Source organism: Hetaerina americana, unplaced genomic scaffold, assembly GCF_022747635.1.
Source record: "Hetaerina americana unplaced genomic scaffold, ioHetAmer1.1.p SCAF_1, whole genome shotgun sequence".
Taxonomy (NCBI): Eukaryota; Metazoa; Arthropoda; class Insecta; order Odonata; family Calopterygidae; genus Hetaerina; species Hetaerina americana.
This window is the reverse complement of record NW_027286069.1, coordinates 20841201-20985379: the sequence shown is the minus strand read 5'-3', so window position 1 is coordinate 20985379 and position 144179 is coordinate 20841201. Positions and strand designations below refer to the sequence as shown.

At 38.1% G+C, this 144179-nt stretch overlaps 2 protein-coding genes and 3 non-coding genes across 5 annotated transcripts in view; 1 reads left to right on the top strand and 4 right to left on the bottom strand.

Moving 5' to 3' along the window:
* Mettl14 (methyltransferase like 14) overlaps positions 1 to 9766 on the bottom strand; it is a 10275-nt gene extending 509 nt beyond the window's left edge. Inside the window, exons 1-7 of the mRNA XM_071599055.1 lie at positions 9599 to 9766; positions 9343 to 9522; positions 9116 to 9259; positions 8071 to 8244; positions 5326 to 5535; positions 3977 to 4149; positions 1 to 778 (exon numbers count right to left, since the gene is read on the bottom strand). The exon at positions 1 to 778 is cut by the window's left edge and continues 509 nt beyond it. Coding sequence (XP_071455156.1) covers positions 523 to 778; positions 3977 to 4149; positions 5326 to 5535; positions 8071 to 8244; positions 9116 to 9259; positions 9343 to 9522; positions 9599 to 9661 — 1200 coding nt within the window. The 5' untranslated portion in view covers positions 9662 to 9766 and the 3' untranslated portion in view covers positions 1 to 522. The remainder of the gene's footprint in view (positions 779 to 3976; positions 4150 to 5325; positions 5536 to 8070; positions 8245 to 9115; positions 9260 to 9342; positions 9523 to 9598) is intronic.
* Positions 9767 to 41399: 31633 nt separating this feature from the next.
* Positions 41400 to 88589, bottom strand: LOC139700477 (putative inorganic phosphate cotransporter). The gene is made up of 12 exons (XM_071599053.1): positions 88373 to 88589; positions 55413 to 55837; positions 52452 to 52597; positions 50496 to 50567; positions 49958 to 50113; positions 49125 to 49212; positions 48686 to 48918; positions 46721 to 46870; positions 45953 to 46085; positions 43609 to 43733; positions 42760 to 42879; positions 41400 to 41703 (listed from the first exon to the last, which is right to left on the bottom strand). Exons 2-12 carry the CDS (start codon positions 55528 to 55530, stop codon positions 41494 to 41496), a joined length of 1551 nt encoding a protein of 516 aa, XP_071455154.1. The 5' UTR covers positions 55531 to 55837; positions 88373 to 88589; the 3' UTR covers positions 41400 to 41493.
* Positions 88590 to 126305: 37716 nt separating this feature from the next.
* On the bottom strand, positions 126306 to 126378 carry TRNAR-CCU (transfer RNA arginine (anticodon CCU)). Its single transcript has one exon. It is a non-coding gene; the product is annotated as a tRNA-Arg (tRNA).
* Positions 126379 to 127510: 1132 nt separating this feature from the next.
* On the bottom strand, positions 127511 to 127583 carry TRNAR-CCU (transfer RNA arginine (anticodon CCU)). The gene has a single exon. It is a non-coding gene; the product is annotated as a tRNA-Arg (tRNA).
* A 1307-nt stretch (positions 127584 to 128890) lies between these two features.
* Positions 128891 to 128963, top strand: TRNAR-CCU (transfer RNA arginine (anticodon CCU)). Its single transcript has one exon. It is a non-coding gene; the product is annotated as a tRNA-Arg (tRNA).
* Positions 128964 to 144179: the final 15216 nt, after the last annotated feature.

Sequence of the window (144179 nt, the reverse complement as noted above, 5' to 3'; positions counted from 1 at the left end):
AATGCCAATAAGGACACTTCCGTACTGGGATTTTTTACTTTTGAATGAAACAAACAGATTTTTTGGCTATATTCCTCCCACCCAACATAGAACACTAGTTTATCATGTATGAAAAATGTTCTTTTTTTACATAAAAAAGGAGAAATCATTTCTACCAAGGGATGAAAATGCATCATAGGGGATATCATTGATGAAAGTTCTTGATTAGCATTATAAACAACTGCATAATTTGGTACAGAATAAGGAAACACGGTTAAACTAAGGTGACAATCGTCAAGCCAGTGAATGAAGCCATATGTGTATTCAAAACGAACAAATACATCGTTTTCACATTCATGTAATGCATTCCATTGTTAAATGGATATTTTGAAATGTCAAGATTGTTTCCATAATGAATGGCGATGACTCAAGTACATATAACAAATAAGTACACAACATTGTGTAACACTCATTAACAATACACTGAAAGCATCTTTCTTGTTTCTACCCTAAAGGGTGGGTCAGGTGAAGACAAAGGAGACTTTAACGACTACGACCCCTCCCTCTGGAAAAGCCTCCTCGCTGGGCACCCCTTCCCCTCCCCCCTGCGGCACCCTTCCCTTTAGCCGGTGGTGACTTTGGACGCAAGGCTTCTATGCGCTCCGTGCAGCCTGTTGTGACCTGTCCAGTGGAAAAGTGACTGGCGTACGCATCCGCGTTGAAGTTGCTGTTGGTGAGCATTGGTCCCAAGGTCAGCCAGCCAGGACGGATAGTGCTGTCTCGTCCAAAGATGTGCAACCTACGGAAGGGAAAAAAGTGAGTGGACTTGAGTTCAAGGGAATGATTACCACTGAATTACTAACTCCTTTTAACACGTTGCATCAGCTAATTCCAAAGAAACTGCGGGAGATGCCGCAACAGTAACTTTAAATGGATTCATCCGCTAATGTGCATTTCAATGCAACAATTTCAGAGATTAAAAATCATTCGCCTTGACTGGGATTCGAACCCAGATCCCTCAATATCAGGTCGAGTGCTTTAGCCACTTAAGCTATCGAGGCGTCCTCTTAAACTCTGAAATTTTTGGGGCTTCTAAAGGAACAAGATGTTGTGACGAAATGTTCCTTTAGAAGCCCCAAAATATCAGAGTTTAAGAGTATGCCTCAATAGCTTAAGTGGCTAAAGCACTCGACCTGATATTGAGGGATCTGGGTTCGAATCCCAGTCAAGGTAAATGATTTTTAATCTCTGAAATTGTTGCATTGACGTTGCATAAGGATGATGAGAATTCTCGTCATTAAGGAGGATCATTTTAAACTTTTAATTAGAATTATTTACATATTGGTTGTAATTTTTCATTTGCCTTTCATTATTTAATAAGAACAGTCATCACTTGATTTTTAATTTGTTCGGTAATTTTGATAGTATAAGCCATTTCAATGCATTTAAATCCCAGAACGTTTTCCCACAGATAAAACTTCAATTTCAACCGATTGAAACTTATTTGTCGTCCCATTTCATTTTGGAGGTAATAGGTTCTTTCATCTCTACCTCAGGCACCCCAACGCCTTGTCACATCATTTCTTGAGTGTTTATCCACATGACCCTAGCTGAGCTACCAGCGAGGAACCTTATCTCTATCACCTAGAGGACCATTGCCTCACTTGCAAGTTCCACTCCCAGCTAATGGAGTGCACTCTCAGCTCTGCTCCATCGATGCATACATTTTTATGAAAAGAATGAACGGACCAATAATGAATTGCCCATAGTTCTTTTACGATTCTGGTCAGTTACTTCTCTCGATGTGTCTTGAGCAGTTCGTTTCCTTGAGTTTCGGTAAATTGTGATTTTGGTGTTAGATTTGCCTTGCGAGAGGGCTTTCTAAATCCACATTTTTAAAAAATATTTAGAGCAATATTCCATAAAAAGGCATTGCATAGGAAAGAAAGTGTTTTGCCTGAGGAAGACATTTATTAGATCCGTGCGCCAATGATTCGTCAGATGTGCCATTAGAGTATGCCGAAGAGAGCGACGAAAGCCGAAGTAATTCCCATATTGCAGTGAAGGTCAGAAATAAAAAAATCCACTCCTTTCTTGATTGGCAAAAGTGACTCCGATAAGAGAGCCAATGAAGACAACACTTCACCAGGAATTTCTACTACAACCATCAGGTCAAATAGAGGGTTCCCTGCCACAATGAAGAGTGAGGCGAAAACAATGAAATAGGGACACTGCACATTTCCTCGTAAAGGTGAAGTGCTTCTGGTGATTTGGAAAGGTAAAAGGGAGGTGAGGATGATTAGTACTATTCACAGCATTAGGATGGGTAATACATGGCTAAAACATAAGATCACAGGACTGCCAATCAAAACACCTATCTGCATTTTGAAATACAATAAGTTCATGAAAGGTGTAGACAAGGTGGACATTTGTTAATTGCATTACACAATCATGGGAAAATTAATGAAATGGTCAAAGAAAGAGGTGCTGTGGCTTCTTAATTGTGCTCTTTTTCATTCTTTTAGAGTTTATAAAACACAAAATGAATCATATAGTATTCTCGATTCAAAGGCTTTCTGCTCCAGACTGCCAAAGAGTGGGAAAAGACCTTAATAAACATCATCTCCTTCCCATAGTGGGTAAAGGGAAGAAAATATACCACACTAGAAGACGTAAAGTGTGTACTTCAAGAAAAATTAGGAAGGAGACGAGATATGAGTGCTCTCTTCTTGCGATGTTCTACTCCACAAAGGAAAATGAAACATTGAGTATCACACAAAGAAAAAATACTGAAATTATTACATTCAAAGTTCAATTAAAAATTTTCAATTTCTAATTTCCTTAAGACGATTTTACTGAAGCTATGCATATTCAGAAACGACAACTTAAAAATCCACTGGAACACAAGGTTTAAACCCATTTAAATACCCCAGTATGCAACGCGTTTACATTGGCTGAAATATGTAACAATGCCATGGCATGGTAGTGGGCAGTGAGTTAAGTACTGGTCTACCAACCGGGTTCGATTACATTCGACACCTCTGGACACACTCAACTTCACACAAGCTGTGTGATTTTTCAGGAACCAGATCTTCTTCCTTCTGGGAAACTTCAAATGGCACAGGGAATAAGGAACTGGCCCCCTCTAATTACCCAATTAATGTGTTAATTAAACAGACCATATAGGGTTTAGTAAAAGGTGAGGTCTAATCCTCACCCATCAAACCAACCTTCTGGGTCGGTGGGTGAGAATTTCAATGGAGCCACCAAAGTGCAGAGGCAACCAAAAATATCAATTGACAAGAATAAATGCTCAAGAGTTTCCTGAATTACTTTAATGAATGTTCATCATAGTTCGACTTGTAAATAATTGAATGATCAAATAATATAAATAAAGGGAAGGCATTTGACAAGTTGAACACAAGAAAGACTAGGATGTTACTGCCTACCACCACACACAAAACATTATTAATGTCAATCCAACTGCAAATAATGAGGAAGCTGATCATTATTCATATTGTAATTTGCTGAATATGTAGAAACCAGGTCATTGAAGCTGGACAATAGGCATAGTAGATTGGGGGATTTTGAGATGTGTGTAAATAATGATTTTAAAGATAAAATGGATAAAAAAAACACAAAATGAAGTGCTGGGAATGTCATAGTAGGAGAGAGGGCTGTTGAGAGAAATCAAAAGGTGGGCGCTACTTTTTTGACTGGGAATAGGATGTTGAAGACTGAGATAGGGGGGAGGACATAAGGCAAGAAAGGTATGGAGAGGAATAAGATAGGCAAGTCCGATGAAATGAAAGGAGGACGGAAATAATAGGAATAGATGAAGTTTATTTTAGTGTGTTTGCATATTTGGAGATGCAATCTCGTTAGTTGAGGCATAGAAATGCGGCATTAGTTAGTCAGTGTCCATCCAACACCTACCTTAAACCTGAGACTACCCAAAAAACAGCTGAATAAACCACACAAAAATAAACAGACTTACCGTCTTCTTCCAAGACAGAAGTGCTCAATGATGTGAAAAATTTCCACTGGTTTCTCTAACGAACCATATTCTGGCTCCTCTGATATTATGAGGTCAATGTCCACATTTGCATGAATGAAGTCACCATCTGTGGACCTCCTAACGGTACCCTTGATTCCCATCAAGCAATGCTCCTGCAAATAATGAAAACATGAGTCTTGGATTTAGTCATTGGTGTGAAGGATATAATCGCAGTCAAGTCATAACTTATGCTTGCTCTCTTGCTCAGCTACATGGGTGTTGCTCTTGATTGGCATACAGCAAAGCCTTGAATTTATTCTTAGAAGGGGCAAGTGGAAAATATGTGCAATGGATATTTGTGTATCCTTCAAAGTCAAAGAAAAATATTTAAAGTGTAATATCATGTTTCATTAATGTTACATTTCATAGAATTTCCATGAAATAAACATTTTTTATAGAGTCAACTGCAATATTTATAAGCAAAAAAAGGCTTAAAACTGAAATGTCTGAAAAATGGCTTCCATATTCATGTATCCTTCCAGCAAAATTTCCAACTTCTGCTTGATTAAAAAAAAAAGTTATTTGGTTTTACTCTTTTTAAGGCAACATTAATCAATACCAAATGATAATAACACATAAATAAGTTCATAAGTTCATTCGTTCAATTTTTGCTTCACCCAGAAAAACCAAAACAAATGAATAGCATTTCAAGCAGTTCAGATAACTACCCTGGCTGATGGCTTATCATGTTAAAACATGATTGACATAGGCCTCAATAACCAATTTCTTAGCAAAAACTAATTTTAGGGAACCAATGTACATAATAAAAACACAAATTTTTGAGAGTTATGATCAAAACTTTGGAAAAAAATATGATAAAAATCGACTTATCTCTGTGGGGCCGAGAGATTTTATGTAATGCAAGTTTCAGGCACCTTTATTCGAGGTAGCTTAAATTGTATTTACTTAATTGGAGATCCATTTAAATCAGGAACAGACTGAGAAGATTCGATGACTATATAAAATCAGGATGTTTTACTGTATTTGAAATTTAATGGCTCAGAAGCATTAAATTAAAGGCCAGGAGAAAGAAACTTAAACATATGCACATAGGAAACAGAACGAAAGTTTAATCAAAACATAATTACTAGGCATAAACATCTCCTTAACGAATCTTGAAAAAAGTCAATTCTTTTTCATCCACACACCTAAGTCAATAAAGCTTAGCCATGGGAAAGTCTCCAGACTACTAGCTGTTTTATGAGTGGCACAGAAAAATTGCAAATGGTAGCTTGCACAGTGCATAACACACAATGCGACAACAAGGATTTCTTCAACTAGAGTCTAACCTTGGTCCTTTGAAATACTGCCTTGGCTTCCAAGTTCTTCGAAAGCCCTGGGTTGTTTATGTTGGTGCGTATCCAGCAAATATCTTCACATCTTCGGAACCCCCACTTACGCAAGCAGAAGCGACCGAGGTCCAACCCGTCCGAGGACCCACACCAAAGGAAGACAAAACTGCGAGGAGCAGCGACCTCTCCTATGTCCAACTGCATTATCTGTAAAAAGGAATTGAGGCCTCAGAGGATTGCATCAAATATTGAAAATAAGATAATCAGAATACTTAATTGCATGAAAGATCAGTTAAAAAACACTGGCCACATATTTGGCCATTTCCGGAAAATATTTTGAGCATTTATGTATTAATATATTGAGAGAAAAGATGTGAGCAAGTTCACAATGATTGTTAATTCTGTCTTGCTCATATCAGTACATTTTTAACCGAGTACAAAGTTAAATAAAAAAGTAATAGCTTTAGGATTAACTGTTAAGTTTAGCTCGAAATTGATTTAGCTAAAATATTTTTTACTCCCGCAAAAAATCTACTCATTTCTCAAAGAAGAAATGGAAACTTTTGGCTACGCAACAGAAACTGGTGAGCAGTTACGTTTCTCTTAAAAATGATAAAAATGCCCACACATGAAATTTTAAGTCTTTTCTCTCTCTCTCTATATTTCCTTTTAATGCATGAAGTTTAAAATTAAGTTTTCACTATTCCAAAGAAACAGTGGGAGAAACCGGAAAAGTAACTTTCAACGTAGTCATCCGCTAATGTGAATTTCAATGCAACAGGATTCGGATCCCGGTCAAGGCGAATGATTTTTAAACTCTGAAATTGAAGTTTTCACAGAATTTATGATTTGAAATTTCTTGCAAAATTTACATTTTATTCCAATGTACACATTGAAATTTACTGTTTTGCTTTCTGGATGCATTCGGTCGTCAGCACACACCTTGAGATACCTATAAGCTCTTGAATTGCAGGGCTGAACCACTTGAGTTCACATAACTCCCATACTCAACTTGGGATCCAAACCAATGACCCTTGAGTTAGCAGGCGTTACCCACCTGAGTAACCAGGCTAGCACTAAAAACAAGCCTGCATTTAATGCATTACTACCAAGTCCAATGCTGACCGCATTTGCAATTCAAAATATTTTATCCATCAAGTGCAAATGTCAATCATGTTCAAGAGATATCAATGAATGAATTTTTTGAAAATGAAAATTTAATTAGATGGATAACTAAGATAAATAGATTAACTGATTAGCTAGAAAGTAAGTTATTTGAAGAGTTTGTGGAAACAGGATTCTATCAAATATACTGAGAAGGATAAAGAGGGGAACTGTATCATTGGAAACATTCTGAGGCACAAAACTTCACCAAAGACCAAAATGAACCATGGAAAGAAGAGCTAGAGAGGGAGGTCAAGTATTAAGGATACGGGATAGGAAATATCAACAAATATAACATCCAAAGAATTAAGAGAAAGGTCGGATATACAGAATTTAAGGATATTTTGTTACAATCCAATCCTTAGACATCATCACAGGTCATAAACCAGTGATGATGAGAATTGAATACAGCAGCATCAAGGGTGAAAAGAGAGATTTCAGGTTATTCCTACATTGTTCCATCTGGCTGGATGGAGTATTCCAAGGTTTTGGAAAAGGCTGTTTTGTATAGTGATGGACTTCCTGAAGCATAAAAATGGGATAGTTTGAAAAATAGAAGAAAAAAAGGAGTAGGTTAGGCGCAATGTATAGAATTGTTAAGAAGGACGAAGCGTGGGAAGATTTATGGAAAGAGATACAAAAGCCTAACACTTTAAGGGAAAAAGCGACCATAGTTTCAAAATAAAAATAAGAATGCAAAAAACAAATAAGAAAATTTTTTAAAATAGAACTATAATTGATTGGAAACAACTGCCTGGAAGTTTGTTTGAGCCCTTTCCATCCATTTTTAGAAGTTTTAAGTATAAATGTAAAGCAGCCACTGGGTAATAAACTTCATTGTAGTTATTAAAATATTGTTTGTATGTGATGAGGACGACATTTTGTACGTGATGTGGAAGTTTGTTTGCATGTGATGTGGAAGTGTCATTGTATGTAAGAATATTTTGTCTCTTATCTGTTTTTATAGTGTGTGTATGTATGTATTTTTCGTTGTAAGAGTGATCATTGACCATATTTGACCGTTGCCACCAGGAAAATCGCCTAATTGCAACTTAATTCTTAAATAATAATAATAAAAATATGCTGCAAAAATTGATTGTGGGTTCATCATGCGAGATTGAAATAAAAATGTAATTACTAATTAAAACATTTTGTAACAATTGCCTTCACAAAACCATGAGTAGGACAAGTAATGCTCGCATACTTAAAAATTAATTGTTACTGGCAGCTCAGTTACTTTTACTCAGCTATTGCCCATCGCTACTGGTAACAGTCTAAACCAAGTCCAAACAAAGAAATATAGTTGGAAGCAGGCAGACTTTGTCTGTACAGAGACACTGTGTAAATACATAGGCATGTTCTGTTAGTATGAGTTTGGTGAGATAATAGATATGCAAAAATAAATATGACCACTGCTATTGCACAATATAGGAATTGGCTGAAGGAAATAAGTGATCAAGTTTTTGTTGCTGATTTTCTACAACTCACTTTTCCAAAAATCATATCAGAACTACCTAAACTCAAATATGCCCCCTTGTAGTCAAATACCGGAACTTCTTTGCAACCAAAGTTAAATACCTGCTCCCAATTCCAGAATTCCATGTTTGTCACTCCCATTGTCCTCTGATACTCTTCCAGGGGTGGTTCAACAAGGATGACATCAAACTTTGACCGGAGTTCCTTCATGTCAAATGTCTGCAGGTCGCATTTGAGATACATTGGAGGAGCAGCCGTCTGAGCTATCAAGTCATCCTGCAGGAATAGAAGAGGTAAGTTACCCTTGAGAATCCATCCTTAGCCACACGGCACCTATGACACATAGGCAATCATCAAATAATGAAGCAAATATTTATAGGTCTACATGTATATATTGCACCATCAGTGAAAGTAACCAATGACATTTGCCCGCTCATTTATCTACTTAGGTGATTCTCCCATGACTATGGTGTTGTAAGCTATTACAGTGATGATTTAAAACCCATGGGCAAAAATTTACGATTTTCCATAGACAAACTTATACATAACAACTCTTTGGTTTAAAATAAGAAGAAACTACCGGCAGAAATTGTTTAGGCTTGGCTGTGATTATTCCTTCATCATTAAACATATTTAGTCCTTTCTAGAAGATAAATACTAAATGACTGGAAAACGCTATTACTAAATATGCACTGTGATATCACTCGTGGTAAATTAGGATAGTTGCACATCACTACGTTAAAATAAACAAACATTCCATTTACTTACTTTGCTTAGGCTAACTTTGACGAAAGTAAATTTTTTATAGAAAATGGTAGGTAGCTATGAAACTGTTTATGATGAGAGTTATCATTAACTTCTTTGCAACTTAGCAATCGCTTACTATTTCACCTCCAACCTTTGCCAGGGACAAAATTTGGGCTCAATAAGTTGAGCGATGGCCAAAGTATTTCACTGTAATTTGATGAAAACACTATACTTAAGGGTCCAGGAATTCTGCAGTAGCATAAGCTAATGTTTGCAGTAGGGAATTATTTAAGAGTTTAACATGCGCAATAGATAAATATCTTATTGCGTTACAACCTTCATAATATTATAATCAAGTCAAAATGAGCAGAAACTAGCAAGCCGTTTACAATTATCATACCTTTAGCTTAATTAACTCCCTTAATTTTGGGTATTCTTCAAACCGATCGGCCAAGCCAACATCGCGAATGAAGTTCTGTGGTCGCTGTCCAGTATCCACAAAATGCTGGCAATAATCATTATGAGGATTGGATGACTGCGTACCCTAAAGAAAAAGAAACGCACGATCTTCATAACATTCTACCAGACGGACCGAAAAAATCATTGTCGCAGAAAATGTGCACATACTTTTAAGAACGTTGACGAATCCGTGTAGACCATTTTTCCTGAGGCAGCTTCATCGTCATCCGCAGTTGTTTTATCTGAATTCTCTTTCGTCAGATCACAGTCCCGAATCGCTCTCCTTGATGGCGAATCTATTGTAGTACCGAGAGTTTGCCTCAGTTCATCAACAGTAGAAACACCAAACTGTAATAAAATAATGGTTAAAATGTTTACATAGAGCAACTCAATGAGGAAAACATGTGAAAACAAAGGAACTCACAGTTTGAGCCAACAGCTTCTTCCGTTTTTGCGACTGCTCCCTAAGTTTTTTAACCAAACTCATTTTTGTCGACGTTTAAAGTACTTATGGAATTATTTTGCATGCAACTATGATGCTACATCCAAAGCTTTGCCTTTTCGGTTGATCCTAACCGGCAAACAACCTTAGGTGTTTATGTTAGTGCTACCAACTGAATCAATACGTGAAAATGTTTTTTTTTCAAGTGCCGTGTACCAACTTACCGGTACCTACTGTTAAGAAAAGAAAATGACACAAGGTTGTGTTCGCGGGTTGCGTTAAGTTGGATATTAAAACTGGAAATTCCTTAATAATTAATAGGGTGATTGATAATGGAATACAAGCGTAACTGGCGATTCAGACACGACCCGAATAGAACTATAGGAAGAAGATTGTCCATTTTTTTAGATTAACCCTTTGAATTTTGCAGAATACTTTACTTCATTAGTGTTTTGTAAATGGTTGCCATGAGTTAGTTCCAGTACCGTTATGATACTTATGTAATTTAAATGTTACAAATACATTTACGAAGTAATATCTTATATGACTGAAGTATTAAATTATTATTTGGAATTCAACTGCTTATGGTAGGTGTTGAATGAACAGAGGCTGAGCACTGTCACATTTCTTAGCCTCGTCTAAAAAACAACTTGACACACTAATTAGCAATAAACCCGTCTTTAATTCTGAATGTGTTATCTAAATCTACATAATGCCCTACAAGCCACCGCGATGGCATGTGGCAAGGGTAATCCCAATCATTCTATCCAGCATGCCTATATTTTTCCTCTATCTACTTTGCTGGCCTAATATTCTTCTCTCTATATCACAGCCTTCATCATTTCATTGTGGATCAAAATGCTACCATATTTTCTGCATATTTTGGAAATATCCCAATAATCCTCTCACATTCTCGACTGTGCATTGTCCTTACTTTTTTCTCCTTTTATTGTTTCCACCCTCCTCCAAAACCACATCTCAAAAGCCTCCAATCTATTCAATCATCTTGCTTCAGCAATATCATTTCCATATTGTATACAATAATGCTCAATATATCAAAGGCTTCACTAATTTTTTTCCAACAACCTAACTCAATGTCATTGCCATCAATCCCTTCGTTACTGTAAAACCTCTTTGGAAATGACAATTCTTCTGATTGAATAAATGAAAAACTCCGATAGTCGTAAACAGTTTTTATGACTATTTTTTTACACAAACTGTAGTCCAAATCCTTTCACCTTTATGGTCCAAATCACTTCAAGATAGGTTAACTCTTCCATCATTTTTGGGTATGAGCCAGACTTCCTCCAATATTTCTCCCACTCTTCAAACAATCTCGAGGGTCCTTGACTTATTTAATGACCTTCAAGGGTAAGTTGAAATGTTCTCGTCCTGAAAATGAAAGACTGCGATTTTAAGTTAAAAATTATTTTATTTTTCTACATAATCTCCTTGGCTTCAACACACTTGGTCCAGCGTTTTCGTAATATTTCCTATTCCTTCCTGGAAGTGAGATTCTGGAAGGCTGTGAAAATATCCATCTAAGGCCCTCTCAACTTCTTCACTGGAGGCAGAGTGCTTCCCAGAAACAAATTTCTTCAAGTTTGGGAACAGATTGAAGGTGCTAAATCAGGTGAATAGGGGGGATGGCCTTGCAAATCATACCTCAAATCTTGTAGTTTTCTCTTTGCCAAAGCACCTTTGTGAGCAGGTGTGCTGTCCTGGTGAAAGATGACTTTTTTCTTCTTCAAGCCAGGCCTCTTCTTGCGAATTTTCGTATTCAGCTGGTGAAGAAGGTTGAAGTAATATTCACTTGTATTTGTTCTGTCTTTTTCATCGAAATCAATTGGCAAGATCCCTTTTGAATCTCAAAACACACTGGGCAAGACCTTTCCTCCAGATGTGATTGACTTCACTTTCTTTGGCACTGAACCATCGGCTTCCACCCACTCCTTTGACTGCTGTTTTGTTTCTGGCGTGTAATGATGGACCCATATCTCATCCATGGGGACAAATCGTTGGTTGAAATCAATCGTTTACCTCTTGAATCAGTCCAAATATTGCTGAAAAAATCATTTACGCATTTGATTTCGATCAGCATTCAGCAAATGCGGCACCCACCTTGCACAGAGCTTTCGCATCCCAAAATTCTTTGTGCAAGATGTTTCGCACCCTTTCTTTCGATATCCACATGGCCTTAGCTATCTCACTCACCTTCACTCGCCTATTGTCCAACACGATATCATACACCTTTTCGGTGGTTTCCGGTGTGGTTGAGGTTTTTGGCAGTCCTCCACGTGGGTTTACGAGGGATTTGCAACCACGTTTAAATTCAGCTGCCCACTTTTTAACGGTTGGCATTGAAGGAGCAGAGTCCTTGTACGCTTTTGCCAACTTCGGATGAATTTCCTTAGGAGTTAATTCATCCAAAACAATGAATTTGATGACCGAACGAAATCCAAGTTTTTCCATTTGAATGAAAAACACAATATATGTCTGCTGCAACAATACGTGCAAACACACTACTTAAGAGGGCAAGATGAAACTTGTCTTACGAACTGATAACACGTGCACCCAGGCAGGAATCATTAATTTTCACTGATTGGAACGCCATCTCTCTCTGTCAGGCCGAGAACGTTTCACCTTACTCTTGTATAGCTGTCCAAATGGAATTTTTGTATGGTAAAAATCTACGAGTTCTAGAGTTCTCATATTACTGTTGTCGATACAATTAATTTTTTCCAAGAGTTGCATGATTACATCTTGGTTTGACCCCCTAATCTAGTCACCATGGCTACACCACTGCTCTTGGGTATCAGTAAGAAACCTTTAGCTGAGAATAGTTCTTTAATACTCTTATTTTGTATATTGCATAACAACCATTTAAATTGCCCATAGACCCTATCACCATGGATATGTCACTTGGCTGTACTAGTTCATTCCATTTTCCATTCAGTCTAGTAACCTGGTGAAATCATTCTGCATGAATAGCTATATCATCTGCTTTAATTTATGTAAACATAACAAATCAATCACAGCAATTCACATGCTGATAAATAATTCCTTGTTTCAAATTATCAGAGTTTTAAAAATTTATAGGTAATTTTCACATCTTTAACAAGCGCTACAGAGGCACGCATGCATAACATCATTGATGCCATAGGTCTACACATCTTCTAGACAATTTTAAATGTGAAAGTTTCATAGCCAATGCCATTCAACTTTTTTCTTGTGCCCATCTGTTCACCTCTTCAAGTGATGGAGGTATAGGAAGGAGTAGTTAATTAATATTCCCATAAGAAAGTTCTAGCAGAATATGTTAATACCATTTCTGTAGTTCTCCTTGCAACAAATTAATCAGCAGATTTTAGGCATATATATATATATACATACGAGGGTCATCCGGAAAGTAGTACCCGTTCGTGAAATAAAGACACAAAAGTAAATATTAACAAACATAAAAAATTTTATTTGAAAGAGGATACTTTAAACTACTTCTCAACATAATCTCCAAGCAAATTAAGGCATTTGTCATAACGTGTGACAAGTTTCTGTATTCCTGCTGCATAGACCTTCGCCGCCAGCTCATTGAGATACGCGAGGGACCCATCTTGCACAAATTTTTGCATAATGCAGATGGTGTTTAACAATTTCATGAACAATTGTTCGAGAAACATTGGGAAAATGCTCACAGATGTCATCAATTGTGACGCGCCGATCGTTCCTCACGAATTCGTCAACTGAGCTCACCAGTTGGTCTGTAATGACAGACGGTCTCCCCGAACGCTCATCGTCGTGTGTGTTCCCCCTCCCCATGTTGAAGTTGCGACACCACCGCCGAACAGACGACTCGTCCATTACATTGTCTCCATACACCTCCTTTAATTGGCGATGAATATCACATGGGCGAACGTTTCTTGCATTGAGGAATTTAATCACTGCCCTCACTTCACAACTGGCGGCGTTCTCAATTTTTTTAAACATTGTAAACAATCACAGAAACAACACAGGCAATGCTATCGTCACGCAACTTGGCTCAGAGAAGGCAGACAAGCCACTGAAGCTATCTGACCTCGTCCAGCGGCTACTCGCGTCGTCAGCACTTCATGCGGCACGAACGGGTACTACTTTCCGGATGACCCTCGTGTATATATATATATATATATATATATATATATATATATATATATATGACCATTCAGATTGTCTTTATCTGGCAATACAACATCCATTTGAACAATAGCCCATATTTTTTCATTACATGAATTTTTCTTAAAAGATAATTGGACATCATTAGCTGTATGACTCCCCTGGTCAATATGTCATCAGTTTACCTTCTTGCTTTTCCTTAATACAAGTAAACATAATACTTGATACTCCTTGATTGAGTACATACCACATACATGCATATATTTCCGCAGTGGCTCCCAAACCACATAGCAACTCAGACTTCGCACTGTTTTTTATTTAAAAGAAATTGTTATTTTTCCCCTCAAGACAGCTATCTAACTTGTCTATATACATAGATTAGGTATATAGAAACTGATATTTAGTGTTGACTGACCAGGTGTGGGAAGCTGCTTGAATCTTTGATTGTTTTGACTTTTCTGACCCTTCCTGGATACTATTTTCTCCCGTCAGTGTAGATCATCAGTGGTCATTATAAGTTTTTAAGTCAAATAGAAGTGTTCGCCCAGTCGAGGGGAATGATTTTTACACTTGGAAATTATTGCATTGTCATTAGAAGTGTTGAAATTTGTGATTTTCCTGATATAACCCAGAGTTTGAGCTTGCTTGAGTCATAATTCTAATTAATGATAATAATATTTATTCTCCAAAGATCATGCACATAGAAAAATGAAGGCATGGGATTCATCATCTGCTGCAGTTGTTCAACATATATCAGACAGTATACGTACCGAGGTTTCAAAAAACCTGTTTGTTTATTTCACATAGAGTAAATAGGGTACTATTTACAGGCTCCTATTAAAAATACACAACAAATAATAATTATGATGCTAATGCACAAATAGCACTTCATAAGTAGTAGTTTTTTTTTAATTTTTTTGTACATTGCTCTGGTATTAGAGGATTTAATGTACTCTGGTATAGAATAATACAGTTTTGGTTCCTTGGAGAATTAAATTGTACATGAGATATTCTGTGGTGAGTGACATGTATACAGTTGTTTTTCCTTGTATTATAGAAATGGATTTCACTATTTGACAGCAATGAGCGATGATTATTTTTCATTAAGAACAGATTTGCAGTATATTTTATTTATTTTATTTTTATTTTAAAACATTGTTCACATACAGCAGTGGCGCCAATTTACAGTGAAAAATATAACAAACATAAAAGAGGACAAAAGACAATAACAGTATAACAATAACAACGAGAACCAAGCATGGACAGGGGAAAATTTTAATTTACTGAAAGGTGGGATAAAGCTTGGGTGGTGAAGTTGTTGCATGATAGGTTAAAGGGGTCGACAGTGTGATGGAGTGAATTTTGAAGGGAGGAGAGGCGAAATAACAGTGAGCGCTTGGTGAGAGATATTCTAGGAATAGGCAGATGGAGTAGGGAGTGGGTGCGGGTGGATCGGGTTGGTATTCTGAAGTTAAAGAAAGATAGCAGTTCAGGGCAATCAATAGCCGAGTTTAGGGTCTTGTAGAGGAGTTTTAAATCAGCTTTAAGTCTGCAGCTTTGGGGACTAGAAATGGATAGGGAAGACAGAACAGCATTTGAGGGCATATTGCGGTAATGTGGGACTCGGTGTTTGACTATTTTGGTAAAGAAGTAAGAGATGCAATCAAGGGATTTAAGGTTAGTTGGGGATGATGTGGACCAAATTGGGGAGCAATATGATATGACATATATCTATGATATATATATATATATATATATATATATATATACATATATATATATATATATATATATATATATATATATATATATATATATATACATATATATATACATATATATATATATATATATATATATATATATATATATATATACATATATATATATATATATATATATATATATATATATATATATATATATATATATATATATATATATATATATATATATATATATATAATTGGCTGACACAACATAACACAAATAGAAAAGAATAGACACATATAAAAGAACACTTACACGGTAAATTGTTCGAGCTTTCGGCCCTCTCAGGGGCCTTCTTCAAGAGAGACTGAAAATATGCTATGGAACAGGAGAGGGGAAAGAGTTATGGGCGTGGAGGGGAGGTGTGGAGGGGAGGTGTGGAGGGGAATGCTGGGAGGGAAATTAAATATGGCGGTTAAGGGTGGGAATTTTAAAGGAACGGAAGGATAGTATGTAGGCGGATTCACGAGTTCTCACCTCTATGTTGGTAGCTGAATCAGGTAGGGATTCTAGGATGCTGAGGGAAAAACACTGGTCGAATGAAAGGTTGTGGGAATTGGCGTGTGAAGGGATAGGAAGAGAAGAGAGTGAGGCAGAATTACAGGAGTATCGGTGATTATTCATTCGGATGGATAAGGGGGTAATGCATTCACCTATGTAGAAGGAAGTGCAATGCTTGCATGATAAAAGATAAATAATATTTTTTGAGAGGCAATTAGCGTGGGAACGAGGTGGGGGGGCTATGAGGGGATGTAGGGAGAGGGGAGTAGGCATAATAAGAGGACAGGTTTTACATCGGGGGCGGTTGCAAGTTGGGGAAATATTGGGAAATTTGTCACGGGGGGGCGCCAAAGGGTTGGTGGATTGGTTGGTGATTCAGCTACCAACATAGAGGTGAGAACTCGTGAATCCGCCTACATACTATCCTTCCGTTCCTTTAAAATTCCCACCCTTAACCGCCATATTTAATTTCCCTCCCAGCATTCCCCTCCACACCTCCCCTCCACACCTCCCCTCCACGCCCATAACTCTTTCCCCTCTCCTGTTCCATAGCATATTTTCAGTCTCTCTTGAAGAAGGTCCCTGAGAGGGCCGAAAGCTCGAACAATTTACCGTGTAAGTGTTCTTTTATATGTGTCTATTCTTTTCTATTTGTGTTATGTTGTGTCAGCCAATTATTGTGCCGCTCGTATGAGTTTTTCCGTACAATCGTTATATATATATATATATATATATATATATATACAAGCTTGGAACTGTTAGGAGATTCCTTTGTTTTTCTAGAAATAGTTATCAAGAAGTGTTGAAAGTCACACTCCTACATTACTTCAGAAAATTTCTTTTTTATTTTGAAGATCGTATGCAGCTTATTGACTGCTGAGCCCATAGAACAATCCCATGATTGACTCTTGAATAGAAATTTGAGTAGTAAATTGTTTTCACTACATCAAATGACACCGTATTGCAAATAAACCGTATTTAGTTCAAAATAGTGTTTAGATTGTTGCTTAACTGATCAACATGAATCAATCAACTACCATTCTGATGAATATTTACTCCTTGAAATCAAACTGTAGAAACAGCATTGATTGGATCATCGTACAGCAATAATTTAAGATTGTCATGTGACCAGAATGGATGGATAGCGTGGCCTGTGTTCTGGTACAGTTATAGTTCAGTTTCAGTTTGTTGCCAGCACACCAGTCACACATATCATCAATGAAATTTTGAATTAGATTTGAGGGATAATATTGAGATTTTTCTCTGGCTACATTAACAGCCAACCCCACAACACAGGATGGACCCAACAGGACTTGATGATTTACAGTGGAATTTAAACTTTATAAACTACAAATTTATCAGCAAATTGCCTTATTTGTCTTAGCCCTGGTCGAGAGTCAATTAAGAGCGTCTTTGATTGGTGATCCATGGTAAAAAATGGTTTTTTCTTTCAAGCATTAAATTGTTTTTGAAGCATTGAGGTAAACTAATGAAAATGCTGCAGTTCAAATAGTCATATCTGACCTTTTCAAGAGGGTAGTTGTTGGAGGGGTGGGGAGGTAATCCCAGTAACTCAGCAAAACATACCATCTTTGTCATTGATTCTCATTAATATCCACTTTTTAACTATGGTTATGCCACTTGGCATAACCATAATAAAATTGCCAAGTTGCTCATAGTCTACCCACCAAGCACTCATTAGAACAAATATCTATGTAAAAATATCTGACTGCATCAGCAGTATATTTGATGCATTCACTACCAAAATTCCATCAATAATTCCGAACATGGGTTTTATGAAGGTATCAACAGCCAAATATCAGGTCGTCTATATCCACATAATACGCTGCCTCATGGGCATTTGGCAGGGGGTGTCAGGATGATACATTTCAAATTTGAATTAAGTGCTTTTGCTAGGAATTGCTGATAAAATGAGGTCTTCTTCACTGAAAATGTTTGAATTTTTCACCTTGGTGTCGGTCTACGTATGTTCTGTATGGCCATGACTTCTGTGAAGAAAGAATCTAATATTAAAATATACCAGTGCAAACATCCAATTCTCTGGGTGGTCCAATCTGCTGATATAGTGAGGGGTTCTAATAATTTCCTTGGTGTTAGAAATAAGCTTGAATGCTCTCTATATTTACAAATTTAGCTGATCTTATCTGAACTCATTCCTATATCAATTCTTTATCATTCCTCTCCTTGTATTACTCTAAAATATATGAAATTTGTGTGGGTAAAACAAAATTATTTTGTCTACAATTTCTTAACGAAGTCAATCCAGCTATTTTAAGTCTCCTGCTTAGAGTGTACTCCCATGAATTTATTCAACAGCCCAGCTCCATCAAATTTTCGGGACTATATCTAATTGAAAATTTTGATTGGCATTCTCATGTTGAAGAATTCTAAGTAACAGATATAAACAGGAAAGTGCTTGAATGCCTTAAATTATTTTTAAGTTTTCATGCATAGCTAAGCCAGTTGTAATAAGCTTTATTTTCCATATTTATCTATTTAGACATCAAGAAAATGAAGAGATACAGTTACTTGTAATTTTGATGCATGAATTTGGCATTGGCAGAAGCGTTTAAAATAAAATTCATGGCATGGTTTACAGTATACACATTGGCTCTCATTTTTTGCAGTCCGAATATGATTCTTTCATCTTATATCCCTCGCAGTACTCTCATACTTTCTTGTGCAGGATTGTTTCCCAGAAGAAAGTTCCAAAGTTGGATTGAGTATTCCTTTGCAATCAGTGAGCTGTGGCAAGCTCCTTAGCCTTAAAACTGAAAGACCTTCACAACATATTAGCCCTATTCACTAAATTGATCAGCTCCCCTACTCTCTGTTAAGTAGACCAATCTTTGTATTGATAACACATAATGATGATGTAAAATCTATTTCTGGACTTTTTTATGAAAACTGTTTCATTTTCTAAAAATCCCTTCAACTAGTGTGGATAGAGGAGGGAGCAAGAGCATTTTTTTTTTAACTTTTCCATAGTATATATATCTATAGTATACTCTGTGAAAGTGAAGAAAAACTTTCCCCAGGAATTTCCACTGTTCTGCAGATTCCCACAAAGGTCTTCCCCAAACTAAGTCTATCACACAAGTATTAATAAATATGCCTCTCTCTAATGGTCACTCTCAACAGTGAGACTGCCAATGCCATCATTGATGCCGGTCAGTTTCCAGATGATATGCCCTGAATACCTTCCATTTGTGGACAGTTAAGGGAGCCATAGGGTTGGAATGATGAGTGCTATGACAGAACTGGCTTTTGGTCTATTATTTTTAGTAACAGTAATGTACCAGTTTAGGATAGAATTTAGATGGCCTTTGTCTTTACACATTCTACTCATATATTGTACTCTGTACTCATAAGCACTCGAAATGAGAGAAAACATGCTTAGAAATGCATCCATATCATACATACCAATGACTCATTCATTAGCAGCAGTAGTAGTATTTAGGGGAGGCGACCGACAGCTGAGGTCATTTGCGCCATAGGGGATGGACAGGAAAGGATGAAGGGTGAAGAGAAACCCGGCGTCGGCATTAACCTACTCTTAATGAAAGGCGCCAAGGGGTCCACAGCTTAACGTCTCATCTGATAGATGGCGTACTCACTCAAAGTGCCCTCCACAAAGCACCTCAAGTAGGGATCAAGATACCACTGAAAAATATTCAACACCACCAGGATTTGAACCCGGGCCCTCTGGGAGGGAAGCCAGTACAGTAGCCCCCGCACCAATCCTGATCCCCTCACTCATTAGCTCTGCAAACATTCTACCTGTTTTAATTTCCCCAACATTTCTGTTTTATTCCTCCATCTACTTCGCTTTCCCAGCATTCTCCCCTCCATCACAATCTTGAATTAATTCTTAATTATATTTAATTAATAGAAGATCTGTGATTGCACCCTAGAAGGTATAGACTAAATGATACTGCACAGTGCATTAGAATTGAGGAATACTTTTATTAAACTCACTCAAAAATATTTTTTTTGAATTGTACACTAGGAAATGATACATATTGATAAAATCATGACCAAAGATATGACATTGGCTGTAGTTAATGACGGCATTTAGTTGACACTTTGACGAAAATGATTATTTCTTTGCTGGATTCTGAAGGACATGTTGCCACTTAAATTGTTCACATTCTTTTTTGCTGTGTTAGGATTGTCTCATGATTATATTTCTCCTCTTCCAAAAAATGACATTGAGTATGAGCATTGAACTTCTGATCAGAGGGCCCAGATTCGATTCTGGGGAATGCTTTTCTGGGCACCCACAGTTTCACCTGATATTTGTGATTTATTTGGGTCCCAGAACTTCCTTGGACCTCATGGGTGGCACATGGAAAGGAACTGGCCCACCCTACCCTAATGTATGAATTTCACATGTCTTCAGGCTTAGTATTAGAACAGCTCAACTATCACCAATCAAACTGACTTTTGAGTTAGTAACTGTGGCTATTTGGTGCCATTTCCTCAGGGATAGAGTAGAGTAATTATAATTTGTAATCTTTGTAAGTGTTCTTGCAAAATTTGGTGATAAATCAATGTGGTTCACCCAAAAAAATGAAAGCTCAATTGTAATAAAACTGACAATAATCAGCAAACATTTAGCATACATCATAATAATCAGTCACTGATACTGACTAATGGTGAAACATTTATATTTTTATCTAATTAATCATTTTCACAAAGGATTGAGAAGGATTAGACATGGCATAGATGGAACAAATTTGTGAGGAGTATAATTATGAAGGATAATAGGAAAAGGAAATTACAATAGGAAGGCCAAGAAATTAATAATTTTTTGCCCAACACATATTTAATACCCTTATTTTATACGTATATACTTATTCTCATTAAGAGTCTATACTTTTTCAACCCACCAAACCACCAAAGGTTCATTTCTATTACAAGCCAATTAATTGGCAAACACCTCTAATAATTTTGTAGGACTCATACAGAAAGAAAGAAAACACAGCAATTCCACATTTACACTTTATTCAGATGACCATGGTTTCACCACTGCGTGGCATCTTCAGGTGAAGGCATACATAGTAGAGGGCGGTCATATATACACATTCAGGGAGGGGGGTGGATTGGGGAGAACGGAGGAGGGAGGGGGGGGAAGAGTCTGGGTAATGGGTATGAGTGGGAGAGGTCTTAGGCCACTCAGCGGGGGTTTGAAGGCTTTGCGAGGTTAAGGGGGAATGGTTTGGTAATGGGAGGCATAAGAGAGGGGAACGGGAAGGGTACAAAATTTCATTGACCAGGTGGGTTTCTTTAGAATTCTTGCGGGTGATTATTTCCAACTCTTCCAGTGCATCCAACCTTGGACCTTTTTTCTCTATGTGTAAGATGTTGGGGATAAATTTACGGTGGTGTTTGTGTGTTAGTAGATGATTTGCGAATTGGGATGTGTGTTTGTTGTTTGTGAAGCAAGCTAAGTGTTCTTTGGTTCTGATGTTGAATGTTCTCCCAGTCTGTCCAATGTATATTGCATTACAGTCATCGCAGCAGAGCTTGTAAACTCCGCTTTGTTCCATTTTGTGTATTTTGTCTTTGTTGGATCCCAGGTTGTCTTTTAGTGTCTGTCTGTTGTAGAAGGCGGCTTTGATTTTTTCCCGGGGGAGTAATCTTTGGATTTTGTGTGATATATTCCCAAGGAAAGGTAGTCTCCACCACTTGGATCCGTCTTCCTTCTCGTTTCCTTGGGGTTTATTGTTATATATCCCCTTCATGGCTATTTGTGTCTGCTTTCTTTTGTAAAGTGTGTCTATTAATTTCGTGGTGTATCCGTTGTTGGTTGCTATCTGCTTTATTGTCTGGAGTTCTAAGTGTATGTTTGCGTCGGACATGGGTAAACTGCACAGTCTGTGTATCATGGAGTGAAAAGCTGATAATTTTTGTGAGATGTGGTGCCTCGATTGGGCGTGTATCACTTGGTCTGTGTAACATTGTTTTCTATAGATTGAGAGGTCGAGTTTCCGGTTGGTGATTTTGATGGACAAGTCTAGGAAATTCAGAGTCCCTTCATTTTCTAGTTCGCTGGTAAACTGGATATTATGGTCAGTAGAATTTAATAAGGTGACAAACTGGTCGAGTTGTCTCACTGTCCCTGTCCACACACAGAAAACGTCGTCCACATACCGGCGCCAGTAATGTACTATATGTATTGGGTAAGGGGGTGTTTTAAGGTGAACGGGAAAGGTTTTAAGGTGTTTATGTTCAGGGCCAGTTCCACTGGATAAACCAGATAGTTTTCCAGGGTGATCAGATTTAGTCATTCATGTAGTCTGCAAATGTCTTCATTTCATGGATAGGATGTAGCCAGTCAGACACATTGGTGACTTGCACCAACTTGAAATTGATGTTAAATGTTTTTGGTTGATTTCCTTTTTTAGGTAATTGTACAACATTGGAAATCACCTAATATATTTATGAAATAGGACACCCTATCCCTATAGAAGATTTAACTGTTATTAAACAAAGATTTTAAACCTGACAACAACAAAAGATTAAAAATACATTTATAATAAGACAAGGTGATGAACAAAAGACAAGAGTTAATCGATAACAATTTATTTAATTTATCCCTTAAAGTCAAGTAACTTGATGAAGAAAATGATCGACTTAGATGAAGGGGGTCTAATGCCATTCCAAAATAACAGTACCTTTTGGCATATTCGGCAACTAAATCCCAATCAAAAGAACTCACCTCTCCCACAAACCAATTCCCTTGACACACACATCCTTTAATCCCCACTTGACTTTGAACAATGTTTCTGCATGAGCACTTCTTGGATTAACCCTCATAGCGGAAGGTCACCTAGGATATTGTAATTGTAACTTTAATGCCCTGTTGGTTTGGATACCACATCTTCATAGAATCCCAAGCAGGATGCATGTGAAATATAGTGGAAGAGATCATATGCCATACAAATTCCAACAGAGGGGGTTAATGGAAATATAAATCATAAACACAGTTATCAACCCAAAGCTTAATTTGATAGGTGAGGGTAAAGCTTACCCTATGGATTGTAAAAGTCACATATCAGGGAAAGGGGAACAATTCATTTTCCTGTGATACCCATAGTTTCCCAAGGATTTCTGGTACCAAAAAAATTATACAGCTTGGGTGAAGTTGATGGCACTCAGAGGCATGCCAAGGAAATGAACCTGGGCCCTCCAGTCAGTAATCTAATTCTCTATCACTGGACTACCATGTCCCCTGTTGGCAATATATGGGGTATTAAAAAAGTGCAGTTTGTCGATGGGAGCAAGGCAAGTGTTTTTTAGGAGGGTGGGCGGAGTAGTAAGGGTATTATAACAAGAATTGTGTTAGGTAAAGAAGCTTTTGAAAAGAGGAGGTAGTTGATAAGTAGAAATTGAAAAAAAAGACCTGTGAAAATGTGCTGAGTTAAGTATTGAATGAGAAACTTGGTCATTGAGGGGAGAGAATAGGTATAGATTGGAAGTTTTAAAAATGTGGTTTTGGATAAGGATTGAAAGAAAAAACAAAGAATGAAGTTCTAGGTATGATAGGGGAGGACAGAAGATTTTTGGGACAAATTCAAAGAAAGCAGGAAAAATGGAACATTGGGAAGCAAAATACTGTTGAAGAGAGTGGTGAAAGGTAGGAAGTTAGGTGGGAAATGCAGGACAAGGAGAAGAATAGGCCTGTTAGATTGAATGAAGTATGTCTCAAAATATTTGATTTTGAAGAATGACTAATGGGTAATGAGGGCTCTGGAGTAATTATTGGGTGCTGTCGTAAGTAAGGCTTAGAAATATATCTGAGTTAAGGTATTTCATCAGTCAAAAACCTACCTTGACTCAAAGAATACTCTTAATGATGATTCGGCAGTAAAAATGAAATTGCATATTAGCCTATTTCTTCTCCCCAACTAAATGTTACTCTTTGTGACATGTGGCCTTGCCTGAATAAATGTAAGTGTAGATTACATGTTTGGGAGAGGGGGTACTTGAGAAGTGTTTGTGATAAAAATAGGAATGATCGGATTACGAAAGAGTGAGTGAGTCATGAAAGAATGTAATTTGAATGCATCATTTGGGAGTGAATAATTAGAGGAATGGTTTGACGGAGAAAGTCATGGATAAATGTGACAGAAGAATACTCCAACAAAGGAATATAATTAGTTTCAGAAACAGAGCTGAGACGAAAGCATAGGAAATTAGAATGTAAAGATTGTATGGGAGAATCAATAAAGAAAGACTGTTCCCTTTTCTAGCCCAAAACTAGAGTTTGTTAAATATTTGCCCTCCCTAATAAACGAACGGCATGCTGACACTTATCCTGCAGAGTTATGCGACCACTCAACATGAAAATGGAATGTAGTTGCATATAGAGCAGGATACAGATAATACTAAATTCTAATTCCGACAGTTTTCACTAAAAGTATCACATCCAATGCATAAAAATAATGCAGGGTAATAAAAAATTAAGTATTTCATGTACTGATTGAATACATGATGTTATGATGATATTACGAGAAAGATTTATTTCAATTAATCCGACGTTGTTAAAGTTTTACGAGGACATCTGGACAAAGAAATCTCGTTAATTTAAAGAATTTGGATGATGATGGTGGTGTAAGAGTGGTTGCAGCAGCTTTAAGCAGCTGAAATTTATGTTGAATTTAGGGATGTGAACTGAAACCCAAATCAAAAGATTAAATACTTCCGGAGCGGTTTCATTCGCAAGAACTGAAACCGTGTCAACCCTTTTTCGAAAGATAACTAAATTGTGCGCGATTTTTTTGGAGCGAAACAAAACTGAAACAACATTATCTTTATATATTATTATTTAGTTTCACTTCTGGTTTATTGAAACAATGCGGTTCTCCAGACTTTCATATATATATATATATATATATATATATATATATATATATATATATATATATATATATATATATATATATATATATATATATATATATATATATATATAATAATGGGCTGACACAATATAACACAAATAGAATAGAATAGCAACATTTAAAAGGACACTCACACGGTAAATTGTTCGAGCTTTCGGCCCTCTCAGAGGCCTTCTTCAAGAGAGACTGAAAATATGCTGTTGCTGTGGTGAGGGGAAAAGGTATGGGCGGGGAGGGGAGGTGTGGAGGGAATGCTGGGAGGGAAATTAAACATGGCGGTTAAGGGTGGGAATTTTGAAACAACGGAATGCTAATATGTAGGCGGATTCACGAGTTCTCACCTCTCTATTGGTGGCTGAATCAGGTAGGGATTCTAGGATGCTGAGAGCAAAACACTTGTCGAATGAAAGGTTGTGGGAATTGGCGTGTGAAGGGATAGGAAGAGAAGAGAGTGAGGCAGAATTGCAGGAGTACCGGTGATTATTCATTCGGATGGATAAGGGGGTAATGCATTCGCCTATGTAAAAGGAAGTGCAATATTTGCATGATAAAAGATAAATAATATTTTTGAGAGGCAATTAGCGTGGGTTTCCCCTCTCCACAGCAACAGCATATTTTCAGTCTCTCTTGAAGAAGGCCTCTGAGAGGGCCGAAAGCTCGAACAATTTACCGTGTGAGTGTCCTTTTAAATGTTGCTATTCTATTCTACTTGTGTTACATTGTGTCAGCCCATTATTGTGCCGCTCGTGTGAGTTTTTCCGTACAATCGTTATATATATATATATATACACACACACAAGGTAGTAGTAGTAGCATTAAGGGGAGGCGACCGACAGCTGAGGTCATTTGCGCCATAGGGGATGGACAGGAAAGGATGAAAGGTGGAGAGAAACCCGGCGTCGGCATTAGCCTACTCTTTACGAAAGACACCAAGGGGTCCGCAGCTTAACGTCCCATCCAACGGACGGTGTACTCACTCAAAGTGCCCGCCACAAAGCACCTCAAGTAGGGATCGAGATACCTCTGAAATATATTCAACACCGCCGGGATTTGAACCCGAGCCCTCAGGGTGGGAAGCCAGTACGATAGTTACCGCACCTATCCCGATCCCCACACACAGGGTATTTATATATATACAGGGTTCGTCCGGAAAATAAGTGTACTGATTTTTTCCCGCCGCTCCAGGCGCGCCCAGCACCGCTCTGACGGGCTGCGATTGGAGGGGGGTATGTTGGCAAGCGACGCTGAAAAAGGCAGTCGGCTCTGAGCTGTGGTGTAGTGAGGAGCTCTGTTAACGCGAACCTCCACGCTCGACCCACGTCACGGAACGCGATGCCGAAGTTTTTGGAGCAGCGTTATTCCATCAAATTTGCGGTAAAGCTTGGGAAATCGTCTACCGAAACTGTCGGTATGATTAACCAGGCTTACGGGGAGTCAGCCATGTCCAGAAACATGATCTTTCGGTGGCACAAGATGTTCGTGGAGGGCAGAGAAGAGGTCGGCGGCGAACCACGGCCTGGACGCCCATCAACGACACTCACCGACGAAAATGTGCGAAAAGTTCGCGATGTACTGAACTCTGATCGTCGTCTTAGTGTTCGGATGATAGCAGAGCAGTGTAATGTGCCAAAAACAATAGTGCACGAGATTATTAGGGAGCAATTACAGATGCGAAAAATTTGTGCAAAGTTGGTGCCGAAAGTGCTCAGTGATGATCAAAGACTCAATCGTTTGGAAATCGCGACACAACTTGCGGATCACTGCAAAAATGATCCACATTTTTTATTCTGTTCCCGAAGATAAAGTGGAGCTTGAAAGGAACGCGATACGGGATTTTGGACGCCGTCAAAGAGGCCGTGACGACGTGTCTTCGAGAGGTTCCCGATGATGCCTTCGCGGGAGCGTTCCAGGAATGGGAACGCCGCTGGAACAAGTGTATCGACTCACAAGGGTCCTATTTTGAGGAATATTAGCTTAAGATATGTAAAAGTGTAATAAATTTTTTTTCCTGAGCTCAGTACACTTATTTTCCGGACGAACCCTGTATATATATATATATATATATATATATATATATATATATATATATATATATATATATATATAATATTACGGCACAATAGAACGCAAATAGACTAGCAACATTTAAAAGGACACTCACACGGTAAATTGTTCGAGCTTTTGGCCCTCTCAGAGGCCTTCTTCAAGTGAGACTGTATATATATATATATATATATATATATATATATATATATATATATATATATATATATATATATATATATATATAGGTGCCGTTTTAGGTCCACCCCACAATTCGGGCACTTTTGGCTTTGCTCCGCTGAAACACCCATTCCCTCTCTCCTCTATTATCTTCAACTCTGTTCTATTTCTTGGATGACAGTCCACTATGTTTCCCTCTTCACCATATAATTTCCACTGTTCCAATACGCTGGTATAGAATGACCAACTATTCTCATTCGGACAGAGCAAGTAGAGCCTCTAAAACACTTTTTCTCCCCCTTTCAATCGCATTCCCCTTCACTCCGTATTTTAGTGGATTCATTGCTTAGTGTTCCAGACCTTCGATGAAAGCTACACTCCCGACAGCTCCTGCTTTAGGAGGAAGACTACTTGGGGACCTCTCTCCTTTCCCAATCCCCCACTCTCCCCGTCAGCAAACTCAATCCGAAATCACACCATTCCATGAGACCATCTCCCAAAGAGCACGTGAAACACTGGTCCTAACGACGACCTCAGAATAATATATATTTCTGTTGGTCTATATATGGCTCCACTGCTGGAATATTCTGCACATTGTTATGAGACAATATCCCAAGAAGTTATTTCCATTCAGTGATCAAATCATGGGAATTGAACCAAGTCCACGAAACCACATCATTCTTCTTCATGGGGGGGGGGATTTGAATGGTGTGTTGGCTAATGTAATGGTTTCCCACTTTGAGGGCCCGAGTTCGAAACCCGGAGGTGGCACACTTCTTCAGGGGCATTTGGATCCTTACTTGGGGTGCTATGTGGAGAGCGCTTCAACTGGAGTACGCTCTCTGTCGGATGGGATGTTAAACTGCGGACCCCTTGGAGTCTTCCGTTACAGAGTAGGCTAGTGCCAAACCCCGGGATTCTCTCCACCCTTCCTCCATTTTCTGAAGAGTCAATCCCTTCCGAATGACCCACCTATCCCCACAACTGCACACATTACCTCAGCTGTTGGTTGCGTCCCATGATAACTACTGCTGCAACTTCTTCTACAATCGCAAATTGAGTAGCTTCAGGCGTGATGTGGTGGAAGTCGAACATAATGAATAACTGATCGTTGCACTTTCCCATTTGGTATCAAGTGGAAAAGTGCTGCGATCAGTTAATCATTTTCTTCTACAATGCTCAATACTATCTATTGAATCCTGAGTTGACGGGAGGAGTCTATTAAAAAGAGTTTTTCTGCACATACGTAGGAGTTCGTACTACGCTTATAAACAAAATATCTATTAGTTGGAGTGATCGTTTTATCTACATGAGCTGATAAAGGGGTAGGACTACTTTTACTGATGAAGGGGTTTGGACAAGGATAAACATGCTGGACGGAATGGTGGCGGGAATTATGCATAATCGTAGAATATTTTAATGTAATGTTGGCCTTCGTTTTGTGTTTTCTAAAGAGAGGCAAAAGAATATATCGCTGTTCAGCTTTGTCATTACAAAGCCTGCTTGGAGTGGTAGAATACCTATTAATAATAATTTCAATAAATGCACATAAAATTTGTCCGGATTGTTACATATGTCTTTAGAGCTCTTTTACTCATATTCCTCGTTTAATGTGCTTGAGTTTGCATTCTCATACATATCCTCACCTTCACCTATTTTCATCATTTTTATTATTGTTCGTTAGATATCTGAGATTGACTTTAAATCTGTCCATTGAGAATGTCTTTTACAAATGGAAGATTCGGTGTTATCGAGGCAGAGGAAAACTATTTTAGAATCCCTTGGTCGTAAGGTAAGAGTTAATTAGCGTAGTTTAAGGTTAACCATAGTAAAGGGAGACGGACTGATCAGATGGGCGAGGGGGGGAGGGTGTAAGAATTTATATAAGTTAAGGTCCGGTAAAAATCTGAGCGAGGAGATTCGATTGACTGTCGGGCGAGAGCGCTCCGGTTGATTCTCTCGCTATGCATGCACATACCAAGAAGAAATTACTGAACTAAAAATCAATGTAAGTCCTTGACTTGAAATAGTTAAATTTAACTCACAGGAATGGATAAAATACACAAATAATCAAAGTGTATATTTTTATCACTCTGCTCTGATTGACTGCTTTTTCAATTATATTGTAAAAGTTCACCATTTAAATCGTCAAATTAGCCACAAGAACGTATTAATCTCAAGAAATGCCTCATTTATTACGTAAATGAAAAGCTAGCGTATAATGCCTTGTACGCTGCATATGATATTTCACTGAATGAAGTTTCTCCATTATATATTTCAGCTCGTTCTATGCTAGTTTGAATTACATGTAAATAAATATTCCAGGTTACTATACTACATGATTTGAGAGTCCTACTTTTTCCGTTACAATACCGTTCGACTTCTCTCATAACTCCTTAGACGAATTCCACTTCTAAGGAACTTGAAGACCACACTCACTGTTTTTATTTCAAACAAAGAATAAATATATGGGGCATATGATATGTGCTGCGGATATTTACGGCTCTCGATCAAGCTCCTTTATTCTGGGCTCACAATGCATTTTCCGTAGTTATTCATGGAGATTCTCACGAATAATACAAGTTTTGCACTTCCAGCAAGGAGTAGTAGATTGTGGAGCGTATTACTGGTCCTCACTTACGTGTCATCTGGGGAAGGCCTTGAAGTTACCAATAGGGCGCATCTGTGTCTCTCAAACAGAAGTCCGTTGGTTACACTCGATACTCTTTAAGTTTCGCCAAGTCTTCTTTTCGCGTGACTTTATGAAACTTCTTAACTCCAAGGAACAAGGAAATGATTGCATCATTAATACCTTGAAAGATTTTGGGTACCATATAAGATTTTTAATGGATAAATTTATTACTGTTTCTTTTCGATATTTAAGTTTTCTTGTTTACCTGTTGCTATGGATTTGTTTGGTTTGGAGTATTGTTGTGAGAGAGCCGTTGGTATCAGAAATGAAATCTGACGAGAAGAAATGTCAACATAATTAATGGATTTTAAACACATAAACTGTCGTTTTAGAAGAGAGTCGACTACACCATTGACTTACTAGAACTTCGGGCACAGTAGAATTCAGTCTCTGCATTCCGCCGATCCACTGTTTACGTGGTCACATTTGATCAGCGTTTTTATGCGCCGAAATATCGTGCTGGCCTTCCACAAATGGGACTTCCTTTTCAAATATATTTTTTAAAGATACTATAACTAGGAGAGTACAGCAAGTTATATCCGCACAATACGTACCATTTTTTATGGTAATGCGTTAAATTGCGAGGATAGCATTGGTAGGTTGAGTCATCACATTTCTATGACTACGAGAGTTTGGTTTATTAGTACATAGCAACGGGATGTTTATTTCTCGCAAACCTCTTTGTGAGAATGCAGCAAACTTCATCGGTTGAGTTAAAAACAAGAAAAAGTCGACTTAACCTGTGGAGATTCTTATTTTCAGTAAGCTATAATTCTGTAATCCTTTGAGATTTAACTAGTGATTGTAAATTAAAAAAAACAACTGGTAACAATGTTCCAGTAGATAAGTTTAATTATGCGACCGGCTTTCCATGTATTACATTGACCTGAAGATGATGTCACACATCGAAACCCGGTCGTACAATTAAACTTATCTGGGGGAAATTTTTACTATCTGTTCTTAATATGTTCGAATTCCACCACATTACACCTGAAGCTACTCAATTTATTAGTGATTGTTACTGTGATAATTCAGACCGATGCAGAGCACCGGTATTTCTAACTTCCTCTTTTGCCCCAGCTACGGCAAATTCTAGCCAAGGAGATCTCGTGAATACACCCAATTTATGATTATTTAAACAAAAGATTTCGATGCATACATTCATGTATGACCTGGTACGTTAGAAATACTCACTGGTAGAAAGATCCTTTTTTATAATTCCTCAAAACGTCAACCTATTTAAAAATGCCTTTGGTAGCCCCGAAAGCTGTTTATTTAACCTTCATATCCTCTTGACTAATTTTTATTTCTCCCTTTGCACGAAATCGTATGCAGTACCCGTTCCTCTCTGTCGATCTCATGCATCATTTCACGATCTCCACTCAGGACCTCTGGATTCCCCATGCTTTCTTCAAATGCCCGTTTCTTCGCCGTTTTGACTATTTTTCTCTCCTAAAAATGTTTTTCACTCTGGGAGAGTTGACATTTAGGGGAATGAAACAAGTCCAGAACGGTCTACAGCAAATTCTAAGTCACACCTACGCAACGTGATTCATATCCAGGTGCTGCACTCACCAATTTCAACGGGAATTTCTTATTTTCAGGAAGTTAAGTCAGTTAATTTTTTCGATTCTGCGAGTGCGTACTATGTTATGAGTGGGTTCTGAGATGTTTGGATCGAAAGGTTTCTATTGTTTATTTTAGGAGAAGAGATAGGGCGTGATGGGAATGCCGGAGGTATTAGCATGGGACCTCTGCGGTGTGGGTTCAAATTCTTAGGTCCCCTAAGATTGACTTTTTCCTGACTGATTACTTACGGCATTAGGGCTACTCTGACACACGTATGGTTGGGCCGTATGGGTAAATCGACCTTATATTTGACCACGGTATGATCATATGGCCTCTATACGATTTCTAAATGATGACATACCTTTAAATTTGGACTAAATTTGGCTTGGAGGCCTTAAAATGTAGGACCTGCTGGGAAGCCCTTAGGAAAAATAAACATTTGCAAGAGAGTTAAGGAGAAAATTATCAACCCTTATTCTTCGTATGTATGATAGCAAGAGGCTTACCTTGGAAGGAATAATATTGAGAGGCACTCAAAATCATTTTAAAGTCGATGAGCAAGATGTAATGAGGTATTATCGATCATCTAAAGCCACCTCTTCTTACCCGTATATTTTATTCATCATATAGGCCTTTTTATGTACATGAGAAGTTTCTTCGTACAAATGGTATAATTGTGCATATATTTAAGTTATAGAAATTCTTGGAACCATTTAGACCATCTTAATCTTTAATGTTTTATATTTATCCCCTTTAATTTGCATTAATCTGGCCGAAAATTAGATGCAAAATGTTCTTCTTTGCTGAAAGATATCTTAAGGTCATTAACAATAAAACAAATGCGGTGGTAATATAATTATATATAATAGGTGACAGAAATACAAATTACCAAGTTAATTAGCATACTCCCTCCGATGGGCTATTACCTTGATGTGGTGGAAGGGCTTGTGTATTCTCATGACTCACGACAAGACACAGATCGATGTGAGCACTTGTGCGAACACCTTCTGTCTTCGGTGTCTCTGCGGAGAAGCCATTTGTAGTTTCAAGTGTGGCCGAGGTTTCCACTGGAAACATTCTCATCTTTTCCCACCGGGAATTGATTAAGTTGCCGACCTTGAGACTTTTTTTACTGGTGAAGCGTAGGGTCAGCTCCTCTTTTGAGTAAGTGTCCTTCGGGACCGAGGGGACCTACGACTTAGCCAGGGGGGGAGGAGAGACTCTCGGAGGGGGTGGGTAACTGAGAACCACCTTCTCACCTTCGAGTGGTGCTCGAAATCTTAATTAGGTTGTCTCGTTTGGGGACTTGAGGAAGAGAGCCTTGGCACTCATTGCACTCCTCTAGAAACCAAGCGGGTCCACTTGTTAGGGAGTACTTAGGGAATCAGGGCCCGGAATAGTGGGGGGGAACCTGGGCAAAGACCCACTGTGCCCGCACTGCTTGCAGTCGGATCGGTGGGATTGCTCTCGGAACCTCTTTACTAGCCGGACTTTAGAGAGTAGGTTAGAGAGTAGGAACTTGAATATAAAAAGAAAATTCAAGTAGGCGGGAGCGTTTATCTCTACGGAGATGATTCGCTCGCCCGCAAAGAAAGAGGCAGCCAAAACATCAAAAATGGCTGCGCAGGAGAATATGCAACGGCATATTCCCTTACCGCAGGCGATATCGACAGTACTATTCAGGAGAGAGGGCAAAACTGACCCCAGAGTAGAGAAAGTTATGCAACCCGTAGTTGACAAAGTTATGCAACCCGCGGAACAACAGCGCGATATAATTTACGATAACGGCGGAGAAACGGAAATTGATCAGGAACTCGAAGACATGGATACAAACACCGAAGAGGGTGGAATCTTCGTAACGGTTGAAGAAACACGCAACAAAAGAAAAAGAAAAAATACATTCCATACGCCACCGAAGGAAATCGAGATGACGAACAGGTACCAGCCTCTCATAGGCCAAAATACTGAAGGGACAAGAAGGACTCCCACTGGGAAAAATACCTCAACCGAAGTACCGAAAAAGGGAAAAAGACCGCCACCAATAATAATTTATGAAGTCAAAGACCAGGCAGCATTTGTAAAGGCTATCAAGGACAAAGCTAGGGATCAAATGTTTTATTTGAGAAAAGGAAAAGAAGGAAGCCGATTACAATTGACAAATGAGGCCGACTACGTTATTGTCAAAGAATTCTTGGACAAAACCGGGGCGCAATATTCAACCTGGGCGATAAAAGAGAATAAAATTCAAAAGTACGTAATACATGGCCTCATTCCAAAAATGGACCTTGACTACATCGTGGAAAACCTAAAAGAACAGGGAATACCTGCCCTGAAAGCTCTTCCCCTGGGGAAAAGGGAAGATATTTACACCGTAACAGTGCAAATGGGTAACGGATTTCAAGCCAATAAAATAGGACAAATAAATTCCATATGTCACTACCAAGCCAGGCTCAAAGTGTACCGATACGACACACCGCAAATGTGCTATCGCTGTAACAGATATGGCCACGGCTCCAAGGGGTGCACGGCTGCACCGAGGTGTTACAAATGTGCAGGGCCACACGAAGGGCGTTATTGCACAAAAAAGAGGGAAGAGAAAGCAACGTGCTGCAATTGTGGCGGAGAACACATCTCCTTCGCAAACATATGTCCACTGAGACAAGAAAAAATAAGAGCATATCAAGCAGCAAAAATGCCAAAGGCGATACCCGTTTACGAAGAAGCACCACCGCCGGTAACGAATGCTTGGACTAAAAAACCAAGCATACTTGTAGAAACCCAGAACAAGGAGAGGGAATCAGAAAATGAACCCGCATCGACGACTCCAGAAAAACCTGGACAAACAACGGACAAGGGAAATGAGGAATTAAGGGCAATGATGACGGCCCTAACTGAACTAGTCCGGATGATGCAGACACAGATGACTGCCATCACTTCCCTACTGATGAGACTACTACCCACGAACTAATTATGGATTATACACCCACAATGAATAGTGCAATGACGGTGACCATCTGGAATGCTAACGGTGGTTTAATGGACAAGATTGAATAATTGCTACACTTCTTAAATTACAAAAAGAGCACAATTTGCCTCTTGAGTGAAACACATCTCAAAGCTTCCGACAGTTTTAGCATTCCAGACTGGTCTATAATCAGAAAAGACCGAGATGACGAGGGGAAAAAAGGTGGAGGTGTTGCCATCCTGATAAAAAAGGGAATAGAGTTTGACTACATTGAGCAACCAAATACGAAGACCACGGAAACCGTAGGAGTTAAAGTTGCGGGCTGCAGGGTATACAGCTGTTACCTTCCGCCTTCAAAAACATTGCAGACAAATGACCTAAAAGAAATATTTACCGGTGAGCCTACAATTGCAGCGGGAGACTTTAACGCCAAAAGCCCCGACTGGCATTGTAGGACAGAAAACAGTAGGGGAAGGAAGCTCAGACTTTGGTCTAGGGACAACGGGGCAAGAATAATAGCACCAACAAATAGTACAAGGCCTACAAGAAATGGAGGTGGTGATGTCATAGATATAGCCATTCTTCAAGACCTTGTATTAAGGGCTAAGGCCTACACAGTCACTGCACTTCCTAGTGACCACCTTCCTGTCATCCTGCAACTAGGAAGGGGACCAGTTATGCCACCCCCTGCGACTAACAGATTGATTTATGGAAAAACTAACTGGGATCTCTTCCGGAAAAGAGTAGCAAACATACTTCCAGAGCAAATCGACAAACCGGAAACCCCCGATGAATTAGACGCTATGGCGGATACTATTACGACCGCCATACAGAAAGGAATAGAAGACACGGTCCCCCGAGGTACTAAAAGAAACCCAGACTTTCTCTCTCTACCACGACACATAATCAAAATGATCAGAGAGAGAAATCGTCTCAGGAAACAGTACTTGCGATATGGAACCAGTATCCTGAGACGACAACATAACAAAATAAGGCACCAGGTGAGAGACGACATAAGAGAGCTTAGGCGGAATAGATGGGAGAATAAACTAGCCTCTTTAAATATGCAGGATGGCAGCTTATGGAAAATAGTCCGAGAAGCCAAATTAAATGCATCCGGAAGAGAAAAATGTACTACCCTTAGAGCGCCAGACAAGAAGTTGACTACTGCCGAAGAGAAAGCCAATCATATGGCAGCATATCTAGAAAATGTGTTCACAACCTCAAACTTACAGGATGACGACGAAGAAAACAGCATTCCAGAAACAATCATGGATGACGATTTCCCAGAAATAAAAATTGACGAAGTAGCGGCAGTAATAAGAAGATTTCCGCTCAGAAAAGCCACTGGGAATGACAACATACCGAACGAGATCCTCAAACGCCTACCCAACGCCGCAGGAAGTTATCTCGCTGCAATTACCACGTCATCAGTAAGACTTAGTCATTTCCCGAGACCATGGAAGAAGTCAGTTATAGTATGTATTCCGAAACCAGGAAAAGGCCCAATAACGGCTGAAAAGTATCGACCAATTTCACTCCTCTGTGGTCTCGGGAAAATATTGGAAAGATTAATTCTGCCAATATTTTTAAAAACCACTGAAGACAAAGGAATCCTCCCGGCAGAGCAGTTTGGTTTCCGGGAGGGAAGAGGGACGGAGCAACATCTGCATCAAGTAGTTGAATTTATCGCCGACAGCTTTAACAGGAAAGCACACTCTGCCGCGGCGTTCCTCGACATATCCAAGGCGTTCGACAGAGTGTGGCATTATGGACTCCTTAGAAAAATGACCGCAATGGGCTTCGCCTACTGGCAGACAAAACTTGTAAAATCATACCTCAGTGACCGCACCTTTCAAGTCAGGTGGGATAATGTACTCAGTAAGGAAGGTACGATTTCTGCGGGAGTCCCACAGGGATCAGTTCTCGGTCCGTTCCTCTTCAACCTATTTACGGCAGACATCCCTAAAATAGATAATAACGGCAATACAATACTCGCCCTTTACGCCGATGACGCGGCCATCATCTGCCGCAGCGTACAAGTTAAATTTGCGGTAAAATCAGGCAATACTTTTCTCCCGAAGATCCATTGACAATCCCGACCCTTTACAAGTGGAAGGAGAACCAATAGAATGGGAAGACAAGGCGCTCTACCTTGGTATCACGTTGGATGCGACACTACACTTCGCCCCACATATCAGGAAAGTCAATTTAAAAGCAGCTGGTAGCAGAGCAGGCCTCTCGTACCTGCTAAGGTCAAAGGAAATTGACAAGAAACTAAAGGTTAAAATCTATACGGCATGCATTAGACCAATAATGACATATGCCAGCACATTATGGGCTGGAATGGCGAATGGAAAAGACAAGTCTAATCTAAACACATTTGAAAAGAAGACGCTTAGGATGATCCTAAGGTTGCAAAATAACTGCCCCGTGGAAAAATTATACTCGATAGCCGGAATCAAACCCATTGATGAATACATTAAAAATTATGCTATTCAGTTTTACAAAAAACATGAAGGGCTTGAAGAAGAAATTCTAGGAAATATCAGAAAAAACACAGTTATCAAAACATGGGATATACACAAAAGACCCAGAGCTGTTACTGAAGAAGAAAGTGACAAGCCACTAACGAATAAAATGAGAAGAGGAATTTAAAAATTAAATAAATAGCTGAGAGGTAGATCAGCAAAATAATAAGTAGATTCGTTTAAACGAAAACGGCCGCACTGGGATAAGCCACTAGGGAGGCAATCCTAGAAAATATGCAGACACACTCCATTCTCATGACTCCAAAAGCTCTAAGCTTCAGCTTAGAGCTTTATTTTACAAGACTTGTAAAACATGTGAAATATTATAACTAAAAGATAAGATAAACTTAATTTTTGATGTTGCAATAGAGAGGAGAATGTTTGATAAATTGTGGAAGGGTCAGGAATAGGATAGTGATGTTGGACAGGATGAAGGGAGGAAGGAAGTACACAGAAATGAAGAGGGGTTTGTTGTTAAGTCGGATTTTGGGTTGTGTTTTGTTTAGATAAAAAACAAATATTTATTTGGTAGTTGTGTCCATTCAAAACCTATCTTAACCATTAGATTACCTAATAATAATAATACCTGGTTCATAATTAATCTCCAGCCACACTTCCTAGGGCTAGCTTGTGAGTACCAGGTGGATGAATTTGGTCTGGCATAATAGACACAGAATTTGAACAAACAAACAGATGTACAATAAAAGTTATCTTCTAAAGAAATAATTTGAGACCATCGAATTTTGCATTAGCAACAAATGAAAAAATTTACATTTTTAAAGTTAAAATTTAAAGAATCCAAGACTATTGGATTTTGCAGTAGCTCTTTTCAATTTACAAAGCATCTTCTCACCTGTCAATAAATTTAAGTTTTCCAGCTGTTATAAATCAAAATACACGTTTGGATAATAGTAAGATAAAGGATGTTACAATTTAATGGTCACTCCTCTTGGAAGTGAATGAATTGAAATCTTAATTCTGAGGAAAAAGTATTCTTTGAAAAATGAATATTAAAATAAATTGTTTTTTTATCTCAAATATATTTAGAAAAGTATATTCAAATCAAGCCAGGTTCTTTGTAGTATTTTACCCAACTTTGTGGTATATACCTAATTTATAGAAAAAATTAGAAGCCCTTACTCCTTGGTGTGATTGGACCCCAAAAAAAGAAATTAAATTTCAGATTCATATTATATATATAGGGAAAACCAGCAGCAGCAGGACAGAAGACGCAGGAGAAGAAGACCAAATTAGTTAGAATAGGAACGTGGAATGTTAGGACAATGATGAGGACAGGGAAATTGGAGAATGTTAAGCAAGAGATGGAAAGGGGAAATATAGATATTTTAGGTCTATGCGAGGTGAGATGGAAACATAGCGGGGATTACTGGAGTGATAAGTATAGAATAATATACAGCGGTGGGGATGAGAGCCAACGAGGGGTTGCCATAGTATTAAATGAAGAGGTAGGAAGAAGCGTAGTCAACATAGAGCAGGTAACGGATAGAATACTACTAGTAGAGATAAAAGCAGAACCGACGAACTTAGTTATTATTCAGGTATACATGCCACCGAGCAACCATAAGGAAGAAGAGGTCGATAAGATATACGATCAGTTAGAGGACATAATCGCATGTGTTCCTGCAGGGAAACATTTGATAGTGATGGGGGATTGGAATGCGACGGTAGGCGAAGGAAGAGATGGTGTTGAGGCCGGGGACTACGGTTTAGGCACGAGGAATGACCGCGGGGAGAAAGCAGTTGAGTTCTGCAGGAGACAGGGGTTAGTCATCACCAACACTTGGTTTAGACACCACAAAAGACGCAGGTATACATGGAAAATGCCAGGTGACTCAGGAAGATATCAGCTAGATTATATCCTGGTTAGACATAGGTTTAGGAACAGTGTGATTAATTCCCACAGCTTCCCGGGAGCGGATGCGGACTCAGACCACAATTTAGTTGCTATGAAATGTAGCGTACGTTTCAAAAAGATAAGGCAGGGGCGGCGAGTTAGAAAATGGAATGTAGAAGCATTAAATGGGTTGAAAAGGAAGGAATACAAACAGGCGGTAGAGAAAATCATGGAGGATGGCAAAGGGCTTAGTACTATCGAAGAAAAATGGGAAATGATCAAGAAAGGGTTGTCTAAAGCCGCAAAAGACACTATTGGAACCGTTAACGCTAAAAGGACTAGGAAACCATGGATCACGGATGAGATGATTACAAAGATGGATGAGCGGCGAAAATGGAAGAATATAAATACAGAATTAGGCAAAATGAAGTACAAAGAATTGAACAATAAATTGAGGCGGGCAACAAATAAAGCAAAAGAAGCATGGTGGAAGACGCAGTGCGAGGATATGGAAAGTCTGCAGAGGAAGGGTGAAATCGGTGCGCTGTACAGCAAAGTTGAATCGTTATCGGGAAGTAAGAAAGGAAGAGCTATGCTAACAGTTAGAGATAAGGCGGGTAAGGTAATAGTTGACGCAGGAAAGATCCAAGAGAGATGGAAGGAGTATATAGAAGAACTGTATAGTAAAGAACTCAGACCAACAAAGTTAGACATTGAAAAAGAAAATGACGTAGAGGAAGACAGCTTAGGTCCAGGCGTACTAGACAATAAGATAGAAAGGGCATTAAGGAAGATGAAACTAAATAAGGCCGTGGGGGTAGATAACATTCCCGTGGAACTTTTAAAATGCTTAGGAAAATGTGGGAGGAAGAGGCTATATGTGCTGATCCGTAGTATTTATGAGGAGGGAATCTGGCCGGAAGACTTTGTGAGATCAGTCTTAGTTCCTATTCCGAAAAAGGTAAAGGACACGTCATGTGAGGACTATAGGACAATTAGTTTGATATCCCACGCAGCTAAAGTTTTTCTCAGGATCATAAACAAACGGATAGAGAGTAGGGCAAATGATTACTTAGGGGATGATCAGTTTGGGTTTAGGAAGGGGAGAGGTACGCATGATGCCATTGCAGTAATGAGATTATTAATCGAGAGGAATATAGAACAAAACCAGGAGGTATTTGCCTGTTTCGTAGATTTCGAAAAAGCGTTTGATAGAGTGGATTGGGAAAAACTAATGAGTATTCTGCAGAAAATAGGAATAGATTGGAGGGAAAGGAGGCTAATCCGCAACCTGTACATGTCTCAGACTGCTCAGGTGCGGGTGGGAAACGGGGAGTCAGGATGGGCAGTGTTAGGAAGGGGTGTAAGGCAGGGTTGCCCATTATCACCGTTGCTGTTCAACCTGTATGCAGAGGAAATGATCAAAGAGGCATGGGAAGAACTGGAGGTAGGGATGAAAGTGGGCGGGGAATTCGTAAAATCAGTTAGGTTTGCTGATGACCAGGCTTTAGTTTGTCAGTCAGCCAAGGGGTCGCAAACATTGCTGAGTGAATTGGAAATTCAGTGCGACAGGTATGGGATGAGAATCAATATTAATAAAACAAAGGTTATGCGATTTTCTAGAAATAAAAAGGCCAAGATTAACATTGAAATAGGAGGGCAAAAACTAAAGCAGGTAGAACAGTTTACGTATCTCGGTAGTGTTTTGGACCAACACGGTCAAAGTAGTGGGGACGTAAGGAGAAGAATTGCGCTAGGCAAAGAGGCTTTCACAAGGAGGAGGGAGTTGATGACAGGGACTTTGAGTATGGATGTTAAGAGAAGACTCGTAAAAACTTTGATATGGAGCGTAGCTATGTACGGTGTGGAAACGTGGTCATTGAAGCAGGAGGATAGGCGTAGATTGGAGGCTTTTGAAATGTGGGTGTGGAGAAGAATGGAGAAGTTGAATTGGACAGAGAAGAAAACAAATGAGGAAGTACTTGGTATGGTGGGCGAAGAGAGGGGTTTGTTGGGAGCAATCCTATGGAGGCAGGAAAAGTGGATGAAGGGGGTGTTGACCGGCAGTGGGCTGTTGAAGACTGTGATAGAGGGTAGAATGTTGGGCAAAAGAGGAAAGGGAAGGAACAGGATAGGGATGTTGGATGGGATGAAGAGAGGAAGAAAGTACTCAGAGATGAAGAGGGACCTGATATAGAGTAGGATGATGGATTTTGTGTTTTGTTAGGAGTAATAAAATATTTGTTTGGTAGTTGTGTCCATCCAAAAACCTACCTTAAATGGTAAATTATCTTAAAAAAAATTATATATATGTATAGTAAATATAAATATATATATATAAATATGTATATATATATTATATATATAAATATAAATGTATAAATAAATAAATAAATAAATAAATAAATAAATAAATAAATATATATATATATATATATATATGTATATATATATATATATGTATATATATATATGTATATATATATATATATATATATATATATATATATATATATATATATATATATATATATATGCAATGTTACCTGAAGATATTCATTTTTAAATGAAACTATGAAGGAATGGAGATTAGAAATATTTTAATGAACATAGTCACTATAAAAATACAAAATAATTATCAATAGAAAAATGATTTGTCTGAAATGTGCATAATCGGAGGCATAGCAATGCATTACTTTCCACCTGGCATTTTTATGACAGATGCTTCTTTTCCTGCTTCCAAAGAAAGTGTTCCATTATCATTGGAATTAACTCTTTTTGCTCTGATGGGATTATTCCAAGGTTGAATTTCTCCCTTTCCAAAAATAATAAATATGAGGTTGAAGACAAAATATACAGCTGCAGATACAAAGAAAACTATTCGCCATTGATCAGCATTTGTCTGAAAAAAGAGAGATATTTTGTTAGTACATTTGCAGATAAATTTTGAAGTAAATCATGAAATGACTTGTAGGTTTATACAAACCATACAGCCAAGAAAATGTGCGTGATTTTCTTTAATTAATATAATCATGGAGAATAGATACAGAAGATTAATGACATTACTCAAATATGTTAAGTAGTGATATTAGTTGTGGCAATAAAAATTATTAACTGAGTGCAATCTTCCCTTTCTCTACTTAGCTTAGCCCATTTTTCTCCATGAGATGATAATAAGGCAATTATACTGGATGTGAACATCATTTCTGTTAAGCTTATTCATCACCAACATTTTCCGAACTCAACTGAAACCAGTGCCACAAAATATCCCATGAGATGTTGCCCAAAGCCTTTGATAATTCATTTATTTTTGGTTCATTATTATTAATTTTAAATATTTTTTGAAATTTAAATGTATGGTTTCCATTTTTGATTTGCTTTATAATACCCATCCATTTGACTGTAGAGAAAAATAGTCTTATTCCTTTGAACTGCATACCAATAAGAAACTCATGTGGGATATATCAATAGTTAAATTGTCTAATTAAATACAGCAATAACTTTTCCTTTTCATAGCTCACTGACCTTAAGGAAAATGTGGTAATTTCAGAAGTTTGGCAACTTTAACAATTTCAGTTTGATCTTCTCATGAGTTATGGAGCTACAAAATTATCAATCATTGTAAAAAATTAAAAAAACAAAATGTACACATCAGCAAATGCCACGAGGGACACAGCTGTCCTCCATCTCATGGACATACTAATATTAACTGACAAACTTAATGCCAAAGAAACTGCGGTAGATGCCGCAACAATTACTTTTAACGGAGTCATCCACTAATGTGCATTTTCAATGCAACAATTTCAGATCGTAAAAATCATTCACCTTGATGGGGATCCCAGTCAAGGCGAATGATTTTTACCCTCTGAAATTATTGCATTGAAACTTAATGCCATTGAAAATTATGGCACAAAACTCATGGTAATTGATTCATTTTAAATTCATTACTAAAACTTACACTATCTGGTGCAATCGCCCCTGCTACCAATGGGGCAAGAATGCTCATGAAGTTGGCCACACAGTTCGTTATCCCCATGAGAGTTCCAGCAAAGTTTGGAGATAAATCAATATGGTTGACCTGGAAAATGAGATCATATCAATTGAATTAAAAAAAATCATTTACACCTGTGTCAGCTAATAGTATTTGTCAAATATGAAGAGTTCAAGCATATATTTCTCCCATTCAAACTTATGTATGTGAAACATCCATTATGAATTATGTATGTATTTTTACTTAGCCAAAAATCAATAGAATGAACGACCTTAGGAAAACATTGTGATTGTCAAATTGAATATTACAATGGACATATAACATTCTCTTAAATTACTGAATGAGCAGCTGTGAATTTTAACGACAGTTAAAGCATAGTAATTCACAGAGTTGATGTGAATATCGTTAATTTCATTTGTAGCAGCATGGAATTTTGAACTGAGGAATAGGTTAGTGCTATGCTATGTGAGGAATGTGATGCTATATGGCTTTGAAGCATGAACTTTGAAACTTTGAGGAAAAGTGATAGAGCCTCTTGTGACAGGGAGGTAAAGAAAGATTTTTAAGATCACATGGTCAGACAGATTAAGGGACAAGGAGAAGTGAGTACTGAGGAGAATCAGGGAACAAGAAGAAGGTTGATGATGCCCTGCAAGGAATGGTCAATTGAGCTTGCAAGGAGGGAAGAAATAAGCTTGTTGACATTGTAAAGGAGAGTTGCTCTAGGAAGAGATGGGGGAGCTGTGGAGGAGAACTATGACTTGCCTAGCAGGATACTAATAAGGATGAAATTGAAAATTTATTAACATAAATTACCTGGAATCCAACAAATGATGCCCCATTCAGCCCCACAGCCAATGTGAGCAACCCTAAAGCGACTTTTGGCTGATTATTAGGAATGTATCCAAGTATAATCAATGCAACTGCAGGGCCCCAGTGTGCTGAAATATAAAATAATCGTGTTGTATGTTAAATATATGTGAACATTATTCTGTTGTAAAAGATAATTTTTTCTGAACACAGTCTTGAATGGCTTCACATGTCTCTTGGAAAATTGTTTGAAAATATTAAGTGGGGAAGGAGTAGGCTAGAGAGGAAGATGACTGATAGGAAATCTTTACATGGCACAGTGGACAGTGGTGAGAGTAGTATGAAGCAACTGGGGAGAAAGATTGGTTTGAAATGGGAAGATAAATGTGGCAGGGATGTAGTCTATTATAAACATTTTTTAAAGGTGATGTCAAAATGTTATGCAGGAAGAATGAAATGGGAGTGAGCATTGATCATAGAAGAATTATATATAGGTAGTTGCTTAATTTAATATATGTTATGTCAATAGCTTCGCTGACCATTACATATCCTTTCATGTGCATTCATGTATTGTGTTGTGGTAACATCAAGCAATAATGTAGTTCATTTTTTTGTTGACCCTTAGAAATAGGTATTCATTTTCCATTTCAATTTTTGCTCCCAGAAATACTTCTCATTAATATATTCTGCAGTGGATAGTGAGATAAGACAAACTAATATCAAATGCATTAGTTGTGCAGGTAATGTGTAGATGAAGTACAGAAGCTCTGATAAAAATACCATACCCCCTGGAATAGGTGAAAGAAGAATATGGGTGAAAAAAGAATCATAGCCAAACAAAATTAATGAAAGAGGAAAATGAAAAACTAATGAAGGTCTCAGTGAAAGGAGGAAAACTGATATCAATAAGGGCCAAAGTAACAGCCAAATATATGAAAATGAGATAAGAGGCAGAATTTTCATGGAAAAGGCAAGTGTTTAGAAATATAAGCTGGATGTTTGCCAGTTTGATGTTGGAAATAAAAAATAGGACTACAGCTTTATTTGCATTAACTTTCTCTATGGATGAGAAATGTGGTCACTATGAAAAGAGCACATAGTAGTCATTAGAGAGGGCATTAGCAATTGAGGTAATTTGTACCATTAGAGATGTATGCGGGTAATTTGGTGGAGGTCAGAATTTCAGGGAATGGGAGAAGAATGTGTGGAGAGAAACATGAATTGTTGGCTTCAGACTATTCTCAACAAAAGGCATCAAAGGGTCACACAATTTAAATTCCCTTCCAATGGCATTCCACTTGAAGTTATCTCCCCATGGCACCCCAAGTGGCAGTCAGGATTCTAATGAACTAGATCCTGCCATGCAATGAGGTCTTGAACTCAGGTCCTTAGGGTGGGAAGCCAGCACTAGCTCATGCATCAACCTAATCCCCATGGAAAAGAGATCGTGAATGAATAATTATTTCTGAAATGTGGATTTGGAAAAGAATGTTAGATGTCAAATCAGGGATAAAGTAAGAAATGAGTTTTTGAGAAGAACAGGGAAGAAAAACGACTGCTGAACATCATACAAGACTGAATGTAAAACAGAATGTACATACACAAAGGAGGGAATGTCTTTTAAGATATGTGCTTGAAGGTACAGCAAATAAAAAAAATTATGAATGGCCTTAAAGAAGGGTATTGATATGTTGATAGGATGAAGATAATGAGTGACACAGAGGACTGGATAAGAAGGACCAAGGATCTGTAATAGCAGACCACATACTCGTATTATGATGAGTAATATCATATATAACTCAAAGGTTTGTCAAGATTGCGAACTATGCTGAAAAAATGTACATATATAATTGTTTATCTAGATATACACTTGTGAGCATAATTCAGAGCTGTTGTAAAACTGATAACTCTGGCTGATAATTAATTTGATGACGAAAATATAATGCTTTTAACTGTGATATTTTTTTTTAATTAAGAAGAAAAAATTAATACATATTTGAAACCGAGGATGTAGATACATATTTATAAAATATTGAAGCCAAAGCAATAATTTTTATTTTAGAATGGAGAAAGTTATTCAATGGGTTTCAGATGAAAAATAAAATCTAACAGTAAATAAATAAATATGAGCCTACAAAAATATGATTGAATAGACATTTTTTAAAAAGTTTCATTGAAGCCTGACATGGTGTAGATCTCAAAGATTGATTATACATTGGAAAAAAATTTGAATTTCATGCTAAATAGCTAAAACCAATCACAGCTAAAATGATCATCTTCAACCATATGAAAACACTCTATATTAGATAACATGATAAGCAGGACCACAATGGCCAAAATCTTTGTTTACCTATTGAGTTCCCTATTTTCCGAGCACTTCTTACAGTCAGCCATCCTCTTTCAAGTGTCGTATCAGACACCCAGCTCATGAACATGCTAAAAATCCACATTGCCAGGTAGGGTAATGCTGAAAGCAGGCCGTTCTGAATAAGAAGTAAAGCAGATTGCCAAATGAAATACAACGAAATAATAATTGCATGCATAGTATTGCTCCCATATTATTATCTGTGAAACAATTTTACCCAAAGACTAAGTATCATCTAAAGCCCTAAAATATATAGCATATACAGAATTGTTTATTATCTTAACTTGCTTATACATCTATGAAAATATATTTTCTTAGCAACATAAGTTACATATTAACTTAGTAACTTCGAGACATAATGTAGGATTTAGGCACTAAATTTGAGGCAAAATTCTTTCTCATTTATATTTCAAAATATTTCTTTAAATGATATGGGGAAAAATTTCATTGACCAGAACAATATTGAGTGATATTTAAATATTCCTATCATAATTAGCTGCTTTGTTTATTTCATTTCTAAGTGATAGTTTAACTTGCTTGGTGAATATTTATGAATCTGTGAAAATATGCAAAAGGAAATACATTGCCTAATTAAAAAAATATATTTGTGCACGGCTCTTATACATATGTTTTTCTAGTGCACAAAAATATTTTATTTCCCATGAATAAAGTTTTAGGTATTGCAATGAATTAGTATTATCCACAGAAAATAGTCTTGATTCTTTAAACGATACCCGACTCTCTCATACTAACTTCTTTAATGTGGTAGTTGAGCACATTGCCCATATATGTTGGCATCTCAGTAATCAGTGTCCAATATCCCCAGTTTTGTCCACAATGAGCGATTAATATGGCCATAAATGGCACAGATGTCAAAATACTTCTCCAAGGGGTTGAGAGATTCTGAAAAACAAATAGGGTCAGATGAAATTCATGAAAAACTATATCTTTTGAGGCACAGATATATCAAAGGTTCATACAGACATAGTAGATATGAAAGCAAGTAATTGAATCTAATATAAGTTTATTAATGAGTCATGTCATTTTCTGCAATTGGTGTTATGGAGCATGACAATATTAAAAATGTTGCCTGATTGAATGTGGTCGTGACATACATGTTCTATTTGGACGGCTTAAGCTCAATTGAGCATCTAACTGATGATTTTGTATTCAAATAAGAATACTTAATATTGGAATATTGCCAAATAAAATTGTTGTACATTGCTATGCACATGATTAACTGAGGAAATATATGAAAAATAATATAATTAATTGGTTAATAGTAATTACTTAGACAGTTTCCTTAAGTCATTTTTTTACCATTTGATCAGCATAATTGAGAAGCTTTTATCATTTTGTGACCACTTAATGAAGTGTTTGTGTGATAAACGTAGTTGAACAGTAGGTAAATAACTTATTTTCATGAAATTGATGAAGTTTTACAATATTCTCATCCAAAAAAAAATTTCTCAAAGTTAAGTTTGAAACTGATGGATACAAATGACAATTCATCATAGTACTCTACTGCCCCTAAAATGCCTTTCTGAATAACCTGCCAAAATTACCACTCATAAAACTGTATGACAATATTAATAATGTTTATGAATGATGTAATGTTTAATTCAACTTTTGATAAAATGTGTAGGTAACTATCATGTTAAAACTGGAGCTTTGTAAATTGTAAAATATTATTTATAATTTATAAAATAATTATTAAACCGTAAATAAATATCTTAATGGAAAGTGGACAGTTACAGCATGGGTTGTATCTTTGATTAGGGAAACTGACATAGATATGGGAGAGAAGCCAGGGTGTCTGAACCACCTAGACCTAACAGTATATGTATAATATTGAAAGTAAGCACATGCATAAATAATCATTGTGTAAAACCCTGATATCCTGATAATCCCCTCCATTACTCAATGTTAATGGTTCCTAAAACAAGATTTCCTTGTTATTGACAAGAAATGCTCATCCTGTGTATGATGTAGGGAGAAATCAGCATCGGTATTGAACATTTATTAATAAAGCCAGGACATTACGAGGAAGTTTATCGCTGAAACTTAAAAAATATGCTGCAGTCATGCTTATTCTGATTCATCTAAGATGGAGCCTAATTCTTACTTGTTGCAACTTATTTGCATTTGTATTTCAAAATAAAGAACAAATCTCATATGTATATGGTTTCCTCAGGATCAAACATGAGCAGGATTTTTCAAAGTCCTATTTTAAAAAGAAATCATTGCATACCTGCTATGGGGCCATGTATGTAAATATGCAATGTGAGGTTAAATGTGGATTGTAGACATATATATTCATACATTACACACATGAAGAGTAATGTTTATATATTTCAAAATTTGAAAAATTGGTACAGTACCAAATTATGGATTATTTCAAGATTAAGTATGGTTATATTGGGAAACAGTTCAGCCAACATTCCATGCAGATAAACATAAACTATAGCATAACATTTTGCTTAAGCAGAGTTGAACACCTCCACTCCCTCAGAAAAAAGAAGTCATCTTCACATGCTCCCAGAAACCAAAGATGCCCCAAATAACATCTATCCATTGAAAAAAAACTGATCAGATGGGACACTAAAATTGTACTTGCATGAATATACATTTCATTTTCAAAAATGTCAAACAGAGATTTTTGGTCTACTTGGTTAACCCTGGAGGACAAAACTGAAAGAAATATTCAATGGGACAAACCTTTGGATTTACATGATCTTTTTGTGAGCTCAAAGATGATACAATGTAATTCCGTTCTGCTTCCGATATCCAGCGATGTTGATCTGGCTCAGATGACCCAAAAATAACCCATACAATTGTCCATAGAATGCCAATTCCACCAAATATATAGAACATGGATGGCCATCCAGCACCTTTGGTGGCTGCAAGTAAACCACCTGTGGACAATGCTACCACTGTTCCAAACTGTGCTCCTGTGTAAATATTGAAAAATATTATGATATTGTCAGAAGGGGAGGGCATATTTCCTCATAAGACTTAAAAAACTCATAGGAATCATGCTGCCCGAAAAAATTCATTTACAGATTGAAACCATTGAGATACCTAGTTCATATTATTAGAAGCTTCTACAGGCAAAAAGTTAGCAAGCATTTGAAATACACACAATGTAGGTAGGTACCTGCATAAGCAAACGTTGATATCCTTCCTCTTTCAATTGGCGGGGACCATCTTGCAAGCAGGGCATGTGTTGAAGGGAAAAGGACACCCTAAAAAATGATATCACTGAATTCATCTCTCCTTGTTTAAAGAAAAGGTGGAAGAAATAACATATTCAGGGTTCGTCGAGTGTAGTCAGGAGTTTAATTGGTTTCGACATGCATCTGGTGCTTGAAAATTGACATTGATCTACAGTCAGACTGTAGGAAGTTAGCTCAAGTGATTGCCTCAGTTATGTGAATTGCAATATATTTTTAATGAGTTAATCTAATAGTTAAGGTGCAGAAATATTGTTTTTAGTTATGATATAAGTAAATCAGAATTAGGTTACTTTCTTATTAATCCTCAAGTCAATGCCACAAAAATGTTTTCAATCTCTTGTGAAAATTCAAGTCAGTCTTGTCAAAGCGTACAAAGCTCAAAGAAAAAATTACTCATAAAAGCTGATTGACAGTTACTGTTATCTGAATAAAGCAGAGGAATGTTGTTTGAAGCTGAAATATTTGTGCTCTCCCTCATTTCGTTGGTATATGCCAACGTTCAAATTATTCATAGGAGTATCCCCTTTTTTTTTGCACGTGACCAAAAATATGAATGCATCAAATTTGCATTTCTTTATTTAATAAAATAGATTTGTCATGTTAAAATGTTAGCGGAAATATAAATTTTTTAATTCAAGTTAATAGTCACTACAGAATTTAAATTTTTAACTCAATGCATATGTGTTTGCATTACTACAAAAGTCTGTCGACAACAATTTCTATGAATGCTCATTAATACTTTGAAAATACGTACCTGACCTAATCCTTGAATAACCCTGCAGGCACACAACCACTCCAACCCTCCGTTGGCAGCCAATGGTGACAAAAGGGTGAACAATGAGCATAGACCCATTCCAACTGCTAAAACTAGTTTAGGTCCAAACCTTTCAGAAAGCTGACCAGATGGAATCTATTGAGGAATCCAAAAGAGGATAGGTACACCTTTGAGGATAATTTCATTTTTCCTGTTAATTACAGCTAGACATCCTGAAAAATCATCTGTTGCTACCTTAATATGTCTAGAATTCTCACATGATTTATTGAAAAAATGCTAATGTTCATATTGTGATGATGAGTTAATCACACATTTGAAATACATTAACCTATTATATAGAAGTTATTTTGAATGTATATGAATTTGAAAAGGGTAGATTTTCCTCTTATACTTCACCAAAAAAGATAGGGAAAGAGAAATTGTTAGCATTCTCAGTAGTTAGAACTTCAAATATGAAAACAAGAACCTTTCTGAAATAAACACGCTTATTTGAATTGAAACTGAAGTCACCTTTTACCTGTGTGATGACGTAGCCCCAAAAAAATGATGACAGTATTGTTGATCTCTGATCTCCATCCCAATCAAAGTACTATAAAAGAGAGAGACAGAGAAAAAGAGCATCAGTGGCAGACATAGTGAGATTTATCATTTGAAAAAATCAAATAGAAAGACTTCTTCTACATGATACACTGTAGGCCACCACTAAGGTGAATGGCATGGGTTGATTCAACACTAGGTATGCAACATCAAAGATTAAGTTTTTCTTCAATTTAAGTTGCAAAATATTTTATGTTTTTCATGTAAAATGTCATATTCGTAATGGGAATCATATTTATGTAAAATTTTTCAAATAATGTAGATCATGATAGCTAACAGTACATGCACTATGGTGACTATGTGAGATATACTTCTGTGCACCTACAAGAGGAGCTGTTATGAGAGATAACTATTTGAAGGGCACCCTTAACTATGGAAACCGCCTTGAATTATTCTACCTAAAATATGGAAAATGCATCAGAAACATCTGCAGAACACATGATGAAATGGTATTCATGGGAAGAGGTGCATTTATGAAATTATCAGCATGAATGGAAGGTTAATGTGATGCATCATGTCAGTTTAAGGAGGTTTGGAGTTTTAATTCAGACTAGGGTGATGAAATGAAAAGAGGATTCATCATGACAAAGGGAGTGGCAACAATATTTGGCTATAAATGGCATATGTAACACTACATTTTAGGGATACTGGAACTTGCATATTGCAAAGAGTCATGAAATTGTTGTTTTTTTCTAAATCTGAGAAGATGCAATGCCCTAGTTTAATCATAGCCATTTTATAGATATGATACCTTTTTTATGGTTTAGGAACCTCTATCGAGTGATGAATTTAAAAAAATCCTTCATCTATAGTAAGATATAAAGTAAAGACTAGAGAAAACTTTAATATTGAGCAAAGATTTTTTCAATGACTCAGCAACATGGTCGTCATGACAAAATGATGAGCAAAAACGGGAGGTCTTTGAGATACTGGTGTGCAGAAGAATAGATAAAATAAAATGAACTTAAAGGAAAAACAGCAATGAATGGTGGGGAAGAGAGAGAGTTGTTTGAAGGGAAAACTTTGAAGAAGGCAGGAGATACTAAAACAAGTAAGTGGGAGTAAAAGGATTGGCAGTAAGGATATAATTAAGGGAGATAGAAGGTATGCAGAGCTGACAAATGAGTTATTGTAATATGCAGTATAGGAATTGGGATATTTTTTGTTTCACGGAGGTTGGGGGTCAGGAATAAAGAAGCATTTAGTGCTAGGGACTGACAATAACTAGGTAGGCTGCTTCTACTACAAATAATAACATATTAAAAACTTAACTTTGAAAATAGCTGTTTTATCTTTCCCTAATGCAACAATTTCAGAGAGTAAAAAGCAATTGCGTTGATGGGTAGTTTCTTGGAATTTTAACATGGGTTATATTTAATGCCACAAATAACTGTGATTTCCTGTACTTCCTAAATGACATTTTATTTTTTAATCAATGATCAGTTTGTTCTTGGGTCTAAAATACCCTCATTGCCCTTTACTAAGGTTAGCGATTCATTTGCTTTATTCATAGTAGTAGTAGTATTTAGGGGAGGCGACCGACAGCTGAGGTCATTTGCGCCATAAGGGATGGATGGGAAAGGATGAAGGGTGGAGAGAAACCCGGCGTCGGCATTAGCCTACTCTTTACGAAAGGCGCCAAGGGGTCCGCAGTTTAATGTCCCATCCGACGGACAGTGTACTCACTCAAAGTGCCCTCCACAAAGCACCTCAAGTAGGGATCGAGATACCACTGAAAAATATTCAACACTGCTGGGATTTGAACCCGCGCCCTCTGGGTGGGAAGCCAGTACGTTAGCCCCCGCACCAATCCTGATCCCCCTTTATTCATTTTCCTGCTAAAGGAGTGAGTGATGGTTGTAATAATTCAACTTACCTGAGAATCAGATTCCAGTGTCGTGTTTCTGTTTGTCATGGCAACGATGGCAATAGATAGATTCACTCTCTGTGAATATCCAATTGTGATGGACAAGAAGGAGAAAATAGTGATCACATGGCGCTGTCCAAACCAACTGCAGCATTCTGCCATTGAATGAAACAATGGAAAGCATGTTAACTCCCTATTTGTTTCACAACTTGAAAATTAGTATCATGACAGTTATGATTGAATTATTTTTCATATCTATTTGGCCACAATGAAGTCAGTTGGAAAAAAATTAGTCCAATGGTACATATTTACAATGAAACCTTCTTCTCAAGGAAACATGCATTAGTGGGAGAGGAGGAAAAAAAGAAATTTATTATATTTATTTAATGAAACAAGAATATATTTATTTCACAAGTATTTGCAAGCATTTACCTGTATAATTACCATTCATGTGTGTGGACAGAGTATAAAAAAAGTAAATTTTTACCTTTAAAAATCAATTAAAGATTTTGAAGGATTATATGCACCTTGCTAACATTAAGTAATTCTTTAGCTTATTACACTTTTCTCAATAATGCAAGCTTTCATTTTCTTTATCATTATGTTAGAGCATTTGAAAATAATTAACTATGTGATGGGGAACTAGTTTAAAGATCTACGGTTCCTGTGGCAGAGCTGAACTGAGAATAATCTAACCTAGGTGTGTATGAGTTATGTCTGGGAAGTATCCAACCATGCAATATTTTGAGAAGATTAGCCAACCTAGAACAATGAGTTAATGTCATACAGAGAAAACAACAATTTTTAAGCTTGGAGATAACATGATTATCAACTTCGTCATATCTTTCCCTAAAAAAATGCGCTATAAGTTGTAAAAAAAATATTTATAGATGCAAGATTCTGTTTGATGCATTGATAAGGAGAGTTTTGCGTGAAACTGGGCAGAACCATGAAAGAGACTCATGACATGCTCAAGGCAGCTTATGGGGTTTTTTCTGATTGGCGCAAGTTGTTTCGAGAGGGTAGAGAAGATGCTGAAGACGTCGAACGTTCAGGATTCTCTTCGACCTCAAAAATTGATGAAAATCTTGCAAGGGTGAAGGCTTAGTCTGACAGAGATCGGAGATTAAGTGTTTGCATGGTTTCTGATGAACTTGGCATCCCTAAAAGTGATGCTTATCGACTTGTGACCGAAAACATGGGTATGAGAAATTTGTGTGCGAAGTTGGTGGCGTGAGTGCTATCGGACGAACAAAAGGAAACTCGCACGCGGATCTGCTAAGAGCTCCTCGACCAAGCGAATGAGGATCCAAATTTTTTAGACAATTCCCCACCAGAATTCCTCCTCTTCCCCCGCCTCAAATCTGTGCTAAAAGGATGTCACCACGGCTCGGTGGGAGCGTTACAACAGGCCACCACGAGGGCGCTAAGTAGAATTCCAGGTGCCGCCTTCCAGAAGGCGTACGAGGCGTGGAAAATCCGCTGGCCGCGGTGTGTGGACGCCCAAGGGTGCTACTTCGAAAATTTATGTGTGTATGTATTACTGCTGGAAATAAATTTGTTTTAATCGACTCAATTCTGCTACTTTTGGGATATACCGCGTATTCATCTGTCGCTTAACCAAGTGTCAAGGTCGATCCCGTCTTCCGACGAACGCATCACTCCCTTTTAATGAAGGAGGTCACTATTCATTCCAATTTACCCTGTCCCTTTTCATCAACCACCCTTATTTTCACTTTAGACACCATGCCGCTCCATATGTAAGTTAACCTCGCCATGACCATCTTAATTGGATCAGTTAATGGATTCTATTTATTTTTTCTACGCTTGGAAGTTTTTGTGACTATTGGCCCACTGAGCAGCAGGTTCTTTCTTGGACGAAATCGTATGTTTTAATTCATTCCCTTAAAAAGCTTGCCTCTTTGGGTGTAATGATTACAGCCCAGAATGCGGCGTAGAATTGGCCATGACTAACCCTATGAGTATATTCCAAGCTTTGGCTTGCCAGTCAGCCATGGGGGTTACAATCATTGTTTAGCGCAGTCAACATTCAGTTTCATGGGTATAGGGTATGTCAATGTAAGCGAAACAAAAGTTAGGAGATTTTATTGAAAGGGTAAAACTAATTTAAACACTAAAATAGAAGGACGAAAACTGGAGAAGGTGGAATAGTTTACCTAATTTGGATGAGTTCTGAACCAACATGGTTAAAGTAGTTTTGATATTAGAAGATGAATTGCGTTTGTCAGAGAAGCTGTCACAATAAGGAGGGAGTTTACGATAGATACGTTGATGTTAGGGGAAGGAACCTTGGTAAGAAGTCTGATTTGGTACAGCGCGGAAACTTGGTAGTTGATCAAGATGATACTCTTAGATTGCTGGCTTCTGAGACAATGTAGGTGTGGAGAAGAATGGAAAGGCACAATGGAAGGAAAGAAAAACAAACGAAGAGTCAATAGGAATGCTGGTTGAGGAGGATAGAATGTTGTCGTGAGGAACACAAAGGAGGCAGGAAAGGTGGATTCAGAATATTTTGATTGAAGATGGTAGGCAAGCGAGGTTTAGAGAGGAGAAGAATAGGCATTACGGACTGAATGAAGGGGAGTAGATGATGTCTGCGGAATCTTTGGAAGGTTTATTCTAGTGTGGAGTACCAGATTGTATCTTGTTAGACAAGAATGAGAAGTGTATTCAGAAATGTATGTTTAGCCTGTGTCCATCCAAACCCATCTTCAGCATTAGACCAATTTCAAACCAATTATGAAGGAGCTGATTTAAAAAAAAATCCATCAAACTCCCCGATTTCAAAAAGGGATGTTTGACACCAATGAATCATCATTTTGAAACCTATTAAACACAAGCTTCGGATGAAATGAAAACGTACGGGAACGATGTGCACCAATTAAATTATTCAAGTTAGCACTCATGACTCATTCACGCGTTACAGTCACCAGTAATTGTCGTACTTACTTCGACTGTTTGTGGGAGCTGTGATCTTCGGCGAGCCACCGACGTCCATGTCATTTGCCGACCCTTGGACGACCACCCTGTCGACAGACTCTGACGATTCAGATCTCCCTTCAGACATGGTCTTCGAACTCTCGTCAACGTCCTGCGACCTTTCCCATCAAATGCCCAAGGAAAGTGTTAGGAGTTGAGTCAGTAGGCGAAGATGTCCAAAGCAATGACGCAAGCGGGGAGCGAAGAGGCGGCGATCACGGCAATTGGATCCAGCTCCTTCCACGGCGGACAAGCCAGTTGTCTTCTAAGGAGCAGTGCGGAGAGGTCGAAATCTTACCGCTTGGAAGGGATGAGCTTAAATTTTCACCTGTCCGTGCAGAGCAGTCAGGCTTATTTCCCTTGCATCCCGCACGAGGTTCCTCTAGAGGGAATCGCTGGAAAGAAGATGGATATTCATGTTAATTTTTATGGTGGACTCTCCTAAGAAAGCGCGTAATACTCGGGGACAGGTGCGTTCAAGTTTGAAAGTCTCTTGTTTTATACTCGTATTATTATCATTTATTATTTTTCTTGGAACTGGAAGTAAGCAGAAAAATGAGAGACAATTTTAGACGCGCGGTCATTCTTCATGAAAACAAGACATAGACGCGTGCAACGTAATGGTTCAAATGGTTTGCATAACTGCCGGTAGAGTGAAAAGCGTTTTTATTGTTTAGAATGGTGTCGTTTAGCGTACAAGAACAGGATGCGATCATCCATTGTCTTCACCAGTGTCATTTAAACACACCCATACCGAGAGTCATCAATTGAGCGAGGGACACGCGGCGATAGTGTTATGAATGTGTGCATGTGATGTTAGTTCGTTGGTGCGTGACATTTCAAAAAAAGGCCGAATGTCCTATGGTAACGAAACCAACAAGCTTCCACTATGAACCATAAGAAAATTTCCTTTAATTTTCCAATCATGACGTTGTGAAAATATGTACTTGTGTGCCTACAAGGAGAGTACAGTATGTTGAAAAAAGTGATAAAAGTTTCAATTTTCTGGCATGCGCAGTTTGTCGAAAAAAAATTAACAGGTGGACATTGAGAGCAGCGTGAATATTTCCATACCAGTATAATAAACTTCTTCGAAGATTAAGATCTCGGTGAGTGATGAGCAGTGATCGAGATCAGAGTAAACTGTGGGGCAAAATGCGCACGTGATGATATTTCCGCGTGACTCGAAGGCTTGCATTCCCAGATTATTTTGAACATTCCTTTCGCAAACGATCTGGAAAATGTTATTTTGGATTGGTTCGAATCATATCGCTAGATTGAGATAACTGTTATAAGTATTGTTAGGTAAAGCCAGCAGCGAATCGGTACGTGAGCGAATTTCAAATAGTTGTTAGGCACTGAAGCTTTCATAAGGAATGGCAACCGTGTATTCGATTTATCCAGTAACCATTCGGTAATTTATATACAAGAAAGACTTCTCGTTTCCTCAGTTGCAGAATAAAATTGAGATAATTCCCTCCAAACGCACGTGCTATTGCGCAAGTTATTGCGTTTACATGACTAAATGATGGGAAAGATAGCAAATAGATGCTGAATGGGCTAGGGCTTAAAATGGAAGCCGATATCCATTTTCACTTCGCAGTTGAGTCAATCTTTACTAAAAGTAATATAGAGCCTCGACTATACCCAAGGATAAATTAGGTTTCTTTTGTGAATCGGTATGCAAGATCGATTAATAGGACCATAGCTTCCGCAAGAAAGAATGGATGAATTGATCTTAGGGAATGTATTTAAGTATTAAGAAACTTCTTCAATTCGATGCTTGTTCAAGGAATGGAATGGGATATAAGTGTGTATCTTCAAGAACAAAAAAAGGTTGCGGAAATGAGAATGGAGAAATGAAACATGAAATTCGCCTGAAACGAGTCAGTGTTTACCTATGCCGAGCATTTTCCGATAAAAACTACTAGATGGAAATTTTACGACTATAAAAAATGAAACGTGGAACATTATAAGGAGATAAGACAAAAACTTCGAGGAGAAAATTTATTCGAGGATTTTTCTCAAGAGTTTTCCAGGAAATTCATTCCAATAGAATGCTAAAAATTGCCATTGTCTCGTTGGGCTGATAAACAAATACCGAGTGGCTGATAAATATAAGCATCATTACAAAGAATGCTGAGGAATCTTGATTTACTGTTTTAAATTACCCGAGGAATCACTCAAGGTGACTTCTTGGAAGGCCGACGATTTGTGGAGAGAATCATGTTGAAATGTTATCAATTTCATATGCGTGATGAAATTCTTATTCGCAAATGTTCCCTACCATAACCAGACAAAGATAAAGCATATTCCAGACATTCCCTGCTATTAAAAAATGAATATGATCTCACAAAAAATCATCTTCAATGTCAGAATGTGCAATAATTAGGGTCTAGTATATATGTTGATGTATGAGCAGCCCTTCCGAAGATGGAATACCTTGGGTCAAGGATCATCTTGCTCGATAAGACCGTATCCGCAATGATGAAGCGCATCTTGCGATTGTCAGCATTCCTTTTGTTTTACCATCACGGAGGCACGCATCGCTAGTTCTCGGCGGCGATTAGGCAGGAATGGGTGCTAGGAGTCCGGAAAGAATGTGTGAGGTGACGCATAGTTTATAATTTCTTTAATATGTGTGCTTTTAAGACGCTTGTGAAAGAATGTCACCTTCTATGAAGGACGAAACACGATATTCAATTTCCTACTAATTTCCGAGAGCCGTCAGTCAAACGGGTCTCAGTTTGTAACATTTGACTGGGGTATTTTTAAGCGTATTTCTGTCGAAAATAAACAACTGTGCTATGATTTACTATGCGAAAAATGTAGGTATGTACGATAAGTCAAATGGAAGAAAATATTAATTTAAGTATGTTTGAGGTATGTACATAAATTAATTCCATGAATCAAGTTCATGTATATTTTTTAAGCATACATTCAAGTAAACGTTTGAGTATTTAGTATATACTCATTAAACAAGTCGAACTTATAAAATACAAACAATGAGAAGTGTGGCATTTGATTACTAATTCCCTGAAAACGTTCATTTCCGACATCAATGCTTTGTCCTCTTGTCTACTTCAATTCTACCGTTTCCTCCTCCCAAATCACCTTCCTATATGTAAACTAATCATTAATAGACAAAAAATGCCACACTTATGTACACATAAAACCGACCAACAAACAACATATCTTACATGATAACAGTTGCTATCCATATCACACCAAATGCTCCATTCCTTATTCCCTTTCCATATGAGGACACGGATTATGTAATGATTCTGTCCATTAGTCTTTGCGTTTTATCTAAATAATCTCACAATATCTTCATTCCCTTAGCAAACATGAGTATTTATTTCCCTTCATTTTTGCCCTTCTAAGTCAAATTAAAGTAATGTGCACTGTTTATAGACCCAGATAGACACCGTACGTCTTCACGTATTTCTAGATTCACGCCCAAAATAATCTAAAATGATTTCATTAATTAATCCAATTTTCCAGAGCCTTATTCTTAGGGATGGCTGTCGTAATGAGTGTCTTACTTAAACTTCCCACCTTACAAGCATAGTGTTTTTTTTTAGAATAATTTAGGAAAATCAACAGAGTGGATTTGAGAAACGAACAGTAATATCAATCAACTCACTTAAAAAAGAATATATTAGGCTCCAGAATTTATCCTCGCATATTTAAAACAGCTGAAAAAGTTTTAGACGAAGAGGAAACGGGTGCTATGAGAGACGATTATCAACATTCATGGAGAAAGCCCGGATAATGCAACCTCTACTCTCTGCATTATTTGGTTGACTTTGCGCAAATAGATAAAATATGTTAAAATGATTTGTGATCACGCTGCGCGATCTGATTTTATATCTAATCTAATCGTGGAATGGCGACTCGGCGAACAAAACGTACTCGAATCGATTTTCCCTCGCCATGGGCTTTATCGATATTGCTGTTCGTTTCTCATATTCACTTTGTTGATTTTCATAAATTATTCTAAATCAAATCATTATGTTTGGAAGGTGGAAAGTTTAAGTACGACCTTCATTACGACGGTCATCCCTAAGAATAAGGCTCTGGAAAATTGGATTAATTAATGAAATCATTTTGAAATATTTTTGACGTGAATCTAGAAATACGTAAAGACGTATGGTGTCTATCTGTATCTATAATCAATACACATTACTTTAATTTGACTTAGAAGGGCAAAATTGAAGGGAATTAAATACTCATGTTTGCTAAGCGAATGAAGATATTGTGAGATTGTTTAGATAAAACGCAAAGACTAATGGACAGAATCATTATAATAAAATCAAATATTAAGTGTAGAATAGGTAGGTTTAGGATGTAATTATACCCGATAAGTGATCAGGATGACACTATCCAACTGCGCTTGATGAGGGTGGGAGAAGTATTTCTTTTTTTTTCATTCTAAGTAACTTAGTTTTTTTCATTATTTCATCTAACCTTAGTTTTTTGTCTTTTTTTTTACTAACACCACTTCTAACGTTTGTAGAAAAGGATTTTTTTACTGAAATACGAGTGACAATTCATCAGTAACTAATAGTATCTATAATATTTGTCATAATTTACATATTTTAAATATATTACGCACTTGCTGTAACTAATAATTATAAACCCTAATATTGTATGTTGAATGTCTGGCATTGGATCTGCAACCACCTGCCATACACCTCAGCAATGACTTGCGTGGTACCGTGTGAATGAGATGCAAAGAAACATTTTAAAAATACATGATTTTAATCAATTACTGGCCAAAGACAGTGGGAATCTTGTTCAGAAAGCGGACAACATTTATTTCTTTGACATTATTGTAGCAAAAATTTGTTATGTAATGTTTTCTTTTGTATCTGAATTGTTGTCATCTTCATATCGTTTCTATGACAGTGCTTTGGTAAACTTTTGTTTTGTTGTTCAGTCTCGTATACCGATGAGCGTTCTCTTTCGTATCGTTTCTATGACATAGATATTGTAAGCATTGGTTATTTAACTCAATTCATCAGAGAACTTCCCAAACCAAATGCAGTTCTTTTCCTTTAGAGTAAGGGTACATGTCACACTTCAACATTTTGTAATCAAGGGCGCGAAACGAGTTTGGCACTTGATGATAAGGAGGAAAAATGGCGATGCTGTAAAAAAATTCCTGCCGCACTTTCATAGGTAGGTCTAAGAAAGGATGCATGGTTCGGCAAAATGAATTTAAAGACTATTGCGTATTTCCTGTACGGTTGAGGTAGGAATGCATACTAAATTCCAATTCTTCAACGAAGGCCTTGGAATTGACAGCACGGGAGTAACCGACTGGAGAAGTTTGTGCGTATTTGTTACTGCATAATACCAAAAAAAATTGTGGAGATGGTTTGACAGCGGGTATTGACGAAAGTGTCTATTCGCGACGGAAGTGTAATAACACAGAATACAGGGTGCGTTCCTAAAGTAATGAAATTATTTAAAAAAAATAATTTATTGAACAGGTTTGCAAAAACACTTAAAATTCTTCAAAGTACTGTCCTTGGGCCTCTACACATTTTTCCCAGCGACTCAGCCATGACCGGTACGTGCCCTGAAAGGCGACCTCGCGGACCTCTTACAAGGTCTTCGTCACGGCTGATTGGATCTCTTCTGTGGACCAAAAACAGGTTCCTTTCAGGGCGCCTTAATCTAAGGGAGCAAAAAGCAGTCTGCTGGGGTAACGTCAGGACTATAGGAGGGTTAGGGCAGCGTTGGCACCTGGTGTTTGGCCAGGAACTCGCGGACTGGTAACGCGTTTTGGCAAGGCGTGTTGTCGTGATGGAGTTGCCAGGTAGTGGAAATGTCTTTTCTCATCCTGATGGCGCTTTTCGGAGTCTTTCCAGCGCATCCACGTAGTAGGCAGCGTTAACTGTCTGTCCTTGAGGAACAAACTCCTTATGGACCACTCCTTTACTGTCGAAAAAGACAATGAGCATTGTTTTCACTTTTGATTTGCTTATTATTGCGTTTTTGGGTCTGGGGGACTTGTCGGTGTGCCACTCAGAACTTTGGCGTTTAGTTTCTGGGTCGTATTCAACAACCCAGGTTACATCAACAGTGATAACGTTGTCCAAATAATCAGGTTCATTTTTTAATACGCTGAAAAAGTACCCTTGAAATTTTCGCTTCCACGCCGTAGACAGCGTTAACTACCTGTTCTTGAGTAACAAGCGAAAATCTCTCCTTAGGAGAATTTTCAGTTTAGCACAACACTTAATTGCGTAAGATTGCTATGTCGTCGATTCCATTTTTTTCGTGAAACGGTCGGTGCGCAGAGGTTTACAGTAACTGACACCCTGCCGCTTCCACAGCATGGAGATCACTGAGACCGATTTTGCGGCAAAGATTAACTTCCCCCACACCTACTCCAAGTAATTCGATTCTATTCTGACCAATAGGAAGCGGCGCGGGAAATTTGATTCTATTACTATTAGAACTCACCCGATATATGCAGGAAAAATGGCTTTTGAATTCCATCAGAAAACAAGTGTGACGTCTGCTTTCTGAACATGACCCGACGAGGGATGTTTAATATCCATATTCCCTTTCCCTTATCTTGATAATATTTGAATTCAACGCCACGTTAGAAATTATCCTTAAGGTGGATTTCGTTTTTCTATTGAGTTCTCAAAGCATATCGGTGCAGCTCGTTGTAAAAAGGTGGCCAGTTGATAATTCCTCTGCCACTAAGCGCCAAAGACCTCCTGAGGGACCTCCTCATGGGACCTCCTGTCCCATTCGTCTCGTCAATTGGGATAAGAAGGTACTTGAGTCAACTAATACATAAGTTATCAGTTTCTTATCGGATCCGACCCCACATGGCCGAAAGTGGCCTCACATTATGGGACTTTAAACGACCGTGAAAGTAATGTTTCCTTAATCTCTGAAGGATAACGTATTCTTCCGATTATGACACGTCTTCCAGCGAGTTTCATGCGCGTGGGAAGGAAAATGATTCTCATTCCAACCAAGCCGACTGCCCGTTGTAACACTGAAGTTTTAGTAATTTTATTCGTCATACAGTTAATTATTCTATTACTTTTATAGCATAATATTAATTATTGGTAATTTACCCTTGTGTTTAGTGACTGACGAAGGTTTCAATAGGTTGTAGCCATTTTGAAAGCAGAAGTAGTTTTTTTTTACTGCAGATATTTAACGTTATTCGTTAAAAGTTGAAAATTTGAAATTTTGGAAACAGTTCCTATTATAATGTTCATATTTTCTTGATGTGCGTAATCCGTAGGTAAGTACTTTAAAAAAAATTCAGGAATAGCATTCTAAAGATATACAATATGGTAGCAAATGGAAATATTAACTCACCTCAAGTGTATGTACTTGTATAGGAAACTGATTTTCGATGAATATTTTCGAGTATCATTTGATCAAGTTAGTTTAATGTCTAGAAAACTTTCATCTGAGCTCGATGGTGAGAGCGCCTTAGAGTTAAATGAGTAGTTCAAATTTACCACGGTTGGCGGCGCTGTCGAAACCTTGGGCGAATGCTCTACATGTATTTTCGCTTTTCGATTTGTTATATCTGCCTTCAGCTTTTCTTATCCACACACAAGGGTTTTAGTTTTCTTCTTTTTGATGCTCACATTACATATTCTCCAAGTACTTGTTCCATTCGCATTCCGAGTTGCTTTTTTGGTCCTCCCGCATTTCTGTAACTACTGCCATGTCACCTGCGAACCGGAGCATGTTAATTACTTCGCCGCTCACCTTGACTCCTTTGTTTCCCGATTATTTTGCTTCCATTATTGTCTCATATAGTTGCACATTGAATTGTGCAGGCGAAAAGTTGTAATCTTCGCAAAGTCCTTTGTTTATTTTGGTTTCAATTTCCTTTCCATATTTCATTCGCATGCTGTTACCTGATTCTTTTACAGGTGATGGATAATTCTTCAGTTTCCATACTTCATTCTATTATCTTGTACACCTTGCTCCATTTGACGTTGTCAAAGTCCTCCTCCAAATCCACGAATGCCACGTGTAATGGCTTTTTTTATGCTTACCGTTTTTTCGACCAGTACCCTCAAGCTTAGTATTGACTTTCTTGTTATTCGGTTTATCGCTAGTCCGGATTGGTTTTTCATACGAATTTTTTCCCATCTTTCCTCCTGTTCTTTGACAAATTATCCAAGTGACTATTTTACTACTATCCGAGTTAGTGTTTTACTAAATGCCAAAAGATTTCAAAATCAACACACTCAGAAGTTAGGGCTAAGACCATTCATCACACCACTCCGACTGAGGTCTAGCTAAAAGATTAAGTGATGAATTACAAATGTTATGTAATGCACAGATTGCAATGGTCAACTTGATCATTGAAAATGCGCGAGAACTCAAACTGGAAGCGGATGATTTGATGGAAAAGATCGACTGAAAACGCTTGCCGTAAGCACTGGTACCAACTCATATCTCTTTCTGTTGCAAATTCTTTTTTCGTTCGTGCGAGATGGGAAAGGGGTGGGGTATGTCGAGTACTAAGAGCTGACATTCGAAGAAAAAACACATCGACTCCCGTCGTGCCGTTGGATACCAAAATAACGGGTCAACCCCACTTGACTTGGGCATGGTCGGAACTCCAAGAGCAGGGCTCAGAAGTTAATTATATTTTTCGTTCTTGCTTGTGAGTCCCTGCGCATACATTCCTCTTTTTAAAATTCCTTCCCTACGATGAGACGAAAGCTTATTAGAGGTACTGGATCACAGAATTTTCTAAGAGAAGTGGTTTAACAATCGATGCTGAAACATTACTATACTAGATGATTCATAGTATGCGGTCTCTTGATTTTTATCTGACAAATTAATTTCATTAAAAATTTACATAATTAGTTACTTTTCCACATATTTTTCGATATTAATTTTCATTTCCACTTTAATTTTCAACATCCCACTTCTGACCAATACGCCCTTCATCCATTTTTCCTACCTCCTAAGGAGGTCTCCCAACAAACCCCTCTCTTCGCCCACCATACCAAGTACTTCCTCATTTGTTTCCATCTCGGTCCATTTCACCTTTTCCATTCTTTTCTACACCCAAATTTCAAAAGCCTCCAGTCTACGTCTATCCTCCTGCTTCAACGACCACGTTTCCGCACCGTACATAGCTACGCTCCATATCAAAGTTTTTACGAGCCTTTTCTTAACATCCTTACTCAACGTCCCTTTCATCAACTCCCTCCTCCTTGTAAAGCCTCTTTGCCTAGCGTAATTCTTCTCCTTACGTCCCTACTACTTTGACCGTGTTGGTCCAAACTCCGAGATACGTAAATTGTTCCACCTTCCCTCTCTGCCCTTCTGCTTGAATGTTTAGCTTAGCCTTTTTCTTTCTGGAAAATCGCATAACCTTTGTTTTATTAATATTGATTCTCATCCCATACCTGTCGCACTGAATTTTCAATTCACTCAGCAATGCTTGCAACCCCTTGGCTGACTGACAAACTAGAGCTTGGTCATCAGAATACCTAACAGTTTTAACGAATTTCCCGCCCACTTTCATTCCTACCTCCAGTTCTTTCCATGCCTCTTCAATCATTTCCTGCACACATACGTTGAACAGCACCGGTGATAATGGGCAACCCTGCCTTACACCTCTTCCTAACACTTCCCATCCGGACTCCCCGTTCCCCACTCGCACCTGCGCTGTCCGACACATGTTCAGGTTGTAGATTAGCCTCCTGTCGCCTCCTATCTATTCCTATTTTATAAATTATACTACTAGTTTTTCCCAATTCATTCTATCAAACGCTTTTTCAAAATCCACGAAACAGGCAAATACGTCCTGATTGTATTCTATATTTCTCTCGATTAGTAATCTCATTAGGAGTATATTTCAACTAAAATAATATATATTTGTCTATCATGGTAATGATTCAGTAATTTATAATATATTTTCAGAAGATTCAACTTTACATTAACTTCCAATTCCATTTATATTCTGCAATTAAAATACATTTATTTGAAAACTGGATCAAAAAACTAGTGAATAGTGGCCAGCGTCACGCCAGGAGAAACGGGTATGCAGTGAAAGTGACCATACCTTTGTTTTTTCTTTTATTTTTGGCACCCATTTGAATTAACTCACCTTGAGACGATTTGAGCGGGTCCAGCCACGAAGTACGAAGTGAATTGGACGCGGTGCGTTCGCGATAACTCGGCCCGATGACGACAATCTAGAGGGAAAGTAGGTAATTCCAAGAGAGTGCTTGAGGGAGGGGGGAAGTTTGTGGGGTGCGCGTTAAGCATAGAGTTACGAATGTTATTAAGAGCTAAAAGGGGTCTGCGCAGCGTAAGCAGTTTTTGTTTAAATTTTGAATATCACGTGCTTGATGGCGTTAATTCTGTCGGTTGCGTCACAATGTCGGGCTCCGCGGGGTAGTTTTGCTAACACCCCCCCACCCCCTAATTTCCCCTCAAAACCTACCATTCAACCACTCGCCTTTTTTGACAACAGAGGAGAGCAAGAGAGAGAGAGAGTGGGACATACACACTATAACTACTGTTGACTTCAGCATTTTGCGAGCATGCCTGAATGTACCATAGAGTTCGTGAAGCGGAGCACATCTCAGTTTTATTCCTGAAGTTTTACTTCACCTACTTCTTTAAGTTTCTCTCTCCACTTCCTTTAATTCTTTTTGGATATACTCATCAGAAAAAGGGGTAAAAGTGTGTATCGAACCCCTTGTTAGATGTTAAGTTTCCTCTTGGTCGTGCCTGCAAGATTATCCCGAATTGACGCGATTCCTGCCTGATGACGTGAATGCAACTATTAATTTCGTGCACTGCAACGGTTTTAAAATAAAATAATATATTAGTTATATCTTAGCTTTTAGAAATTATCTTATTTTATGGATATTGAAGATCCCCATGGATTCTAAATCTATGTTCGCAATGATATGATATACACTTAAGGGTTGTAACGTGACCTAAGCTCCAATCCTGGTGGTATATTGCGTTTCGTTGAGAGTACTCGGCATTAAATGACAATACATATTAACACCGATATTATGTTTTATTTCAAATAATAAAAAATTTATTAAGATAAAAATTAAATTTTTATTCTTATTTTGTATCAAATTTTTCTACCTTATTTCTGTTCACTGTAAAAACTTCGACACCAAAATATGGTGTCATTTCCAGCTGGCCGCGGAAAAGTTTTTTCATCTCTTAAATTTCACATTGGCAAATTAACACAGTCAAATTTACCCGTAGCGTACACAGAAAGCGGTGCGTCGTTTATATTGCCGAAAATTTAAGATCTTCAGTCATTCAGTGCATGGCTTGTCGTTTCTAAGTTCACGTGTAGGAGCAATCCGTCTATATTGGCTCAAGGGAATAATCAGCTACAGAGGCAACTGAGCTCGTAATACGGGTAATAAGATGAAAATCTATGCGTTCAAATGGATACCGACGAGTTGATCAAGAGTTTAAGTTGCTCATTACTCTTTTATTAATTTCATCAAATCATTTAACTATCGCAAAGGAACGGTCTTTCCCTCACGAGTTCAATTAACGTTGTCTCCATACCGGATAACTCAATTCGTTTACATCAGTATTGTCTGTTTGATTCACTGTTGGCACTGGATTATCAGCCATGATCGTGCTTGGTTGGAGAATTCAAGAAATCGTTTGCTCACGTGATTGGGACACTAAGCGATTTAGCGACTTAAGGCTGGGGGTGGGTGCCTTCCACGTCATTTTTCAAACTGCGGAAACATGGTTAAAGACAAGATCGCCAGGCTTATTTTATTACATAGAACTTATTTCCAACTAGATTTTGTCTTAATCGAATTTCGATTCACATGTTTATCAACTGAGTGGATTGCTGAATTTACGAAATCGCACAAACATATTTCATTTCTTGAGTGACCAAATTCATGAAAATTTGTTCATTCGGCCAAAACCGTTAACACTTCTATGTTTCATTGAACGGTTATTTAATGAAGAGTAAAATACTGATGGAATTTTTTGCACCCCAGTTGTCAGCGCACCGAATGACTTTTATCTGGAAGCACTTGGAATTCACGGCGAAGGACAGTGCTAACGCAACTGGTGGGGAAGGCGGGCGACTCCAGTGAGGGGAGGTTTGGAATCGTCCTTGGGGAAACTTGGGAGGGGAGGTAACGGACAAGATGCCCCTTCGAGTTGGCTGGAAGGGCAGTTCTCTCGCGTGGATTCTCCATGCAGACCTCCCTCAAATCAGTAAGTTCTTCGTTTCGATCTTTCGTGGTCGCAGCGAAGGTGAATTTCAAAACAAGCCTCTGGGAAGGGCAATTATCTCCAGGCGGGAGTTTACGTAACATAGTTATGTTATCAGTACGGCATATGCCTATGCTCAGATGATTTTTGCCTTATGCTGCATGCATACATTGGTTCGCACTCTATCTCACACGAGCAGGAGCTCTCATTTCAGCTTGGTATTTTATTTAATCTACAGATATTCCAATATAATCGGCCAATATTACATCCATTATGTTATGTTAAACAGTAATCATTCATTAGTATAAATATTTAAAACCTAGCTTGGATAAAACAGCTGAACTGATGAGGGTGGAGCCCAAATATCTGCCGAATGAGGTCGAATAGAAGAAAACCAATGGTCCCGGAATTTCCTGTGTAATTGATTTGATTAGGATTCTGCTTGATCCCGAGTTTTACTAGCTTATGTTTATTTTTTCAAAAAATCGGATGATTTTCTGTATAGTTGGGCAAAATTTGAATTGGTTTTGAGAGATGGGAATATTAGTATGGCGGTTTGTTATGAAATCTCAATCCCGCTAGAATAAACACGATATTCGAATTTCATTTATCCGATCTTAGACCACAACTGGATCAAGTTAATTCCTTATTCTAATATCATTTCTTGGAGAAAGAATGCGATGTAGCCACATCCAGAGGGAAAATTTGGTGTATTTTAGGGCTCTGTTGATCCATAATCGTATTTTTTCTAGCTTCGGGCTAATCATTATTACTATTCTGCTGATTTATTAGAACTGAATTCAATTTCAGTCTGTAAGAAGTAATCAAATACTGAAAGACCCTGAGGAAAGAAGAAGAAAGATACTGAAATACCCTGAGGGGTTTAATGAGCAAAATGAAATGGAAATTACGCTTTTCTAAGGAGTTCCTTTTTGCGGTGGTATCTAAAAATAACCAGCTAGGAACCCAAGGTCGACCTGATAGTGGCTAAAGAAAAGAATGATTGTGCTTTCTAAAGATAAAATAATATATCTAAGTAATAAAATCAAAGAATTTTATGATCATAAGTAGTGATATATTGAACATACATATGATAAATTCGTTACAGTGGATGTAATGGATTGGTTGATCTGAAAATACGCGATCGCTCTTTATGAATACAACACTTATGGATGGCTGCACCGTACATTTCACAGGGATCTTATTGCTGCCACTATAGTAAAAAGTGTTTTTGTTGCAAATGAATGGCGCCGTGCAGGGAACAAGAACAGCCTGTGGTCATTATTTTTCTCCAACCGCGTGGTTTGACACCCATCGACATTCATCTTCGATTTAGTGAGATACATGCGGCCATTCAATTATGGACATGCGGCATTATTGATTTCGCACGGAGATTAAGGGGTTCTTAGGATCATCAAAAATAGGATAGAGAGCAGGGCAAATGGTTGTTTAGAGGATGAACACTTTGGGTTCAGGAAGGGGAGAGGCACGCGTGATTCTATTGCAGCAATAAGGCCATCAACAGAGAGAAACATAGAATGCGGTAAGGGATTGTGCATGCATGGCTGGTGACCTGACATCCCCCCGCCAAAAGCCCTTGCAATGGCTTGCGGTGTATCATGTAGATGTATATCATACATACCTATCTACGTCAGGTGATAGCGGCTGAGTTAAAGTAACGTTTACATTTAGATCTTTGAATTTAGAGTAGCAGTGGTTAGGTCAGATTTTGTCACAATTACAAATCGTGCCAGGGTTACGTAAATGCCAACTTGACACTGTTAGTGGTGGAGTCTTTTATCCTGGTGGCCTTCGGGGTGTACTCCGTCCTTCTATCTACATTTGGTCCTGCATGCTACCGCTAGGCTTGGGCAGGGGAAATTCAAAACCAGGCATGCAACATCGAAAATTAAATTTTTCTTAACTTTAAGCTACACTATAAGAATGTGAAATAATTCAATTAATGTTGATCATAATTACTAAAGGAACGAGTCTTATAGTATCCAAGTAAGACATACTTCTCCACTTATACTAGAGGAGCTGTTAGTGACCAGGAGTACAATTAAATAAGGTTAAATGACAACACACTAGGGCACTTAGAGAAAACAAAGGCAATAATCCCATTCCTTACAGCGCGGTTCGATACAGTCTTCCTGATACCACGACGATCTTGGAAAAATGACATTTGAAATTTGTTGGTATTAAACTTGATCGATCTAATATTACTATCATATGTAATCCCGCTAACATTAGCGCGATGGAGTTACTAAAACATTTTCAACATCATCAATAAAGAGAGCTCCTTCTAATTTATGCAAGGGATAATATACTATTTCAACCTTCGCTCGGTGACAAATTCCAAGAAACTGCGGGAGATGCCGCAACAGTAACTTTTAACGGAGGTTCCGCTATTGTGCATTTCAATGCAACAATTTCAGAGTGTAAAAATCATTCGGAGAATTGTTGAAATGTTGCATTGCATTCGCTCGTTGAGTTATCCGTAATCCAGCTCCTCTTATATTCTAGATACGGTACATAGTTTCTCATAACAAATTTTACAAATCTAGCTCCTCTAAGCTGCACGCGATCTAATTCGACAATCATTCAAACTTCATAAAGATCTAATGAACTAACAGCATTTTATACAAGATCTGCTTCAAAGGTTGTAGTACTTCTTCTTTCGGATGGACGGGCGGTGATTTCTTTGACTGGGTTCGAGGAAGGGGAGTCTCAGGAAAGGCTGGAGGCCAGTGGAAGTTGGCTCCCAGCCTTTACGGAGTGCATACCGTTCGTTTGCAAAACCTCTATAACGTGACCTTGTTACGCTCCGTCAAGAACCGGTTATTGGACCGCTACCCGCAATGCCATCAAAATTTGCGTGAAAATGGGCAAACCGGTGAAAGATACCCATAACATGCTCAAGACAGCTTATGGTGATAACGCCATGGGTAGATAGGGTGGTTTTTCAGTGACGCAAGTTGATTCGGGAGAGTAGAGAAAATGCTGAAGACGCCGGACGTTCAGGACGTCTTTCGACACCAGAATTTGATGAATATCTAGCAAGAATGAAGGCTTTGACTGACAGGGATTGCAGATTAAGTGTTCGCATTGTTTCTGGTGAATTTAGTATCCATTAAAGTAATGTGCATCGAATTTGGACCGAAAATATGGGAATGAGAAAGGTGTATGCTAAGTTGTTGGCTCTCAGACGAACAAAAAGAAACTCGCTCGCAGATCTGCCGAGGGCTTCTCGGCCATTCGAGTGAGGATCCAACTTTTTTAAGAAATGCTCCACCAAACTTCTGCCTCTTACCCTTCTTCAAATCCGTGCTGAAAGGAAGTCACCATGGCTCGGTGGAAAGGTTACAACAGGCTGTGAAGAGGGAGCTTAGGAGCATTTTGGGCGCCAACTTCCAGAAGGCGTACGAGGCGAGGAAAACCCGCTGGCAGCGATGGGTGAACACACAAGGGTGCTAACTTCGAAGACTTTTGAGTGACCGTATCGATTTCGGCAATTAATTTTTTTAATAGACTCAGTCCTACTACTTTAGGGACAGACCTTGTTAGCGAGGCCTAACTAGTGAAGGGCAGCATTGCTCTTTAACTTTTTCGACACATTTCTTCAATACTCTTCTAGTTGATCCTAATTTCTTGTTAGCTTATCCACATATTACTCGTATATGTTTCACCCAGGAGAGAATGAAGGTAACGTGAGCCTTATCTCTAAAAAAGCCCTCGAGTTTATGTCCCTTGTGTGGGTGGGTGAGATGGCTCACCATTTGTCTGTAGTTGCCCCCTGACACTCAAAATACCGATTTACAAAATCCTTGTGTGTGAAAAGTCAGTGTAAATAATCTTCGCCGACCATTTTTCATTTGTTTCGCGAGTCACGGCTTCCGATTATCCGTAAGTGCAGGGAGTTCACTCTTGCACTTGTGCGTCACGCGCCAGAGAACTTGTCTGACCCCGGAGAGATAAATATCTGCGATACATCTCTCCGCCCTCAACTCCATCATACAGTTCCTCGCTATGTAAATACACAGCTCGTCCACTCGCACCCTCGGTGGAATTAATGTGCATTGAAAAGCAAAAGAATTTACCTCAGATCACTTCCTCATGGGCATTTTAGCATTATCCTAAACTCTGGGAGTCTGGTAAGTTGAAAAAAATCACTGAAGCGTACGTATTGGGCGTCTCTCCCTTGCGAGACTTTGCGTTTTAAGTGACTGGCACGCGCAAAAAATACGAAAGTAGTTCAGATAAGTGCATATGTTGGCTGCAATTTCAGTCAAATGGCCTTACTTCGTGAAAATCTTTCGAGATGCCGGCTAAAAGGAAACATCGCCTTTCCACGAAGCATACCTTGCTTGCGACTGGTTGCTATACAGCGTCTCATTTCCTGTTATTATCTGGTCGGAGATACAAGGAAAAAGATCGAAAGAGGCCCAAAGCATACTGCATTTTGTCTATTAGCAACATACTCCTTCCTTAAACTCAGCAGGTGTGCAGTTTTATGAAATATTTGTGAAGTGCATGATTGAGCAAGGGGACTCGCTTGGTGGCATTTGTAGGACAAGCTGAACCCTACTCGAATCGGAGGAGAGTATGAGCGAGGAAATGGAAAAAATGGAAGTACAAATAAATCTGTGATACAGCAGTCTCCTTAATTCAAAGTGTGGAATTCAACGAATTCAGTTGACCGAAAGTGTCGTCATTTAATATAAGATGTCCTTGATTTGGGTAATTTTACCATGTTGGTACGTTATAGCATATTGAAAATGCAATTTCTACTTTGCTGCTGTGGATTTTAGTCTCAAAATAAAAGGCCCAGTCTTGGAAATAAATTTTCCTTTAAAGCCACCAAAATTTCAGAGTGTAGAAGGATGCCTCGGTAGCTTAACTGACTGTAGCATTCAACCGGACATCGAAGTTACGGGTTCGAATGCTGGTCAAGGCGAATGATGTTTATACTCTGAAATTGTTTCATTGCAACGCACGTTTAGCGGACGACTCCGTTAAAAGTTATCATCACGACATCTCCCGCAGTTTCTTTGGAATATAACAGAAATGTTCACATGACGGGATGAAACGTCTTCCATGTCACAGCACCCATTTCCGACAATAATGGCTTCGCAATAAAATGGTGAAGACAATGGGAGAGAAATCAACGAATGACTTTCAAAGTCAGTTTTGCTCCGTCGTCATTATTTAACGGTGCTTTTCATACTTTCGCAGTTTCAGGTCTCTCTCTCGTGTAAGTAGACATTATTGCCTGCACCGGGGAATTATTTTTGCCGAACCTTTTAGGGATAAAATTTGAGTGAAATCGTATAAATGGTCACATTACCTATTAGTTTTGGTTTCGTGTATGCATTTAACTGTGAATCGTACGCTCAATATTGCTTCATTTTGGCAGAACATTCATTTGTTGGCATCAATTATTGTTGGGGATTGGAAATAAATAAATGAATTAGAATTTTAGCGTTTTATTGTACTTCTGTAATGAGATTAAGAGTTTGAAAGAGAGGTTATGACAAAAAATACGATTGCACCATATGTAATAATGCAATTATAAAAACCATTCTTCATGCTACTGCATGTGAAATGAACGTGCTCTATGCTGGGTGTTAAAGCTTTCTTAACGCTGGATTTGGTTGGGTGATTAGAAACCTGAACAGGATCATTAAAAGCCACTTAGAGAAATAACCACTTGAAGAAAATGCTTATGGGACCCTGGTTAAACCGATTTTAAAGTAATCATTGAGATTGTGGGACCCGTAGATTACATTTGGATTGAAAGATTATATTCCCAAGCTGGAGAAAGTACAAAGAATGCTGTCAGATATGTATTTTTGGAGAAACAGGAGAATGAAGTGCGTTCCAGTAAAGTTACAAATACTGGTCGTCTATAATTTGGAAATAAATACTAGGAAGTCTCAGAAAACTTAGGGGAAAAAACAGCGGGCATTGTGGAACGCTCGAAATAGCTCAAAGCAATAAAAACATCGTAAATTTAACAGTCTGCCTGCAGAGATATTAGAATCCTATAAAAAATGCTATTATTTTCGAAAAAAGATACCTAAAATCTTATAGGATACTTAACATATTCACAGCAACAGTATCTGTTGCCCATTTTCGTATTAGTTTTGTATTATGTATACTTATTTAGACTTTATGGTGAGAAATGTGAAACTAACCTTTGTACGTGTGTGAAAATTCTTTGAACATGAGTTTACTGGTATGAGTATACAATTATTACCACCTGGCATATAGACAGCTTGTAAAATTTGTAATAATAATACACTATACACAGGTTGAGCAAGACTTTACGTCAACTGCTGCGGCAAACTTACCGAACGTACTAAGGAGTCACGGAATTCATCCGGAGTACGCGACATGAAATGGGATTCAGCGGAATAAGCGCGGAGGAAAATGCCGAGATTAACAGCGAGATAGCCACGAAGGTCGAGACAGGGAGAATGCAGTATGAGTCGCAGAAAATCAACCTTGGTATGGACTGAACTCTGTTCATGATGGTTCGACTGATATATATTTAATGATTCAATTACATCATGGAAACGGGTTTATGAAATCGTGCAGCTTCTAATCAAGTAGATTATAGAAGAACAAGTTTACTGTTTAATTCTTTGATCACCAGCATCAACAGCGGTTAGTAATACGATTTCTAGTTTCGCCTTATCGTATTTTTTCTTCTGTTAATCCTATTTTATGATGTGTTCCATTAAAATATCCTGTCTCAGCAGCTATTTTCATTATATGAACGGAAATAAGTTCCAAGTAAGAAAAGATTAATTTTGTTACATAGCAAGCCAACCAAATTTTTCATGACAAATATTTTTTAGCTTCTTTGCATTCATTAATTTTGTTCAGGAAGGCGCATCATCAGGTATTGTGTTTATATTAGTTTTCATTTTCAAATATTTACATATAGCGTAGCCATTATTCCAAAGCCATCGACCGTTAGACATTGTTAAAATTTCACTCAAATCAAAACTGGTAGCATAAGTATACACAAATGCAGCGCAGTCGTTACTCAATTATCATCGACCGTTAGCCTTTGTTACCCTATCCTTCAAATTTAAACTGGAGGCATGTACACATCTATAGCGTAATCGTTACTCAATTATTATCGACCGTCAGCCATGATTACTCTATTTTTAAAATCTAAAAGGCGATAATTGATACTTCCCCCTTTTTTTGGGTGATTGAAATAAATATTGCGAGGTGGCTAGCCTCACTTGAAAATTTAAAACTTTTCAATATTGGAATTTGGAAATATTGGAATTGGGAAAAGAGCAATTCTCACCCGAACGCCTACTGCATTGGGAACACCGAAATGGAATGTGTAGACTCAATTAAATACCTAGGAGTTACCCTCACTCATGATATCTCCTAGGTGACACACATGCGGGGAATATGTGGACCAGCCAATAAAAAATAGGATTTTCTACTGGGTAAATGTGATGAAAAGGTCAAAGAGAAATGTTATTTGTCGTTGGTTAGGCCTCCTTTAGAATATACTGCAAATATATAGGATCCTCACGAAGTTGGATTAATTGCCGGATTGTATCGTGTGGAGCGTAGAGGAGCTAGATTTGTAAAATGTTGTTATGATAAACTTAGAAGCATATCAAAAATATTAGAGCAGCTAGGCTGGGAATCACTCAATGGAGCGAGGTGAAATTAAAGATTGAAGCTCTTGCATAAATTGGAAGGAGGTCTCTTTAGCAGTGATTTTGAAAATGTATTATTACACCCATCGTAATACGGTGGGAGAGATCATGCCAATAAAATTAGAGAGATTAAGTGAAGAACAGATAGATTTAAGATGTCATTTTTGCCACAAACGATAAAGGATGAGAACAACATTATTTGACCGCGATAGGGTCATGTTCGGGTAAAATTATTCTGGTGTGTATTCATCCCCTACCACACACCCTAGCGGTGGCTTGCAGGATATGTATAAATAAAATATTAAACAAACTAGTTGCTTGTTTTGCAAAAAAAAAGGAATATAAAAGAACCAAAACCACCCATACGACAGGTCTCTAACAAAACTAGACAGGTCATGTAGAACTGTGAAATAAGAAGGGAAAACTCCGCCATCATATGGACATGTGACTCAATGTCTCTCGTACCCAAAGACACAGGTAGGGAATGTGACACACCCCGGCAGGCAGGCAGCGGAGGCGTCCCCCCCCCCCGCCAGAGAGAGACAAGGTGATGGAAGGAGAAGCTGGAAAACAAACAAAACAGGGCAAGCAATGCTGTAACGAGCACTATATTTTTAATGGCAGTCCCATGTTGTCACGTGGAAAGAATGGTGACAACAAAATACGCAAGATTAGTAAAAGGGCATGCATTTGAGTAATAGTAATTATCCCCTGGACGCTGTGGTTCGCAAGTGGGATTTTTGTTATCTATAACCCTGTAGTTTTTATCCCGTACTTTTCCGTGGGAAGAAGGAGCCCTTGAATCTGCAAGTTTTGGCATCTATTTCCCGAATTTTATATTCATGATCCAAGCGACCAATGTATGTTGGAGTGCGAATAATTTGCAAGACCTCAGCGCTGAAACATGCGGATCTTTCTTTATTTAGTAAGTTCAACCTAGAATTGAATCGTATTTCTTCTAATGATTCCCAACTCAACTCCAGAAGCATTTCTGTGACGCTTTTCGTTTTATCGTGACAGTTTTAAAGAAACGGGCCACCCTGCGTTGAACCTTCTCAATTTCCCGAATGAGGGCCTTTTTCAGTCAGATCCCATGAATGTATATTCTAAATGAGGCCTCACAAGAGCATGGTAGCAATGTGTCTTGACCTTATAGCCACTCCTGCAAGCAATGGTGAGATAAATCCCAGTTTTCAATTTGCTTCCGCGCAGAGTCAACGTATGTGGGTACCACAAGTTAAGTCGTTAGTTATAATAACACCTAGGTATTTTACAGTATAAAATACTTTTTGATCAACTCCAGCTAATTTTCAAGCAATTATCGTTGATTTAAATATATATATATATACCCATTTAAATCATATATATATATATATATATATATATATATATATATATATATATATGTATATATGTATATATATATGAAATATTCTTATGTATGAAATAAATTCATCACCGAACATTTGTTATGGTTTAATGACATCCCATTTTGTACACCATTTCGAAATAGAATCTATGTAGATCCTTTACTAGCATTAAACCATCCACATCCCCAGATACCTCCCGGTAAATCACCGTGTCATCCGCGAACATCCTCATCTTACTTTTCACTTCGCAGTTTAAATTGTTAATAAAAATCAAGAAAAGCGACGGCCCGATTACACTTCCCTGAGGTACACCCTAGGTCACTCCTACTCTGCCCGAACTAGCGCCGTCAAGGACTACTATTTGTTCCCGTTCTGACAGAAAGTTTTCAACCTAATTTATTGCGCTCTTATTTATACCTATGAACTTCAATGTATGAATTAGTTAACCATGGGGGACCTAATCAAATGCTTTTTAAAAATCCAAAAAGATCGCATCCACTTGCCTACCTTTCTTGCCCAGTAAAAGTAAGTCATGTGTAAATACTTCTAATCGGGTCTTGCACGAGCGTTTTCCTGAATCCGCGCTGATTGTTACTTAAAAAGCTAATGCTATTGAGATGTCATTATCGAACTGACGATACGTTGTTCCAAAAGTTTGCTACAGATAGAAGCGAGAGAAATGGGTCAGTAATTACGGGGATCCTCCCAGCAAATACTTAAAAAATTTGCGTTATCTGCGCGGTATTTCAGATCTTAGGGACTCTAAACACTGCGAGGGATTTTTTAAATATAACTTCGAGATACGGGGCAATGTTTGGAGGTAAATGTTACCATACTCTAGCCGGTTTATTTTCAACACCTGGCGATTTGTTGGGTTTAATCTCTTTGATAATTCCTTGTACGTCCGCTTTAATATTTATAATTAGTTCAGTACTTGTATGTGGCACACCCCCGCTGACTGCCTGCTGTGGTGTGTCACATTCCCCACCTGTTTCTTTGAGGACGGAAGCTATAAGTTGCATATTTATGTGATAATAGAGTTTACCCTTTTCTATTTTAATTTCCACGTAATTGGATAGATTTTTACTAAATGTGTATGTGTATGAATATGTTGGTTGATGGTATATGTATTTGAATTCGTGTGGGTTGAGAAGGTTTTCGCATGAATGTGGTATATATGACTCCTTTGTAGAAGTTTTTCATGAATATTTTGGTTTTACTTGTGATTTAATTCTTTTATGTAGATGGTGACCTAAAATCCCCGCCTCACGCCCTTGCGGCGGCTTACGGGGTAAAATGTAGATGTAGATATATATATATATATATATATATATATATATATATATATATATATATATATATATATATATATATTTATATATATATTGTATCGGGGAAATCCGCGGTGGCAACATCGCTCGTGAAAACGATTCGGAGGAATTTATTGAAAATATTTGCTTTTCCCTCACTGTCAGTGTGAATTATATTATTACAATCCCTTAAGCAAATCACGACTTCCTCACCCCCTTTTTAACCTACCTAACATATGGCCAGGACGCTTTAGGGTCACTTTCCATATACTCGCATAGTATTTTACGTTTAAAGTCTCGTAAGGCACTACGTATTTGTATATTGGTTTCAATTTTAGATGATCTGCACTTGTCAAATAAATATCTATTCTCCGAGGAAGTTTATGTTCTCGCCTGCTCTCTTTAGTCAAGAGTGTAACATTCTCTGCTTTCGAAGGGCTTTCCTAACGCCATTATTGTAACACCTGCGTGCGCGTGCCATTGCGTATGGGGCGTGGGGAGAGATGCTAGTGTGGATCGATGCAGAGCTGTTTGTGTACGCTCTGTCCGTGTTGGACGAGTGAGGAAAGATAGGGACGCTTCTTCGGTTGGGTCGTCTCGCACGGGTTTACTTGGGACACTGCTTTTACCGGAGGAATGACTCAGTTACTGCTCTGACAAAGAGAATTGTCGCTTGCTCACGCGTTGCAATTTAAGTCCGTAAAAATGTTCACTCCGCAACTCCTCTTTTGTTCCTCGGTTTTCGTGAATCCGATTTGGTTTTCTGAGAGGTTTCCTTCTATCCTTCCTCGGCTAATTATCCGATAAAGGATTTTTGATGCTTGAGTTACCAGGCTCAATGTTCTCTGTTCTCCGCATTTATCCGTTTTCGGTTTCTTTTGCATTGCAATCAGTATATTTTTCTCGAAGCCTTCTAGTATCTTTCCGCTGTCGTAGCTATCTTTGATTATTCTATAGCATTCCATTCAATGGCATCCTTCGCTTTGACCCCGAGTGGCTTGATTATTTCTCCGTTTATTTTGTCAACTCATGGTGTCATGTTGTTTCTCAGGTCTGCCACGGCTCTCTCGAATTCACTTCTTAATATCTGTGGGCCGCGATCGTATTTACATATCATGCTTTCATATTTAATTAAGCCATCTTCTAGTGGTATGGGAGTTTGGTAGAGCACCGCAATGTATTCTATATATATATATATATATATATATTATTATATATATATATATATTATTATATATATATAGATATTTTCTATGCATACCTACGTCTGTTATGGTGTTTAAACCAAGTTTTCGCTATAATTATGCCCTGTTTCCTGCAGAACTCGCTCGATTACTTTATCCCTGTTGCCATTCCTTGTTATTAAACAGTTTCCCCCAGCTCAATACTTCCCTTTTCCTTCAGGAATAGTCGCAATAAATGCCTCTAATTGATCTTGCATAAACTGTCGACTTTTGCCTCCCTATGTTTACTTGGTGACATATGGCCCTGAACTGAGGCCCAACATTCCACCAAAACCTAAAAAACCCAAAAAATAATATCATTCTTAAACTTTTCCCATTATGTTCAAGACGGCACTTTTCTTCCAGTTATTTTATCTCAAAATTATTCTGATGGAACGAGGGAAAACTCTACTATCTTGTTGATGATCACTGCATGGAGGACTTTGGTTCAATCGTTCTTCCATCTCCATAGGGATTAGTGACCAAAGATATCTTCTAAGTGAGGGAGTCATAACTACTTACGTCTTATGACAAATATTCCTTATCTTTTCGCCATGAGATAAGACGAGGATTTATGCTGTGCATTTAAATGTTTCTGTATTATTTGTTATTGATACACTGTAACAGGTTGTAACGTAGAAGCACAGTCACTTACAGAAATTACTCTGCTATCACAGAAACCTTAATATTAATTCATCCTCGACAACTGGATCGTAACTTAAGAATGCAGAGATATATTCTTCAGTAATATAAGTATGGACAACTTTACGAGTACATATTGACGGTAACTCATTTCAAGGCTCAGGTCCAGTTTTTCTACGTGCTTACTCAATTCGTAATGAAGGGAGAACCTCTAAATTACCTCATCTAACATTTGTTCATTAAAATATACTGTTTTTTAGGATACTTCCTTTTTTGTTTTGGATTCACCAAATGACTAAATTCCTTCCTATTTTCATTAAAAAAAACAAAAGGTACTTCACGGAAATTCTCGTATTTTAATTGAAGTGGTTTCTCAGATCGCCCGATATTTTTAAATGGCTCCCTTGGAGCGGGGCCACTTCGTAAGTTGGAAAAAAAAGGCCGAAAAAATGTAACTTCCGGTTGGTGAATATTGGACACAATCCAATCAGTTCATCTACTCACGTGTTCGCAAGGCCTCAGGAAATGTATTCTCGCTGATTTCCTGAGCTAGTATTTTTTAAATGAAAACAATACTCTCCTCTTTTAGTGTGGAGGAAGTATTAAAGCTAAATATTGAGGGGGGGTACTAATTAAAGTTGGACAGGTTGTGTGGAGGAATAAAGTATGTGGAAAAGAATCCAACGGAGAGATGAGAGATGAATGTCGGAAAGAATGATAGACTTTACGGTGCACTGAACAAGGATAATAGATAATTCGACTTCATTCCGATGAGTTTAGGGCTGAACTCGGGCGGGGGCGTGATCAGTTCGTTCTTCTATCTAAGTATTTCATAGAATAATGTGAGTTTTGATTGGTGAGGGTATGGTTCAACTTATACTAATCCCTATGGTGAGTGAAATTCACATATCAACGGGGTATTAAGAGGGAGCAACTCCTTATTCCTTGCGCCACCCGTGGTTTCCTATGAAGATATTTAACCCAAAAATTACACAGCTTACGTGTAGCTAAGGGTACCCAGAGTTGCCTCATTACTGACTGACTTCCCCTACCGTACATATCTCTTTCTACATTAATGGCGATTTCATTTTCCAAGCTTCTCAAAGAATGTATTAGTCGACACTCATTGTGATTTTGGAATGACAATCATAGCATGTGTGGATAATGACTAGCGCGACAGAAATTATCATTAAACACGTACCAAATATATGAAAATAAATCATTCTTAGGCTAAGCATACTTTCTTCCACCTTTAATTTTATTCAAAATTCCTATTTTTTTCCTTCCTAGAATTTTCCTTTCTATTACCGTCTTCACCATCCCTTTGTCGATATTGACGTGAAGTAATTTATGGTAGTTACTGAATACTTAGTACTGGTTTACTTGGAACAAATTCGCACTTACTTATATATATAAATTGTATATCTATATATATTATATATATAGTTATAGTCAGTGATTTCTGCTTAATTGTAACATTTTTTTCGTCTGCAAAACGAAACGTTTAGTTGCGTCATTACAATCATTAAATATTAATATTGCAACATTATGACAGTAATCAAATGGAAGTTTGGTACGATATGTGAGGCTAGAGTTCAATCAATTGAACCTTTTTTGGCTTCGGAGATGTTGTATCGAGATCCTACAGTACTTTTGGAAAAAGCAGTGTCAGTGAAACTACATGATTTATTTATTATAACGCCAAATGATTTGAAGAATTTACACTCCCTTATAGAAGTAAGAGAAAAAGATCATTTAGAATATTTAACACAGAATATATTTTTGATTGTCCAAGTAACGGATACATCGTAGAATTCGTGGCTATATTTAAATAAATTGCGTAATATCATGTTTTCTAGAATCCTCTGACGAGCTAAGGAAGGCTCCGAAGGGCAAAGCATTTGAATGCATTAAATTTACACGATAATGATTCCTATTCATCTCAAACAATGACAATTTGTAATATGTCTGGCCTGTATTAGCATTTTAATTCAATGTGCATATTTTTAATGTTTCTATCATTTGGTTGTGATTGGCAAACGTGTTTTTTTAGGCATAGAAAAAAACTCGTTCACTTAACGGCGTAAGAGTAGTTTTTTTGGATTATTTTCCCTTGTCAAAATATAAACCAGCCAAATGAGGGTATATTAGGATTCAATTGGGTTAGGAGACTTTTAAAAGAGGTTTCCTCACATTTAAACTATGTCAGGTAAGAGCAGTTGATTTTATTTCACCATTCTCTAGGTCGTGCGGCGGCGAAAACTGCATCCTCACCCACCTAGATGCATTAAAGAGGTAGCGTAGACAAGCCTGGATAGGGAACATAAAAGTAGGTTGGATTAGAAAATTAAATCCCAACCTAAGTGACCTTTCTCGAGTGCATGCTTCTCCAGAGTCCAGTTATTCTCATGTATCTCGCATGGATGTACGATATGACTGTGTGGCTCGAGCTATGTTCGCCAAGTAGTGGTGAGCCAATGTCCTAAAAATTTTGAATAAAATCATTCGAAAGGGCTTTGTTCGTAAAGAGGTTCGCCTGTCACTGGGTTATTCTGTTTCCTATTAAAAATACCATCATATTTGATTGGTTAAGACGCTGTTTTAAAAATATGACTTCATTCCTGTGCAATCAAAAGGTGTTTAGCTGCAAATTCTTAGACGATTTTGTTCATTGCACGAAAATATATGCAGTAATTAATACTAAAGACATTTAAGTAAATACAAGGAAAATTCCATCAATGTTCAATGCGACAATTTCAGAGTGTAAAAATCATTCACCTTGACTGGGATCCCAGTCTGCTTTAATAAGATATTTTATTCCATCTTGCATTAGTTTTAAGTACTGGGGGAATACAATATGAGCATGGACAAGAAGAAAACTAAAATCCTTGAGTGTGGAAGAGAAAAGCTAAATGCAGATATTACAATTCGAGGGGTGAAACTAGAGCAAGTGGAATCCTTCATCTACCTGGGCAGCAGCATAACATGGAATGGAAGAGGTTCGATCGACATCAAACGAAGAATAGCCCAAGCTAAGAACAAATTCATGAAGAAGAGGCAATTACTATGTTGAAAGAACCTAAGACTGGAAACAAGGAAGCATTCGTCAAGACTTTCGTGCGGATCATGGCGCTCTATGGTTCCGAGACTTGGAACATTCGAAAAGTGGACCAGTGAAGAATAGAGGCCTTTGAAACATGATGCTGGAGGAGAATGCTGAAGATTAAATGGGCAGGCAAAGTGAGGAATGATGAAGTACTACCTTGATCAAAAAGTTCCCGGAATAACCACCGTGTGGCGCTCCCATCGTTCCGATTTGAGTTCTGTTTTTTTTGTTAAATTGGTATATCTGTTGTTGATATTCCCTTTAAATCTTAGTGTCATAACTTGACATTTGCAAAAGTTACGTAGCCAAGAGTACATCTATCTCTGTGTGTGTTGGCGATTTTTTACAATTGCAGAAATGGATTTAAATTTGCAACAACGAACTTGTATTAAATTTTGCGTAAAAAACGGATTTAGTGGCGCACGGACGTTGGAAATGTTGGAAAAGTGTTTCGGCAACGATTCTCTAAAAAAAACGGTCGTTTACCAGTGGCACGAGCGGTTCAGAAGTGGTCGTGAGTCAATCGAAGATGATGAACGCAGTGGCAGACCATCGACATCGAAAGTCGGTGAAAAAATTGATAAAGTAAAAGAAATGTTGGTCAATAACCGCAAATTAACCATCAGAGAAATAGCGGAGGACTTGAACATTGCCTATGGATCCGCCCAAGACATTGTGGTTAATGATTTGGGTTTCCGTCGTGTAGCAGCAAAGTTGGTGCCAAAATACCTCAATTTCATGCAAAAAAGAGACCGAGACCGTGTTGACGTCGCAAAAGACATGATTTGCGAGGCTGAATCCGATCCCACATTCATCAAAAGGATCATTACTGGAGACGAGACGTGGGTTTATGAGTACGACACGCAATCCAGACATCAGGCAAGTGAATGGCGTTCACCAAATGAGCCGAGACCAAAAAAACCACGTCGTTTTCAGTCAAAAAAGAAGGTAATGCTGACGGTTTTCATGGATTACAACGGTGTAGTGCATCATGAATTTTTGCCAGAAGGCCAGACAGTAAACAAAGAGTATTATTTGGGCGTTATGAGACGTTTGCGTGAAGCAATTCGCCGAAAGAGACCAGAAATGTGGGCAGAAAACTCGTGGATTTTGCACCATGATAACGCACCGTCGCACAGTGCTATCATTATTCGTAATTTTTTGACGAAAAATGCAACAAATACCATCCAACAGCCACCGAATTCACCTGATTTGGCTCCCTGTGACTTCTTTCTGTTCAATCGAGTTAAAAAACCATTACGGGGAACGCGTTTTAGCAGCCGAGAGGAAGTAATGGAAAAATCGCAGGAAGCACTGATGGACATACCGAAAACCGATTATAAAAATGTTTCGAGGATTGGATCAAGCGCTGGCATAAGTGTGTTGCAGTCGATGGGGATTACTTTGAAGGGGACAATATAGATTTAGATGAATAAACTTGTATTTTTAATTTTCTGAATAAATTCCGGGAAATTTTTGATCAAGGTAGTATATAGAAGAGCAGAAGAGGAAAGGGCCATATGGAGAACACTATGGCAAAGAAGACCTAGATGGATCGGACAAACATTAAGACACAATGGATTAGTTAGAAACATATTAGAAGGAAAAATTGAAGGAAAGATCCCGTGAGGACAGCCAAGAGACAAGTACATAGGGTAAACTAACAAGGAAGTAAAACAGGGAGCCTATCAAAGGGCGAGGGAAGAAACACTAAATAGGGAAGAATGGAGTCCTGCAGTAAACCAATCTTAGGATTGAAATATTGATGATTATGATTAGTTTTTATTACAAAAACTGAACTTTATACTAGCATACCAAGTTAACGGGGAGATTTTAGGGAAAAGTAATATGTCGCTGTGAAGAGCGTCGGTTACTGAACTAGGTGGATCAGCCTCCTCCCTTTTATTCTGTACATATGTAAATTTCGCTCCCCCCCCCCCTGGTAGGCCTTTTTTCGAAGTGAAATTCAATTTTATCTATCAAAACAAACCGTAATGTTGATCACTGTGGCATTTCTGTTGGATTTCCCCGAGATTAAAGGAATTTTAAATGTTGTTTTCTTTTAAATTGACGAATAAACAATTCGTTTTCCAAACTACACACCCTTCTCAGATAAGATGAATCACTTGCTTGCGACAAATGAAAGATTTAGGCCCATTTGATGAATTTGCTGAACCCGAGTTAAAGATTTGGCGGGAAAAATTTTGGCCGAGACATTCCGGCAAGGAAAGCTAGCGAATGGTTCGAATGTTTCGCGATTTCGAGTGACTGTATATTTGTAAGAGTGTTAAGAACCGGATTATGATGAGTTTCGGGTCAGACATACGTAGACCGCAGAGTATTCAAGTGCATCGTGACGCTCCTGTCCCCCGCATCTTCGTCGGCGTTGTAAAGAAGGCACGGGGTTATACGAGCGCGTTCCATATTTAGACGAAATCGTCTCCCGGTGCTTTTCTTAGCCTCCTCCCCCATTTGAACTTTTCAAGGGCAACGAACCACCGAGTGCCCACGCCGTCCCTCTTTCCTCCCCCCCATTTCCCTTCCCCCCTCCAAACTGAACAAACCGGTGGCGTATATTCATCACGGGAGAGCCCGAACGACAGGCGAAAAACAAGTTGGTGAGGCTCAAGTCCGTCTTCCTTAGCCCCTCAATATATGAAGGAGTGATGATGCTAAGGCTTAAATCTATCAACGGGCCCGCACGACAAACTATTTCTGAGCTCTTTGGTAGCATTAGCTTAATAAAAATAAGTGCATACATTTGAAATGCATGCAGAAATACTATTATTATTACTCATCTACTATGAAAGATAGGTTTTGGATGGACACTGACTGAACAGTGACAAACTTCTTTGCCTATCCCGACAAAACACAGCCTAACATCTGACACTGCTATAGGTCCCTCTTCAATTCTGCATACCTACCTCCTCCCTTCAGTTCATCCAACATACCCATACTATTCCTACCCCTTCGTCGTTTACCTATCAGCCCCCCCCCCTCTACGTATCAGAGTCTTCTACAACCCACCGCCAATCAAAATGCTCAGCGCCCACTTTTCCTGCTTCCTTTAAATTTCGGCCAACGATCCTCTCTCCTCCCTCCTCATGCCAAGCTCTTCGTTTGTTTCCATTTCTGTTCATTTCACCATCACCGTGCTCCTTCACATTTAAGATTCTCCTTCTCGCAAACCACACCCACTTAAGCCATGCTTCTTTCTTTCTTCAATGCCATGCGTTTCTTACGTACAATGACCGGCAAAGGTGAGATATCCTTCACCGGAATGGTTTATACTTGCCCGTTCGGGAAGTCAATGAACATTTCGGCAAAGTTCGGCACCCACATTTTGAAAACCTCCAATTTATGACTATCATCTTGTCTCAATGTGTTTTCGTGTTTTACTAAATCACGTTCCATATCAAAGTTGAAACGAGTCTTGTCTTAACCTCCTTACTTAACGCCTCTTTCGATTCCTTCCTTCTTTTGAAAACTTCTTTGCCTGACACAATTCCACTCATGTCCCTACCACTTTAATCATCATGGTCCGAAACACTTCCAAGATGGGCGAACAGTTAGATCTACTCTAGTTAATGACTTTATATTTAAATGTTTAATTTAGGAATCCTTTTACGTGAAAAAAAATTAATATTCTCCCGTGGCTTGAAACGTTTTATTGCATTATTAAATCCATGAGGTAACTAGGAACAAGTATTTTATTTAGTCCAACAACTTAATTATTTTTAATCCTTGCCCTAAGAATTGCACTAGATTTCAAATTTTTAGGCGAGTATTATAATTTGAAATTATCACATATTCTCGAAAGCATTAACGTGTTTTAATACTGTCAGGATATGTCTGAAATTGTAATGTGAAATGTCAAATACTGTCCACTTTTAATGCAAGCAGCATTATAAAATTTGGAGAAGCTTTAAAGGCATGCAAGCGTATATGTGTGGAAGATACTTTGTGCATTTTCATTATTTTAGTGTACCAACTGGTGCATGTAGTGACTAAGAAACGGGCATATTTTGTTGAAGTTAACGACTTAATAAAGTTCTTTAAGATTGCAATCTGTGTTAAAAATGATTTTATGTAATTATGCTAATATTATTCTATACCCTTCTCAAAAACGTTGACATTGAAGGAAAATTACTGAGATTATAATTTGAACTTCCAAAAATCGGTATCAGCAGTCATGGTGCGCAAACCATTAGCGGTGGGCCGCGGGGTGGTGAACCATTGTTATGTTCGAAATTCCATTGCACCACATAAGGCTTAATACATTTTTAAGACGCCAATAAAAATTTCATAGCAATTTATTATTTATTATTATTTATAAGGTACTACAAAACTTATTGGAGCACGTATGACCGGTGTGAACTGAGGAAACTCGTGACCAAGTTTGGAAGTTCGGAACCCTAGATGAAATATATTTTATTGCATATTTTCATAGCGTGACATTTAGGGTGCTGGTCGGAATTTCACTCCGCAATAAACTGCTTCTCCTCTGAACAAAATGAGTCAACGGTCGAAAGAGTATGCAATCTTTTGTCGGCCACGAGTTAACATTCGTTTCTCAAAATTATCACTGTCATTCTACAAGTTTTATGTGTATGATAATGTAGGATAAGACAGTGAAATTATATTAAATTATATCAATAAAATATTAACGATTGATTTAGAAGTATACCGTGGACCAGTTTACCAGACTAGTACGAGCAGTAATCATAAGGACCTACTAGTGATAAAGCTAAATCGCATAATATCAATCAATTACATAGCTCCCGCAAGATAACGCTGGAATTCTGCGGAGGCCGCGGCACGCAGTACAATACAAAAAAATACTAGAAAAAAACGATTCACTCCAAGCACGCGTCCACGACACAAAAGAGAATTAAGTGGAAACAACCTTGTGGATTTACTCTTAGGGCGTCGGTGTGTTAACCATACTCAAGTTTCCTATCTATTTTAATGTGGGTTTTCGTCCGTCCCTGACGTGCGTTAACTTCTAGGCACCACGATAAGTTAACCTTGATTGCGCTGCATTATTTCCTTCATCATTTCTTCGCAACTTCTGCACGCCCTCATGCTGTGTAATAACCCCACTTCCCTTTCCTCCTCTATCCACGCTCACCACCAACAACTCTCCCGACTATTAAGATCTTAAGAATACCTTTCCATATTTCCTCCAACTAATTTAACAGCCTCTTTCGGATTTCCCCACAAACAACTTCCTCGACTCATCCTCATACTTCTGTCTTCCCTTCTGTCCGACTTATTTCCTTTCCATTCTCCATCACAGGTACTCAGACGATTCAAAACTTATCGGCCGACATGGTGCTCACCTTCGTTGTTCGCCATAGACCTCGCGAGATTCCTGACAGGAGCGGTGGGGACCCAGTTGCTGCTCAGCTCCGCACCCGATGGCTTCGATATATCCTTAGAGGGCGGAGCACCCTTGCCGTTTCCGCTCCACCACTTGTCTGGGTAAGCACACAAACAAAAACACGCGTCGCGAGAATTTGAGTGGAAACCCGTCTCTCGATTTCCGCCTTGGCGCGACCGGTGCTCGCACTAGACTGACGGGCACTCGAGCTGCCGCCTCCCGGCTCCCACGGGTGAAAGCGACGGAAGAGCGCGGTGTGGAGGGAGTCGGTCGGGCGGGAGGGGAGATGGAAGGTGTGGGGAGGGAGTAACGGTGAGGGGCTCGACTCCCTCTTACTACTCTTGGCACTCTCATCATTGTTATTAATGTTAGTCTACCGGTTCAGGCATGTTGTCAATGGCCATAAACAGTCACAATCGCTACATTTATGACCCGCACCTAACACGGCACACACTGACATCGAACACTGCATTAAACTTTTCTTTCAATTCCGCAAGCTTCTTTCCTCCCTTCATTCCGTCCAACATGTCTATCCTATTCCTACCCCTAGTGCCCTCTCCTCTGCCAAAGTCTTCAACATCCCATTGTCAATCAAAATGCTCTGCATCCATCTTTACTGCCTCCTTTGTACGTGTATTTCTCCAAAAAACCTATCTCCTACCCACTATGCCTATTATTTTTCCTTTGATTCTTCTCTCTATTCATCTTTCCCTGTTCTGGTCTTCTCCACGCCCACATTTCAAAAGCCACCAATCTTCGTTTATCCTCAACCAAGTTTTCGAGTCATACAGAAACTACGCTTTAGGTTGAAGTTTTCACTACGCTTTTCTTTGCATCTTTACTTAAAGTACATACTACATAATCCCTTTTAATTGTAAAAACTTCTTTGTCTCAAGCAAACTAATTCTTAAATCCCAAACAGTTTCCACATTTTGGTCCAAAACTTAAGTTCATGGTTCCACCTGCTCTATTTCATGCACTTTAATTTTAATATTTCATTCAGACTTTCTGTTTCTCAAAAATATATCCTGACCTTCGCTTTGCATACAATACCTTCTTATTCCCATGCATATCAGGTAGTTTGTTTAACGATTGTAATCCGTTGACCGGCAGGCTAACTACGTCTTGTTCATTGATAAATCTAACGATTTTGTACATTCTCAAACTACATCCTTTCCTACCTCCAGCTGTTCTTATATCTCCCTCACTATTTCCCCTGCGTATGGTTAACTTCATTTTCATTCAGAAGCTGATGCAGTACGTACATGCTTTAGACAAAAATGAGCGCAGCATCCGTGGCGGATAGGGCAATTCATCAAACATTTTGCTGTTAAAATGAATCTTGGTTGTTTCGTAAGAGCCAAAAATGAAATGGCGATTCGCCTCATTTCTCAATCGAATCCACAATTTTATCCGTTTCTTTACTTTTCGACCGCAGCAGTATTTCGTAGTATTAACCAACTTAGACATTAAACGAGACTGCTGAAAACAAAAAAAGCAAAATGAAAAATGAAAGAAGAATCACGATAATACCCAGAAGCGTCATTGTTGAAAGCGATCAAATCAAAGAAACGATTCTCGAGTAGTGAAAGACCATTTTACAAATTAGTTAGAACCGAATCAAATGATGCAAATAGAGAAATTTGCCATCATATATGGGTCTCATTAACGAGAAAAATGTATATTTAATTGGGACAATAGTGAAAATACATCGTAGACTAAATAATCATTTCCAAGAAGTTGAGAATTGAGGACAGGTACGCTGAGTATAGCCGCAATGAAAATGTTAGCAAAAACTTAAAAATGGAGCGTATCGCTGACTGGATCATAAAACTGGTCTGTACGGTGAGAGGCGACAGAGGATAAGCATGGACAGGGTTTTAAGATGTGGGTGTGGAGAGAATTGAGAAGATAAGTTGAAGAGAGAGGAAGAGGAGAATGATGGAGCTGGTGGAAGAGGAGAGTATTTTGTTAGCCAATATATGAAGGCAGCAGATATCATAAAGGACATTGAGAGCAACTTTCCTTATTGATGGCCGAGACAGAAAGGAAAAAGCTGAGTACAGGGCGAAGAGGAAATGTGAGACTCTCTCGACAGCAAGTAGGCACAAAGTAGAAGGCCTGAATAAATGAAGGAAATAATGTCGGGCAAATGAGGAAGTTCTTTAGAAATCAAACGCACGAGGTGCGTTTAAGTTCTAAGGTCACCCAATTATTTCCCCAGAATTGCTAGAAAAATATAATTTTTTAAATACGCGGCCACTCTTCATGAACGCAAAATATAAATGTCTGAACCATAGCGTAAATGGTTCGTATAGCTACCGCTAAAGTATAAAGAGTGTTCAATAATTAAAATGACGTCATTTAGTGGACATGAATTACGTGTGATCATCTATTTTCTCTAGTTCCGTGATTTTAGCAACCGTATCGAAATTCATCGTCAGTTGTGCTGGAGACATGAGCGGAGTTGTGGTATTCTGGATGAGCGTATATAGCACGTGCGTTCGTGGGTGCGAGATAGTTAAAAGGAGGTCGAACGTCATAACCTGACAACAAACCCAAGAAGCCACAACCATGGATCATCAGGAATTTTCCGGTAGGCCAATAAGACCCGTTACAAAAGAGTTCTCGACGGTCGTGGTATAAGATCGTCCACGCGGTGAAAAGTAAGACTACAGGGAGATTATTTTGAGAAGTACTAGAAATCTTAACTCTCCGGTTCATGCATAAAGTTTGTCATAAAAAAATTAGAGATTTGAGAATTTGAACGCAGTTGTAGTTAATCAATCGCTGGTACAGTTTGTTTTAATTCAAGTATCTTCAACTGGGTTGATTTTTATCGCTGAGGGCACACTCATTCGAGAATTGAGCGCAGCATTGTGTTACTCTGGAACCTAGTCTATGAGATATGAGGATTCATGAGGAGACTTTTGAGTTTTGCTTTTGGAAAAGAGTAGAGAAAGTATGCTGGACGGAGGGGAAAACTAACTACGACATTTAAGTTGCTGGAAGAAATCTGAAGAAGATAGAAAAGTTTGTTGGAAGAAATATTGAGAGTAATGGATAAGGAAGGCCGTTACAATATGCAAAAAAAGAATTTTGGGCTGAGAAAGGAAGATGATATGCTGCTTTTTATATGCCAAGAAGGCAGATAGAGGGCGCGGAGAATTGGAGAAGGAAGTAATTTAGGGCAAGCGAGGGGAAATTCAAGCGACGCTTTGAAAATGATTGTCGTTAGTAATCGCCCATAACCTACTCATTTAATGGTTGGAATACCTACCACCAAGGATAAAAAACAGTGCGGAAAAAATTAATCTCTATGAGCTGTTAAATACAGATCCAATATCACAGTAATTTCCTTTAAAATTGGTTTGTAATAGGCGAGAATAAAGCTTTTCTTTAAATGAACGTTAAGGCAAGTGAAATTGACAGATCGAATTGAATTCATGACTCGAGTGGTCGGTTGGGCGACAGGAAGAGTCGAATTAAGGGCAAAAGGAAAGAGAATAAGGAGACCTCACCTTCAACAGCTGCCACTTTTTCCTCCCCATTTAGAGACACGAAAATTATCGCCAAGCTTTTCATGATTTTGATTCTTCTTTGAGAAATTTACATTAAATTTGACGAGAGGTTTCTCTAGAGTAAACATATTTTTGTCGGATTAACTCGAGCAGAAACTTAATAGTTGACTTTTATTGTACTTAACTGAAACTAATATTATTTTGTTTTGAACTTTAATTTATTTAAAAAATTGATATAATCTATTGTACGTCAGGGATGCACTATGAGGCTATGCACTAATATGACACAAAAACGTTAAGCCACACTACAAGTACATGTTATAATAACTAATTCCACAGCTCTGCGTCCTTTCTACCTCATCCTCAATTCCATCCAAAATGTCTAATCTTTTCCTCCTCCTACCTCGCTTTCTCTAACCATTTCATCCTCTATTTCCGCCTTAATCATCCCATTGTCTCTTCGTATCTTCTTTATCCACTTGTCCTGCCTCATCCTAATTTCTCCCTTCCCCTACCATTACTAGAACTTCATCGTTTATTTTCCTTTCTGCCCATTTTATTTTTTTCCATTCTTTTCCACACCCTCGTATCAAAAGTCTCCAAACTAAAATTGTCCTCATGTCTCAACGATCATGCAAACCTAGGCTTAAGTATTAAAGCAAATTATCACCTAACTCGTAGAAAAATATATTGTTTAATTTAACTGTGATTTTTCAGTAAAGATTAACGTTTGCGGTTGAATATTTCTAGCACTGTGATTGTTTTTTAAAGATTCCATGATGGAAGTGCTGGTAGCATGTGGGTGGTCGAAGTTTCAAGCTCTTGTATTTTCTTGCTCATGAACTGGGGATGGGAAAGGGAGAGGAATGTCCTCCATTCACTCATTTTATTCTTTTACTCTCTGGATCACCTGTTCTTTTTGCATCCATTCACATCGCATTCACTCTCTCTCCCTTCTTCCTTCCGCCCCTCTCTCCCCTCCTACCCTCTCTTATAACCTCCACCAATCTCTCGCGAGGATCTGCAAGAGCCGAGCCCACTTTCCCCGTTGGATGTTTCAACGACCTCCTTTGAGAACTCCTTTAGTTCCGCCGACGATTAACATCTTCCAGTCTCTTCTTCCGCCCTATGAATGAACGAAATGCATATTTTTTGGACCACATTGGCGTAGTGCAGCAATTCCCCTGCGAGGATAGTGCTATTAAATAAATTGAATAAAGCCTCGAAGAAGATCTTCCAAGTTTTTCAAAACTTGTTGCGGACCTGTGGCTCGGTTGATGAAGAAATCACGAAGAAAAGCTGTCCCTTTATGAAGAGAGATATCTACGATAAGACTTATGTTAGGAATATGAAATAAATGATAGAAAAATATGCATATTCACTTGAATATGATTCTTACGATAAAATGAGAGAATTATCAAGACAACGAACTACAACGATCGGTTGGGTCTTCTGCATAAAATAAGAGAAATATACCAACTTCAATATGAATGAGTAAATTCATAATTAATAGTTTAAATACAATACTCTTCCCTCTCTAAATGCCCGATTCAAAATGAAATTGGAGAAAGACCAGATTTTTCTCATGCATACTGTTTAAATCGGAAGACAACGCCTTCATATGACATTAATTTCGTGAAATTTGGTACACTAAACATCCATGCTCAAATGTATATAGAAGTGAAAACTGGCAGTCCATTTACAGATTTTCGTTGCTCTCGAATAATGCTCAATTGTTCTCTACTTAGGCTAATGTACGAAAAGAAAATATTTCTCCTGAAACTCGTCATCTTGGAGTTCGTGTCTTTTGCGTTTTATGTGTGAACTCAAGTTTTCATAGCTACCACGGATAAAGAAGGGATAAACAGTAGTCATATCAATAAATGGTTTTATTGGCATTTCATACAGTGCTATAGAGTGGGATCTGGAGCGTATGATGAAATGTAATGGCAGGGGCTGAGAGCTGGGGAAAGAAAGTTCTCACCCACTATGGAGAGTGGGGAACATATTGGACCAAGACGGTCAAAGTAGCAGACGAAGCCGTGAGAAGGATGAGGATGTAAGAGGAAAAATTCCGTTAGGTAAAGGAGCTTTCACGAGGAGGGAGTTCTCTCGCATGACCGCATGGGACTGCCATTAAAGATCGTAGTGCTTGTCACAATATTACTTGCCTTGCTTTGTTTGTTTTCTTGTTCCTCCTTTCATTTCTCGTCTCTATCTGTGGGGGAGGGGGGGGGTCGCCTCCTGCCTGCCTGCTGCGGTGTGTCACATCCCTACCTGTTGTGCCTTTGGGGGCAGAGTCCATGAGTTGCACATCCATGTGATAGTAAAATTTCCCACTCTTACTTTTCAATTCTAATTTGAACGTTATTGAATAGATTTTGACTACATTTGTAGGTGCATGTGCATGTGTATATTAGTTGATAGTATATGTATTTGCATGTGTGTCAGTAAAAAAGGTTTTCGCGTGATATTCGAGTATACGCCTCTGTGGGCGTAGGTTTTCATGAATTTGTGATTTTATTCTCCTCCACGAGTGATGACCTAACACCCACCGCCACACGCCCCTGTGGCGACTTTAGGGGTATTATGTAAATGTAGAAGACATAGACGTTGAGTAAGGATATTAAGAAACGGCTCATTAAAACTTTAATACGGCGAGGAAGGGGGAGGAAAAGAATAAATTATTAGAGGCTTTTATTTGGGCCAAATGGAGACCAAATGGTCCCTCCTTCCATTACATCCATCATCATTTACATTATTATTATGGCCATAAAATTTGTAAGTACATGCATACATATACATTTAAAAAAAAATATATACATCCATGTATACATGCATGCATCTACATATGGTATGTAAATTAATATGTACCTACACAAACAATTACACAAAGTAAATAACCCTGGAGAAAGAAAACAATAAATAGGAGAAGTCTAAGCAGAGAATGAGGTTTATGGGAGAAGCTAGAGGGAGCGTGGCAACGCTAACCTAATAAAAACAATCAAGCAGAAAAACACCCACGAAGAGAAGGCGGGTGTGTAAAACCTGCGAAAACCCTATGAATTAGAAGAATTATACTTATGTATCACATAGTAAACATTATCATATCACTGAAAGAGAAATGAAGAAATTAATAACACTAATCACCCCATATCACATTAATCACTTATGCCAAGAATAGTGGATTGAAGGGAGGTATGTCTAATGGATTGAAGGGAGGTAGAAAGTATGCAGAATTGAAGAGGGGCTTATTGGAATGTAGGTTTCATTTTGTTTCTCATTCGACGAAGCTAAGAAAAGAAACGAGGCTCAGTCTGTTTCCATCAATATCTTCTTACATTAATGGCTAGGCTAACAATACAAATAGTAATATATTTTAGCGTTAAAAATCAGCTCATATTCGCGGTTGTGCAGGTAAATGAGTTGATACATTAGTTGATATATGAGTTGATATATGAGTTCATAGAGATCGCGGTAGTTCAGGGGGTAGAGCGTTACCGGACGAACTACTACTACTACTGACCGGTGGGCCCGGATTCCATTCCCGGGCAAGTCTCTATGGGCACCTGCAGCTCCACCCAAGCTATGTGATTTTTCGGGTAACCAGGTCTTCCTGGGAAACCATAACCGGCACAGGGAAAGGAACTGGCCCCTCTACCCTTATGTGTGAATTTCACACGCCGTATAGGGCTTAATACTGGGTGAACTCTACCATCACCTACCAAACCCACCTTCGGGTTGATTACTGTGTTTATGGTTTTATATGAGTTCAAGAGCAAAATTGGAGAGTCAAAAGATATTTGTAAATATAAGGAGGGCACAGGTGATAAATGAAATGTAGAGCAATGGAAGCTTTCGGAACTTCATTAGTAAAATAGTAGGACCTTTTATAATTACACATATGTACACATACAAACGCAGCCACCATGCATGAATATTCTCATTATTTCATTGCATATGCCAAAAACAAACGTGGGTAATTTGACCAAAAAAGCAGTTAAAATGGAAATATAGTATGAACAAACAAGCCAAATTCGGGGAGGAAATTTGAGAAAAATTAATAAATCTCAAGTAACTAATGCTATCATAAATATTAAATGTTAAATGAAAAGGAGGAAGCGAAGTTTTTTAAAAAAACACTAAGTTTGGTTGACCTCAATCTTCCCTCTCAAATTCCCACTTCCTTGAACCGTCCTTCCCTTTATAGCTCTTCTCTCATCTAATATCCTGACCTCCTTATTTGCCCCATTTCCTACATCCACATGGTGTCTCTTCTTCTATCAAGCTTCCCATAAAACCATTGCCTCAATATTTGTGCTCAGTCCATTTGGTTCATCTTTTTCTTATCGCTCCCAATATTGTCTTTCCATCATCTAATCTTCTGTAAACTTAATTTCTTATTTTATCCTTCAATTTGATCTTTTGCGTAGTCCTCATTCTCGCTTGTACGCATCATCGTTCATCTTAGCTTCCTCATCTTCCATTTCCTTCCGTTATTGATTTAAGTGCGAGCTTCACACCAATTGGAGGACCCGGGTATGAATCCCTTAGCAGGACTTCCCAGAAGTATTCTCTGGATCTCTACTTGGGGTGAACATTTGGAGAGCATTTCGAGTGAGTACGCTGTTCGTCGAATAAGACGTTAAATTGCGACACCTCCTTTGGCGCATACCGTTAAGAGTTGTCTTATGCCAGTGTCGGATTTCTCTACAGATATTTTCTCCCTCTTTGGCTAAAAATACTACTTATTCCGAATTGCCCTAATGGCACAAATGACCTCGGATTTCGGTCGTCTCTCCCCTAATGACTATTGCTACTGCTGCTTTAGTACTACTAAAACACAACGCATTTGCCTATACCCTTTGACTTGTATCATAAATCCTAGTGAGTTTTTTCCGAGTCATACCTCCTCCCCTGTTCTTCGCAAGATGACTTCTTCGGCGATTCAATATATCCGCATCATCTTGATCTAACTCGTTACGCGGTAACCACATTTGCTTACTCCTTCTGCAGATGCTCTCTCAGTGCTTAGACGTCGTATTTAACCCCTTGGCCCCAAACAGCACGGGTACGAATACTTGAGAGATTATATATGTTCGGTATTTCGGCATAAAATCTTGTTCCTTTTGCTTTCATGCCCCTAAAAGTTCAGTGTGTCAGCACGCCTCTATAGCTTAATTGACTAACGCGTTTGGTTGGATATCAAGGAATGTGGAACGAATCATGATCATATTCGTGGTTTTGGTGCATGTGAACGCATTCAAAGGGATTTCCTTTTCCCTGGGTCTAAATCATTGCAAGTAAAAAAAATTCTTCTTCTGCAATTCCATCTGCTATGCGCGAGCTTTCTGCTCGTTGTACGTATTCTCTCCACCCCTATTTCTCTCCTCGCCCAAAGTGCATCTGTCGTAGACCTGCTCAAAAACTGCACCATGTAGGCTTAGTCATGTCGACAGGATTGAGGAGAGTTGGTTCACCAAGTAGGTATTTGTGGACCGAGTAGATTTTACGTGAATGAGCTTGAAGTTACGAGAAAGATAAGAAGTTGCAGGGCCCACAGGCAAAGCGAAGGATTTTTTTTCTGTAGCAAAGTCATTTGTAGAATGTAAAAATTTTCTTAAATTAGTTGAAATCAGGATTATATACGTTTCCTCCAAAACAGGGAACGGCTAGGAATACTATATATCCCTCCAATCTCTTCTTTCTCCCACTCCTAGACCTCCAGGTATGCATAAAGGGTCTGTCCCAAAGATATGTAAAATGATTTTTTTACCACCAATGCAGATGGCTGGAGTGGAGTGATTTATGTTGGGAAACGTAATGGGAGGTCTTTGGAAAGAAATGCGACCCACCTCTGTTAACTGTGGGAACTTACACTGTGTGGATTGCTGCTATATTGGACCCCTATTCGACGACCACCTCACGAATTCTCGATGCCACTAGGAGTTTGGGTTTAGAAAGGGGAGAGGCACGCACTACAGCAGTAGTTAGGTCACCAATAGAGAGGCACATAGGGGGCAATGCATCGTAGTTGCACAGACATTTTTTCGAAGATATGGTAAAGATGTTCAATAGAGTAAACTGGGTAGAAATAATGAATAAACAGGTTTATTTTTACAGAAGAAGAAGGTTAAGGCATTACAGAATGATATAAAACTAGTTTGGAGGCAGAGAGCAATGGAAAGAACTAGATAAAAGAATGAAAGTCGATGGGGAATTTATAAAATTAATTAGGTTTGCGGATGATCAAGCATAGGTTAGCCAGTAAACCAAGGGTTTGAAAGCATTCCTGAGTGCATTGTAAAAATCGCGTACTAGGTATGAGATGAGAATGAATGCAAGTAGAACAAAGGCTATGCGGCTTTCCAGAATGAGGAATATTAAATAGGAAATCAGAAACTACAAAAGGTGAAACAGTTCACGTATCTTACAAGTATGTTGGATGAAGATGTCTCAGTAGAGGGGATATAGGAAGAAGAATTGCAATAGGCAAAGAAGCTTCCGGAAAAGAAGCAGGGAATCTATGACAGGGACGTTTAATAAACCTCTACGGTTAAGTCGAAGAAGTCTTGGTTAACAAATATGTTAAAGCTAGGGTGCCAATATAAGGATGAGATCTTGGCAGACTAGGTACACATAATAAGTATCTGACAGTTTCCTCGAATATCTAACGCCATACTTCTGCTTTACAGCGGATACTGACAATACATCTCGTCCTAAAACTCTATAGCTTGGTTTAAAAGGCGAAGGCACATCTTACCTTAAACCCAATTACCTCTGAAAATCATAAAATTAAAGCCAATGCCTTTCGGTGTTCTGATTTACTGGTGCCCGAGAACCTGTAAATACTCAGACGCGTCAGTGACCAAAGTGATCAACCCAAAGATTTGTTTTGACAGGTGATTTTGGGCTCACTTAATTCTAAACGAGTGGAATTCCCAAATCCAAATCATTTAAAAATCATATTAGAGTTAAATTTACTTCCCCCATTCCCTTTTTGGTTCAGTATGGATATCTGGTATTCGATACATCACCCTGCTTGTGTGAAGCTGAAGGTACTTGAGAGGCGTTACCCGGTATCAAAACTGAGCTCTCTCATGAGTATCTCAGACCTCTCTACCCACTAGAAGATCATTCCACTTCCGTATTTTTAGGATCACTCGTATATCTGGCTCTAAACTGGTTAGATGACGAGTAAGCGGTATTAAAAACATTCATGGTGTAACACTTTACCGCCGGTTTTTATTGTGAATGATCCAATCGCCAGATTGAATCACTCTTTGAATTGATCGATGTATGAACTCGGTCTCGCAGATGACAGACGTATTCTGGACCGATTGCGACTGAAATGACCGACGCCAGTTTCTTACCTTCAGCACATTAGTTACCATAAGCACAGCACTCATTGACCAATCGCTATCAAAATGAGGGATGCCAACCGTGGATCTCTCTTGCAGCCATTGAAATACAATAATAACAGGTTTCGTGAATGAATTAATTTCCATCACAACCTTTGTGGGCCATTTACGATTGGCGTGGCCTTCATGAAGCTCGAAATTAGTTTGAACCTCTGTAATCGCGATTGTGAAGAGAGATATGATTGATTAGCAAATACGAAAATAATACGGGGGGGGGGGTAGTAGCGTTGTCAGAAATAAGAGATTATTTTTTTCTAATGCTCTTATTCGTTTGACTTTCTTTTTTTTTTGAAGAAAATATATTTTCCTAAAATAAGGCATTTATATATTAAAAAGCGCTAGAGCTCCTTCCTCTTTCCTCTGAGACTGTTATTTTTTAATAAAATCAAGAATAAACCACTGTGGACCTCGCTGTTTATATACAGTAAGCGGAGGCATGATTTTCTGATTAGCATAGTATTTTTCATTCAAATAAAGCTGCCGTATCCTGTACACCAGGGACATAACTAGGGACTGTGACCCTGGGGAAGCATATAGTCTGGCGGCTATTTATGACGATTAAACATAAATAAATACCCTCCAGTAAGCCCGCACAAAATTTTGTCTTGTCTTGCAAGAATTATCATAACTGTGAAGAAAAGAGTTAGTAGCTATTCATGAAACATTCAATAGAGGGCATTCAAAAATCTTGATTCACATGCCTCCCCTGTCCTTCTAGTTCAGATCCTCGTGTAGGCGAAAATTGTAATAGATTTGCATGTAGGCTAAAACTACTTTTAATTTGAATTGTGGGCGAAGTATCTTCGTCGCAATGCAAATGCGTTAACTATTCTTGCAACCTTCTTTAATAATAAATGAATATTTTAAATTAATATTTACATTTATTTTTGACGGAATCGAAGAATTTGGTAAACACGTCCTGAGCAGGTAAAAAACAATCATGTTAAAGACGAAGAAAGAAATATTATACCTGTTGTGTTAAATGACATCAAATATAGAATTTATAATCAATACCCATCCTTGTAAATCAGCTTATTTCAGGAAGATTTTTGTTTGCTCCCATTTAATGTAAGAACATTTTATTGTTTTCTTTAAAATATCGATCAGAAGTGCCATCCACAGGTCTATCTCTGTTTCATACACACCGGTAATTATTATATAATCCATTATATAAAACTTAATGGCCCAAAGAAAAGCTGAAGAATTTGGTGATTGTGGTAACAACAACGATATTTTTATCTAAAATGATAACGTCTAAACATTGTTTCTATTTATGATAATATTACTCTAAAAAGTAGCATATATTTTAAATACGCATTATTTTGTGCGGTTCACTACATTTTTGCTCTATCGAAAATGTACTTAAAACATAATGTCATATTACGTCCAAGAAAGCTTCGTGACTCTGTTAGGAACAGCGAAATCACAATTTTATTATGACAACGATTTTATGGCAGAATGTTAATTTATCAATGCATATTATTTAATGAGACGTACTTCCAGGCCATGGTCAGTAAAAATTCACTGACTAGATTCCGGAGTACGTCCGTAAAAATGTTGCGTTTTTGATATGAACAAAATAGTTGTAATATGTAAGTAGCACCAAATATCTTCTTTATTGATAAAAAGTATTGTTTCAATAAAATTGCTTTGAAAGTGTGTTATAATGTAAAATGACATTTTTATTATTCAGAAGTGGCATTTTTTATATTAGGAATAATTTTAATGTTCCAAATCGAATGAGCATTCAGAAATAACCAATATTCAATGTGCATAAAATATTGGTCATATACGAAATCATAGGGAAATCAAAACATAAGAAATCGCCAGGTCTGACCACCCAGAATAAATCTAATTCACTTCATAGTGGTTTCCGTTCTTTAGAGTTGAAGAGAGGAAGACTAATGTCACTTTATAAAACTCACCACTTGCTCAACCTCAACCTTTGGGCAAACCTTACCTGTGTTGTATGGTCAGTCTCCGGCCACGACCTCCTCTGCCCATAGCAGATTACCGTCCTCAGTTCATCGTCCCCCTTTTACAGTCGCGACACGTGCAGGGAAGAATGGGTTGACCAAACTCCCACGAGTAGCCTCCTTTCGTGCATGCAATTTGCATCGGCGTGACAACACCAAAGCACCTTTGCACTTTTCCTTGGTAGGAATTCGTCCTCCGCCATAATCACACATTATTATTCTCCCCAAACTGCCCGCTGAATGCCAAAGCCCCCAGGGAGATAAAGAACAACTTTGTGAATCCCTATATGGCATCAGAGGAATGAAATGAATAGGTCACAGCGATATGGAATAAATATGACAAGGACGCCCTGCATTCACGACGGTCCCACGACGACAAGTGATCGGACACACAATTTGTCGGTTGGATGAAAATGTCGGAATTGATGATCAATTGCTGACACTTACGATTGTGAATGACAAGTATTTGTCGTGGATTGCGCTTATGCGTTTTTTTCTCTTAATAGTTCGTATCGGTCGCAGTGAAAAAAGAAATAAATTATCAATAAACTGTTATACTCCACGAGTATGAAGGCCACTGCTATTAGGGTCCCATATTTAAAGGAATTGCTACTAAGCTTCTCCTTCAAATTGATCAAGAGAAATAAAATGCTGTTTATGCGTTGCCATCACACATAAACAATGCTCTTGTTGCTACAATAAAACATTCTAGAAACCACTCCGGGAATATAGTATAGTGTATTTAATAAATGAGTAGGTCACACGAAAACGAAATACAATGCACGAAATAATTCTTTTTTAAATAATTGTTACTTATTTATTACTTTAATTAAAAAAAGATTAATATTCATTCCCTGCGTGTTTGTCACACCTTAAACAATGCTGCGGTTGCTAAAACAGTCATTAAAGTGCATGAGCGTCCTACGCCTTCTTTTAATATTATATCGTTGACTATTGAATAAAAACCATCCTCAATAGAAGGAAGTTAGGTTTCCTAGAATCCAATTAATGGCACTTTTGAACAATACCGTTCATCTCGGAAATAAATGAGTCGTTCAGGTGGAAAAGGGGGAAGGCGTACACAAAACAAGTCGTACGGAAAAATGCACATCAAGACATTTTTCTTGAAAAAAGGAAATAGGAAGGACCGAATGAGATTTGAAGGAATTGACTCAGCTCCTCCAAGAAGCTCCTACTAAATTATGGAATCGATTCTAGTACATGGCCATGCTTGCAGTTTGTGATGTGATGTGATGACTTTTGTGTTATTAATAGTTGTATTTAGCGTACACTGAGAAGCCATAGGTGAGATAAAGATTGAAGATCCTGTTAAAAGGTATGAAGTTTAACTATTGTAATTTTCGCTTAATTTATTCGTATGACTAAATCTCACTCTGAAACCCCACTTCTTTCTATTACTTTAGAAAGAAAAAAATAGCAAAGGGTAAATTATTTTATCACTAATATTTTCCAAACCGCTCCCAAGGTAAAACATTCTCAAGTTTAATTTACATTTTAACTAACGATATCCTATTACAAATCATTTCGGTCAATCGCATATACAAATGACCTGCTGTCCATGATCATCCTTCGCGGGAAGTATGCTCTATGAGTATCATTCAAACCGATAGCGGAGAGAAAGTGAACCAAATGAATCATGATCGACTTTTCTGCTCATGAACTGCTATAATCTAACTCAGATCGCCAGTTGCCACACTAACCGTCTAAGAACGACTCATTCAGGTGAACGGTGATCGGGATCATTGACGTGACCGGCTTGACACCATTTATTCCCTCTTCCTGAAAATGTACGGGTTTTAAAGTGGAAATTTTCTGGAAGAGCGTTCTCTTTTGGTACCATCTCCTTAAAAATGCATGCTCCGTGAAATGCGGTGTTGCCGATAGCCCCGACGTTGCTGCAGCACTCATTTCAAACTTGACCAGAGACTCGAAAGGGAAATGTTTTTAACGGTCTCGTTAGTAATCGCGGTCGTAATCTGAACGCATGGCTCACTGAAAGCAGACCACGTCCGTCCTATCGCCGCCTCTGCTTTGTTTCCCTGTCTCATCTCTTATATTTCGAACGTCTCCGACATAATGTCCCTCCAAGCTCAATTCATGAACTCATTATTTCAAAGTATTCAAGTTCTAATACTATGGCATCACGTGTACCTTTCCCTAAGTCATCACTTTCTCACCTTTCCAGTCCGTTTTGATGAGCCTATGACAAAGAGGGTCAGAAGACAAAGGAGAGACAATGAGGGGTTTCTTTTCTTTTACGAAATGACCCTGTTTGTCCCCGCCTACCTTATTCCTCAATCTCTTCTCCCGCCTCCTTCCTCAAACAGGTATAAATATGATTTATCACATGTAGAATCTTGTCTTTTTCCTCTAGATGGTTCGATGAACTGAAACGCGTTGTACGTTACGAATAAATCTGTGGAAAAGTGCAAATTTCGTTCTTCTCATGATGTCTTTCCCTTATTTAGTTTTAGAACAAACTCTGATTCGACGAAATTTTCTGGCCTCATCCCTCCCTTCTTAATGCTTCAATTTAGTCCATTAAATGCCTTCCTTCCAAGTTTTCCATTTAAGTAGTTTCAAAATCTTTAAGTACTTCCGCAGGGATTCTATCAACCCCCAGGGCCTCTTGATAAACTTGATTTCAATATCCAAGAAACTACAGGAGATGCCGCGACAGTTACTCTTAGCGGAGACATCTGCTATACGTGCATTACAATGCAACAATTTCAGAAGGCAAAAATCATTCACCTTGAACAGGACCAGGCTTAGACAGGTCAATTTACACTGTGAAATTATTGAACTTTTTAATTCCCTAATTGCCCTCTCTCTTGCAATCAAGGTTGACTGAATCTGAGCTAACCTCATCAACGTGATATTCTCTTTTGTGAAATTCGCTTGCCTCTTTATTTGTCAGAAGATCTTTGCATTCTTTTTGTCTCGGTTAAATTTTTCGTTGTTCAGTCAAAAATTTTCCTGACGTATCTTTAATAGTGTGCACGGATATTTCCTTCTCACATCTTGACATTTCTTTCAACTTCCTGGAGGTCGATATTACCTGAATTGTTACATCCTATGAACAAGGGCATAATTTCACATATTAGCTAAATTTTAATATTTTTGTTCATGTATAATACTTGCTTCAGCCTTAAAAAATACTTGGCTGCTCGTGCAGCGTAATCATCATGCATAGTCAATGTTTGCTTTTTGTTAAAATCAATATAATTTTTCGAACTTTCTCCGATATTTAGTTAGTAAATTAAGTGTCACACGAGTAAGAAGTTGCTTGCGCGAAGTTATTAATTATTAAATTTAATTTTACTCACATAATTACTTAATCGATAGAGAAATATTCTGGTTCCATTCGTTGTCATAATAAACTAAACAATGTCGATGTTGCTAACAGAGTCACAAAACCTTCTCGAACGTTCTCATCTCGAGCGAACATGTGTTGCACCACTTAAAATAATCCGTGAGCCAAATAAATACTGCTTTAGCTATAATTTCCTTCGTAAATGGAAACCATGTGATATACATGTGTTATCACCTCACATTAAACATTATCGATGTTGTTACCAAATTCAACAAATTTTTATTATATTTCTTCGGCGGATTAAATGTTTTATGGTTGGTTATAAATTAAATACCGGTGTGTCTGAAACAATACAGTTCCTTTTAATGAAACTATCGAAAAGTATCTCACAGAAAATAATGAATTGTTCAATCATAAAATTTGGGCACATAGAAAAATATTACTGTTAAAATGTAATGTAATGTTTGCGTAGGCTTCCGCGCTGTTTCATGATGAGTCGCTTTGAAGGCTTTTGGCGCTCCGCAGCGTTAGTTTTCTTCACCTAAAGGCAACCGACGCGGTGAAGCACCGACAACATTCCAGCAACTCGTAATTTGTTGTACGATATTGGTATTAGACAGTCAAGTTCAGATGTTATTTCAAAATTTTATGCTCGCACACAGGTTAAAAATATGGTTTCTGCCAGAATCTTGGATTTTTTCGCATAGAAAAATTTAAAAAATAACAGAGAATTAAACGGGAGAGGGAGGAGCATAGCAATAATATGTAAACGTCTAATGTAATGAGAAGTTTTTTTCTTTCAAAAAAGATTAATAAGGCAAAGTATTAGCTATGGAAAAAGGTCGCTTATTTCTGACAACGTTATTACTTCTTGCTTATTACTATTAAGAATGACGGTCTCTGTTCACAAAAGCCAATGCACGTATTCAAAACAATCGCGAGCTTCATGAAGTTCGTTGTCAATCGCGAGTGGCCCACTAGAGTTGTGATAGAAATTATTTCTCCTAAAATCGGTCGAAAGCTATTATTTTTTAATATCATATGCTGCAAGCAAGAGCTGTAGTTGATATCCCTCATTTTGGTGTCGATTGGTCGAAGAGAACTCCAGTTCAACTCAATATTTTGCTCCAGGCAAAAAACTGACATGGGTCATCTCAATCGAAATCCGCCCAAAATATCTGTCGATCATCTGTGACACTGAGTTCATAAATTGATTGATTTAAATAGTTTAGTATGGTCATCGGATCATTCAAGAGGGACCAGTCGATAGTGTGTAAAGCCCTGGAAGTGTTTTTCTAGCGCTAACGTGGCATCTAGCAGATTTCGAACGAGATAATGCATGCTTCGTAAATACAGAGGTAGAATAGTATGGGTATTCTAATGGGTAAAGCGTTTTTTATGTAGCATAGGGAAAATAAATTTTCCCCGTATATAATAAGTGATTTTAACCCGGTTATTATTAGATTAGACCTACCCACATATGTCAAAACCAATCTAAGGGTTGATTACTGTTGTTGCTGACGTGCCTGATACGTAAAGGTTCACCAGTACCAGAAAATCACGGGTGACGCAAGATATCTTCATGGGGGCGTCTCCAACCCTAATAATTTCTTAATTTCACTCGCCATCGAGTTAAGATCCTGCTCTCTCCTACCAATCCAAGTTTAAGGACGAGTCTTATCATCAGTGTCTACTGTTTCGCGGAAGAAACAGTGTTAGATATTCTAGGGAATCTTCAGATATCATCATTGACAAAACCACACACTTAAATTGACACCTTTGGTTTTTCAATTCATCTAAACCAGAAACTTTACGGCTTTTCAAGCTACAGCAAATATGTAGCATTGCCAGGTACACATTATTTTTTTAATAGAAATTTAAAGACAAATATTGAATGGCGGACTTAATACACCTCCACTTCTATGCCTTGACTAACATTGAATCTTTACACCCCGTACTACAGTTAACACTTTTTCAGTTCCGCTGAATTTCTACTACGCTATTCCGTGCAATTTGCCTGTCTTATTATAATACGTTTCTTTTTTTCCGGGTTGCGTCTTTTGGCAAACACGCTTCACCTACCTCATTACAACAACGTGTACTCTACCTCGAATTCTTAATTCGAATCCTCGGTGGTGATTCACATGCACGACTCTATGTGGAAGCTTGCGGTCATGCACGTAATCACAGGTTGCTTTTTCTTTTGTGAACGCCACAGTTGTCTCTTTGAATAGAATAAACTCTTAAAACATAACTGAAACTGCCTAAAATTCGTTGCCATAAACAAATCAACAATGCGGAAATATTTTTCTATAAATACGCGACGTTATGATAATTAAATAGAAAAGAATGTCCAAGGAGCCGGAAACGACATCGTGAATGGTACCTTATCGTGACCTTATGCTACCTGAAAACCCTTTCCATCATTTTCTCACGTGTGCTGATAGCTCGTGCTACAGTCTCATTCGTGAATGGACTCATGCACCAGTTGCGGCTTAATAATTTCAAATAGGCTTTGCGGAGGAGTCGTATCAATTCATACACTTTGGATCGCGTACTTCATAGGTCTGTATTCGAAACCAAAATATCATCACGTGTACTGCTACTGTTGTTTTGTTTGTTCCCCTTTCACCCACGGACCGCCGTTCGCATGGTATAGTTCGAAAGTACCATTCATTGAATTCTGGGAGATACATCCTCTTCCTTTATTTATGTACCCTGCAAACCACCGATAGGGGGTGAATACACACCCGAATAATATTTATCCGAACATGACTACCGCGATCGGACAATGTTGTCATGATTCCCTTCCGTTCGTGGAAAAAATGACATCTTAAATCTATCTGTTCTATACTTAATATCTCTAATTTTAATAGCATAATCTCTCCTACCCTAGTACGAGCGGAGTAAGAATACATTTTCAACATCACTGCTGAAGAGACACCCTCCTAATTTATGCAAGAGCTCCAATCTATAATTTAACCTTCGCTCCATTAAGTGATGCCCAACCTAGTTACTCTAGTAATTTTGATGCGCTACTAAGTTTATCATAACAACGTTTTACAAATATAGTTCCTCTACGCTGCACGCGATTCAATTCGGCAATCAATCCAACTTCGTGAGGATCCCATATACTGTCAGCACATTCTAAATGAGGCCTAACCAGTGAAATATAACATTTCTCTTCGACCTTTCCATCAAAGTTACCAAGTACTCTTATAATAAACCCTAATCTTTTGTTAGCTTTTCCACATATTCCCTGTATGTGTTTCACCCAGGATAAGTCGTGAGTGACGGTAACGCCTAGGTATTTAATTGAATCTACTCATTCCATTTCGGTTTTTTTCCGATGAAGTAGGCATTTGAGAGGGTATTGCCATTTTTCCAAAAATTCATCACTACGCACTTTTTGAAGTTTAATTGTAATTGCCACGTGAATCTTCCTTCCGAGTAAAACGGTATTTATTTTTAAATCAACGATATGAAATTAAAAGAGGATTTGATTGTGAAAAAAGTCCAATGATTGATTCAGCAACGACAGCATTGTTTGAAGTGTAGATGACAAGGTAGGGAATGAATATTAGTTATCTTTCATAATTGAAGGATTATGTAGGTAAAATTTATTTTGAAAATGGCATTATGCGTTCAGTGTACTTCACTTTCGTTTGATCTGCTTATTTATTAAGGATTATTATCCCGGAACACCTACGAGAAAGTTTTGTAGTAGCAACAGCAAAATTGTTTATGTGTGATGGCAACGCGTAAACAGCACCTTATTTCTCTTGATCAATTAAACGTACTAGGTGAGTAACTTTTCCTTTCAATACGGAAACCCTATTTGCAGAGGCATGTATGCTCGTGGGGTATAACAAATGATTATAAATGCATTTCTTTTTCCACAAATCAAATTATGTGTGGAATAAAACATCAGGATTAAGTTTACACTAGATGTCGCGCCTACGAAATTTTGCGACCAATAATTTTGCTCTTAAATCCATAGTTAGGAAGAATGCCGTTAACTCGTTCAGGGCCATCATTCTTTTCACATCGTTGACCTATTCATTTCAATTATTTGCCATCGATTAGGTATTCAACATGGTCGAATTTTATTTTCCCAGGTGCTTTGGATTCGGCGGGCAGTTTGGGGGGAATCGCGGGAAGTGAATGGGGCGGAAGGCAAATTACAATTCTGCAAAAAGGAAAGGCCTCCCCTCAATCATGTCCCGCCGATTCAAATGGCATTCAGGAAAGTAGCCGTGGGGGAGGGTCTGCGCACGTGTAGCGACTGCGAAGGAAGGAAGATAAACTGCCGATAGTGATGTACAATGAGCAGAGGAAGCCGTGGCTAAGCACACAACACAGATAAGATTTGCCCAAAGGAGAGAGTTGATTATGGCTTTTACTGACTATAACGTTTTTGGCTATCGCCTCTTCCGTTGAAATTTGAAAGAAAGAAAGCTGAAGGCGAGAGCTTTAAAACAATGAATTTTCAGACTGACCGCGACAAATAAAAAGTGAATTACGTATGTATACTCTAGCTAGTAAGTCAGGGCGATTTCAGTTGCACATTATTTAATGCATATTTGAGCATAGGTGTCGTACTTGAACATTGAAACGATAAAAAATACATTGTTTCATCTCACAAATTAACCATAATTTTAAATAATAGCTATATTTTAAGATAAATGATATGTATCCCGTGCTTTTTTATAATTAAGGGAATTTATTTTCTATTTATGCATTAACAATATTTTTCTTGAAATCAAAATCTCAACTTTTTCGGAATACTCGTATTTGCGGAATCCAGTGAGTAAATTTTTATATTCCTCTAATATGCGCTACCCGGAATACTTTATCTTTAAAATGTACTTACATAATCACATCATTGATAGAGAAATACTCTGGCTTTCATTTGTTGCCATAATAAACTAAACAATGCCGCTGTTGCTAACAGAGTCACAAAACTTTCTCGAATGTTCTTCGGGATGTTTTCAGAACATATTTAGGCCAAGCAAAAATGTGGAGCACCGTATAAAATAATCTGTGTGTAAAATAAATACTGCTTTAGCAATAATTTCCTTCGTAAATGGAAACCATGTGATACTCATGCGTTATCATCTCGTATTAAAGATTACCGATGTCGCTGCCACAAACACCAAATTTTTATAATCGTTCTTTGGTGGATTACATTTTATGTGGCTTGTTAGAAAATAAATACGTGAATGACACTTTCGGAAGATAACCATAAATACAGTATTTCAACCCGCAGGTCGGTTTGGTAGGTGATGGTAGAGTTCACTCAGTACTAAGCCCGACGGCGTGTGAAAATTCACACATGAGGGTAGGGGGGCCAGTTCCTTTCCCTGTGCCGATTATGGTTTCCCAGGAAGATCTGGTACCCGAAAAATCACTTCAGCTTGCTTGGGTGGAGCTACAGGTGCCCAGAGAGGCTTGCCCTCCGGTCAGTAGTCCAACGCTCTCTACCCCTGGACCTCCGCGACCCATTTTCGAGAGATATTTCACGGAAAATAATGAATTGCTCAAATATAATATTTAAGCGTAAAGAATAAAAATTCTGTTAGAATTTAATGTACTCCATGATATTAGTATTAGACAGTGTTAGATATTAGTGTTCATTTGACTGATATTATTTTTAAGCCTTACATTTGAAACCATCATAAGACAATAATTTTATTTTTTTCTTATTCCCTACAATTAGGATATTTTATGTTTTATATATTACCTAAAGCGTGTTTACCAAGCATATTGATTTATTCTGCAATAATTTATGATAGTTCACCGAATATAAAAGTTTATTTATGAACAAAAAAACGTATCTATTTTTGTGGTGACGATCTTCTTTATCCTGCAAGTTCATTATAAGTAAGACTTTTTATAGTTATTAAACGCTTAAACTAAGGGGACAGATGAAGCTCGTGGTACAAGATATGAGCTCCGAGAAAAGACTAAAAATGGTATGGAAGCTTCTTTTATAGCTACTGAATATTACCTGACATTTCTTATAATTCCCATGACAAAAAATCGAAATTTGTTTGTACAGAACGTCATGGGAAGGAACTCTACGTTTAACCTTCACCTTAAAAGGACGCCGGACTCAATGATTGTCATTGGTGACAAAGCCCCTCGTCCCGTCCCAGATGTACGTATTCACAGGGAGGTTCTTAATTGGATTTCGGCCTGGATTTTGTTACTTAGAACAAAATGCTAATTAACAAATAACTAAAGGCAACAGCAAGGATATGAGGCATGATGAGCTATGGTACGAGCTGCTGTAAACCATCCTAAGAGTGTAATATCGTACTTGTGGGGGATAGAGAGCTGAGGTACTTCTAAGGCAATTGTAATGTGATTATTGGTGGAGTTTAGCTATGAAAACGGTAATCCCCACCACTTCCACCATATTCTGATTCGCAATGACTCCAGACGTCGACATGGAAGAAATTTTATTTATATTTTTCTGAAATTATACTGAAAGATTTTTTGACTGCTCTTATTTCTATAAATTAAATGTTATCAATAATATAGCTCCACATAATTGTATATTTGATGCATTTACATTTTATTCACGCCGAAAAAGTGAAGAAAAAGAAGGAAAGTAGTGTCTTGTAATTAAATAAATGTTTTATGAATCCTCCAAATCCGCACTCTTTCCAATTCTCGCGTTTGCCATGAGAGGAAAAGTGAATCACCCATTATGACATGCATGGAGCAACTTCAAAATCATTTGAATTAATTCATTTACTTTGCAAAACATTGAATCCAATACATATACCAGAGCAGAGTAAAATTATCTATCAAGTACCTCATTTCCTGCCGATGGTCAATCTAGAAAACATTTAGATCTATACTTTTTTCAAACTATTTTTAGTCTTAACTTGGGATATTGAAGTATATTTCCACTTACATTGGCTCTATTTGAAGAATCTGAGTAGTTTTTCGCCAAAAATATGAAGCATTCTTTCATTTAAAAATAAATCCCATATTATTTATTTTTTTATATTTACGTTGTCACAAACTGTAGTTGTGGCTAATCCAGCTCTTACGTATACAATCATGCACAAGAAATACCAATGTCACACGCGTGTAAGGAAAATGTCGTTCCTTAAACACGCCATCTTGTTTATCTTAATTTGTTATCGTGTTCTTGCCATGGACGAAAGTGGGAGAATATGTAGCCGAATCAATGGCGATATTATTTTAGAGAAACAGCTTTATTGTCATGACATAAACGAAGAAAGATAATTGCAGGGAGCACCATTGAATTAGAAACATATATTTGTTATTAATTACTCCAATTTAACCTTGGAATAACACTCCAGGGGAACAATTAATGAACGATTTTTTTATTGGTAAGAGACACTAACAAACCAACCCACCGGCTTAAAAGAAACAGGCAGAACCATCATGCAAGAGACGCGAGTTCCAACAGTTGCGTATCGCTGCGCTCGTTGTCCGAATGTGATTTATGTTCGGTTAACTTCATTAAAAAGCATAATGCAATTCAAGAAATTTTCGAACGGCGTTTGTGAACGAAAACCTTGATGGAAAATGAACCTTCCAGGTTGATCAAAGAGGAACAAAAATGGCCGCGGTTATTACGTCAATTATATATTCATACGATGGTTCATTTGTCCATCGGCAACGGGAACATAGGCACCGGAGCAGGAGAGAGTTTCTTCGGGAAAAAGAGTCGTCGTGTCCATATTAACGTTTGGCCAAGGTCAGTATAGGGCAATCTGAAAGGCATTGTAAATTCTTGTTTTCCTCATCCGTCTTCCCCGTTACAAATTATGTCCGTTAGGAATCTGTCGGAGGAGGTGTTTGAATGGACTAATGCCACTGTTGCATGCGAGCGAAATTTATAAATGCGAACCTTAACTTGACCTTGATCCAACTTTCAAAACCTCTCCATGAATGATTGGTGCTGAAAACGCAGCTGGTAATTTTACAGATATAAAAACATGGTATTTGGCAAATTTCTCCTATCAGATGTCTTGGGTCTCTATCCATGAGGAGTTATCATTTAGATTCGTCACATATCACGTTAAGAGTAGGCGACGCCTTGGAATTCCTTTAATGAATGCCATGGGCAGTGGACGTGCCCTGTATTCATGAATGCATCCTGCCCTTCGCTATAAAGAATACTTATATTTTGAATACTAATTTTTAATAATTTTCTCGTCATGATCAATGATTTCCGGCCAATATATTTTCTGAAATAAGTACTGATGAATTTATAGACCTTAAGAGCTGCTCCGCAGTACTAGTTGCCGAGGAGTAAACTGTTCAATGAGCAAAGACAATGGTCTCCACTCGGTAAGGAAAGTTCTCTGGCATAAGGCAAAGAAAACGGACGAAGGAAGAAATTCTTCGCATCAACATGTAGGGAACGTTTGTAGAAGGTCATTCCGTCCTTGGGAGCCATCGTTGGGCCCTCTATCAATGGGGAAATCCACAGGTCGTTAATCCCTTTACCTCAGAGAGACATCATGGCGGCTATTACGCGATCCATCGGAACCGGATTGGCGGAAAATCCTCATCGACTAGTAATTAATATCTCTTCTCTTCTATAAGTACATAGTACCCAGCAAGTAACCGCTAGGGAGTTTGGCAGGATGTGATCGAACACCATTCTTTGATAGAGTGAATTGGGTAGATTTGATTGAGTTCTCGTAAAAGGAAAAAGGAAATATGCAGAGTTGTGGAGAGAATCTTGGTGGTGTCGTATCGGGCTTTTTTTGTTAGAAGGGGCAAGGAATTATTTTGTTGTACGTTTTTGCAAGCTGTGTCCATCCAAACCTTATTTTAACCTGTATACGAGATATACTCCCACCCATAGACTGTAACCTTGACGTGGTGGAAAGGTTTGTGCGTTCCGATGACCCCTAGAGCTGTGATGGCGGGAGCAATAATAATTGCTCAGAGGTAGGGTCACCCATGCCAGATACGTCGAAGGTTAGGAGCCAGACCAAAGGCAGTCCACAAAGCGTCTGCTCCTCAGTGAGGCGGCTGCAATGGCGTCTGACCCCAGTGGGGCGGCCATTGAGTGATGGTGTCAAATTAAAAACAATATTGAGGGAGGCAACGGGAAACCACCTCCATTATCATTCCCAAAATTATAATGTTGAACAATATAGAGAATATGAGTCCTGACAACTACGGGACTCGGCCCAATCGGTCCTGTGTCGTAACCGGCAGCGGGAGAGGCAAGGCTTCTGCGGTCTTCATATCTCGAAACCGACAGCAGCAGGACAGAATACTCAGAAGAAGAAGACCAAATTAGTTAGGATAGCAACGTGGAATGTTAGGACGATGATGAGGACGGGGAAAATGGAGAATATTAAGCGAAAGATGGAAAGAGGAAATATAGATATTTTACATTTTTGCGAGGTGAGATTGAAGGATAGTGGGGGTTACTGGAGTTATAGCTATAGACTTATATACAGCGGTGGGGACGAGAGCCAACGAAGGGTTGTCAAAATATTGAATAAAGAGGTAGGTAGAAGCGTAGTCAACATATAACAGGTAACGGATAGAATATTACTAGTAGAGATAAAAGCAGAATTGACGAACTTGGTATACATGCCACCAATCAATCATAAGGAGGAAGAATTCGATAGGATATACGATCAGTTAGAGGATGTAATCGCGTGTGTGCCTGCAGGGAAACATTTGATAGTGATGGAGGATTGGAATGCGACGGTAGGCAAAGAAAGAGATGGTGATGAGGTGAGGGACTACGGTTTAGGTACGATGGATGACCGCTGGGAGAAAGCAATTGAGTTCTGTAGGCGACAGGGGTTAGTCATCACCAACACCAAATTGGTCTAGACACCATAAAAGCCTTAGGTATGCATGTAAAATGCCAGGTGACTCAGAAAGGTATTAGTTAGATTATATTCCGGTCAGACATAGATTCAGGAAAAGTGTGAACAATTCGCCCAGCTTCCCGGGAGCAGATGCGAACTGTCACCACAATTAAGTTGTTATGGAGTGTACGTCCGTTTCAAAAAGGTAAGGCAGGGGCGGCGGGTTAAGAAATGGAATGTAGAAGCTTTGAATGAATTAAAAAGGAAGGGGTATCAGGAGGCTGAAGAGAAAATCATGGATGTGGGTAGAGAGCTGAGTACTATCGAGGAATATTTGGAATACATCAAAAAAGGGATATCGAAAGCCGCAAATAAAACTATAGGAACCGTTAATGGGAAAAGGACAAAGAAACCATGTATCACGGATGAGATGATTAGAAAGATAGATGAGAGAAGAAAATGGAAGAATGTAAACACCGAGCTAGGTAGAAGGAAGTGCAAATGGTTAAACAATATATTGAGACGGGCAACAAATAAAGCAAAAGAAGCATGGTGGAAGACGTAGTGCGAGGATATGGAATGTTTACAGAGGAAGGGTGAAATTGGTGCGCTCTACAACAAGGTTAAATCACTATCGGGAAGTAAGAAGGGAAGATCTGAGCTAACAGTCAGAGATAAGTCGGGTAAATAAATGAAGGAAAAGATAGAATAGAGAAAGAAGGAATATATAGAAGAAATCCTTGGTAAATAGCTTAGGTCAACAAGGTTAGGCATAGAAAAGGAACATGACGTAGAGGAAGATAGCTTAGGGCCAGGCACACTCGACGATGAGATGTAAATGGCTTTAAGTGAGATGAAATCAAATAAGGCCGTGGGGGTAAACAACATTCCTGCGCAACTACTATAAGGTTTAGGATAATGTGGGAGGAATAGACTACGTATATGTACTGATTCATAGCATCTATGAGGAAAGAACCTGCTGGAAGACTTTGTGAGGTCTGCAGAACAATAAGTTTGATATATAATGCAGCTAAAGTTGTTCTCAAGATCATCAAAAAACGGATAGAGGATAGGGCAAGTAATTACTTAGAGGATTATGAGTTTGGGTTTAGGAAGGGGAGAGATACATGTGATGCCATTGCAGTAATGATATCTCTCTAATCGAGGGGAATATAGAATACAACCAAGAAGTATTTGCCTGTTTCGTGGATTTCGAAAAGGCGTTTAATAGAGTGACTTGGGGAAATTAGGTTTGCTTATGACCAAGCTTTAGTTTGTCAGTCAGTCAAGGGGTTGTTAGCATTTCTGTGTGAATTGGAAACTCAGTGCGATAGATATGGGATGAGAATCAACATTAATGAAACAAAAGTTATTCGATTTTCCAGAAAGAAAAAGGATAAGCTAAACATTAAAAAGAAGGGCAAAAACCAGAGTAGGTAGAACAGTTGACGTATCTCGGAAGTGGAAGACGTTTACGTGACTCCTGAGATTTTGGACCATCACAGTCAAAGTAGTAGAGACGTAAGGAGAAGCATTGCGCAAGGAAAAGAGACTTTTACGAGGAGGAGGGAGTTGATGACAGGGACGTTGAGTAAGGATATTAAGAAAAAACATTGATATTGAGCATAGTTACAAGGCCGTACATACTTGTATATACGGCGCGGAAACGTGATCACTGAAGCAGGCCGATAGAAGTAGATTGGAGGCTTTTGAAAGCTGTGGGTTGGTGGGGTTGAATGAAGAAGGTGAAATGGACCGAATGGAAATCAAATGAAGAGATGCTAGGCATGGTGGGCGAGGAGAGGGAATTTCAGGAGAAATCATGTGGCAGGAAAAATGGATGAAGTGCTTACTGATCGGCAGTGGGATTCTGAAAACAGTAATAGAGGGGAGAATGTTAGGCAAGCGAGGAAAGTGCAGGAACAGAATAGGGATGTTGGACGGGATGAAGGGAGGAAGGAAATTCACAGAGATGAAGAAGGACTTGATGTAGAGTAGGTTGCTGGATTGTGTTTTGTTATTATAAATAAATAAATAAATAAATAAATAAATAAATAAATAAATAAATAAATAAATAAATATATATATATATATATATATATATATATATATATATATATATATATATATATATATATATATATATATATATATATATATATTAATCAACATCACAGCTACGTACATTTGTATATAGTATTTATTTATTTAAGTCTAAAAAATATATCGTTGGAGGAAGCGGAAAATAAAACGCACAGGTCATGCTGCGTTTACCAAACGAAATATAATTAAATGCAATTTATTTTCGCTCATTTTTTGGAACAAGTGTAACGGAATCCGAGATGTAACTACCTAAAATTTTCCAATTACCTTAAATCGTGCAATTACCGAGACAATAGCCTTTTATGACAATGAACGGAAAACTGATGCACCATGGACACTAAATCTCTTCAAAGGCTTAAATATGTATTTTTTTACTTGTCAGTATCGGTTTATAATTAAATGAACACAATGAATTGTGGTACTTATATTCGTCCAAAAGCAATAAGTTACGCTCAGTTCTCTCCACTTACGAAACCCGGATAGTTGTTAAGGGCTTTAATTTTTCGATGAAAAACTTTTGTTGTTAACGAAAACAGTCAGACACTCTAAGGAAATAAACGATTTGAAAATACTACCGTATTAGCAAATGATGTATTATAAATTAAAAGCGCTTTGACTAACGAAGGACTGTATTCATAGATAAGTAAATTTAGATAAAAGTCAGCTCAATTATTGAAAGTTATTCACTTTAAGTCATAAATACTCATTTTTGTCACAATAACCGAAACATTAAAATTTTAAGAAGGAAAAATACCCTGGAAATGCTAAATGAGGAAAAACATACGACCCGTAGGCGAAAATGTAAAAACTTTGGCCACCCAACAAAAGGAAGGTCGAAGGTATCCCAATTTTTTCTCGGAACTGGTAGTAAATAGTAAAACTTTTGCTATAGCTTCCGCTAGAGTGATATGCGTTTTCAATTTTAAAATTTTGTCATTTAGTACAGAAGAAGAGCGTTTAATTATCCGCTTTGCGTAGATTTAACACCTATCACAATTCATCGTCAATTTACTGAGGAATGCGGTTATGAATGGTATTGGGTGTATGAAATTTGCGATCGCGAGTGTGTGGCAGTTCAAGGAAAGTCGAAAGTTGTAACGTCACAATGAATCCGTGAGAAGCCACCCTAATGGACCACCAGCAATATTCCAAAGGGTATTAGGGAACCCTACCGAAGCGTTCTCTAAGACCATTGCGTAGACATCGTAAGCAAAAGTGTGCTTCCACATCTATATTATGTTGAGAAGTGATACTAGTTTCAACTTTCAAGTGTAAGTAGCTTTTCAGAAAAAATTGGCACACTTTAGAACTAAAACCAACGTGGTTGTGTACCAAAGTTTTCAAAAGAATCTTCCGTTGAATTACCTTGGTTATGATAAATACAAAATGAGTGGAGTTTAAATTCATTTCATTATGTTTGGGAAATACAGGGACCCATCATAAAAAAGTAAGCATATATCTTTGACATTCATTTCAAACGGAGCAACTGTTATTCTCAAGAGATTAACTCGAAAACCATTAATCCAACAAGGTCAGTTATATACGAAATCGAACGAGAAATTAATCATTACATGATTGAAAACATCTTGCATCCTCTAAGTAGGGCGTCTTGTGCCTCTTGTTGACATTTCTTGTTCCCCGGGTGTAGATTAATGCACTAGATTGATATCTTTGCTGCTAAGCTAGTTCTCGTTCTGTTTGGTCAGCAGAGTTGTTCAGGCGGTGTCTTCGTTCAGGGACACATGAGCCCACTGCAAACAGACGACCAAGATAAGGAAATTCTACAGATAAAATCCTCCAATGTTGAGATTTGTTGATTTGAACTCCCAGCCTCAGCACTGGCCGGCCGAGAATTGGTGACAGGTGAAAAACGTCCGTTATGTTGGCATTCACTGATTGACTGACACCTGGGATGAAATAGTTTCACGTCGTTCTTGGAAGCCAAATTGAATGCAGCCGGTGAACGCCAACATAACAGCCGTATATACCTTTAGACGTTTCTCGCCGGAATATTATGTCTGCAAAATTTTTGAAATTTATTTTTTATCACATAGTACCCTGCAAACCAGATCATTATTCGTCTTTTCAGGGACTTTTAATAAATATTATTTTCCTTTTTCTTATCCTTAAAAGACCCTTCCTCTCCCCTATCCCTTACCCATCCCACCCAGTGCTTACACCCCCTACCAAACACCTTTTTGGTGGCTCGCGGAGTACTTATGTAGTTGTAGATGTAGGTGAGTCTTGTACTCCCCATTTGATTCGCATCAAAAACCACAGCACACCTTCCTCACAGTTTCCGGTTCCAAAACATGCCCTCACCAACAATCTTTCATTGGATGACTTTTTTTCCGTTTCTATCCTCCACGTTCCAGCTCCCGCTGCGCCTATAACGTGGCTCAAAAATATAGAATTATCAATAATCTGGTTGTTAAATTCTTTCTACCTGCCACAACTCAAATAATTTCCATTAAACTACATTATATATTATAATATATGTAATATACAATATATAATATACCATATATATATATATATATATATATATATATATATATATATATATATATATATATATATATATATATATATATATATATATTTCGCCATACGGCGAACGAACATCCGCCATACGCCGAATAAATATTCATTCACATGGAAATAGATATAAGGGAAAGGGATAGGAACAAATATGTTTAAAGGACGAACACGGGATAGTTGGGGAAGTTCCCTCAAACATAATGGTCGTTTTAAGTTTTCAATAAGAATCTACGTTTTTATTTCATAATATAACCGCTACGATAACTTAACGAGTTCTTGGACAGTTCAAGTAAGTGGAGAAGAGGAAATTGGATAGATAGTGTTTATTTTACCGGTACGGCGTCACGGGCAAAACGCTCACAGAAACGTAGCTGGTCTGACGAGCATGTATGGAGGCATTTTTCATGTCAAACGTAGAAGCAGAGGCTGAGCTGTCTTACTAAAACCTAAGGTCTAGTATAATGTTGCCTCTTTGCGATCTATCCCACACCTCCCGCCTGAATCCTCGTTCCTTACATGTGCTATTCTACATTCTGGGAATTACCAAGCATATTAAAGGTATTTTTAGCCACCATCCCATTTGGTTTTGGAACACACACTAAAGACGTTTTCACCCTGACTTAATTTACATAGTCTCCTTTAACTGAATGCTACGTGTGACAACAGTTCGTTGTTTAGCTCTGCATACCATCACCTCCCTTGATTCCATCCAAAACGTCTATTCTATTTCTCACCCTCCCTAGCTTCCCCATTTATTACCGTCCTCAGCGTCCAATTACCTTGCTGCTGGTATCTCCTCCTCCCATGCCTTCTTTGAATTTCTTCCAGCAACCGCAGCTCTTCCCTTACATGGTCTCCGCAAACGAAATAAGAGTAGTTCGTAGTCCTAAACTACTTCGTTTGTTTTTCTTTCCGTCCATTTCATATTTCCATTTTTTCTTCATCACCCACATCTCAAAAACACTTCATTTACGGACGAAAATTAACTTATTCTAATTTGTGAATACTTAATACTGATTTACTTATAGAATCTTAGCACTTACATATACACATGTATATAGATATAGTCAGTCATTCATAATTTTTGGTGACATTTTATTCGCAGAGGGTAACTTCAAAACAAATAGCTTTTTTGTTTACTTTAGCTTTAATAAAAACAAATAGATTTTTTACTAGCGTTATTAAAACGCCATATACTTAATTTTTCAACAATTTTCCCGTATATCTCCGTGATCAACTGGATGCTTGGTGTGATACGTAAGTTTAGAGCTCGCCTTGTACTAGGCCCTACACGGCGTGTGTAATTCACACAGTAACAGAGTAACTGGGCAAAGCTGAGTGTGGCCATAAGAATCGAACGCGCATCCTCTGGTTAGTAGCCCAGAAATCTACCCACAGGACTTTTCGCAATTGCATTATGAAACAGGATATTCGTTTTCAAAACGCGTTCACGATATGAAGGAAGGATTCACTTTTGAAGGGACTAATTTTCTCATCAGTAACGCCGATATTTAGTTCAATAAATTCACTCAATATTGGCCATTCGATCTCTTTTTGCATGAATATAGTACTGAAAACTATATATCTGCATTCGTAAGTTACGATCCATTTGTCGAAGATGAATTAATATTAAGGTTTCTGTGATAGCAGAGTAATTTCTGTAAGTAACTGTGCTTCTACGTTACAACCTGTTACAGTGAATCAATAACAAATTATACAGAAACATTTAAATGCACAGCAGAAATCCTTGTCTTATCTCATGGTGAAAAGATAAGGAATATTTTTCATAAGACGTAAGTAGTTATGACTCCCTCACTTAGAAGATATCTTTGGTCACTAATCCCTATGGAGATGGAAGAACGATTGAACCAAAGTCCTCCATGCAGTGATCATCAACAAGATAGTAGAGTTTTCCCTCGTTCCATCAGAATTATTTTGAGATAAAAAAGCTGGAAGAAAAGTGCCGTCTTGAACATAATGGGAAAAGTTTAAGAATGATACCATTTTTTGGGTTTTTTAGGTTTTGGTGGAATGTTGGGCCTCAGTTCAGGGCCACATGTCACCAAGTAAACATAGGGAGGCAAAAGTCGACAGTTTATGCAAGATCAATTAGAGGCATTTATTGCGACTATTCCTGAAGGAAAAGGGAAGTATTGAGCTGGGGGAAACTGTTTAATAACAAGGAATGGCAACAGGGATAAAGTAATCGAGCGAGTTTTGCAGGAAACAGGGCATAATTATAGCGAAAACTTGGTTTAAACACCATAACAGACGTAGTTATGCATAGAAAATGCCCTATTATTCAAGAAGATATCAGTTACTCTATATTATGGCCAAGCACAGGTTTAGGACCTGCCAGGTTAATTCACACAGTCTTCCGCAAGCGGATGTGAATTTTGATCATAATTAAGTGCTAAATATCTCAGTCATTAACGTGCAATTGAAAAGGGTAAAAGAGGGGTGCCGGGGTCTGAATTCTGAAGCCGATTCAGGGGTTGAATAAACGCAATGTTGGAGCATTGACCGGAACGAACAGGAAGGAGTATCAGGAGGCTGTAGAAAAAAATATGGGCGAGGAGGAATATGGGTTTTTCAGGCTGTTTTAACAGTGGAGACGGAAGATATACAGTTTTAACACTTTTGACGCGACACCGGATCTTGACCTGAGACTGAATGTCCACGACATCAAGAGTGTCGACGTGACATTGAATTCGACAGAAATGGATATCGATGTCAAATTGACGTCGATTGCAACATTGTCGGCATTTGCAGCACTGACATCGAATTAGTCCCTGTTGTCGTCCACACCAACACATCGAGGAGGAGTCTACATTGCACTGATGTCGTGTCCAGACATCCAAAATTCGTACAATCTTACTTCTCAGGTGTGGCGAACACTGAGGCCTTATTTATGTTCCGAGAAAATAGTGAAGTTCTTGTGTTGTAAACATAAAGTCACCTGAATTAATTGGGTTGAGTGAACGTGTCCAATCAAGCGAAGCGGGAAGAAAAAAAATGAATTTTATGTCATAGAAACTTCCTCCCCAGAAGTCAAAGCTGACGAACTAATAAATAGTAATTGATTATCACAAAAAACGCGTAGACTTTCATTCATAGAAGAATGGTATGCGCGCTAACAATGAACTGAGATCAAGCAGAGGGAAAATGTGGTTGATTTGGAACGGTTTCCACTTTAAGATTTGATTTATAACCAGACACGGGCGGTACCGGTGGTGAGGTGGTCAGCCTACATTACGACAGTTATTGGTAACTATTCGTGTTTGTCGGAAACCTTTTACTTGGACTATTTCAAAACCGTTATTTCGAGGTTGTCTCGAAATTGCTACACGTTTAGTGCACTCACTCGTAACAGAAGTCAAAGTGAAAAGGAAAACTCTTTATAACTCCAAACAATAGGATAACGGTGTCTGCAAGAGTTTTGTCGGTAAGCAATAATGTTCACCATGATGCTTACGCAAATACGGTCAGGGCCAAGTGATAAAATACTCCTGGAGATCCTAGTACGTTTCCCTAACTTTCCAAGATGGAGATGATAGCTTTAGTTTGGGTTGAAATGCCCTTAACGACTTAATGCCTTGCCGTTTTTTAAGCGGCTTTATTTTTCAGAGGTCGCCTAGTTGGGCTTATACTCATTGTCACAATATTTAGTTTCTTTATCTTCCTGGAGCACCACCAGCGTCGTTGTTTTGCCCTCTTTTTATTTATTTAATTATTTTTTCGTATTGTTTAGGAGTGTAACATTATTTGGTCTCTTATATTTGTCATAGGGGCCTATTTCATTTTTTGTGGTGTATGTCATGGCCCCATTAGTGTTTTCTTTTAATTTATCAAAGTATATTTTACACTTTGTCAGTAAGAATTCTGAAAGTTTTTCTTTGTTTGTTTTTTGGTATACCATCTCGTTTTCTTCCCAGGGGGGGGAGATCAAAAGCCAGCCTCAGCGTCTATCTTTCTGTACTATTTAATTTATCCATCAGGGATCTACTGACTAATCCCATCCATGCAGGTGCTGCGTAGGTCAATACTGGTCTTATTTCTGTCGAGTATATTAGTATTTTTATGTCTTGAGGGGTGGCGTTTTGTCTGAGAATCGGTGCCAATTGTGACCTTATAGCGGCCGCCTTATCTCGTATCTGTTGAATGTGTATTTTAAAGTTCAGTCTGTCATCTATGTCCACTCCTAAATATTTGATGCTTTTACTCCATCCAATAGGTTGTTGTCCAATCCTGATACATTCGCAAGATATTTTAGGTGATCTTGGGTGGGCGAAAAGTATTGCTTTGGTTTTTTTTGTGCTTATCTGCAATTTCCATTTTCTGTACCATGATGTTATCTCGTCCAATGCGTCTTGGGCTCTTACTTTGCCTGAGTTGATATTTTTCCCTTTTACAAGGATTGCGGCATCGTCAGCGTAGAGGGCAGTTATACTTCGCCAGTCATTTCTATGTATTGGGAAGTCGGCTGTGTAAATGTTAAATAGCAGTGGGCCTAATATGGATCCTTGTGGGACACCAGCTTTGGCAGTTGTACTGTCGCTTATTTCTTCACCCCATTTAACTTTAAATGTCCTTCCGTCTAAGTAAGACTTTGTCCAATTTGTCATCCATCTAGGGAAATTCCACGACTCCATCTTTTGGATTAGGCCCCCATGCCAGACCTTGTCAGAAGCCTTAGACAGGTCAAGGAAGATTCCAATGGTTTTTCTTTTTTATTGTAAGCATCACTTATGAAGTCTGTGACTCTATGAATCTGCTGTTCGGTTGAGTATACCTGGCGGAATCCGAACTGTTCTTGCGGTATGACTTCCTTTACCTCCGCGTATCTCTTGATGTGCGGTGCTACAACCCTTTCGAAGAGCTTACCCAAGCTTGAAAGGAGGGATATTGGGCTCAGGTTTTCCTCTTTAAGTGTTTCCCCCCTTTTCTGGGGATACATTTGATTAAGGCCTCCTTCCAATTTTTCGGATAGTATCCAAGGGTGATTGACGCATTAAAAATTTTTACTAAATATTGGCCGGCCGCTTCCGGAAGTCTTTTTATTATTCCATTCGTGATGTTGTTCTCTCCCGGGGATTTCTTATTTGGGAGTTTCGCTATTTCTTCAACAACATCATCTAGTGTGATTATTAGTTGCCCCTCCAGTGACCCGACGTCATTTTCGTTTTGTTGTTTAATTTCAGCTTTTTCGGCCCCCGGGTCGTTGGTCGTAAAAACCTTTTCACAAAACTTTACCATATACTCGGCCTTTTCTAGGGGACGTCGTCAGGGTCTCTGTTTTTGTTTTTATACTTGGGTCACTGGGTGGGGATTTCCGCAGTTTCTTTGTTAGCTTCCAGACGGAGTGATTGTTTTTATTTAGTTCTGCTAGCTGCTGACCGGAGGGTCCCGGGTTCGATTCTCGGGCAAGGCACTCTGGGCACCTGCAGCTCCACCCAAGCTAAAGTGATTTTTCAGGTACCAGGTCTTCCTGGGAAACCATAACCGGCACAGGGAAAGGAACTGGCACCCCTACCCTGATGTGTGAATTTTCACACGCCGTATAGGGCTTAGTACTGGGTGATCTCTACCATCACCTACTAAACCGACCTTCGGGTTGATTACTGTGTTTATGGTTTTTTAGTTGCTGATTAAATTTAGCAGTCCTTGATTCCTCTATTGAAGTCCTGATTTTTTTGTTATGATCTTGAACCCTATTTTTAGTTCTCGGGTGCCTAAGCGATAGTATGATCTTCTTAGCGCATTTCTTTCTTTGATGAGGATTTTTACCTCGTCGCTTAGCTTGAGATAATCATACGGCCGTTTCTTTGCCACCGGTATTCCTTTTTTTATGACTTCCTCAATGGCATTTGTTATTACTTCTACCATCTCGTCTATCGTCTCAGTCGTGTCCGGGCTGTGGCACCTTCTTTCTAGGCTGTCTACGATAACTTCCCTGAAGAGTTGCCAGTTTGCTAGCCCGTAAGAGGGTCGTTTAGTCCTGTCCAGGTTTATTATTGGTTTAGTCCCAATGCTTATTAATACCGGGTAGTGGTCGCTTGTTAGGTTTTTGTGGGTAATGGCTTTCGCTGGGCTCCTTATATTTTTTAGTATTGCGAAATCGATGACGTTCTTGCCATATACCCTCGTCGGTTCGTTTGGGGCTATTATTTTTGCTCTAAGATCATTTGTCCATTTTTTGATAAGTTTCCCGTTTTCGTTCCTTGTCGGGCAGTCCCAGTCATAATGTTTAGCGTTAAAATCGCTACCAATAATTGTTGGTTCGTCAGAGTCTAAGAGGGCGTCAAATTCTGGTTTTACCATATTTGTTTTGGGTGGGAGATAGCAGGAGGATATTTTTATCTTCCCTTTGTCCATTAAAATTTCCAGCCCTATGCTTTCTAGGTTGTTAAAGGTTAAAATCGGCAATTCTGTGGTAGTCAGCTCTTCTCGTACTATGATTGCTACGCCTCCTGCAGCTTTTTGTCCATGTGTAAGAGCTCGGTCGTTCCGCCTATTTTATAGCCGGGGAGTTCCCAGCTAACGTCAGTTTTTAGATGCGTCTCTGATAGAAGACATATGTCCACCTTGTTCCTTCTGAGGAAGTGAAGAAGCTCGGGCGTTTTATGTTCTAGCCCACCGTTAACATTCCACAGGCGAATGACCAATTTTTGCTGTGCTCTTAAAAAAGAGATGCCCTTAAAAAGAGACAATGCCTTTTATGTCTCGTAGCGACAATCTTAAAACAGAATAAAAAGCCTCCAAAGAAACTTACGTTTGGATTGTAACTTTGCATAATTGTAAAACTTACACTCTGGGTGTACATGAACACTTCCATATTATACTGTACGGGAGCATTAGTATTGAAAATAAATTAACTCGGTATATTTTGGAAAATAACTGAGAAAGAAAGAATAAAATGGGAAAAGACATCTATTTGAGACCCAAGAAGCTTCTTAAAATGACAATGGAGGGACATGTGAATGGAAAGAGAGCCGAAGAAAGACGTCGTTTCGTTACGGTAACTACGTAATCAGATACATCTACATCAGTGCCGTCGGCGAAATATGCTGCAATTTTATAAACTCAAATGCCATCAGTGGATTACTTTTCACGCTAATGTGGTTCTTTCTTTACTCAAATGTCGTGAGTCATAGTATGTACAAAAAAACCCCTGGGGGGACTCGAACCCCCAATCCCCGGTTTAGGAGACCGATGCCTTATCCATTAGGCCACAGGGGCTTGATGAAGGGAGATCAGGCAAGCCTTAGCCTTCTCTTTTCCTGCTCGAAGTCCTTCATTTACCTCGTTAGGCCACTTTCTTGTCGTAAAATTTCTTCGCAAATCTAGTGACACACTTCTTTGAATCTTTTCTATCTACTTAATCGAATCCTTTTCCGAAGTGTCAAATTTACTTGCTGCGTATTCCGATTTAGGTTTCGCATGTGCAAAATGACACCCATCCCACATTTTGTCATTACGTTTTCGTACAACTCATCGAATGAATATAAGTTTCTTCAAGACGATTCCTCGAACCCATCTAATATACCTACTCCTTGAAAGGCTTGCTTTTGAATATGGCGGACAAGTAATACCTGTTCTGAATAAATAATGAAAGGTAATGGATGCAGAGGCTACTTATTAATGAAGAATAAAGAGAAACAGGGCGTAAATTATGTTGCTGGTTCGATCGAGTTATGAACCTCAGAACAAGTCAGCTGTTTAGGTTTTACACTTACCTTTCATGAGGTACACCCGTCAGAAGAATATGATGATCAGCCTTATGGAAACTAGATCTCATGAGAAGGGTTTTGGGAGAATGTAATGAAAAGGAAAGAGAGAGGTGTGGTTCCGCTTTTGTTAGGTCACATTTGGAATACGCGGCAAGTATCCTAGAATCGTTAATTGGAGAAATTGGATAACGTTCCGTAAAAATACGTCAGATACGTTTTGCTCAGGAAATAGTGTGCAAGAAACTTTAATAGCAATAAAGTCATGACAGCGGCCGTGTTCTAATCCAATCGACTCGGGTGGTTCATTTTCCATCGTCTTTCTTGTTGAAAACTCCACTCGAAAATATATTGGATGTACGTATATTGAAAGCAATTGGCCAATCGGAATTGATGCCCGGTCGAAGCGAAACAACTGTTCCAATATCAAAGCATGGTAGTTCATGATTGGTTCTTTTCAGTGACGTACATTTTCGTCACGACAACGAAAAAATAAACAAATTCTGACTCAATTGTTGCCATCGGCGAAATATGTTGCAATTTTGTAAATGCAAACTTTTAATGCCATCAGTCGATTACTTTTCACACAAATGTGGTTCTATCTTTACTCAGATGTCGTGACTCGTGGTATGTGCAAAAAATATTACCCCTGGGGGGACTCGAACCCCCAATCCCCGGTTTAGGAGACCGATGCCTTATCCATTAGGCCACAGGGGCTTGAATGTCCGTTTTTGTCCAGGAACTTACAACCGTGAAGGCAAGTTGCAAGTGCTATTGTTTCTTATCTCACCGAGACTGAACTGTTACAAATAACTACATAATTTCAGGAACACCAAACCAGAAAATATAAAAAGGATTTATATTACAGGGAAGAAAACTAAGAAGTGTTTGGGGTACCAAATTATTGATCACCCCTCTGTTTTAGAGTGCTTAGGTCCCTTTCACACAATATAATTAAACATTAGTGGGAGAAATTGCACAAGAGACATTTTGAATGTAAAACGTGGATCCCAAACAATCCAGCTAGAATCAAAAATGTTACGAAGGTTTTCAGTGCAACAGTTAAAGATGTGTGAGTATATGAACGCCACCATGAGAATTATTTGTACATTTTTGGTAAAACTAATTCACGGCAGTGTGTATAGAACGCAGAACCACGCAGAAAATTCTTTAGGTGATAGTTAACATTTATTGCCCAGATCGCTGACTCACGTGCCGTTTTTTCTAATGTATAAACCCATTCGGGTTTATGCATTTGCTTTTAATAATTCTTTTGGAATATTTAAATGATTAATGTCATTGTATTTTTTTCAGAATCGTCTATTACAATTCCGACCTGGTTTCTGAATCATTCTCTCTTTTTAGTAACAAGTAATATAATACATAAGGGCTTTTTTGTCAATAAAAATCCCAACGACTATTTTACCTTATATTTAATTATAAATCTGACCAGTATGTGTCTGCTACAGTTTAATACAGTCTGCTACAATGCAAGTGCCAATTAAGGAAACGTGTTGTTGACACCGATTACTATGAATGAATCATGTGTTGCACGTGATCACGTCAAATTCATATATGTATTGGTATAGCTTATATAAGCAGAGAAAAAACATTTACATCAGGGTGCAGCGCAGTTCCGCCAGTTGCCGACTAAAGTGGGGAACGTGTATATATTACCGCCGTCTGAGTGATGACTTTCTCTAGGAGTGGGGATCACAGGACGGAGCGATTTGCCGAAGGGGGCCGTGCGCCGTAGAAGATTTGATGAAAACCTCTCTGCGCCAAAAGGGTGGACACTTTTGGTAGTGACATTCTCAAGAGTTAACCGAAGGTAGGAATAGAAAGATGGGAGTAATTCCCGAGAGCTCAGTCACTCGATATTAAATGAGCTATTGGATCACTCAGATGAATTATGAAGAGGGGCGCAAATAGGTCGCAATGTTCAAGTCCAATTTACAGCATTCCTCATTCTTTCTTACTCTGCATTTTAAACTTGTAATTGCACTGTTGTGAAAGCTCACCAAGCCCCTGTGGCCTAATGGATAAGGCATTGGTCTCCTAAACCGGGGATAGGGGGTTCGAGTCCCCCCAGGGGTAATTTTTCTTTTTAATCAAAATTCATAAATTTGGTATGATGATGCACGAAATCTCTCCCACTACACGATATCATGGCGTTGAGTTTGGAAAATCACGGAAAGAGGGAATTGAACTTATGCCATAAATGGTTTACTGAAATCCTTCAGACAGGTATTTGGTAAATATGCGAAGGAAAAGGTTGAAGAGATATTTTATTGCGCATTGTAGCGATAATACATTGCTAACTTGCACTAGCATACTGATAATATTTAAAATATAAAAATATGTTACATTAAATATTTATGAATTTAGCTATAATATTAGAGAGAAAACAAATATTATTTTTAGATTATAGATGTGTTTTAATGATCCAAACATCATACTTGGAGATGGAGATATTCAAGTTGGATAGTGTACTGTCTTCCCACCCTGATGGTCCAGACATGAATCCCAGAGGTGGCAAAAGTTTTCCAGTGGTATCCCTTCTAAAGATGCCATGCGGAGAGCACTTTAAGTGGAGTTCGTCATCCTTTAGATGGGATATTATATTTTCTGACCTTTTGGTGCTTTTGGTCAGGAAACCAAAAAAGATAATCTCCTGCCTCCTTTCTTGACTACTTTATGCTACCATCTCACAGCGGTTAAGAGGCCTTTATGGCCACCTAAATGAGGAATAGAGATTCTTCATTGAGTACTTTTTTTCTATCTGCTACCCTTCGATTCATCTAGCATGGGTGATCTTCAATAGTAAGTTTTCTCTTCACAACTGTAATATGTAATTGGTTTTAGAAAATTCAGGCTTTTCCTTTGGAGAATATTTCATCAAAAATATATTTTTAAAATAAAAGAACAAGATATTTTCTTGCTTGTAATTTTTTTATTGTTAGAAAAATATAATCACCTTAAACAATATGCGATTTTAACTGAAATTCCATTTCTTCTATCAGTAGATGTATAAAGTCATAAGAACAAGGAAGGCATTCTAATATATCAAGTTTGTAGGCAAAATGGATGGAATTGAAGGCTCACACAAACTTATGTTGATTATAGGAATTGAATATTCAGATCATATTCCCTTTCCCTTCTTCACTAAAAATAATTTTAAAATTTTTTATTGGTAGTAGTAGTATTTAGGCGAGGCGACAGACTGCTGAGGTCATTTGCACCATAGGGGATGGACAGGAAAGGATGAAGGATGAAGAGAAACCCGGTGTCGGTATTAGCCTACTCTTTACGAAAGGCACCACTAAAAGGCAACGGACACCACCATAGTTCTTACATGACATGTCGGACAAGGAGAGGTATGCTGTTACCTGGTATTATTGGTAATTAAATGACCATTAAGGATGATTATACAAACACATTCATTCAGTGTATGTGCTTGTTATTTGAAAAAATTTCTCAATTCAACTATTTTACTTGCTTTTCCTGCTCAATAGTGCAATTGGCCCATGACTTAGATGCCCAATGCTTGCCCTGCATTTATTGCCCCTCATCTGTGTCATACAACCTGGCTCTAATGCCCCAAAAGATTTTTTCCTGACAGTTAAGTTAACAAATATGTTGCATAAATTTTTTTAATAAATGTTGCCTGTATTCATATAGAAGAAACTTTTAATGTTAGTCAACACAGTTTATTTTTCAAATAAAAGAATTATTTGTGTGGTTACAATTTATTATTGATAAAGAAATATATGTACATGGATATCTAAAACTAAGTGACATTATAACTAAAACTTTTATATAATCCAGTTGAATTCTTTAGATTTGCCATTAAGACTAATATAATATCTCACAGTATCAGTCATGGCTCAAGCGCAATTTTATGTCCATTTACATAGTTTATATTTTTAAATGCCAAATTGTACTAAATGCCATACTAAGCCATGATAAAATTTTAAATTATAATTTTCTGCACTCATACTTATCAGCCACAATACCATGTGATCAGTTTTATAATTGTTTCAACTGCATTTCATCTATTTTAAGATTTATTATTATTTTACAATTTCCTCAAAGCAGAGAATCCTACATGCATGTATTTGTATTCATAGCCATGGGCCATCCTGATAAGAAAACCTGAATAAATTTTACCACTGGAGAACATAATACATAACTTCATTCAGAGTTACCAGAGTTAATTTTCTCTGCGTTAAAAATATCTATAAAATTTACAACCCTACGATTTCCATGTATAATTGTGATGTTACCATTCCTTAAGGAATGCTCATATACATATTATCATGCAGCATATTAATGTTGTTTTCATCCGCATGGATTTCACCTTTCTTATTCTTAGTTGATCATCTTCCATGCCAGAATCTTTATCCTCACTCAATGTATTTCTTTCCTTTTTTATTTTCTAAATCTACTTCCTCTTCATGTGTTTGCCTTTCATATTGTTACTTCCCACACTCACCCATTCAGGTGCACTTACAAATTCATTCTTGTGTATTTCTCCCTGAAAAAAGGATGGAGAAAATCATAATGTAAATGTTGGAGAGGCAAAACATTTCTTTGATATGTATTTACACAAATATTAAATCAACCAATGGAATATCATATTCTAAGCTATTATATCTCATTCCTCACATCCTAGCAAATAAACAACAAGCATTTTCACTTTTAAATACTAAAAAGGTATGTTATTTCTGCTTTTCTAACCACCAGCGCACATCTTTTCATTCATCTCTTGAAACCATAGTGGCAGAAGAATCTGTCATACATTTATTTTTATATTATTAAATGACTTTATTGGGTCGAGAATGAGACTTAATGGTCCCTTCTTCCACCTATCCCTTATCATCTAGCCATCAGCTGAGGCAATCAAAAAAGGTCATAAGCTGCCTTTTTTCCTGATTGCTGTTAATTCCAGTTCCAAATTAGCTAAGGAAGGATTTCCTGTCATTTTGACTGGGGAGGGCCTGCCTCCCTGACTGCCAGGACCATCCCTATTGATGGAGTCTCGCATATGCTAGAATTCATTATCAAATAATCACTATAATCTTTTTCAATCTTTGAGTTGCCATCTCACGGGGGTTGAGAGGCCTTTGTGTCCACCTCAATGAGGAATAGAAATTCTTTGTGGAGTACCTTTTGTCTATCTGTTACCCTACAATTTATCTGGCATGTCTGGCTTACCTTTTCTGGATTAAGATTCTATTCTTCACAACTATTTTACATGCATTTATCTAAAAAAATGCAGACTTTTCATCTGGGGAATAGTTCATCAAAAATTTATTTTAAAAATAAAATAATATTTTCATGCTCGTAATTTTTTTAATGTTAAGAAATAAAAGTTCCTAAAGCAAGGTGGGATTTTATCTGAATTTCCATTTCTCCAACCTGGGTACCTTTGGATAGTATTAGAGTATTCAGGACATTGCACTATATCAAGTTTGTAGCCGAAAGGGAGGGAATTAAAGGTTCTCACATAAATTTATACTGACTCAAATGAACACATAATGTTGATTACATGGAAAGAATACTTGAGAAGCAAGTTGTATTCTTTCAAAATGCATTTTTATATTATATTCCAGGTTTATCTTTTCCTTCTTCATTAAAATTATATTTTTTATTTTTATAGGTAGGTACCTAAAATTTAATGGATTTAACCATTATGGGAGTCCTTTCATGCAATGCTCGACAAGAAGAGGTATGCTGTCAGCTGTTGTTATTGGTAATTTAATGAAGATTAAGGATATTATACATACAGTTGATATGCTGGTTATTGATATCACTTTTCAATTCAACTACTTTACTTGCTTCACCTGCTCAGTAGTGCGATTAGCCAGTGGCTTACATGGCCAATGCTTGCCCTGTATTTATGGCCTCTCATCTGCATTGTGTATCTTGGAACTAATAATCCCGAAGATGTTTTCCTGAGATTGAAGTTCACAAATACGTATATTACATAAATTTTCTTCAGAACTGTGGTCAGAATTCATATGGAGGAAACTATTAATGTTAGTCAACACGATTTATTTTTAAAAAAAGAAGAATTATTTGTGTGCTCATAATTTTTATTTAAAAAGAAGTATAATTGCATATCTAAAAGTAAGTGCTATTATAACTGAAGTTCATATAAATAATTGAACCCAGTTGAATGCTTTGGATTTACCAGTAAGGCTAACATATTATTTTGCAGTTTCAGGGATAGTTCAAGGATAATTTCTGTCCATTTTCATAGTTGACATTTGACAGAACCCTATATGCATGCCCAAGAAACACTTGTATCTGTATTAATTCCCATAGGCCATCCTGATAAGAAATCCTGAATGAATTTCGGAAAACAGAATGCATAATTTCATTCAGGCCAGAGTTAATTTGCTCTGTGTTAGAAATGCCTTTAAAATTTACAATCTAACTTTGCCACGCATAATTTAAACTATACCCTCCCTTACAATATACTCAATTACACATACTTTGGCCACACAATTATGTTTATTCTGCCCATATATTCTTTACATTTCACCTTCCTCTATCTTAGTTGATCATCTGTTGTGCCAGAGTGTTCTTCTTCACTTAATGTATTAATTCCCTGTTTGCATTCTAATTCTACTTATTTTAACACGCTTACCTTTCATATTGTTACTTCCCAGAATTATAGATTCCTGCGAAGATACAAATATAGTATTGACTAGTTATCCCTGAAAAAAGGATGGGAAACATTACTATGTAAGAGTTGATGAGGCAATTTCTTTGAGGAAAAATTTCTTATATGTATAGTGTGCGCTCCCACAAATTTAATTCAATGAAAGGAATAATACTTTCCATAGTAGTATGTCTCATATTCTCACATTCGACCAAATTACCCACAAGCATTTTCACAATTAAATTTTAAAAAGCTACATTATTTCTGCTTCTTTGGCCACCAGCACAAACCTCTTCATTTATCTCTTGCAACAATAGCTGTGGAAGATTAAGTCATCGGCTGAGGTAATCAGAAGGTAGTTAATACCAATGGACCAGCAATTTTTAAAGAATTTTACCTAATTACAATGAAAGTGGCAACTCATGTGTGTACATTCTAGTATATAGATCAAACATAATGCCAGACACATTTTTCAAAAGAACAATGAAAAGTTGTCTCTACATGTAGATCAATTATGTGTCAGCTTACTGGATTTGAGTGGAGTGCTTGGCATAACATACATTTCTGCTTTAAGACATTTGAAAAGCTTGAAAGCACATTTTAATACCTTTCTTGAAATGAAGTAGATTTATGTGAACAGGAAATGTTCTTTTTTAATGCATATTTTCAATAATGTAAGCATTTTGAAGATGCAGGTTATTATGTATGTTATTATGTATGCTCCTGTATTTGAGTACCATGCAATACCTTGACAATAGAAGCAGGAGAATTTCATCAGAATTATGCAGTGATAATAAAGTGCTCTACTGAGCATATCCTATAAAATATTAATGCATGTGATTCTAGATCCATTGTACTGTGCTTTTGCTGGATGATAATTTATCCTTGTCTCAAATATGTATGGTTTTGTAATAAAAAATGTACTTAAATGAGCACTGAAATAAAATCTCTATTAGTAATACCCAAGAAGTCATTTAATTACTCTGGAACAGATCCTGTCACAGACCTTTTCCTTCCTTGAAGGGATTGAAGAAGTAACTGTTTTGCAAGGTATGCCATACACCGAAGCCCCTGGATGCAACTGTTATCTGATGCTCCTGGAGAACATGAGGTATCCATGTTTTGTTTGAGCAGTTTCCTCCAACACACTCCAATATATCCACTAAAGACTGAGAAAATTAACCTGTTCTATTATGATGGAAGGAACCCTGAAAGTTCTTTCCAGGAAAAAGTCTCCCATGAATAAAATTCTTAAAAGTACTTCATGCATTTTCACTGTTAAGTTTACAACACCATGTAATGAAATGTGACCAAAGGATGAACCATAAAATTGGTATTTAAAAGACCCTCTGATTCCTGTGAAAACTTGGGATATTTAGGCTAAAACAATGTCAGAGTCATCATTTTAACGATAATAACAAGTAAACATTTTACAGAGTAAATATTCTTGGCAATTCAAAAATATTATTATTATGGTGAATTGTAAATCATTAAGCAAAACTTAAAGTAATGAACTGGTGGCGTAAACAAAAGTCAAGCATGCATTAAAATAATTAACACTAAAAGACAAAATATAGTATCAATCAATTCAAAATAATTAAGAAAATCTACTCTTGTGGAGAGAAAACTCAAATTTGTTTCATTTAAAAATTGCTAGAATTTAAATTATAAAAAAAATAATCGGTTGAGAAGATGGTTTACTGCAGTATGAAAATTCACGAATGTTATCTATTTTAATTTTATAACTTTAAATCTTAAAAGCCATTTGTGCCTTAGGAAATTCATAATTTTCAAATCAACATATATTATGCCAGAGCAGTGCGGTTCTTGTTCTATAAAATCGCGTAGTTGGACGTTTTTTTTCGAAAAAATATTATTATTTCACAGAAGGGAGCCCTAACAGCCCCTAAAAAGTTCCTTACATGTACCTTATACAATGAGTATTTACTTTCATACATTTTGGAAAAGTTTCCAAGAATAAATAAGCCAGAAAAAGGCGTTTCAATGAGATTCTGACTCGACGCTTCCGCTGAGCTTAAGATCAAAAGTGATTTTTTGCTTAAAAACGTGGTCAGAAGCGAGGAATCAGGCTGTTCAAGGTCGTGGAGTGGGGAATCCGGGGTACCGAGGGTCGCCGAAGGTTGCCTGAAGGTCAAATTAGGTTGCTTCAAGGTCGGGAAAGGACGATCCTGGGAGTCAAACGGAACGGGCATTTGATGCAAGGCAACAATACGGGAAAAGACAAATGAATAAAGAGAAACGGATATTAAAATAGTAATCGAGCTGAAACTCGCGAACCCTAACGAGTAGAGTGGAAGTGAATGTGTCACATCGAAGAGGAAAATGACACACATTTTTCTGCAGAAATACCTGACGATGTAATGCTAATGTGAGGTAAAATATTAATACTTTCGTATATTAATAATGCGCTTATACTTTCGAGAGACTCAATGGCATAGAGCGGCCAGCGCGCGCGGGTTGTTCGGGGCGAAAAGAGAAAGTTTTTGGTATCCTTGGGACGATCCTTACGCTTCAAGACAGATAACGGCAGGGAAAATCAATCTTTATGATTTCACTATAAATTTGCTTCAGCACGTTTAAACAATAGGCAGCGTACACGATTTTACATAAATCAATTGTTAATTCAGCGGAATGTGGACATTGCAGCCTGTCTATTAACCGTTTCCACGTTTAATCAGTTGAATAAATAATTGATTTCTTTTTAATATTATTTCCTGTTAATTAATCTCTTAAGAAACTCAGGTGTCCTTTGATAAAATCCAAGTTTTTATGTTGACACTCTTCCACCCAGAAGAATGATGACTTATTGAATAAATTCTGTAGTCAGTCTTTTCCGCAAGGCAGAATAAATTTCCGAGAACTCTTCCACAAATTACCCTGAACAAGATGAATAAGACACGAAGTGAATCTTAGTAGGTGGAGCGTCCGATCTTTTATACACATATAGTTACCATGATTTACATTCGTCTTTAGTCAGTTTAGGCTGGGCAGTTTAAATGAAATTTCTCCGAGATGAGACGTAGTTTAATTTATTTTTTTATTCACAGACGCTTTAGAACACGAAATGTTATTCATATTCTTAGAGCCGCTCTAGTCATAATGTTTGCTTCATTTCACGTGATTAGCAAAGCGTTCTGATGGGCAACGGGATGTTGAAGGCTGTGATAGAAGAAGGGATGGCGTTAGGCTAAGAAAGAATGGGCAGGAATAGGATAGAATGAAGTGATAAAGGAGTTATGTGAAATCGAAGAAGGGTTTATTGTGTTGACGGATGTAAGGTTGTTATTTGCAAGGAGAGGAAAAGAAATTAATCATTGCACCATGGCATTTATAGTCTCTGTCGACCAAAAATCTTACTTAACCAGTAAAATAACAATAACACGTAATTAATGTTCTACACTAGATACCTATCCATGTAATTCTGGGAAAAACAAATGAGTAAAGAGAAAAGGGTATTGAAGGAATAATCGTGATGAAACTCGAGAAACCTAGCGTTTAGAGTTGAAGTGATTGTATCGCATTTAGGGAGAAAACGACACATTTTTCTCTGCAGTGATGCCTATGGATGCAATGATAATGTGAGTCGTAATATTAATACATTCATATATTAATAATGCGCTTTGACTTCTGAGCGACTCAATGGTGTAGAGCAGGCCAGCGCGCGCGGCCTGAGTGGGGCGAAAAGAGAAAGTGTTCGGTTGACCTTGACACGATCCTTATGCTCCAAGACAGGCAGCGACAGAAAAAAATCAAATAAATGATTTTCAACCAATAAATATTGATAAAAACACTATCGTGGGCATATTATTAAGAACAATTTCCCTAAGACACTCAACAACGCTAAGTTCCATTGAGGAAAAACGACCCTTGGGCCATGCTTTCATAGTCATAGTACTGATCTCTATTTGAATACTTACAAATATGACACCCAATATCAGCGGCATAATTTACAAACAGCATCACCACATCAACAATTGAAATAAATACAGGACCTCTGATATTGTAATAACCTACCTCCGTTTTCACAATCAAAGACAAGATCAACATCACCAGTCTAGGCTTCCGTACTCGTTACCTTGAAATTCTATCGTAACGACTATTCATCTCACCTTTTCTTAACATATATAATTAGCTATGTCATTGTCACAAATTGTTTTTGTACTGAATTGTTGTTGCACAACGTCACCACAATGTCCGAACGCCAAAGGGGGCAATTATTAGATTTGGTTGACAAACAAGCGACGCATCACAAACGAACAACATATAGTTATACCGACGAATAAATTAAGCCAACAGTCGTCTTAAATTATGGAGGCAAGGGTAAGTTTGGTTTCAACTATTAACGTAGCAATGGTAATGATAGTAGTGAAGGAAGAAGCGCGACAAACTTGCTGAATTTTATACATTAAACGGATTCTCTGTTTCAGACCCGACCAGGAGCAGTGAAAATTGCTCCTGGCGGGGTAGCCCATCTCAGGTAGGTCTTAGGTTAGGAGCCTTATGAAAGGTAGTCCACGCAGCGTCTGCCCCTCAGTGAGGCGGCTGCAAAATCGTCTTGACTGCAATGGCATTGCGTAATGGCGTCATTTATAAACACCAGAAAGAGGTAACCACTTCAATTATTAACCCAAGATTTCTTTGATAGTATAGAGAAAATGAATCCTAGCAAGTGCGGGATTAGGCCCAATCGGCCGTGTGTCGTCCCCGGTAGCGGGAGAGGCGAGGCTTCCGCGGTCGTCATCTCACGAAACCCTTGCAAAGGGAAACTGACAAGCAACAGGACAGAGGATGCAGGAGAAGAAGACCAATTTAGTTAGAATAGGAACTTGGAATGTAAGAACTATGTTGAGGACAGGAAAATTAGAGATTATTAAGCAAGAGATGGTAAGAGGAAATATAGATATTTTATGAAGGATAGCGGGGATTACTGGAGTGATAGTTATAGAGTGATATACAGAGGAGGGGATGATATCCATCAACAAGTTGCCATCATGTTGAGGAAAAAGGTAGAAATAAGCGTAGTCAGCATAGAACAATCAACGGATTGAATAGTACTAGTAGAGATAAAAGTAGAACCGACTAACTTGGTCATTGTTCAGGTATGCATGCCCTCGAACAATCATAAGGAGGAGGAAGTCGATTGGATATACGATCAGTTAGAGCAAATAATCTCGTGTGTTCCTGCAGGGAAACAATTGATAGTGATGGGGGATTGGAATGCGACGGCAGGCGAAGAAAGAGGTGGTGATGAGGTCGGGGACTACGGTTTAGGCACAAGGAATGACCGCGGGGAGAAAACAATTGAGTTCTGCAGGAGACGGGGGTTAGTCAACACTTGATTTAGACACCACAAAAGGCGGAGGTATGCATGGCAGATGCATGGGAACTCAAAAAGGTATCAGTTATATAATAATATAGTTAAATGCAGATTTATATAGTTCAGGTCAATTCGTACAGTTTCCCAGTATCGGATTCGGACCCAGATCAAAATTTTGTAGTTCTGAAACGAAGCGTCAGATTCTGAAAGAAAAGGCAGGGGTGGTGGGATAGGAAATGAAATGTAGAAGCATTAATTGGAATTACACGGAAGGAGTATTAGCAGCCTGTAGAGAAAATCATGAGTGTTGGAGAAGAGCGGAGTACTATCGAGGAAAACTCGGAATTTATAAAAAAAGGGATATCGAAAACCGCGAAAGAAACTGTTGGAACTGTTAATAGGACAAGGAAACCATGGATCACGGATGAGATGTTTAGAAAGATAAACGAAAGAAGGAGATGGAAGAATGCAAATGCAGAGTTAGGTATATGGAAGTTAAAAAATTGAATAATAAATTGAGACCGGTAACAAAGAGAGCAAAAAAAGGGTGGTGGAAGACGCAGTGCGAAAATATGGAAAGTTTGCAGAGGAAGGGTGAAATTGGTGCACTATACGAGCGCTCCGAGAAGCCAGAAATTGGTGCGTTCGTAGAAGAAGGTGGAAAAAGTATCAGGAAGTAATTGGGGAAGATGTGTGTTAACAGTTAGAGATTAGTCGGGTAAATAATTTAAGCAAAAGATACAAGAGAGATGGAAGGAATATATATAAGAAATGTATGGTAAAGAACTTAGGCCAGCAGGGGTAGAAATAGAAAGAGAATATGACGTAGAGGAAGCTAACTTAGAGGCATGCATACTCGACGATGATATAGAACGGGAATTGGGGGAAATGAAATCAAATACTGGCGTGAGGGTGGAAAACATTCCTGCTGAACTACTTAAAGGTTTAGGAAAATATGGGAGGAAGAGTCTATATGGACTGATTCTAAGTTTCTATGAGGAAGGATTTTGGCCGGAAGACTTTGTGAGATCAGTGTTAGTACCTATTCCGAAAAAGGTAAAGGCTACATCATGTGAGAACTACAGAACAATAAGTTTCATATCCCACGCAGCTAAAGTTCTTCTCAGAATAATCAAAAACAGGATAGAGAGTAGGGAAAATGATTACATAGGGGATGATCAGTTTGTGTTCAGAAAGGGGAGGGGTACGCGTGTTACCATTGCTGTAATGATATCACTAATAGAGAGGAATATATAATACAATCAGGGCGTATTTGCAAGTTTCGTAGAGTTCTGAAAAGCGTTTGATAGAGTGAATTGGGAAAAACTAATGAGTATATTGCAGAAAATGGGAATAGATTGGAGGGACAGGAGGCTAATCCGCAACCTGTACATATCTCAGACTGCTCAGGTTTGAGTGGGAAACGGGGAGTCCGGATGGATAGTGTTAGGAAGAGGTGTAAGGCAGGGTTGCCCATTACCACCGGTGTTGTTTAACGTATATGCGTAGGAAATGATTAAAGAGGTATGGGAAGAACTGGAGGTAGGAATGAAAGTCGGAGGGGAATTCTTAAAATTAGTTAGGTTTGCTGACGACCAAGCTTTGATTTGTCAGTCAGCCAAGGCGTTGCAAGCATTTATGAATGAATTGGAAACGCACAGCGATAGAAATGGGATGAGAATCAAAATTAATAAAACTAAGGTTATGGGGCTATCCAAGAGGAGGAAGGTGAACTTTAAAATTAAAATAGGTGGGTTAAACCTAGAGCAGGTGGAACAGTTGGCGTATCTCGGAAGTATTATGGACCAAATTCGTCAAAGTTTTAGGGGAAATTAGGAGAAGAATTGTGTTAGGCGAAGAAGCTTTACCAAGGAGGAGGAAATGGATGATAGGGACGTTGAATAATGTCAATGAGAAAAAGCTCATTAAAAATTTGATATGAAGCCTAGTTATGTGCAGCGCAGAAACATGGTCACTGAAGCAGGATGAAAGAGGTAGACTGGAGGATTTTGAAATGTGGATGTGGAGAAGGATGGAGAAGATTAAGTGGACAGGAAGGGAAGTGAATGATTTTATGCATGGCGGGGGAGTAGAGGGGATTGCTGGTAGAAATTCTAAGGAGACTAAAGACAAGAATGCAAAGCATATTGATTTGGCGGTGGGATGTTGAAGACTGTTATGGAGGGGAGAATGTCATGAAAACGAGGAAGAGGGAGGCATAGGATAATGATGTTGGACGGAATGAAGGAAGGAAGTAGACTAGGATGAAGGGGGGCTTGTTATAGAGTAGGGTGTTGGGTTGTGTTTTGTTAGGAGAGACCAGATATTTATTTGATAATTTGTGCCAATCCAAATCCTACCTCAACAAACATATTGACTATAATAATAATAATATTATAAATGAAGATGATGCATAGGCATTGAAACGTGTAGTTCGGTATTAATAGCTATGGAGAATAACAAATTGCATTTTGGTTAATTCCCACAAATTCAAAGAAATACTAATATCGTATAATTTATAAGTTTGGCAACATCGTCCTTCATATGTCCCATTTTGTCATGTGAAACGCTCAAGAGCTAAAAAACTACGGGAACATCCATACTCCTTTAATCGGACAGAGATTATGACTAGAACATAGCTGCTGCAAAGCTTCCAAGGGTTTTAATATTTGTGGCAATATAGCACTGGCAAGTAGTTACCTACATTTTCCTGCTGCATTTGCTTTCATAAGACAAATCACCAACAGCGTTCCTCAATAGATGATTACGAGTAATTCTCCTATTTTGGGCTTTGAAAGGTTTAAAATTTTTAAATGAGAACTGTGCTCTATTTTCCTCGTTTGACTTTTTCCTTGATTTCTTACGATAACACCCGTGCTAAGTCCTGAACAGCCATTGTCGCAGCCTCTCGAAAGTAAGTGACTCCTTCTCTCTATTTTCTTTCAACGAGCGTAATTAAACGGCTACCCAGGGTTAGGGCTTCTCTTACCCCACCCGCTAATTAAGGTTTCACCCCGTTAAGTAATTCAATTATTTATTCCTCTGATTAACTATGGAAACGGTTAATAGACACGCTGCAATGTCCACTAAATTCGGCTGAATTAACAATTGATTTATTTTAAAATGGTGCGCGCTGCCTATTGTTTAAACGTGCTAAAGCAAATGTATAGTAACATCATAAAGATTGATTTTTGCTGCCGTTATCTGTCTTGAAGCGTAAGGATCGTCCCAAGGACACCAAAAACTTTCTCTTTTTGCCCTGCTCAGCCCGCACGCGCCGGCCGCTCTATGCTATTGAGTCGCTCGAAAGTATAAGCGCATTATTAATATACGATAGTATTAATATTTTACCTCACATTAGCATTACATTGTCAGGTATTTCTGCAGAAAAATGTGTGTCATTTTCCTCTTCGATGTGACACATTCATTTCCACTCTACTCGTTAGGGTTCGCGAGTTTCAGCTCGATTACTATTTTAATATCCGTTTCTCTTTATTCATTTGTCTTTTCCCGTATTGTTGCCTTGCATCAAATGCCCGTTCCGTTTGACTCCCAGGATCGTCCTTTCCCGACCTTGGAGCAACCTCCTATGACCTTCGGGCAACCTTCGGCGACCCTCGGTACCCCGGATTCCCCACTCCACGACCTTGAACAGCCTGATTCCTCGCTTCTGACCACGTTTTTAAGCAAAAAATCACTTTTGATCTTACGCTCAGCGGGAACGTCGAGTGATAAGCTCATTGAAACGCCTTTTTCTCGCTTATTTCTTCTTGGAAAATTGTCGAAAATGTATGAAAGTAAATACTCATTGTATAAAATATAGGAAAGGACTTACTAGGGACTGGGAATGCTTCCTCCCGTGAAATAATATTTTTTTGAAAAATTAAAATTCTGCTTAGCAATTTTACACAACAAGAACCACACTGCTCTGGCATAATATATGTTAATTTGAAAATAATTAATTTCTTAAGGCACTGATGGCTTCTCAGCTTTAAAATTATAAATTTAAAATACATAACATTCGTGAATTTTCATACTGAATTACAATATCATCTCTAACGACTAGTTTTTTGAATAAATTAAATTCTAGCAATTTTTAAACCACACAAGGTTGAATATTCACTCAATGAGTGAATTACTTCAATGAGTGAATATTATCCTAAATATTTGTAGTTGATTGAAAATTATTACCTTCCTATAACTTCTGTTTTTATTTATGCTAATTACTTGAATGAATGTTCGACTAGTGTTTATCTCACAATTTCAATACTTTTTGTTTTGATTGGTAATATATAACTCACCATAATAGTAATATTTTCAAATTGTAATATTGTTACTTTTTACTCTTCTTAAAATGGTGGCTATCGCTTTCCTTTAGTCTGGATATCCCAAGTTTCCAAAGGAATCAGAAAGTCTTTTCTATACCAACTTTGATGTTTTATCTTAAGCTTTTAAGTTTATCCATTTCTCATATTTCAATACATAGTTCTCTATATTTAACATTGACAATGCATGAACTATTTTCAATGATTTCATTTACTGGAAACTTTTTTCTGGAAAAAAAAACTTTCACTGCTCCTTCCATTTTGAGAATTACAGATCAATTTTCTTACGTCTTTAGTGAGTACATTGGAGTATGTTAGTGGAGACTGTTCAAACAAAGCACATACCTTATACAATACATACATACCTTATTATGCATACCTAATATGTATACTCCATGGAGTACAGATATCAGCTGCGTCAAGCGGTCTCAGTGCATAACTTACCTTGTAAAACATTTACTTCTTCAATCCCTTCAATGAAGAAAAAGGCCTGTGACAGGATCTGTTCCAGTATAATTTAATGTCTCACTCGGTATTACTAATAGAGATTTTTTATTTCAGTGCTTATTTGTGTACATTTTTAAAATACAAAACCATACATATTTGAGACAAGGGCAACTAAAAAAAAGGAACATTTCATCCAGAAATAATTACCATTTACAACTCCTTTGTGTCAATATTATGGGCTTTAATTTTACAATCAATTTAGAGGTTTTTATATGTAAATACAGGTTAGTCTGTTTTTTGCAGAAGTATGAAAGGAATATAAATAGATCTTCACCTTAGCTTGACAATAACTTCAGTGTCAAGTCCTCTGTAGTAGGTAAGAAGTGGATGCAATATGTTTTATTTTAGGCATGCTCCTACAGGAAAACATTTTTTTATTTGGTTGTTTAAAATTTTTCATGACACCTACTTAAAAAAACCATAAACACAGTAATCAACCCGAAGGTCGGTTTAGTAGGTGATGGTAGAGATCA

Bases quoted from the DNA above. Each gene is read 5' to 3' on its own strand.
- LOC139700477 (XM_071599053.1), bottom strand. From the start codon at position 55,530: ATGTCTGAAGGGAGATCTGAATCGTCAGAGTCTGTCGACAGGGTGGTC. The intron at 48,919-49,124 runs GTACCTACCTAC...ATATTTACACAG, and splicing joins ATCAACGTTTGCTTATGCAG to GAGCACAGTTTGGAACAGTG. The intron at 46,871-48,685 runs GTTTGTCCCATT...TTTGTTTTTCAG, and splicing joins AAGATCATGTAAATCCAAAG to AATCTCTCAACCCCTTGGAG.